Below are 144,179 nucleotides of genomic sequence, written 5' to 3' on the forward strand. Positions count from 1 at the left end.
TTTACCTTCATTTTGTGCAAATGCTCAAAATACCAGTACAGTATACAGTACAATACTGTGTTAAACTTCAGTACACTAACGGTAAAAGAAAATGTGAACACATGGTATTAAACCATACAAGATACACTACACAATGTAAATACACTTTTTTCTTAAGTAACATTTGTTTACTGTTCAATATTTTATATAATAACCAGTGTGACATGTTGTGGTATTCACATTTGAAGCATTTTAGTAAAATATCATGTGCACTGAATGTTTAGCTGCACTGGTCCAAACATTCAAATAATTCCCAAAATGTCTTGTTTCTTAATGAAATCAGCAGCCTGAAAATGCTTTAGTGCCACTTGCATGAGCAAAGTGCATCTGAAGTACAGCTGGCACTGTGCAGCAGAGAAACATTTAAATAGTTATTCTAAATGTGTACAGATGCAATGTGTAACAGTAGTGTTTAGACAGAAATTAGCGATTTTTTTAGAAATTAGTTTGTATTGGTTAGCTTTCTTACTAATCACCAATTTCATTAATAGTGACATGTCACCGTTTCCCAAGAACATTTTGGCCTTAAATGAGCTTGAGCTATCGGGCCATTACAGGCTGTTGTGCACAAGTAATGTGTCATTGTACAGTGCAAAACTAGTCTCCCTCTCTATTCCAGCACTGCACCTAACTAAAACTGTCTCACCATACGAGTGTTGTAACAATCGCTACAAGTCTAGATACAGTTTGAATGTGAAGTGGTACATTCTGGAGAACCTGCAATGGAACAGCATCTCAAATAAAGCAGAAGCTACGTGTGGGTTGATAGAATATACTTTTGTTTGTAAAATACATACAGTGTATGTCACAGAAATGGCTCTTATTGCTTCAATAGTTCATACGTTAGCATATACTATTCCATGGTATATTAATTACTTTGGAAATTAGCCTTTCAATATTTACAATTGTTTTGCTATAAACATCAAATGATTTTTCTCAGAATTACTTATTAAATGTTAAATAACACATGAAATGACACAGATGATCAAAATCTGCACAAGTGCTACATAGATCAAGTGCTACGGCTTAAGTGCTTTAGAAATGCTTTCTACCCGATTAGTAGAGAGTAAATTCCAATATGATGAAATTTTGATTTTATTGAACTGAACTAAACAATAATGAGTATAAGGCTTAAACCTCACACTCTCATTTCTGGAATAATTGCTTACTCTATTTGTACCTTACTGCAAGGCCAAGTGAAATATGGCACAATAGTGTTAAATAAAATATGGCACAATACTGAGAAATATTTCACTGAAGCAATCATTAAGTGCGGTTCACACTACATGTAAAGGCAAGGTGAATGCACATTAAAAGACAATCAAAGGTAAAAAAAAACAAACAAAAAAAACAAATAAACAAAAATAAAATATACATGAAGGGTGTGTTGTTTTAGTCATCAAGTGATAACACTATGTGATGGAAAAAGGGTTGTAGTGGCAGGTGTCTCTGTGAGACATACTGTAAAGACAGCATCACAATCACAAAGAGACCCAATTATTATTCAAGTATGATTTTGTAAAATTAAATAAAAAAAAAAAAAAATCAGTTCTGACAAAAGAAACTGTTATGCTGTTGTAAATGTGTTAGTTGCCTTTGCATTATTACTCCAAAATATTCATGAATGCACCATGCACTGTTCACAGTAAATTTGCTTAGAAATACAATAGCTGAAAATGGAAACCGAGGACAGTATATACAGTAACTGTACAGTTAAGGGCCCTTAAATTCAAAAACTTTCTTACTGGGTGGTTAGAGCAGGACTGTGTTGAAATAGTAAAAAGGGGAGAGGCTTCATATTTATTAAATTTCACTAAATGTCGAGATAAAAACTAAACAAGATTGATACAGTTACTTGTTTAACAAAAAATAAAAAACACTTGATTATTCTTGAAGTTGTAAAAAGTGCTGGCATGGTAAGCAGCACAAGCAAATTATGTAAATAGAACTGGAACTAAAATGTTTGTCATCTGTAATTTTCATTATATTTCCCATTCTAAATTTATAAAAACATGACATTGTTCTCAAGTCAGACAATGGTGTTCATTTTATAAATCAGTACCGATCTGAGACAATTCTTCTAAAACACTAATTAATTTCAAACACCAAAAAATAACAGAATTAATTAACATTATCACAATTTGCAAGGAAATGAGAGAAACACTCCAGGAAAAAAAACAACATAGACATTCTAAAGTCCTTCTGGGTTAATGATGTATTAGACTTGGGCTCTCCTAAAAAACACTATATGGAACTTTAAGGCAGGTGACCTAAATGTCGACTTTAAAAACAAGATTAAGAAAAGCGAAGTACAGACAGCATTTTCTAAATGATCATGAAGAAGCTAAAATATTATCCAATTATCGTTTCCAAGGAGCAAAACAACTTTACTTAAAATACTAAACGTCTTTGATTGATTGTAAATGTAACAATCCATAGACAGTCACCGTGGAACATTATGATGCTTCGGTATCACCAGCTGTCTGTAGCAGTTTTCTTTTGATATTACATGATATGTGGTACACTTTATGAAGAGCTGCTAGTGCTTTATAAATATGAAAAACCTGAGCTCGGTGTGTACTATTAGCTGTGTCATTCCAAAATTAATGCACGAGTTTCCAAATATTGCAACTTCAACAGTAAACACACTGCTTTTCAAAACAAGTATTTGAAATATCACTTACTGAACACTCAAGTCCTTCCTCTTCATTTCTAGGTTGTCAGTGTTTTATATCCTAACCATCAGTAAATGTATTTAAACTCAAAGCAACACCCACTCAGTGTAGAAAATTCTGAGTATATAAATGGTTTCTGCAGTTAACACATGTCACACATAACACATTAGCAATGTGGTTAAATCTATAGTAGATATATCAAAATTAAAGGTATGGCAAATATACTTTGATACTTGGCCATTAGCTAACAGGAAAATATTTGCATTTTTATGTGATAACTTTCATTGTGTACTATAATAATAGTAAACTACTTGTCAACTGATAAGATAATACAGGAACTGTCACTGATGTTGGAAATACATTGTTAGGACTGGGTACAGGCACAATGGAACAGTGGTTAGACCTAAGGCATCACAGCTTCAGACTTGAGTTGAAATCTCAGGGCTGACCATAGCCTGTATGATGTTTGCGCTTTTCTTCATATTATTGTGGGTCAATACACTGCTCAGAGTTGATTCCAGCTTTGTGTTAATATAGAATGGAATGGCACCGGTACTCTGTGACCCTGCATTGTGGTAATGAGTTTTTGGGAAAATTAAATAATTTTTGTGATCATGTATTTGCGTGTTGTCAGCCATTGCATACTCATTTTAACATGTTCTAAAGTCCTACTATATTCTTCTAAGAGAATAAAGAAAGACAGACCTAATACAGACATAATATGATTTGGAAAAATTATATTTCAATGATCCCAATGTAACAGACAACAATACTGCTGCATCCATCCGCTGTTACAAACAACAAGCTAATTTTAAATTAGTGCTTGCATATATTCCATTGGTCCAGAATTTAACATAATATTTACTGTGACCTTTAAAATCTGTGTTTGTGAAAGTACTGCTTTAGGAATTCACTTACTATGACAATTTAAAGGCATAAATCAAACAACCAACAGCAAAACTCCTCAGGTTACAAGACAAATTACAGTAATCCCTCGCTATGTCGCGCTTCGACTTTCGCGGATTTTAAATGTAAACACATCTAAATATACATCACGGATTTTTCGCTGGTTCGCTGATTTCTGCGGACAATGGCTCTTTTAATTTATGCTACACGCTTCCTCAGTTTGATTGCCCAGTTGATTTCATACAAGGGACGCTATTGGCGGATGGCTTAGAAGCTACCCAATCAGAGCATGTATTACATATTAACTAAAACTCCTCAATGCTATAAGATATGCATCCCGCACGTAGCTTGATTGTTTGCTTGTCTCTATCTCACCCTCTCTGACATTCTCTGCGCCTGACGGAGGGGCTGTGAGCAGAGGTGCTGTTTGCACAGAAGCTGTTTGCCTAGTGGATACAGACGCACCTCTAAGAAATGCCGCTTTATCGCGGTGCTTACAGAAGCACACTTATTGATTTTTTGATGGTTTGCTTTAATCTCGCTCTTTATCTTTCTGACGTTCTTTGCGCCTGACGGAGGAGATGTGAGCAGAGGGGCTGTTTGCTTAGAAGATACTGACGCTCCTCTAAAAAATGCCACGGCAAACTTAAAAGCACAAGTATTGATTTTTTGATTGTTTGCTTTTCTTTGCAGGCGCTCTCTCTCTCTCTGAAATTCTCTGCTCCTGAAGAGAAGATCTATTTCCATTCTTTTAATTGTGAGAAAGAACTGTCATCTCTGTCTTGTCATGGAGCACAGTTTAAACTTTTGACTAAAGGGTGTTATTTCATTTCTAGAGGGCTTTAATAATGTTAACAGTGTGGGAGAGTTTACAAGGGCTTAAAATATATAAAAATAACTACACAAACATATGGTTTCTACTTCGCGGATTTTCATCTATCGCGGGGGGTTCTGGAACGCAACCCCCGCGATCGAGGAGGGATTACTGTATATATTATTTAGTGTATGTGAATCTTTGTATAAGATAATACTTTTGAATATGTAAAACTACTTCACTAGGCACCTACAGTTCACACAGTTCCGTTCCATACCATACCATCTCATCTCTGGGGATGAATACAGAATCTTTAAGCAGTCTCACTCTACAATTTAAATGCTACCTGTGTGGTTGTTCTGAACAGCAAGCATCACTGGGTAATTATCTGGCATGCTGATCAATTTTTAACAAACCACTAATAATACCCCAGTTATAACCAAATCAGAGAAACCATGCATGTAAGAGCTGTAAAAATATGATCCCTACTTGACTGTCTTTAAGGAGCAGTGACACACTGTTAAGTGGCTGTGTGAGGATCTCAAACAATTTACGTTTCACTTTGGTGTGTTTTTAGCATTTGTTTTATTGGAATGGATTCTTATTTATATTTCACGTTCACTATGTCATGTCATGACGTGAATATGTGCCAGTATTGCACTGGTTTTTAGGGAGGCCAAAGCATATATTCAGTTTGGGATTTATCTAATCTATATCAGCAATAAAGGAAATACTTCACGTTCCCCAACAGAAATACTTATTTCAAATTTTAAAATTTCAGGTTTGAGGCTGAGTTTTGGTGTGCTCTGTAAAATTGTCTAATTAACCCTATCGATTAAATATTTTTGTTTTTTCCTGACAATTTGTAAATCTCTGTCGCTGTAGTATCAGTGAATACTAATTATTTCCTGTACAATTATATTCACTGGTCACAATAAGAGAGAGAAGTTGGTAATCCTGAAGCTGAGGATATGTTAAGATAAATAAAAAATTTTCATGTAGTTAAACATGTGGTTGTATAGTTGAGGAAAAGTAAACCACCATGCAGGTACAAAGCATGTTTATATATACTAAAACCCCATCCACTACTCCAGTTTTCATGATCTTAAAAGTTGAAGGTTATTTTAATGCAAAAATATTGCTATACTTGGATCAAGTACATCAATATTAATTTTGAAAACAAAGGGTGTGTACTGCCAAATAAAAGTTCATAACATATATAAGTTAAGGAAAGTGTGGAAAAATAAAGAATATTCATATACAGCTATATTAATTAGCACAATATGGTTTTGTTATAAACAATGACTTGCTGTCACTCAAAACTGAGCTTCAAGTAGATATTATTTCCCAACATTTAACTCCTGCTTTAGAAGACTAGAATCCCTTTAAAACATACAACCGCTGTGGCACTGTACACAATCAACTACTGCTAAAATGTATACACTATAAACATAATATATTACAAAATGACCTTGCCAGCTATGTTCATAAGCATTTAGTACTAAAACCTAATAAAGTGCTTTATACAAAATAAAATATATATTGTTATGCTGGTGTCCCAAAAGAAAAAAAAAGTGCTTTGGTTGTGTTAAAGAATAAAACAAAACAAACAAAAAAAGCAGCTGTATTAAGAGAATTTCTCTCACACTTTTGAGGAAACAATACTGCTTGACTTCCAAAATATTCAATAGTTGAGGAGATTTGCAGGATGAAATGGTATAGTCACACTGCATGGGTTTCTGCATAGATTACTCAGCTGTTCAGAACATAGTGTATGTTGTTCTTGCATTTATTCTGCATGTGTGACATTCTGCTAAACCAGATTTTCAACACCTGGAAGAGGCTGCTGTGGTAGCCCATGTTCTTGTGCACCTTGTTGTTGAGCTAACTGAAGAACGGGCATGTTGCAGAGTGGACACACTTTCCTCACCTCTAACCATTTAATGAGACACCTGCACACAGTGACAAAGAAAATGAGAAATAGTTAACATGCAAGTTATTAGAGAACAAATAAATCTGAATGCTACATTTTGGAAGAAAACATGTTTAAAATCACAAGTCTTGCAATATAAGGCACAGTACTACATAACACTTATGTATGACATCTGAGCATTCCCAAAACACTTCCATAATTTTGGCCTATAAATTTTAGTTTTTACAACAGTTAAGCAAAAAATTAAGTAAGTCAATTGGATGATGAGAAGTATGAAACATTTATTTTAATAAATTTATTGAAGTTGCATGACCCAATATTTCCATATGCAACTCATCTGATAAGACAACTTGTGGAACCAACACTACATCATGTACGTAAATTTTTAATTACTTTGTCCTATCCTTTGCTATCATCTTGAATCAAAACGCAACAATGTAAGAGTGATGAAAAATATTAATATCCTCCTCTTGTAATATCTGGTCAAGTTCTTCTCCACCAACTGGATGCAATTAATTGTTTTTTCTCTTGCACAGAACTGCCATTGTGTATTGTGAAAAATCAGAGGCTGTTCAAATATTGCTAGCTATGTTAAATTGTGTAACCACAAAACTGTGATTTTACGTAAGCTAATGCAATTTATTTGTAATTTTTCGATTACAAAGCACTTACAGTACACCTTATTTATATATGTGAAGCTAAAGGGAAAGTCCTTTTCTATATGGTGGTTTGAGGCAATCTGGCAAATGGACAGCTTAGCACACGTAGCTGTGTTAAATCTTAGGATTCTTAATTGTTCCACCAGCTTAATACTACACTAGTGATGTTAGTGGTCAACTCTTTTCTGGCAATTTATGTTTGAGAACAAATGTATTGTTTCATGATAAAATATTGTCAAAGTGCCCACAAGAACGAGAACTTTTAGCAAAAAAGGCAGATAAAATAAGACTTTTCCCAGTTAACATGGTATTGTAAGCATTTATCTATTTTCTAAACTAGTTGATGCACTCATAATTCTGAAGTATGAAGTCAACTAAAAATCTCTCTTGATCAGGCTATAGCATTCACCACTTTAATTTAAATCACCCTAAATTAACAAGGTTGAATGAGTCAGTATGGAGTGTGTTCAACCATCACCATTTGCCTAAAATGACCAAAATCATGGCATATACTTCCTACCTACCCAACAATCCATCAATGTTGTCTCAGTGTCATTATATTAGAACAAACAAACAAAACAATAATACATCTTGGCTAGAAGTGCTACATACACTTGTAATGTAGCAAGTAGGGCTTTAGTGTTGGAAGTGCCAAAAGAGATGTGCGGGTGCCATTCAGTGAAGTTATGCTGAACTGCTTTGCTGCTGAAGATCATACATAGAAACTGAAGTTGCAGAAGAATTCCTTATATTTTAAGTGAAAGGTGAAATAGAGCACTGTTTGAATTATCACATAATACTTGCATTAAATAATCATTTAGGGACCAGATACTTGGTTTTAGTGGCATTAAGGAGATTTTTGTAATGGTACCAGATCTTCTTAGTAAGCTGTCTCATTACTGTTGGCTAGATCTATGATTTTGGAGTTATCAACAAAGTTAATGATAGAACAAAGCAGTAAAGCTTAGTGCACTACTTGGTAGAGTTCATGTTGAGAATCAGTATGAATAAAGCAATGCTCTCCATGCTGGGTTTAGCCAGGATGTCTAAAATACTATTGCAGGTGGTGGCACCAAACTTGGGGATTAGTCCAGATGGAATAACAATGTTAAATGTTGAGCTATAGTATATACAATTTATTCTGGTCTAGCATGTTATATTATTCAGGTATGCCACGATGGAAAGAAGTACAAAAGGCATGACATTCTCTGTGGACCAGATATGACAATCAGTAAATTGAAGGTGGTCCAAAATTCCTGGAATATTACAATTAATGTATTTAACTCTCTCTCTAAGTAAGAGTAAGTGCCAAAGGTCAATTATTATAATGACAGTCCACTTGCCTAGTTAACAGATAATACCTTTTTGAATCAGGCAACAACCATATTTTTTAATAGTCATGCACTATTGGTTAGAAAATTAGTCATTACAGATTATGAAAGCATGTCCTAAAAAAAAACATCCAGAGTAAAATAGAACAAATATGAAAAAAATGAATGCTTCTTTCCTGAATGTTGGGAGGAAAGTGGACAAGCTATCCCACTGGATGAAAAATGACCCAAGGCCTGTTTACTCAGAGAGGCGGCAAGATTGTTGTTTTCCTTTACGTTTGTGGACTTTCAGTTCTGTCCTTTGTGTTTGTAATTAAGGTACATTATATTTGAATCATTTGCATTACTGGCATATTAGCATATTCATATTTATTATACAAGGAAGTGACAATTAAGCAGGACAATGAGAAAAAGTAAGCAATAGCAAAAATACATAAATAAATAGCCATCTTTAAGCTATACTGATCAAAACAACCTAAATAGTAAAGTAATACAGGCTGTACTAAAACAGCATTAAATTAATAAATAACTTTAAACTGCAGAATGTGACCAAAATAATTCTAAACTTATATGTTATGTTGCACTGTGAAGAAAAAAAAATCAAAAAGCCACTGCCACATGTGTAAGAAACCTTCCATGCATGAACTCAGAAAGATGGAATACATTTGCTAATGTCGTTGGCAGATCTTTGCTTTCAAGTTTTTTTTTTTGTTTTATTTTATTGGTTTTATTGAAAGCACACAACATTCCATACAAATAAATCAATTTTTACAAAAATAAGATTGAAAACAAATCAACCCCCACCCCTGAGAAAGAGAGCTAAGCCAGCAGAGTAAAACTTAAACCCAGTAAAAATAAGTAAACAGATGAATTAATAAGTTAATAAAAATAAATGGAGAAGAAAAAAAATCTGCTTCCTTTGTGCTTTAAAAGCTTATTCTAAAATGTTATTGATTAGATCCTTCCAGGTTTTGAAAAAGTTCTGCACAGATCCTCTAAATACAAATTTGATTTTTTCCAGTTTCAAATAGTATATAACATCAGTTACTCACTGACATAGAATAGGAGAGTTAGGATTCTTCCGGTTAAGCAAGATAAGTCTACATGCCAATAGTGTAGTAAAGGCAATTACAGTTTGTTTGCCCTTCTCCTCTTTAAGCCCATCTGGGAGTACACCAAACACAGCTGTTAATGGATTAGGAGGGATTGTAACACCAAGGCTGTCTGAAAGGCTTTTAAAGATTTTGGGCCAGAATGACGTTAATTTGGAGCAGGTCCAGAACATGTGGCCCAGTGAGGCTGGATCTTGATTGCAACATTTGCAGGTTGGATCTTGCCCTGGAAACATTTTGGACAATTTTAAACGAGACTGATGTGCTCGATATATAATTTTGAGTTGAATAATTGTATGCTTTGAACATATGGTGCTCGATTGAATTCCCCACATTGCTACCTTCCATGCCTTTTCTGAGATGTTGAGTGAGACATCCTTTGCCCCAATGTCCTCTTAGATCTTTGAAAGGGAGGGACTCTAGAATAGTTTTATATTGCAGAAATACTGTCCGAGTCCTCAAGACTGATCAATATTTTTGGGCAGGTTCCGTTTACCAAAGTTTCTGATTTGAAGTATCTTAAAATACTTCCTACATCGGTTCCATATTCTGAGTGAATGAAGCACAATTGGGTTGTTAGTATATTGGTGATAACTTGCATTTATTGGGGGACAAAGCAAGGAAAATAAAGAAGTGCTGTGGATTTTATTTCTATTGTGGACCAAGCCTGTGTATGTTCATCTATTTGTGTCCATGTTTTTATAGCTTGTATATTTGCTGCCCAGTAATAAAACTGAAAGTTAGGTAGAGCCATGCCACCTTCTGCCTTAGGTCTTTGTAGGGTTGCTCTTTGGATACGTGGATGTTTTAAATTCCAAATAAATGAGATTATGGTTGAATCCAATTTCTTAAAAAACTATTTATTGATGTATATGGAATATTTTGAAATAAAAAGAGAAGCTTAGGGAGGATATTCATCTTAACAATCTTTGCTTTCAAAACTAGCTATCTGAAGATATGAAAAACTATTTTTATTGTTCTTTCTCAAAAAGAAGGATATGCATATCAGGGTAACACCTAAAAATAAAACCATAACTGCAAAACATAAAATAATCTTTAAGTCTGCATTCATATCTTATTTGTATTTAGTGATTGATGCAAGTATTTGAAATGAATGTGAAGTAAAAAAAAAAAAACAACTCATTTAAGTTCTCTTTTGTGTAGTTGCTATTACTCTTTGCAGTAATTTAAGTGTGGGATTTACAACAAATTATATCATTGTGAATAACAATTTGTACTAATTTAGTTCATTTACAGTTTTTGTTCAGAATTTAAAATTAATGCTGTTTAATATCAATACTAAAAAATGTGAATTCAAACATTACTGTAACAGTGTAGCACAAATTAGTGAATATGAAGATAATTCAGGATATGCTCATTTACACAAAATCTTTAAAACTGTTTTCATAGCAATGTACTTTTCAAATCAGGTTTGATGGAAAGTCCCAGGTTTGTAAAATGTGCTACTGTTAAGGTTTATGTCTGCATCTGTATATGGAATAAACAATTAATTCAAATGCTTTAAATCTAAATCTCTCTATGTTTTTATATTTGTCCCAAGATCAATTTATTATTTCACACCTCCTGTAACATGGCCTTTGATGTGCTGTTTTCAGAGTGTGTCCCTCTGTATGAATATATTGTAAATGAGTCAAACACCCGGACAGTAATTGCTTATAACCGGAGAATGCATCCTACTGACTCCTATATAGGGTGGTCCGGATCTAATTATGCAGATCCAGATCGTCTGGATGACTTTGATTTATGCGGGGATGATTCCAGTTTGGCGTGAAGACGATTCTTCATGTCGTCAGTTCGCACACTTCTCGATGGTCCGGGATTTTTCAGGTGATTTTCTATGTACTAAACTTAATAAGTTATAGCATAATGAAAATTGCATAATTAGATCTGGACCACCCTATATCATTCAAGTGTGTTATATGTGCTTTCACTACGTGGGTTACACTTTAAGCTCTATCACAGTACACAACGTTTGTAGTAATTTTCATATGTAGCCTTCATTGCGACAGCCTCAGCAACCCAGTAATTAGTGCTCTGCAACCTGCCAATGACAAAAATCTAATTTTATTGCATGCCATAGGGATGGGCTCCTCCGTGTTTAAGTGTAGACAACTAATTATGATCAGCTAGAATTACAATGAATCCAATGCACACACGGAAAAGAACTCAATCAAGCCTACAAAAGGAAGTAGAGAAAAGAGCAATTGCCGCTTCAAAAATTAAAGGAAAATTTACAGAAAAAAAAAAGAATTAAAAGAAAATTAATGTTTTTGATCAAGCAGACATTTGTGCCGCCTCCAAAGTTCTACAAGACTGTTATCTATGTGACGCCTCCCATTCATTACAGAATTATGGAAGAAAATAAATGCTTCATGCTAACTGACTGCTGAACGTGCTGACCATGAAATCTGTTTTGTGTCAAAATAGTAAACTTGAAAATGGGTTGAGAATTTGCACGGGAGTTGTTTAATTCATTGTCCCCAATAATTCCTTAGCCATGTTATCTTAACATTCTCAAGACGATGAGACCAAGCAACTAAAATCAAGTGTTACAAGCTTTCTGACTTAATGTCATGTAGTGTGATGCTGGCCATTTTTATACTAATAAACATTACTGTGGTTTTAAAAGCCCTAACAAACAACACACATTCAATGTTTACTGATTTATTTTCAGCAATTAAAGTATTGTTTTAGATGACCAGCTTGATAAGTACCTCTGTAAATATGTGCTTCCATTAACAAATTCCAGGTCACATGTCATTAGAGAAACCTGCCTTGTCCTTCAAAGATTTATGAGAAGAGGCATACAAATGTCAGGACAGTGCATCTACTCGCAAAAAATTATACAAAAGAATTAGAAGACGGTGAGGGAATTATGCATTATTTATCATTTATATAATATTATTTCATAAGAGAACAGTAAGAAAAAAAAGCACTTGAGTAAATCCACTATCTTTGTTTGAATGACTAATTGTTTTTCTATTCATTGTTAACTGGTTGTTGGTAATGAAACACTGCCCGATCTTCCTGTAATCTAAAATCACCACAAGAGGTTGACTTGATGCAACTGTAATTCCTTGAACCTCAGCCTCTGGAAAATGCACAAGTCACTGTCTATAAGACACAGAGGTCTTTCAGACCAGCTGCTGATAAACAGGCATTCTAGGAGTTACTAGTCATAAAAATGCCCTGCAAGAAGAACAAAACAATACAAATCTAAACTTTAAGCATATAAAGGCACTCTTAAAACTTCTTGTTTGTAGTTTATTTTTAAGGCTTCATTCAAAGACATTTTTTAAACAGAAATTTTTCAGTAATTTGTTTTCCCAACACAAAAAACCTGTCTACAAATATAGATTTCATTACTTCAGTTTATAAGCCAAAACAGCACTAATTTTTATGTAAATATTTTGCTGGGTGTTAGTTTCAAGATATTATGTTATCCCAATAAAGCTTTTTTTTTTCCACTTTTGATCCTACTTAATCTTTACTAATGAGAAGCACTGTATGAAATTACTTTCGCTTACTTTAACAATGTTATAAAACACTGAACAGAAGTCAACCATTTTATTATGATGAAAGGCACATCCCAAACCCTTCATTCAAAAGTTATTTTTTGAGTGCAAACAAACTGCTTGGTTAACAGCTAGGGAAGTAAACAAAAGATTTAATTTCAGTTAATAAAGAGGCAGTGTGAATTTTTCACATGTGGCAAATGCCATTAAAGGAAGCAGTAAATGAATACTAACCTTGAAATTTAACATATTAATGTCTACCGCGTTTCAAACGCGAGTGCATTATAATATGTTCTGTGATCATACGAAATTTCCGTTTCAAACGAGAAAAGAATTTTATATATAGAGATTGTTACAAAGCAGAGAATCTGCACTTTAAAGGAATTTTTTTTTTTTTTAATGAATTTTATTTAGACTCCCCAAAAACTGTCACCTTGCTCACTCAAAGGGCATCACACTATACCTAAACATACATATGTCAGTTGGGGCTGCCAAATCGTGTTGTTCTTTATGTAATTTTGAATTTATTACAAAAAAACTTACTTGATTGCTAAACCTGATAACTAAATTTAAACTAACAGGCGATTGCTTTTCCTCACACTAATTTCCACATTATATTACTCTAAACATGACATGTTTTTCTTGCACGATCCCTAAAAGCAGGTATTAGTCTATTCGCATTCCTGAATGCCTTATGAAATTACTCATTAAAACAGGCATCCCCACTGATCTGCCTTTCGACATTAAACACGTTCTTGCTTTCCCAATTTAAATATAATAGGAAATAACTGTTACATTTCTGATTTTTATTTTATCATAATATTACATTTTTAAATCCAGAAATACATATCAACTTTCTGTCCATTATCAATTGAGCTTGGGTTTTTAACTCATTGATTGTCCTCCATAATATAACTTTTATTCAAAATCTTTGTTGCAATAAGGTTTTGTGAATAGAGTTCTATGGGCATGTAGGGAGAAAAACTAATACAAAATGTTTTCATATTTTTCTGTCAATGTCAAGTCTGTCTATCTGCATGAAACAACTCGGCTTCCACTTTGCTGTTTATTTTTAGGTTACGAGAACATACACAGGCTGTGGGACACTATAGGACAGAGCACATGCACCTTCAAATGGTTATGGTAACCTGGAACTTCAAGCCATAACAAGATATGTTCTAGGGATTGAACAGTGTTTCTGCAAAGGAAAGAAACTTTAACAAAAGTGGACAAGCTGCAGAATGATATTAAATCTGAATGAAAAGTAAAATGCATTTCATTATTTAGTTATATGAATTGCTAGAGTTAAATTAATTGTTTTGGTGTTTTTGCTCAGCACAAAAGCCAAAGTCCTCTTTAACCTTATTTGCAAAGAACGGTTCATATTGGTAAGCACACATCCACTTCATGGTGATTGCTTTCGACATCCAAAACCCATTAGATTCAGTCTGGGAGGGATAGCAACAAATATTCAAATGAGCATGTTGAAGGCTTTTCTGTTTATTTCAAGAAAGCATTTCATTTTCAGTCAATTACAAGTTTTGTCAGTATTACCAGTGTTATGATTTTGATTTTAATTCTTTATTAACATATTACAAGAAACTTAATAGGTTTAGAGCAGGCTGCAGTCAGTCCATTCATTTAAATAGAGCTGACAAAAATTATCACTTGAAAAACTTCTTGATCTTCAAGGCGTTAAAAGGTATTGATGTGAACTTTAAAGAAACACAAAATGCGGTTTTCGAGGCTTTTCTCATTTGGACTTGCAAATAACAGATTATGGACCTGTACAGAATAAAATTGAGTCTTGGATATGTTGTCTGGTAATCATTCATTACTTCCAAAAATATCACATTTGTAAATACTGTAAATACAAAAAGAAGTACAAAATAAACAAGGAAAACAAATCTACTGCCACACTGGGCATGTCTTAACAAAAAACCACCGTAGTACCATATCCCTCTCAATTTCCCGGACATTTGATCTTCCCATTTGTTGAGTGGTTGTTCAACTCTAGTGTTTGCAGGCCTTTATTAAATATGTTTTCCTTTATGTGTGTCACGCCCTGCTCCATTCTCCTGCTGTCTCGATACTTACCTTACACACTCTTTGCTATTTGAATATAAAACAACACTGGTATGCTCTACATTGCCATGACTCAGCTTTTGTACCAAGGAAGCCAATGATGTGAGTCCATGCCAAGCAATGACCATCTCTAAAAGTATTGCCTGCCTGATGCCTATCAATAGATTTTAGAACCTGACCTCGCTATATTCATGCTTCAACAACCAAAAAAAAAAAAAAATTTCTACACTAAATACCTCAATAATTTTGATATTTTGTTGATGTAATTATTTCAATTGTTCTAATTTAAAAATGTTACAAATTTGCTCACTCATTCTTTAAAATCATTTGAAAATATCTTAAGAACAATTAAAGATAAACACCCTAACTGCAAGACTTCTGAAGACAAAGTACTAGAAAACATTTTCTTTTAATCTGAGAAAAGGACACATAACATCATATTGATAATGAAAAGGCCTCTATTTGTAATTAAATACATGTTTATTTCGTACTTACTTTCTGTGGAAAGCATGCTTACATGGACATATTCCCAATTCATCTTTCTGTTTAAATTCCTCCAAACAAACTGCACATATCTACAGGTAAAAACAAAATGAGAACAATATCAGTGCTTTAATGTAAGCAATACTGTGTTATTATCCATTTTCAGATACCACATTTTATATTTAAATATTCAAATGAAACTAAAACCCTGCATGCAGCTTTGCCCATTAAATTATTTGCACTTTCCTAAACTACATCATCTTTCTACTTTAATCCTCAAGATTGTGAGATGCAGAGAACACAGGTTTACATCTTTTTCTCTTATATTTTTATTTATATAGTCTTAATTTTAAATTTGTGTTTGGTTTCTGCATGATGGGATATATTTTTGCATTTTTTTTTATATTTGTGTGGTTGCTGTGTAGGAGAAAATGGTCATTGCCCACTGTGCTAGGCTTTTCCATGACACACAAGGCTTGTTAAGGAATCAGATTTAACAGAAATGTAGAACTTCAGCTTCACTCCCAATCAGCATTCTTGAGGAAATGGCTTAACTATAACTCTTTCTGTACCAGGATCAGGATGATGTACTTCACCTGTTCAAAACAGTGCAAAGAAGAGTTGAAACGACATTTCTGCAGAAGACCTTTTAGACAAAAAGGCACCAAATGGACACCCAAGTTTGAATAAAGAGCTATTTTTTAACAAGTGACAGCTTCAACAGAGAAAATAACAAACCTATCAGCAGTCATTAGTTCTGTAATTGGAAAGGATTTATCCAATCACCGGAGGTTTCACCTTCCTTTAAAACAAAGTACTCAATGTGAGTGTGTCTGAGAAGGGATGTGCAACACTGTTCATAATGGCACTGTTTTAATTCTCTCTTTTGCTTCCCCCCATAGGGGGAAAGCACTGCTCTCTGTGCCTGGCATGGTCCTTGCTAGGGTCATCCTAAATAGGATTCACGATCACCTGCTCCCCTGCCAGTGACCGGAGCAGTCTGGTTTTATGCCCAATAAGTCTACCACAGACCACATCCTGGCATCGAGGGCTGTCAATGACCTCAAACGCCAATAGAGGCTGAGATTCTTTGCAGCCTTTGCCTTTGAACAGTTTTCATAAAAGTGTTCACCTCAGTTGATAAAGCTGCCCTGTGGGACATCCTGAAACATCAAGGGATCCCCTAGAAATTGCTGGATATCATTTCTGAACTGTACACTGGTACTGTGAGTGCTGTACAGAGTGGAGGCAGAACCTCTGCATTTTTCCACAGTTGATTCTGGGATAAGTCAGGGGTGTATCTTTGCTCCTGCATCGTTCAATGCTTGCACAGCCTGGATGTTGGGCAGGGTCACGGGGTCAAACAGCTGTGGGGCATCTGTTGGTGAAGAAAGATTTACTGATCTTGACTTTGCATGATGATGCTGTGATCTTTGCAGAGTCAATGGAGGCTTTTATTGGAGTTCTTGAGAGACTGAGTGGGGAGTCCGAGTGTCCAGGCTTGTGAGTGCCCTAGAAAAAAAAACAAGATCCAAGCCTTTAACGACCTCTTGGGTACAGCCCACAGCAGTGTGTCTGCCTGTGGAGAGTATGTCCCTCGTCGAGGGGTTTACTTACCTTGGCAGCAACTTTTATTTCTCTGGTGAGATTTCCTATGAAGTCACTAGATGGAGTGGGAGAGCATGATGGGTCATGAGGTCTGTGACTATACCAATATCTCTGCAAAAGGATAAATGAGTCCTGGTGCATCCTGTTTTGCTATATGGTTTTTGAGACATGGACGCTATCCAGTGACCTGAGATGAAGACCAAGCTCCTTCAGTATTGTGTCTTTTCTGAGAATCTTTGGGTACCATTGGTTTGATTTTGTCGAATAAAATGAGTCAAAAGTGGCTAGACCAGGCCAAAGGGACATCTACGTAACACCTGGGTGCGGCAGATAGATGGTCACTTCTGGAAGTGTGGGACTGGCCTGCATGTATGCCTGGGGGGTTGCCAACTGGGACCTCGAAGTGTTTTGTCATGTGGTGGGTGTGGCAATGTGCTGTACCAGTGCATGCTCCCTAAACTGATCTTCACTACGACCTCCGGGGGTTCAAAGTATGTTCTATAACTGAGTTTGCCCTTTTAATTAGCTTGTTGATTCGGTGGGCCCCTCTTGAAGTGATGTTACCAGTTCAGCATATCACAACATAACAAATCACACTGGCCATCACAGAGTTACAGAAGATGTGAAGGATACTACACACATTAAAAGAACACAGTCTCCTAAGGAAAAAGAGCCTGATTTACAATTTCTTATATAGACTGCTCAAAAATTAAGGCAACACTTATAATCATCACAGTCTAACACCAAGTCAATTCAGGTACAGGGATATTAAATGGTTCAGTTAGGAAGCATAACCAATTGTGAATTCACTTCATCTGGTTTGGTGCAAATGAAACCTACAACAGCTACATTGGAGAGGCAACAGCAAGGCAACCTCGAAAAAGGGAACGGATTGGCAGGCGGTGGCCATAGACAATTTCTCTCTTATCCTTCCTCACCGATTTGTTTCTAGTTTTGTCCTTGTCACTACTGTTAACATGATGCAGTATGTGTCATCACAAGAAGGTTTGCCATGTCTCACATGATGGAGGAGATACAAGGAGACGGCCAGCTACATGAGGAAAGCTGGACAGAGCTTTGGAAGGGCATCAACCCAGCAGCAGGACAGGTACGAGGAGGAACAAGTGGAACACTGCCAGAGCCCTGCAAAATGACCTCTAACTGGCTACTAGTGTGTATGGATCTGATCAAACTGTCAGAAACAAACTCCATGAGGGTGGTATGAGGGACCGACATCCTCTTGTGGTACCTGTACTCACAGCCCATCACCCCACGGCTCAATTGGCATTCGCTAGAGAAAACTGCATTTGGCAGTTCTGCCTCTGGTGCCCCATTCTCTGAACAGATGAGAGAACGTTCACACTGAGCACGTATGACAGATGTGAAAGAATCTGGAGACTCCATGGTGAACATTATTCAGCCTGCAACATCATCCATCCAGCTTGACCAATTTGGCGGTGGATCAGTGATAGTCTCAGGTGGTACATCCTTGGATGATCACACAGACCTCCACGTGCTAAGCAACAGTACCCCGATTGCTGTTAGGTACCGGCGTGAAAAAATCTGAGCCATTTTCAAACCTTATACTGATGTAGTGGGCCCTGGGTCCCTCCTGGTGCAGGAAAATGCCCAGCCTCATATGACCAGAATGTGAAGGCAGTTACTGGATGACGAAAGCATTGAAACCACTGCATAGCCTGCATGTTCCCCAGACCTGAATCAAATTAAAAACCTCTGGGATATTATATATTAGTGCATATGATGCTACAAAGTAGCGTCAGAAACGGTCCAGGAGCTCTCTGATGCCCAGATCCTGGTCTGGGAGGAGATCCTACAGGACACCATCTCATCAGCAGCATGTCTCGAACGTTGTTGGGAGTGCATACAGGCACATGGGTGCCATTCACACTACTGAGTCACATTATCAGGTGCCGTAAATAAATTCACAACAAGTTGGATCAGCCTGTGATTTCAATTTTCAACACTTTTCAGTATGATGTTGAATCCATCCCTCAATGGGTTGATGATTTTCCTTTCCATAGACCATTGTTATATTATTTTGTTCTCAACAAATTACACAGTATTACTTAGTAAAGAATTTCCACTTGAATATTTTGTTCATCAAGATCCTATGTATGATTTAATGGTTCTCTCATATAAAAGCCTTCCAGTAAAATTTTGGATGGATAAAAACTCAGTGCCTAGCTTACTATTGGATGAATGAAAGATGCAAGTAAAATCAGTGTTAACAGAGGCCATTCATCATGAAAACAGTATTAATTAACCCACATTAAATTGTGTATCATCATCATCATCATATCAAGGGTTTAATGACCATTCTTCTGGCTTAATAGGTTAGTTGGTTGCTCCCAAATCTTTTTCATCAACTTGCCACAGTCCTGGGCATTATTTGTCGGGGGGTCCATTCTTTTATGACATTAAAGACATGTGCACTGATAATTAATATAAAAATAAGCAATAGAGGGTCACATTTCTAGCAGAAAATTCTCATGTAAAATTAACCTTCAAGAACTTAACATTAAATACTACAAATCTATAATACAAAACGTCTACCTTTTGTATTCCCTTCTATATTATTTAAATTATAAAAGTTTCACACACCTGAAAAACAACATACAAGTGGTAAGTAATCATTTTCACATTTTGCGTTACCATTTTCTGCTACATACCAGCAACAAAACCAATAAAAGATCGACACCTTTCACTTTCAAGATGGTTTTACTTCTGGGGTAGCCCTTACCAACTATGGAAAAACCTAGTATGTCATATCTTTCAAGTTTACGGCAAATTGAGAAAATGATGTCGCCCTTATAATTAATCTCTAGATTTTATTTTTCCTGAGCTTCACATACATATGTTTTTTCTAACAAATCAACAACATCTGCCATTTCAATCACACAGTTGCAGTATTTAAATCATGTAATCGAAATCCGACATTTTCATTGGTAGGTGGTTTTTCCTTATTGATCAGTGGAGTTGCTAGGTTCTTGTCTTACAGTCATGTGTACATACTAGCTTTTTCCATTGTGCTATGGCCGGAATGAAGACATATTTGGTCATCACCAGTACTTTATAACATCAGAAAAGACCTAGAAACTTCCAAAAAAAAAACCCAAAAAAAAAACAAAACTCTATTTTGAAAAAAATTCTGAGAGCCCTCAGAATCACTTCTTGCTGTCAGTTCTAGGTAATGCTCAAGTCCCTTTTTGATATTTTTAAGCCAAGTACTCTTCAGTAACTGTCAGACATTTTTCTTAACTGAATCCAATTATTGTAACCCTTTGCCTTGACTTTTCCTTTATGTCTTTATTAAATATGTTCTTGAAAGGTGCCACTTAAACATATTTTCACTACACCCACAATGACATCTGGAGAAGTAAATCCAGTGTCAAACTTTTGCCCCTGACAACTGCAGCCTGCCAGTTCTCCCAGTACTATCATTATGATGGATTTTGTTTGTTTTGTTACATACAAGAGGTTTAATTTTCAACTATACTACATACGAATAAAATTTAATTGAATCTTTTACATTTATTGCTTAGTATATATAATAAAATTTCTTACTTGGTTTATTAATATTACAGTTCCTTTCTCATTTAACTTTAAATGGTGGCTTTTTAAAGTTGTATTTTCTTCAGCAGAATGAAAGTTTCATACCAATAATTAAAATTTATTCTGAGACTCATGTAGGTTGAACATTCAGTTCAGGTGCAGCCTCAGGCTTCTTCACAAACGTATGCCTGCAAATTTCATTACAATGTCAGCAAAGAATAGCTTTCCTATTCTGTTTTGTTAGTGCCAGAATCTGAACTCGGATAATAAGAGAATGAAGAACTGGGTCACAGGTATTAATGGCAAATTTTGATTTACACAATGAACTTTAACAACAACAAAAAGCCTGAAGTGCTGACCACCATCAGGCTGTTGTGAAGCCTAAACACATGGCCTTATTCTGGCCAAAGGGGGTCAAAATTCTGATGAACAATGCACTGTGTTTTGTGTGACTAAAATAAAGTGTTACTGCAAGTTAAAAGGTCTTTTATGTCACTATAGTTGGGAAAACACATTTAGTACTAGATGAGCATTCTTTAGAATATGTCAACCGTGAAGAAATGCATTTTGAGACAAATGGATTGAAATCAGCTTTGTAACAGTGCTTCAGCCCTAGATGGCACACAGATAATAGTACAACCCAAGTGTTTATATTTTTGTACATGTAAACATTAGAATGGTCTCAGGAACCATGCCTGGAATAAAACTAAAGAAATGAAAAAAATAGTTGTCTATGAAACTTATGGAATTTGTAATAAAAGCAAAAATCTACACAAAGAACTGGTAGTTATCCAAAGAGTTATCCAGTTTATATCAAATCGAAACATTGTTCTTTAGGCAATAAACATACATGGACTATAGACCACTTCAAATAACAAGTTAACTTCAGAAATGTTTTTTAAAAAAAAAAAGCTGTAAACAAAATTACATACGAAAGGAAATTGATAGTATGGTAACAATTCATATACCTATAAACACATCGTTTAAGTCATAAAGCATTATACACATACAAACACACGTAGAATGAACATTAGAACACTCTAGACGAGAACAGGCCATTCAGCCAAAACAAAGCTCGCCAGTCCTATCCACTTATTTCTTCCAAGAAAACATCAAGTTGAGTTTTGAAAGTCCCTAACGTCTTACATGTCTACCACACTACTTGGTAGCTTATTCCATGTGTCTATTGTTCTTTGTGTAAAGAAAAACTTCCTAAGGTTTGTGTGAAATTTACCCTTAACAAGTTTCCAACTGGTCCCCGTGTTCTTGATGAACTCATTTGAAAATAACAGTCTCAATCCACTGTACTAATTGCCTTCATAATTTTAAACACTTCAATCATGTCACCTCTTAATCTTCTTTTGCTTAAACTGTATAGGCTCAGCTCTTTTAATCTTTCCTCATAATTCAACCCCTGTAGCCCTGGAATCAGCCTAGTCGCTCTTCTCTGGACCTCTTCTAGCGCTGCTATGTCCTTTTTGTAGCCTGGAGACCAAAACTGCAAACAGTACTCAAGATGAGTCCTCACCAGTACATTATAAAGGTTGAGCATAATCTCCTTGGACTTGTACTCCACACATCGTGCTATATGACCTAACATTCTGTTAGCCTTCTTAATGGCTTCTGAACACTGTTGGGAAGTTGATAGTTTAGAGTCTCCTATCACTATGACTCCTAAATCCTTCTCATAAGGTATACTCTCGATTTTCCGACCGCCCATTGTGTATTCAAACCTAACATTTTTACTTCCTGTGTGTAATACTTTACATTTACTGACATTAAAATTCATCTTCCACAAATCTGCCCAATTCTGTATGCTATCCAAGTCCTTCTGTAATGATATAAAGGATTCCAAATTATCTGCTAATCCACCTTGTTATCATCTGCAAACTTAACCAGCTTGTTACTTATATTCCTATCTAAATCATTTATATATATTAAAAATAGCAGCAGCCCTAGCACTGACCCCTTTGGAATACCACTCTTAACATTGGCCAGTTCTGATGAGGTTCCTCGCACCATCACCCTCTGCTTCCTGTGTCTGAGCCAATTCTGCACCCATCTAAAAACATCACCCTGAACTCTCACTTCTTTTAATTTGATGCCCAACCTCTTATGTGGCACCTTATTAAATGCTTTCTGAAAGTCCAGATAAATAATATCATAAGCTCCACTTTGATCATATCCTTTTGTTGCCTCCTCATAGAATTCCAGTATGTTAGTAAAACACGACCTCCCTCTTCTGAACACATGCTGACTGTTCAGAATAACTCCTGTCCTTGCCAGATGTTGCTCAATCTTATCCTTAATAATTCCTTCCATTAATTTTCCTGTGATGCATGTTAAGCTTACTGATCTGTAGTTGCTTGGATCTGCCTGTCACCCTTTTTATTTAATCTATACTAATAAAAGGCAAAGCCCTCACTGACTGACTCACTCACTCACTGACTCATCACTAATTCTCCAACTTCCCGTGTAGGTAGAAGGCTGAAATTTGGCAGGCTCATTCCTTACTGCTTACTTACAAAAGTTGGGCAGGTTTTCTACGCGTAATGGTCAAAACTGGAACCTATTTTTTCGTCCATATACTATAATAGACGTCTGCTCGATAGCCGTGGGAGGCGGAGTTACGCCTCCCACGTAATTTAGTGCCTGCCCATATAAGGCCGTCCGTCAGCGGCAATCCAATAGAAACACTGCCGCTAAATATTCACGGGTGAAGGACTGTGCTTATGCAGACAAAGATTAGATGGTCAGGGTGGTGTTTGGCACAAACTCAATGAAACTGCAAGAGAAACTTATAAGTGCCGGGTCTTAGCTAACATTAAATACAGCCGTGGACATCGCACGAGATGGCACCAGCACAGCTGGGAAACCTTTGATGCATGTACATCGAGTGGCTCACATGAACTGACGCAGTGCACAGACAAAAAGCAACAGTTCCAAAGAGTGCAGAACCAAAACTGAATTACACAACTGCGGAAACAAAGCACGGTGTGAACCGTAAGTTTAAATTAAGTTTATAGACACACTCCCGCTGCCGTTTGTCATGCCTACGATGAGTATGGTATTCGCGAGATACAAGTTTAATGAGAAGACATGAGGTATAAACGAGACTTTGGATCACTTTGTTGCGGAGTTAAAATAGTAAAAAAAAAAAATAGTGCTGTGTCTTAGCTAACATTAAATAAAGTGGTGGACATCGTGAGATCACACGAGCACAGCGGAGAAGCTTGATGCATGTACTCCGGCGGCTTGCGTCAACTGACTTTGCAGGACTGGCTGATTTGGGTGGTGAACACTTCGATGAATGAAACCTGTTATCTTTACACGGTTGACAAACACGGAATATAACTTGAACACATCACGTGTTGTGTTCAAGTTTATTCCGTGTTTGTCAACCGTTGTAAAGATAACCCAAATCGGAACTCATGAATGTAAGATGTTCAACAGGCATTCCCGGTAGTAAGTTGTGGAAATTGCCTGTGAATATTTAGCGGTAGCGTGTGTATGAACTTAATTTAATCTTTTTCCAGTCCTGCAAAGTCAGTTGACGCGAGCCATTTGGAGTACATGCATCGAAGCTTCTCTCTCTCGTATGCGATCTCGCGATGTCCACCACTTTATTTAATGTTAGCTAAGACACGGCACTTCAAAGTTGATTACTACAGCAATTTTAACTCCGCAACAAAGTGATCCAAAGTCTTGTTTATACCTCGTGGTCTCTCATTAAACTTGTATCTCGCTAATACCATACTCGCCGTAGGCATGACAAACGGCAGCGGGAGTGTGTCTATAAACTTAATTTAAACTTACGGTTCACACCGTGCTCTGTTTCCGCAGTTGTGTAATTCAGTTTTTGTTCTGCAGTCTTTGGAACTGTTGCTTTTTGTCTGTGCACTGCGTCAGTTCATGTGAGCCACTCGGTGTACATGCATCGAAGGTTTCCCAGCTGTGCTGGTGCCATCTCGCATGCATGTCCACGGCTGTATTTAATGTTAGCGAAGACCCAGCACTTAAAAGTTTCTCGTGCAGTTTCGCTGAGTTTGTGCCAAACACCACCCTGACCATCTAATCTTCGTCTGCATAAGCACAGTCCTTCACCCGTGAATATTTAGCGGCAGTGTTTCTATTGGATTGCCGCTGACGGACGGCCTTATATGGGCTGTGTCTTTGTGTTCAACCATCAATAAATAATTATGCGCCGTTTGTTATGCCGCGGGTTCACTATTGTGTTGTATTTTGCACTCTCCAGAGTTCCATATTTTTATTCACTTACTGTTGTATTCTCACACCAACCCATTTTAGACAACTGTGTTTTTCCAGATGTGTTTAGCATTCAATAAATAATTATGCAGGAGATTGAGCGTGTGTCTAGGCGTGGGTAAGCCGTTGAACCCCATTGGGGCTACAAACCGTGGAATTCCCACTAAGTGCGACTCATACGCTCCCACTGTTTTCGTCACTACCCTTTGTACACACCCCCCTCCCACCTCGCTACTACCGTGGTCGGGTGTCTTGGTAGATTATATATAGAAAAGCAGCCAAAACCGCACAGAGCAATGAAACATCTACGTGAGTCACAGGTGCTTCTGGACTGAGCAAAGACAAGTTGGAGGTGGGCACATGAGCGAGCAGTGCATACTGAATGAGAAATCAGCAGACTAGCATGACGGAGGGAGCTGAATGGACGTCCTTCTCTCCTCCCGTTCTACACTCCGCGACTGAGTGCCGTGCACCCCCCCTCCGTCTGGCAGGAGAAGGCGTGAAGGCGGTCCAGTTTTCAATCACAGACAACTGTGTGTTGGTTCGTTCCGTGCATCATTACAATGTTGCTTTTCTTGCTGATTTATTACATTACCGATTTTTCAAATGTTATTTTTCTCCATGTGCTTAAAACTCATTAAAAAACCAGCCTGATTATGCAGCGTATGGTACGCCGCGGGTTGGCTAGTCTGCTATATTCCTCTCCAACTGTCTTTTAGCCTCCCTGATATCCTTCTTAATGGTTGCCCTCATGTTCTCATACTCTATGATTCTCTTTGCAGTCATTAGTCTTATATGCCTTATACAGCAGTTTTTTTCCTTTGCAACTTCTTTTATAAATCCATCGTGGAGTTTTTTTTTAGTTTCCTATTAATTCCAAATTTAGATATGTAGCTGTCCTACATTACATGTAAAACATTTTTAAACCTGTTCCACTGCTCCTCAACTATTTCCACATTTAAAAGCTTATCCCAGTCTATCCTACTTAGACTTTGTCGCATCTGCTCAAAATTAGCCCTACTAAAGTTCAACTTAACAATTTTAGTCTTTGCATCTGTACTCTTACAAAATACTGAGAATTGTATTACATTATGGTCACTTGACCCTAGTGGTTCAATCACCTCTACACCCTCAATTCTATCCTGATTATTACAGAATACTAAATCCAGACAGGCTTCACCCCTTGTTGGTGCTTTAACATGCTGTGTTAAAAACAGTCACTGATTACTTCTAAAACTCCTGCTCTTGTGCTCCTCCATCTGTAAGGTTATCCCAGTTAATTTTTGGATAATTAAAGTCCCCCATGACTATAATATCTCCCTGTAAACTTGCCTTTTTGATATTACTAAAAAGATGTGTGTTGAAATTGCTGTCTGAATTGGGTGGTCTATAACACACTCCTAAAATGAGACCTGTTTCCCTAATATTTTCCAGGCGAAGCCACATGTCCTCACTAAGATGGGGCTCATCATCCAACTGAAGATGACTTACATTTAATTCCTGTTTGGCATAAACAGCAACCCCACCTCCTTTTCTGTTCTGTCTATCCTTCCTAAAAATGTGTATCCCTCTATGTTACACTCATCCCCATCTTTGTTATTTAGCCAGGTTTCCGTTATTGCTATAATATCATAATTATGCTCTGCTACATACAACTCCAACTCACTTACCTTATTTTTGATACTTCTAGCATTAAGGCAAGCTATTTTTAATGTGTTAATCCTTCTACATTTACGTGTTTGCTTAAAATTTACATTACTATGCATTTTTATTTCTACACCATTGTTTGTTCTTCCATGTATAGATCTAAATCTGGCCTGTCCTAAACTCCCTGCTCCCCCATTCCCTAGTTTAAACAATCCTCGACTAGCCTACACATACATTGGTGCCCCTCCAGTTCAGATGTAACCCATCATAGTGGAACAGGTCCCATCTGTTCCAAAAAGAGTCCCAATGCCCCATAAACCTATACCCTTCTACCCTGCACCAAGATTTGAGCCAGCTTAAGCCTTCTAATCTCCTCAATCTTACCTGGACTGGCGCGTGGCACAGGCAGAACTTCGGAGAAGACTACCTTGTCAGTTCTGCTCCTCAGCTTGGTACCTAACTCTTTGAATTTGGATCGCAGAACTGACAGACTACCCTTATGTATGTCATTTGTTCCAACGTGGACAATGACAACTGGATCCACCCCGCTCTGGCCAAGAGCCTATCCACCCTTCCAGGAGGTCTCCCACCTGTGCTCCCGGAAGGCAACACACCGTGCAAGACTCTCTCTCTCTGGAGCACACCTGCGCTTCAATCCCCCTAATGATTGAGTCCCCAACTATCACTACCTCTCTCTTTTTGGGAACTGGTTTTGAGGTGGCCCGTTGGGGCTCCTCAACCCTGCCTACCACCTCAGAATTATCAGAGTCACCGTCCAGCTCCGCAAGGACATGATAACGGTTAGACACTTCTAATTCTGGGGTTGATGCCCCCGGACAGTGTGCACCCTTTACCTTACGCCTTGTGACCGTGACCCACCTATTCCTACCTGTCTGGTCTGGAATCTCCTCCCACACCACCTTGGGGGTGCACACTATCTCTCTAAAGGACACCTGGGCCAAGTCCGCCAATTCTCTATTACAACGCAGGTCAGCCAACTCCTCCTCCAGTTCAGCGACCCTGAGCTCGAGGTGCTGGATCAGCTGGCATCTCTTGCAGATGTAGCCCTCATAGACAACTGGCTCTTCCAAACCATCATCTAAAAGTCCAACATCCAACAGGACTTGCATTGCACTGGCCTCATTATTAAAATTTGATTTGGGATTACTAAGCTGCCTTAACTTTTTTTTTTTTTTTTCTTAAAATTAAATTTCTTCTTCTTTCAGCTGCTCCTTAACTTAAATGGTAACACTAAGATCTGCTACAGATATTTTACACCTTTTCCCCTTAAGCTCCTGTACTGTTCTCCCTCTCAGCTGCCTGCTATTTGCCTTTCTATGAGGTTAACTTTACTTTTCTCTGTCTCTTCTCCTAACTTTGCGCTCTCTTACTTATAAGCTCTTCATCGCACTGTTTGTATTCCCCGTATTAATGAACCAATACGCTGTCGCCCACTTAACTGTTTTGCCTCTGGACTGCTAAGGACTGTTTAATCTAAAATAAACAAATAAATAAAAAAGCTTTACTACTTTATTTGCTCCTATAGCCCCTTGTGCCTGATCGGCGTCTTAACGCAGGCGCTTACCTGCACTACTGAGTTTCCCCCTTTTACTGCTTTAAAGTCAGAGACAGCCTTTTTTTTTTCCTTTAAACTAAGGAATCGCTGTTACGACGGCTCGGTTATTTATTTACAAATGCCGATATCAGTTACTGCTGCTTTCTACCCTGCCACCTCGATGCTAATTTAAATACAGATAACAAGAAAAAGAACAAGTACAAATAACTTTTCCAAGCGCACTTCCAAGCACCCAGCTACTTTTGCTCTTGTGCGGGCAAAAAAAACCCTTCTAAAGGGAAAAACATTTTAAATTCCCACACGGCTCCTTAGCGGTAACCAAAACCCACGTTTTATGAGCAAAATGTAATTTTTTTTAATTTAAATCTCACACCACACCACAGAACAGACCAAAAACACTCAACAGCCTCTACCATTTGCAAAGCACACGTCCAGACGAGATCCTACTGAAGCATGGAAAAGCTGGAGGATGTCCACACTTTATTTGGCCTAAAACATGTAGAAAACTTATCTTTTGGACCACGTTAGGCAATTTACAAAGCTGTAAAGCTTGCTTGTGCCCGGTCAGAAACACAGATCCATAACTAATCGCACTTTATGACCTAGCAAATCAAAAATAATTTTTGATAAAATAAAAATAAAAAGTCCATTAGAATAAACAATTAAGGCAAATTTTGGCAGATTTATCTTTGATTCGGTGGGAAATGTCAAATTAGGAAGATACAGCCATCTAAAAGCCTTCATGCATCTATGATAGTCTTACTCCTACCTCTAGGTAAGTGCAACGAACGTCTATCTATTCGAATATCTTTCATCTCCACTGGCTTCACAGCAATTTTCTGGGCCATCTCAGGTTAATCACTGTGCCCTAAGCCAAATTCTTAAACACATTTCTTCAAATAAATATATTTTTGCCTACACTTATCCTAATGTAAATATTGGGCCAATAATAATTACACTACGTGCACGTAAGAGCAGAAGTCATCCGTTATAACAAGCAGCGTATTGCACTGATACGAAATAGCACGAAAATGCTACACAAAATGTAGCTATGTATGTATATGTATGTATGTATGTGTGTGTATGTGTGTAGGTATGTATATATATATATATATATATATATATATATATATGTATATATATGTGGATGCATGTGTGTGTGTGTGTGTATGTATATATGTATGTATATGTATATATATAAAACAGGTTCCAGTTTTGACCATTACACATAGAATTTCGAAATGAAACCTGCCCAACTTTTGTAAGTAAGCTGTAAGGAATGAGCCTGCCAAATTTCAGCCTTCTACCTACACGGGAAGTTGGAGAATTAGTGATGAGTGTGTCAGTCAGTCAGTGTGTGAGTGAGTGAGTGAGTCAGTCAGTCAGGGCTTTGCCTTTTATATACACACATATACACATACATATATACATATACACACTAGGCTTGGGCGGTAATACGGTAATATGGTATCTCATGGGATCTAAAAATAGCAACGGTATCAGTTTCAATACCGTTATACCGTCATAAAAACAATGCACTTACATAGGAGACAAGGATTAAATATTATTAATGCCTAAAAATGCGTATGCGTGGTTGTCATCACATGACAGCGTGGAGGAGAAAGAGAGAGGTGGGGAAAGATGGCGAGTCGCGCACCAAGTGACCTGGTCTCGAAAAAGAACACAACATCTGCAGTTTGGCAGTATTTCGGGTTTCGACCGAACGAGAAGGGAGAGGCGGTAAATACGGACGAGGCAATTTGCAAATTCTGCAACAAAAAGGTGACCGCGAGAGATGGAAATACCTCGAACCTAAGGTCGCATATACGAAACCACCATCCACTCACTGCTGCGAGGATGGACCCGAGTTCACTCAGTGCAACAGTTTCAACACCTCCCGATGTAGGACCAACAACATCTAGGTCCACCGCCAGTACACAGCTGACGATAATGGGGGCCTTCAGGAAAGCAACAAAGTACAAAAGGGACAGTGTCCGTTGGAAAACCTGTACTGATGCAGTGACAAAATACTTGGCGAAGGAAATGGTCTCTTTCCACACAGTGTAAAAAAAATTTCCTTTACGGACATGGTAAAGGTCCTAGATGCCCAGTACGAGCTGCATGGACGGAATTATTTCTCACAAACAGCCGTCCCACATTTATATAGTAAAGTTAGAGACAATGATCAAGTGCTGCTGTCAGCGGCAGACAGTTATTCCTTAACAACTGACATGTGGTCGTCAGTTAACATGACACCATATATGTCTCTGACTGTCCATACTATTACACCTGACTGGAAACTTGAATCCAAATGCCTCCAAAACTACATATTTTCCTGAGAGTCATACAGCGGACAATCTTGCTGCTGTGCTCAGAGCTGCACTTCAGGAATGGCAACTTGACGAGAAAAAACTTTCAGCCATAACCACTGACAACGCTGCCAACATTCATGCCGCAATCAGGTCCCTGCATTGGGCGTGGCTATACTGCTTCAGTCACAATCTAAACTTGGCTGTCACAAATGGATTGCATGACCAGAGGCAAAAAACCGAGCGCGCCCTCGGACCATGCCGTAATATTGTTGGGGCCTTTTCACACAGCTGGCAACGTAAGCATGAACTCCACGAGAAGCATCACATAAATAAATTATATTGAAAAATAAAGTAGTTACTATATTAAAATAGAAAACCATTTTTTAAATTTTCATTTTTTTCCTGTATTTTTAATCAAATAAATGCAGGCTTGATGCGCATAAGGGACTTATTTAGCCTAAAATAAATGTGCATGCAAATTTGACCAAATGGAATAATAAACATTAATGGACTTATTTATTTATGCATTCATACGTTTATTTAGGTCTATTTATCCATTCATTCGTTTACTTATGCCTATTTATTCATTCATTCGTTTATTTAGGCCAATTCATTCATTCATTCGTTAAACGAATGAATGAATAAATAGGCCTAAACAAACAAATTTCGTTTATTTAGGCCTATTCATTCATTCATTTTGTTCATTTATTTATGCCTATTTATTCATTCATTCGTTTATTTATGCCTAGTCATTCATTTAATCGTTTATTCATCATTCATTAATTAATTCATCCATTCATCTGTCAGGAGGACTGCGCAACTCGCTGGGGCTCCAAACTGGCAATGGTGGAGCGCATCCTCGAGCAGGCTACAGCGATCAGACACGTCCTGTCTGATGACAGAAGGAGCAGCCTGTCCCTGACCTGGCAGGACATGGACGTCTTGAAAGCTGTTCACGAAGAACTGAAACCAGTCGGTGACTTCACTGATATTTTGCCAGGAGAAAATTATGTGACCAGTTCCTGTATCTTCCCCATACTACAGCTCTGCAGGGACAATGTGTTGGCTGCGTCAGAAAATGACCTCCAGCTAACAAAGTCAATCAAAACTGGAATTCTAACAAAGCTGGAGGCCAAGTATGAATCCAATTCAGTGCACAAAATATTGCGAAAATGCACTTTCCTCGATCCTCGTTACCGTGGAAGATATGAGACGGATGACAATGCATTGGCAGAGACCAAGGCTGAATTACAGGCTGAGATCGTGAGCTTAGAGAAAGCAGGTCCTGTGGCCATCAGAGTGGAAGAGGGAGAGGTGCAACCTGCACCCTCACGAAAAAAGATGACTCTGGGAAGTATGCTGCAAAAAAAATCTGATGCAATGGCAGGTCCCGTCAGCATCGGCACCGTAGAGGACCGAGTCAGAGCTGAAATAACAGCCTACTGTTTGGAGCCAGTTACTCAAGGAGACGAGGACCCACTTCTCTGGTGGAAAAATGCTGCCAGGTGTTTTCCTCAGATGTCGCGAGTGGCACAAAAGTACCTGTGCGTCTGTGCCACAAGCACACCATCGGAGCGGGTTTTCAGCACCGCAGGTAAAGTTGTCGGTCCACAAAGTGCACTGTTAAAGCCGGACAAAGTAAACATGCTGGTTTTTCTAGCCAAAAACCTTGACTAGATTGATGCCACTTACCATTCATTCCTATTCGCACTGTGTTTATTTTTATTTATTTAATTGATTCAGGTATTTTAATTTGGTTTACGTTAAAAACAATATTGGAAAGAAGACTGGAAAGAAGTTTTTGTTTAGGACTATTGCTTTGCAATACTTTTTATAATATGGATGATGTTTATGTTAATTCAACTCTGGTTGACTGTAGTGGGTCTATTTGCACTTTTTTATAAGCTGCTCTTCTTTGTTATTAAAAGTTGTTCAGGCGGTGTGATTTAATTTGATTTGTGTGCGCGTCTCCGCGCAAAAACTGTTTTGGATGTTTATGTTAATTTAATTCTGTTTGACTGTTGTATTTGCACTTTTTCATAAACTATTTGTTGCTAATAAAAGTTGTTAATATTGTTCTGCATGTTATTTTGTTATTGTTTCAGTATTAGTGTTTGATATTCAGTTTCTGAACGATTTAGGCACAAGCCAACAGTTTGGTGACGCTGTCTGAGCCTCACGTCACAATTTTTTTATTATTCACGGTAATACCATATACCGAGGTAAAATAGGGAGGAGGTTTGACAGTATCCAAATTTGGATACCGCCCAACCTTAACACACACACATACATATACACACACACAAATTATATATATATATATATATATATATATATATATATATATATATATATATATATATATATATATATATATATATATATATATATATATATATATATATATAAAATGTATATACAGGTACATATATGGTAAAATATATATAAAATGTGTGTGTGCATGTACTTATTATGTAGATGTGTGCAACAGTGGTAAGAATTTTGGTTTTAAAAATATCAGACCACCACACTAAATTTTCTGGATTGCTTTGAAACCATATGATACTGGAGAAGTAATACAGTACATCTTTCAAGGAAAGACTCTGGAATGCAGCCAGTAATATAAATATAGTTTGAGAAGAACAGCAGCTGTACCTTGCAAAAATGGTTTTGCAACAGGACTATGACATTTAAAATGTGTAGTTAAAACAAACATAAAATAAATAAATTTTTATTAACCCCTTATTCACTATAGGACTTTTGGTATTACTGAACCTGAATTGCATACCCAAAAAATAAACGGCTTATACTGTAATAAAGGAGCTGCAAATGGCTGAAGAGTACAGAGTACAAAATTTGCAATTTAAAGAAAGCATATCATTAAAAACCTTTAATTTACAACAATATCAACACACACATAGAAGACTGTGGATTTTATAATATATAACCTTGACATTTTGAACAACTCTAGAATCAAGTTTATTTTTAGCCCTAAACTGTCAGCTATCATTATACCCGGTTTAAATGTCATATCCCATTGCAAGTTATAATGTTTGGTACAAGATGCCCCCCATTTGGAGAAACTGTCTTTTTTTTTGGAAATATTTTGTCCTTTGCACCTAAACAAGTTCCCAAAACAGGTATTGCAGTTTATATAGATTTTTAAAATAAAAGATAAACATATATAAACACTTAATATCACTCTGAAGCAACAAGTAAACAATTTGCATCTATACAGTATACAGTAATATGAAAGTTTTGGAACCCCTCTAAATTCTTTGGATTTTTGTTAATCACTGGCTGAGCTTTCAAAGTAGCAACTTCCTAGTATTTTAGCAGTGACATTATGTTTATTGGATTAATAGAAAATATGCAATATGCATCATAACAAAATTAGACAGGTGCATAAATTTGGGCACCCCAACAGAGATATTACATTGAGCCTCCTTTTGCAAATATAACAGCCTCTAGACGCCTCCTGTATACTTTGATGAGTGTCTGTGTTCTGGATGAAGGTATTTTTGACCATTCTTCCATATAAAATCTCTCCATTTCAGTTAAAGTTGATGGCTGCCAAGCATGGACACCCTGCTTCAAATTTTCGATGATTTTCAAGTCAGGGGACTATGACGGCCATTCTAGAACATTGTACTTGTCCCTCTGCATGAATGCCTTTGTAGATTTGAACTGTTTTGGGTCATTATCGTGTTGGAATATCCAACCCCTGTGTAACTTCAACTTTGTGACTGATGCTTGAACATTATCTTGAAGAATTTATTGATACTGGGTTGAATTCATCTGAACCTCAACTTTAACAAGGGCCCCAGTCCCTGAACTAGCCACACATACCCACAGAATGATGGAACCTCCACCAAATTGGACATTAGGTAGCAGGTGTCTTTATTGGAATGCGGTGTTCGTCTTCCGCCATGCAAAGCACTTTTTATTATGACCAAATAACTCAATTTGTACAAAGCACTTTGTCCCAAAATGAATCTGGCATGTCTAAATGAGCAGTTACATACAACAAGCGACTCGGTTTGTGGGGTGAGTGCAGAAACGGCTTCTTTCTCATCATCCTGCCATACAGATGTCCATCCATCCATCATCCAACCCGCTATATCCTAACTAGAGGGTCACAGGGGTCTGCTGGAGCCAATCCCAGCCAACACAGGGCGCAAGGCAGGAAACAAACCCTGGGCAGGGCGCCAGCCCACCACAGGGCACAACACACACACACACACCAAGCACACACTAGGGACAATTTAGGATCGACCAATGCACCTAACCTGCATGTCTTTGGACTGTGGGAGGAAACCGGAGTACCCGGAGGAAACCCACGCAGACACGGGGAGAACATGCAAACTCCACGCAGGGAGGACCCAGGAAGCGAACCCAGGTCTCCTTACTGCGAGGCAGCAGCACTACCCACTGCACCACCATGCCGCCGCCATACAGATGTTCTTTGTGCAAATTGCGCTGAATTGTAGAATGATGTACAGATACACCATTTGCAGCAAGATGTTCTTGCAGGTCTTTGGAGGTGATCTGTGGGTTGTCTGCAACCATTCTCACAATCCTGCGCATATGCCGCTCCTGTATTTTTCTTGGCCTGCCAGACCAGAGTTTAACAGCAACTGTTTCTGTGGCCTTCCATTTCCTGATTACATTCCTTACAGTTGAAACTGACAGTTTAAACCTCTGAGATAGCTTTTTGTAGCCTTTCCCTGAACCATGATACTGAACAATCTTTGTTTTCAGATCTTTTGAGGGTTGCTTTGAGGATCCCATGCTGTCACTCTTCAGAGGAGAGTCAAAGGGAAGCACAACTTGCAAATGACCACCTTAAATACCTTTTCTCATGATGGGACACACATATCTATGAAGTTCAATGCTTAACAAACTAATCCAACCAATTTGGTGTTGCAGGTAATCAGTATTGAGCAGTTACATGCATTCAAATCAGCAAAATTACAAGGGTGCCCAAATTTTTGCACAGCCAGTTTTTCACATTTGATTTAATTGCATACAACTAAATACTGCTTCACTAAAAATCTTTGTTCGGGAAAACACCCCAGTACTCAGATGTTCCTAGGAAATGAAAGACATACCACCGTTATCTTTTTTGTTGAAAGTAGAGTAAATTATTATGCAGGCTGAGAGGACTTCCCAAACTTTTTCATAAGATAGTATGAAAAGTATATCCCTTTCTCTCTCTCTATATATATATCTATCTATATCTATACTAGCTGTGTAAGTCTGTACTGTGAAAAGCCCGGGGTCCTAGAAACTATTGAAATTGTCAGGAAAAAATTGAAATATAGAGATGTCAGATAATTGAAAGGAACTACTCTAGGCATATCTCTCTCTCATTCATTTTGGATTCATTTTGCCAAAGTGCTTGCATCACTTGTTCATTAGCGGTGGGAGGAAAAATAAGAGGGATACAGTGTTGCCGATGTTAGAAGCTACGCAACTTTGTCTTTCTTCTGAGGTTTCATTTTGTTGACATGCTGGCCTTGCTTATGTTATCGGAAACTAAGTGAGTTTTCTGTTCCCTGGAGAAGGAGCCCTTACCCCAACTTCAATAATGTACTCAACCAAAACTTTACTTTTAAAATAATTTTTCATGCCAGTCCCTGAAACAATTTTATTTACCACTAGGCACTGAGGAAGATTATGTTTTGTACATTAAACTGTTTTTTGTGCTGCAATACACTCATCTTCTCCTACCTTATTCATTTGTCCGACAGATGTTTAGTGCATTATTTGTGTATTTTTCATGTTCTTACATTTTTTTTGCATTTCACATCTGGAATAAACGAAGTCTATACATAATTCTTCATGCCAGCGTCATCCAGTGCTTGGTCACGGGGTGGGGACAATGTCTTTGTTGGTAGTCCTGGGAACAGGGCAGGGAACAGGAACCCAAAAGCATACAGCTAGTCATACTGGTTTAGATGTACAATGGAACCTCAATTCACAATCATAATTCGTTCCAAAACTCTGGTTGTAAACCGATTTGGTCGTGAACCGAAGCAATTTCCACCACAGGATTGTACATATGTAAATACAATTAATCCGTTCCAGAACGTACAAACTGCATGTAAATATATTTTTTTTTAGTTTTTAAGCACAAATATAGTTAATTATACCATAGAATGCACAGTGTAATAGTAAACTAAATGTAAAAACATTGAATAACACTGAGAAAACCTTGAACAACAGAGAAAACTAACACTGCAATAGTTCGCTCTATAGTGCTAGGAACCACTCGCTAAAAACCTTTTTTTTTTTTTTAAAGAGTTTTAAGCACAGGGAAAAAAATGAACATTTGAAAAATCCGTAATTTAATAAACCACCAAGAAAAGTAACATTGCCGCAATGCACGCTATGAACCGATCGCTGTAAACAGAACTGAAAACAAAAACAAGTCTTTTCTACCTTATGCGTCCAGCCCTCCCTCTCTCGCTCTCTCTTTCGTGTGTGCGTGTGTCTCTCTTTCGCGAGCCTGGATTGCCTGTGTGTGTCTCTCTTTCGCGAGCCTGGATTGCCTGTGTGTGTCTCTCTCTAGAGCTCCTGTGTGTGTGTCTCTCTCTAGAGCTCCTGTGTGTGTCTCTCTCTAGAGCTCCTGTGTGTGTGCATCTCTCTAGAGCTCCTGTGTGTGTGCATCTCTCTAGTGCGCGCCTGTGTGTGTGTGCTTGTGCGCCTCTCTCTCGCGCACCCGTGTGTGCTTGTGCGCCTCTCTCTCGCGCACCCGTGTGTGCTTGTGCGCCTCTCTCTCGCGCACCCGTGTGTGCTTGTGCGCCTCTCTCTCGCGCACCCGTGTGTGCTTGTGCGCCTCTCTCTCACGTGCCTGTGTGTGTGTCTCGCAAACTGTCTCTCTTGCTCGCTCGCTGCACAGGAAATGCACAGGGAGAGACTGAACATGTACAAACCGAAAGGGAAACTGGCTTGATCGTATACCGAGTGTGTGTTCGTGAACCGAGGCAAAAGTTTGGTGAACTTTTTGGTCGTAAAACGATCTGTAGGTGTACCAAGATGTTCGTGAACCGAGGTTCCACTGTATGCGTTTCCCAGCCACATTTGAGTCACAGGTAGCCATTACCAGCTCGTGAGCATATGAGACTTGGGAACAGGGCAGAAAATAGGAACCTGAGAGCAAAACGCTAGTCATATAGAAACATACATCTAAACCAGTGTTTCTCAGCCACATTTGAGTCACAGGAGGCCATCGCCAGCTTGTGAGAATATGAGACTTGTTTCCAGTATATTGTGCTCCCCGTTTTCCCTGCGATGCCACCAAAGGGACTGGCACTGCCTTGTGAGACTTTTTATCCCATTTCTAATTGTGCTTCTTTCAACCTCCCTGAAACCCAAGCAGCTGTTCAGTTTTATTTCCCTTTTGTAATTTCTCATTTCTCCCTTCCTGTGGTGGGGAGTGTGGCGTAGGTGGGCGAGACCTGGTGGTGAAGTGAGCGCGATCAGAAACAGGAAAAAAAAATGCATCAAGGCTACTTGTTTCTATTCCTTTGGGTGAAGGGTAGGACGGGGTGGGATTACACCATGAACAACTCACCAGATAAAGCAATCTTATGTTTGCAACACAGCAACGCGAGTGGTGTGATACAGAATCCACTCGATCTTTTGGGTCCTCGCATGAAAGTGCAAGAGGCACAAGTACAGCATAACAATTACTCATCAGTATGTTAAGAAAGCTGAAACTAAAAGACAACTACTCAGAAAACTAACAGGAAGAAATGGTAGCAGATGGCCTTCAGGTATAGTAAATGAAATCCAAAACTACACAACACAATGCTTACAAGTCATACTAAGCAGTACTTACAAGTCATGCATAACTTTGAGTCCTTCATCAATCATGTCATTCTCAATAAAGTCAAACCTTTGCTCAGAACCGGAGTCAAGCTTTGTGTGTAACAGTGCGCAAGGATGAGCTGTTACATAGGCATTACATTTGTTTCCGTTTACATGCTGCTATGACATACAGTATAGTACAAATGACCAATCATAGACGACAACAACACATCATTAGAATGCTCTGAACCTCTGCTATCCAATGATAATAATCCTTTAACTCTATGCAGCTCTACATATGTGGGATATTTGATTAAAGCAGACTAATTTAGCTGTGACATGCTGCTTGCCTCGGGGTGTACATGTGCAAATCACATATTTTAATAATGAAACTGTAGACAACATTTAAACTTATGATCTACTTTAAAGAAGACACTTTTGGATATGTAAAAACATCATTAGTGCTTTTGATTGACTCATGGGTTTATTGTTACTGTACGTGCACAAACAACTTTGAAATATAGCAGTGTCCTAAGTGGTTAATAAGGTTTCATTTTAACATCATGTACTGTATTTTCTACAAATTTATCTTTTATTGAAATAAATATTTTATCTACATTGTTAATATCTTATTCTCACACTGTTATAAAATTTTATACAAATCTACTTGAGTTTTGTTCAGGTTTATACATTCTCATGATTCAAGAATGCTGTTGGAAACATAATATACGCCACTTCTGACATTTAGCCTGAATTACTCAGCAGATGTTTATTGTGACAAATCAAGTTGAAAGGGGAGCTCCAAGACAAAACAGCTATTGTATCTTAGAAAAAGCTACCACTAGTGAATAATTAAACTTGAAGAATACCTTTCAAAGCCAAAAACTTTACAATCTCAGACAAAATTTAAGGAATTAGCAATTTAAACATAATACATAGCAACAACAGAATTCCAATCCATTATAATTATAATTTTAGAATGCCAGGCAGTGCAAACATAAACTTCCTCTAAAATAATAAAATAGTTTTTTCTCTGGTTCTTCTTTCAAAAAGTACTGTTATACACATGTTATAATTATTGTTTTCATAATTTTTAGAGCAAAAATGTCCTTCTCCAGCATCTTACTAACATTTATTACTAGTAGTTACTGTATGTATGTTAAATATGTAAGCTTTGAAGTTGCATTATCATGACAGGAAACACTTATTTTTAAAAATGCACAGTGGTAATATAGATAAAATACGGCATACTGAATAGCACGGAGTAAAACATTACAACAGCACAACTTGTCTAATGAATGTGCTTGTGAAAGAGGCAGTTATTATTAGTAATGAGTAGGTCATACCTAAGGCATCGTGATGATCACATTCAAAACTATGCTTATTAAAGAGGAACTACATGTCACAGATAGTCTACATTATTTTAACCCTCTCCTAAACACAAAAGCTTTCAAAATCCGAATAGAAGAGGCAGGAACCAACTTGAAGTCACATGGCACTCTAAAAGGCACTTTACAGCCTGTGTGAGCTTCACTATAATGGAGCCAATAGTTGGCTCTAATGCATATTCACACTAGTACCGGTGGACAAAACTGCCCCTCTGAGAATTAACAAACCCATTGGCAACTTTGGCTCTGTTTATGGAAAGTATACACTACATACATTTCCATGAAAGAAAACAACTTTGGATTATCCGGTTTATTATATTTATATTTTTATATACAGCTTACCTCATGCAAATTTAGTTCTTTCACTTTTTCCTTTTGGATAACCTACAAAAAAAAAATTTTAATTGTTTTAAATATTCTCTTTTTCAAAGTATACATGAAATATTGATTTCTTTTATAAAACTGTACTTTTAATATATAAATAAAAACAGATACACACACCGTGCATACATACATACAGATTTAGAAAGTACTGATGCCCTTCTTCTGCAGACTTTATTTTGTTGTTTTTATCCTTCTGCATTCTCCCTATTCACAGATACACTGAGCCCATTGGCAGTCAACTATTCAAAACTACTTAAAACTATGCTAAATTTAGTTGTCTAGTGTTTCAAAACCCTCCCTTAATAACACACCAATACTCCCATAAAAAGCACACTCAATATGTGTATATTACAATATTCAATAATCTGAATATAATGCATATTTTGACTATTTGTTATTTTTAGAAAAGAAAAAAACAAACATACCTGTTTATATGCATATAACTCCTTATGTGCCTGATGCCGCAATCTGAAAAACAGAAATTTTTGTTTTTTGAAAAACAGAAACCAATTTAGTTTAACTACAAATATCAAATCTCTAGAATAAAAAAATGGTACTTGTTCACATAAATCAAGCAAAGTATCATATACAGTAACAAGTTGAGAAACTAAGTAATTTTGGGAAGAACATTGATGACGTTTACTAAAAGAGATAAAAGTTTTTGTGTAGATATGAAGTGTCATTTTGTTCAATCTAGCAGGAAAATGCAATCTCTCTTATATAAATGGCTTAAAACACCATTAGTAAGAGTATTGATTAAAAATTTAAATTGAGCAGAATCAATAGAAAAAGAACAACTTTAAAACCAGTATGTTTTTATAGATTCCAAGAGGTGCACGACATTTATTTTCTAATTGAGAAGCACCAAAAGCTCCCACCACCAAACCACCAAGGACAGTTTTACTGTATTGAAGCATCACTATAATTGCAAAAACTAATTCCTTCTCTGGTAGCAAACAACTTTTCAGAATCGGACAGCATGTGGCTAAGTCTGATGTTAACTGAGCAATCTGAACCTTCTGATACTATTCAAATGGGAGAAAAAAAAGTCTACAAAATGAATCAGGCATAGATCAGTTCGTTACACATTTGTTTTCATAACTAACATTGATCAAAACTCCACTGAACTGGGGGATTCCCATAAATTACAATTACTTGAGCTTTTCAGGGATCTTGATTAAGCTGTATTCATACGTGCCCTCCATCCAGATATTTAACAGCAAATAGTGTGATCATAATATAACTGTTGGTTTATGTTGGGGATTCTTCTAGGTTAGATTAGGATACCATAAATTAGATTACATGTTTACACAAAAAATGTATAAAATAGTGATTAATATCATGTTCTGACTAGTTATGAGATACAAAAAGGAGCAATTTCCACTAACTGACATCCAAGATATTTTGGGGCTGAACAACACTAATTCCAAGAATATATTAAAAAAAAAAAACAGAGTATATAGAAGTAACCACACAAAATCATTGCATGCCAAGTGAACAAGTCAAATGACCTAAATCTAGGATACAGCATAAAAAGATTAGTGAAGTGGAAATTATTTCTTTGTGCATTTCAGAGCTAAGGTTGGATTTTCTCCCAAAAGGAATAGGCTGCATTCAATGACATGGACCTTTTTGCTGCCTGAATGGCTAAAAGTTCAATGTCACATTTTTCTCATAACACGTTGACATTATGCGTTTGATTTTAACCATGTTTTATTAAAATATACTACTGATATGTACACCTTAATATTTACAAGGTATTTTATAATATAATGTTAGACTCTTAGGACATCAGAAAGGTTAATTGCTTTAGATGAAAAATAAAACCAGCGAATGCTTAAAGCAAACTGCATAATCAAACCATCTTTTTAGTATTAATCTTTAATGTCTACAACATCAGAGTTTACATTGTGATCACAATATGCAGAAATTGATTTTAGAAATTGTTGTGAATGGTTGTTACTAAAACTTTCCCATTCTCTCTATCTCCTTAGTTTTTTGCATTGCCTTTTGATGTCACTGTCATTTTGATCATCTAATCCTTTGTGATTAAGGCATAATACCTTGAAGCAAATACAGTGGGATGCAAACGTTTGGGCAACCTTGTTAATAGTCATTATTTTCCTGTATAAATCGTTGGTTGTTACGATAAAAAATATCTTGTTAAATATCATATAGGAGACACACACAGTGATATTTGAGAAGTGAAATGAAGTTTATTGGATTTACAGAAAGTGTGCAATAATTGTTAAAACAAAAATCAGGCAGGTGCATAAATTTGGGCACCGTTGCCATGTTATTGATTCCAAAACTTTTAGAACTAATTATTGGAACTCAAATTGGCTTGGTAAGCTCAGTGACCCCTGACCTACATACACAGGTGAATCCTATAATGAGAAAGAGTATTTAAGGGGGTCAATTGTAAGTTTCCCTCCTCCTTTAATTTTCTCTGAAGAGTAGCAACACGGGGGTCACAAAACACCTCTCAAATGACCTGAAGACAAAGATTGTTCACCATCATGGTTTAGGGGAAGGATACAGAAAGCTGTCCCAGAGATTTAAGCTGTCTGTTTCCACAGTTAGGAACATATTGAGGAAATGGAAGACCACAGGCTCAGTTCAAGTTAAGGCTCGAAGTGGCAGACCAAGAAAGATTTCGGATAGACAGAAGCGACGAATGGTGAGAATAGTCAGAGTCAACCCACAGACCAGCACCAAAGACCTACAACATCATCTTGCAGCAGATGGAATCACTGTGCATCGTTCAACCATTCGGCGCACTTTACACAAGGAGATGCTGTATGCGAGAGTGATGCAGAGGAAGCCCACAGCACAAATAGAGCTGCTTAAGGTATGCTCAAGCACATTTGGACAAGCCAGCTTCATTTTGGAATAAGGTGCTGTGGACTGATGAAACTAAAATTGAGTTATTTGGGCATAACAAGGGGCATTATGCATGGAGGAAAAAGAACACAGCATTCCAAGAAAAACACCTGCTACCTACAGTAAAATATGGTGGTGGTTCCATCATGCTGTGGGGCTGTGTGGCCAGTGCAGGGACTGGGAATCTTGTCAAAGTTGAGGGACGCATGGATTCCACTCAGTATCAGCAGACTCTGGAGACCAATGTCCAGGAATCAGTGACAAAGCTGAAGATGCGCCGGGGCTGGATCTTTCAACAAGACAACGACCCCAAACACTGCTCAAAATCCACTAAGGCATTCATGCAGAGGAACAAGTACAACGTTCTGGAATGGCCATCTCAGTCCCCAGACCTGAATATAATTGAAAATCTGTGGTGTGAGTTAAAGAGAGCTGTCCATGCTCGGAAGCCATCAAACCTGAATGAACTAGAGATGTTTTTTTAAAGAGGAATGGTCCAAAATACCTTCAACCACAATCCAGACTCTCAATGGAACCTACAGGAAGCGTTTAGAGGCTGTAATTTCTGCAAAAGGCGGATCTACTAAATATTGATTTCATTTTTTTTGTGGTGCCCAAATTTATGCACCTGCCTGATTTTGTTTGAACAATTATTGCACACTTTCTGGAAATCCAATAAACTTCATTTCACTTCTCAAATATATCACTGTGTGTGTCTCCTATATGATATATTTAACTGACATTTTTTATCGTAACAACCAACGATTTATACAGGAAAATAATGACTATTAACAAGGTTGCCCAAACTTTTGCATCCCACTGTATGTCAGGTCTTCACCTTATTCCACTGCAATCAACAATCTTCACCACAGTCATAGTACATCTAGAAGATCACACAAAGAGGCTTATGTGCAAAACGGTCTTGAGATGATGGAATCTGCGACTTGAACTAGAACTTTGTTGGTTTTTCTATGTTGGCTTTTATTTATTGAAATTTGGCACCTAATCAACTACCAGGTTTTTACAATCAATTACCTCTGGCAATTTGGCACACAGGTGACCAACATATTTCTGAAAAATAATGACATCTTTGTGTATCCTAAGGCAACTATTATTTCACTTGGTGGCTTACACCTTTAGGAATTGGGAGCATTGTGGAATGTTGTTTTTTTAGTTTATTTTATTCAATTAGCCTCTTTCATATTTCAGTACTTTTTCTCCCAGCAGACACGGTGAAAAAAATAAACACTCTACTGGCAAACCAAAACGATAGCAGAATAATGAAACAAGAGCTTCTATAGTGACAAGATGTGTTAAAATTTTAAGAAAAAGCATCCTTTTCTTTGGTTTTAACTGCTTTCTCACTGATGAAACCTACAGAATGTTCCAAGCTTAATTTCAAGGAAACTTCTGCCTTACGTTTGCTTTAATCTTACTAGCAACTACTTTCAGCTAAATCAATTAACTAATGAAATACATTCCATCTATTAAAAAAAAATCAGGCCAAAAATCAATGCAAATATGCAGGAAACTTGAAAACTCCTCACACCTAAACGCATGTTTTGTACATTAAAACAGTGGTTCTCGGGTTCATTTTAGGTTTTCATCCTATCCAAATTCTTCCTTTAATTGGACTCCTATTTTAATTAAGGAAATTTTACTTCCCAGTAGGGCTGGGTGGTATACCAGTACCAAAAAAACAGAATTTTTTAAAATTGGACAGTTCCAGCATTTTCAGATTTTTTCAGTACCAGAAATAAACTTTTGCTTTCATCTCAAATCATTTTTGTGTGTTTTGTCAGAGAAAATAACGAAAAACATAAATAATTCAACAAGTGGTAACTGCTGTGGAAAAAAAAAAACATTGTTTTAATTGCATGCTTAACACAGTGTTGGAAAATGTAACATCCAAAATAAGAAGCAACATGAAACTTAATGGTTAAAATAAAAATTGCGAATACCAAAAGGTAACTGGAAAGCACTATTTGCAAATGACACAAAGGAAAACCTTGGTACGTCTGTTCAGTACTTTTACAGCAAGAGAGCAATCTATGAGCGAAAAGTCTTGTTACTATCTTTAAGATTAAGGCTGTTGCTCAAGTCACAAAAGTAGACGCCTGAAAACCATTGTTACGCATTGACAAAAGTTGCCTAGAGTGAACTGTTTGATTTTGTCGGCTCGATTGCAAGGTACGTTTACCTGTAGATTTGAACTGAATGTTGTATTTATTTATTCATTCATTCTTTTTATAGTAAAATATCAAATACTGGTCATTTCTATCATCAAAATAACTAGTTTGTAAAGTAGTTTTGCTTATTGTTGATGAGTTTGAGACTATTTAATGGATGAGGATTTTGAACAGTCAGAAGAAAGAAGAAAATTTCAACGAGAGTGCTGCTGGATTATCTCAAGTGCACATGATGGAGAGATCACCATTACTCTGAAGTGTTTTACTTTCAGGTGCTTTAGTATCAAGGTTGTGCTCCTGCACGACGTAAGTTCATTATTATGGATCTTGCCAGATGTGAAGACTCCATACATGAGTTTTTTTTGTTTTTTGTCCCTGCACTATTTGTACTGTAACTGAAAATGTGATTAACTCTTGGTCAATGAACTAACAAATTGATAACAAATTTCACTGGAAACTATAATCTTCATTATTCATTATCAATACCACTGAATAGTTATTGCATGCCTAATATGCTAAGTGCAGCAATGTGAGAATAAACCTAAGAGGATATTGCACATCATAGAGCACAGTACACCAACAAAAGCAAAACAATGTGTTATCCTCTTATTTTGCACATTTTTATCATTAGCACTTTTGCTTTGTCTCTTATTACATGCAAAAGATAAAAAAGCAGCATTCTTGGGAATCTTGAAATTGTACCCATCAATTTTTGTAGGAAAATTAGCTGAACATTAACAAATTAGTTTTGGTTGAGTGATGCGTTCTTATCTAAAAATTTGAACACATTCTTATTGAACGCTACTTTCTCTACCATGCTCAACAGCCATGGCCAACAAAGAAGATCTTTACTACTCAATAAGAACAACATGAATTAAACAATTCCCTTAGCATTATGATACTATGATATAACAAACTGCATAACAGAACATATATACAGTATGCAAAGTGGATGTATCTAAATACATACAAACATACACATACAAGCACAAACAAGCTCATAAATCCATTTTCTTATTACCTAATGAGATAACAGCAGAAAAGTAAACTGAGGATGAAGACAAATATTGCTGTCCCAAAAACAACAATGTAGATATTAAGTGGCAGATTCTGGAACCCAATGTTAGGCATCCTGAAACTGTAGTGTTGAAACTCAGTGCTCATGGAGAGGGCCTGTAGACAGAAAGATGACAAAAATGTTATACTTTGCCAAACACATACTGGTCTGTTACTGTTATGGGAAGAAATTTGCTTCTAAACATTGTGAACAGTTTAACTTTATAAATACTTGAAACCCAAAAATGCCTTAACTTTGAATCCTTTTAAGGGAAAGGGTACGCTCAATGCAAACTTAAATATCAGAAAGTCCTGTTTAAATTTAGAGATAGCACTAAACATTAATCTGAACAAGTATTTTTTTCTACAAGAATATAAAATGTACCACAGCAAAATCAACTGTACTCCATGTTCTTCAGTCCAAGTTAAACAGCTATCTTTGTAAATGAAACTGCTAAAGAAAATCAATTTAAAACAATTTTTAAAATGTATGCCATATCTACATCTAGTTGTAAATTTTACATCCAATTGTAAATTTTTAGCATTTGAGGAGCACTACCTGCATTTTGGACTACAAAAGAGCAATATTTGAAGACTAAAGCCTTATCACATTATTTTTCTTATTACTCATCTGACGTTCAAAGATAACATCAAATGTACAATATTTTGTTCAGATATGTTTTATGAACAGCTTTGTTCAAGGTTGGTTAATTGTGAAAAGTTTCAGTTTATCATGGGCATATTTATGCAGATAACCACATTGCCTCATTTCTGGCTTATCTGCTGCCACCAATTAATCTAGGATATATGTCACTGAAATGAGGGAGGATAACCTAGGTACTTTAAAAGACCTATAATGTTATAGAAAAAACATGCATTGTCCACACAGAAAAAACAAGAAGCTGTAACACAAACTGATGAAAAACACAAAAAAGTAATCTTTGAAGGAATGTCATAAACAAATGAAACTTGTAAACATATAACAACAATAATAATATTAAAAACTTATTTAGGCTCATCAGGCGTACGTACACACTCCATTGCACCTCTCGCGGGGATCGTTGTATTTCTTGTACTTATATACACTATATACTATATGCTAGTGATGTAACAAATATGAATACAAAGCTCAAGCTAGTAAGATCAAGACAATAGGACTTACTGCTTTTATAGGATGCACTACAAATTTGGATTAAAGTGGCACCCAATTCATTGAGCGAGTGAAGTCAAAAAATCATTTAGAAGGAAGGCATTAATTTGTTTAGACTATTTCTAACTATTTCAAATAGTGCCATGGCACCATTAAAGACCACACACAATCAGTACTTTGATTTAACAACTGACATGAGATGGCAGATAATTCCCTTTCACTGTTCTTACGTTTGAATAGACTGGGGGAAGTGTATAATAATGGCTTTATTTATTCACCAAAAGTGACAGAAACCCTGACAGTGTGATGCTTGTGTAGTAAATATCCTTGTTTGCTTCTTGTTTTTAAATAATCTGAAAGCAGATAAGCATGTCAGGAACTCACTTGCTGTGAACTAGTATCCTGTCACACGTGAACAAAAAACTGCAGTTTTCAAAGATTAACCTCTGATGGACTACACTATGACATCCACAACAAGTTGGGTAGGGCCGAGCTCTCCCATAAACAAGATGATAAAATGTTAGTTCTATTATGACCATGGGAAGTAAGCTGTGCAGATGAGTGACCAAAGATCAACATGCGTTTATAATGGGGAATAAAGAAAGCACTGATTGGCAGCAGAAACAGAGAGGTCTGTATGTCCACTGCAAAAAAATAAGCACAGTGTTTTTGAGGACAATCGAGCATCCATCAGTACAAAAACTAAAACCTTATGAAAGCATGTAACACATATAAAGCATAAATTTGAATAGTATGGAAGCAATTGAGATTTAGTCTGCAATTACAGGTATGTTAATGGATGACATAATTCAGTTAAGGCTAGCCCCAATATAGGACAAATTTTCGCTGAGGCAGATTTTCACTTAATCAGTACATGCCTAGTTACAGGTACCTATGTGAAATGCCTTAAAAATAATTCAATAAAAACTGATGTTTAAAGTATACACAGCCTTTTTCATAAAATATTACATTTTCCACTAATTGTTTTAAGCAGCTATTGTTTCCTAAATGCACAGCTGCAAATATAAATCTGTAAATTTCAGATATTTGACAAAGTAAATTACTGGAGTTAGTAAAGAGGTATGGATCTAAAGCAATGTAATGGATATTAAAATGCTGAACAGAAAAAAAAAGAATGGTCTAAATTGTTATGTCTATATAACCTTAATCCAGAGGTGGGCAAGTTTTTTTTTTTTCCTACAAGGTTTTTATTGGGAGTTTTTCCTTGTCTTCTCAGAGAGTCAAGGCTGGGGGGCTGTCAAAAGGCAGAGCCTGTTAAAGCCCATTGCGGCACTTCCTGTGTGATTTTGGGCTATACAAAAATAAACTGTATTGTATTGTATTGTATTGTATTGTATTTTTCACCCCAGGGCCACATGGACACATGAAAATGATATTTTCACACAAAAATACGTTTATTAGTCATATAACTATGTACATTTGGTATTCAAAGAAAGAAGTAAATAAAATCTAAATTTACTCTAACGTTATTTTCATACAAAAATACATTTGTTAGTTATGTAACTATATAACTTTGAACATATTACAAATAAAATGTAATATAGCTAATAAAACTAAATATGTCATATACTCATGTTGCTTCTTAACCTAAATGTTATTAAATAACTTTTCAAACTGTTAATTAATTGTTACTGGGATGTATGCATTTGTCCAAATTACTGCACAACTTTGTTGTAGTCAGGATTCAACTTGGCCGTACTAATTTGCAAGACACAGTGTAAATTTAAGTCTGTTACGTTTGAATATGTAATTTGTTTATGTTCATGCATGAAAAGTGAATATATATATACACTTACTGCAGAGCCTACTGTTCCATTCAACTGATGTAACTGTATAGAATAGAAATAATACAATTTTTAAAAATAAACTAAAAAAAAAAAGTATTTCATTTAGCTACTGCTTTAGGGATCCCTTGTAAGTGAAATGGGATTGTAACTTGAAAAGAATCAATTAGCAATAAGCAACATTTTGACGGCCGTCAAATCTCTGCAGCCAAAATAAGCTTTTCTTTTATTAATTTTTTTAACTTTTTTTTTTGGAAGAAAAAAAAAATGACCAACAGCCAGTTACCTGAACATGTATGTTCTCTTACCAAATGTCTAAAAAGATTTACAGCATTTATTTTCTTTTTAAATATATTATTTTACATCAAATATTGTAATTCACACTACAGTGAATAAAGTCTAGTTATATAAAGGACGTCTGAAGTTTTTTAGGAATACAAAGGGCAAATTCCACAACACATCAAGGATGCATTAAGAGGGATAATTAAAGAAGCTAAAGCTTTTCATTCTAACCAAAAGCAAACTAAGTCAAAAAGAGACAATATTAAAAATAAGGAAGGATGATCTTAGAGGTTGCCTGAAAATAAGTTCTTTAATGAAAAAGGGAAGCAAACCTGAAAACTAGTTAAACAATGAAAGGGAGGTTGTGGACAGAGGATTGTTTAAAGGTGCTTTGACCAGATGGGAAGCCACCATAAGGCTACATATGTAGCCTTGCATTCAGGCTGTTTTCTGTACTTGACGGTAAAAATCAGAAAATATTTAAAAGACCAACCTCAACTTTTTTTTTTTTTTTTAATAAAGAGCAGATAAGTCATCTGTATTGCCAATCTTTCAGTCATCACAAAATACATTTTGAAAACTCTTATTCATTCTTTATTGAAACAACTAAATCCATGTTAGGATTATGCCCATAAATACTCTCACAGGATGAATTTCCTTGGGCTCTTTCTGGTTATATATGCTAAATCTTTAAATAACCAATCAGCACCCTATTCCATGGCAAAAAAGTGCTGGAAGGTGAGGGATTTACTGCATGAAAAGACATTCATATACTAAGGACTAGTAATAAACTGAACTCTAGCAAAATGTAACTCCTATTATACTACAATTAAAATATTAGTATAAAGGAACTTATACAGAATACTGTTTGTTGACTTCAGTTCAGCTTTTAACATCATTATCTAGGCGCTGTTCTTAACTAAACTTCTACAGACTGATCCAAATCCTTCCACTTGTAAATGGATTTAGAGTTTTCTGATAAACTGGAAACAATAACTTTGTGTGGGCTCCCACCAATCAGACTGTATCTGTACTAGTACAGGTACCCCTCAAGGCTGTGTACTTTCTCCCATACATTTATTTTTTGTACACCAATGACAGCAGGTCCACCGTTCCTTTAGTTAAAATCATGAGGTTTGCTGATGACACTATCTTTATTGGTCTAATTACTAATGCCAACAAAACACTTTATAAAGTAGAGGTGTCTCATATCGTGTCTTGGTGTGATTCCAACAATCTAATGCTCAATACCAAAACAGTGGAAATAATCATTGACTTTTACAAACAGCAGTTACATTAAATGATTCTGTAGTCAATATGGTGGAATCCTTTAAATGTAACACTCTCAGCTGGGACATTAACACCACTTACATCACTACAAAGGCACAGCAGCGATTGTATTTCTTATGTAAACTAAAGAAATTAAATATTTCCCAACCAATTCTAGTTCAATTTTACAAAGCCATAATTGAAAGTGTAATTAATTTTGCCATTGCAGTCTGGTTTGGTTCAGCAATGGCACACTCCAAACCTAAAGTACAGCATGTTGTGAAGTTTGCTGAGAATATAATTGGCTGTGCTCTTCCATCTGTGGCAGACCTGTATACATCTCATGACAATAACCATGTCAAACGAATCACCACAGACTCACCTCATACAGCTCATCATTTACTCCAAAAACTCCTCTCTGGTAAATGCTTCAGGCCAATTAAAACTAAAACTAACCGATATCGCAACAATTTCTTTCCCCAAAGCCTTAACCCTCTCAAACAAGTAATTAAGCCTGTTTTCTTTGTATATTCATGTACTTTGCAAATACTGTATGAAGGTGTGTGTTTATGGTGTATGTACGTGGATGTGTGTGCACGTGAATACACACCATACACTCACACTTTCACATCACCTTTTCACATTTCCTTATAATTGTACTATTCTGCAACTTTGTTTGAAGTTTTTCTTTTTAACTTATGTTATTTATATGTAACTTTATGTTCTGTTATAAGCAGCTCCAAATCAACCAAGACAAATTCCCGTACATTAAAGTAATAATAATAATTAATAATTCAATACTGGCAAATAAACGTGATTCACATTCTGAATTAAAATAAAAACCACACATGATCTTGCCTTATATCCCTGGCACACCATTTTACAGTGGTGACTGGTTCTTACTTTACTATCGGTAAAACAGCCGGTTTCTGTGTTTCCATGGAAGAACTACATGAGGACTGGCATTTTTACAGATAATTCTATACTACTAACATAATGTGTCCTTAGGCTATGTCTAACTTCAAACTGCAATTTCCATTTGAAATCACTTTTATATACTTAGTTATGCCTTATTTATTCACGTAATATAAACAAAACATTTCCAGAACTTTATTACTCATTTTGCCTTGTTTTAAGTAGTGTGTAGCCCCATTTATGAATGAAGATTACACTTTCTACGATTTGTTCATTTCTCAACTTTATTAATTATCGCTGGTATAGGACAAATCCTCAACCAGCACCAGTGTGAAATCTGTGATTCATTTTCAAAGTGGGTAATTTGTGGGAGAGTAGATGGTAGTAATTATGCTGGTGGAAGCCTGAAATTAGTGTTTATTTTAATTGAGCATAAAGACATCAGCCATGAACATTTTTATTTCACTTCTGTTTCAACACTTATTAGTAACATTATTTCATTAAATAGCTGTAAAAATATTCCTTATCTGATGATGCTATAACATGAATATTTTTAACATGCAAGTACTATATACAGTACATTTTTCAGCTCTGCAGTTTGTTTTTTGTTGTTTTTAAACCATGCTTCATTATATGGGTTTTACCATTGTCATGTTCTTCAAACCATTCATTCACCAATGGGTACACTGCCAGCCTAAAAGATTTTACTACCATCAACACAGACATGTTACATCAATAGGCAATCACCTAGGCCTGTAATTGAAATAAGTTTAAATACTAACACTCAGAAAAACATAACAAGATCAGCACTTCCTTAAAAGAAATCATTCTGGGACTGTGCAGGCTTTTAATCCTCTATTCTCCTAAAATTATAGCTGCACTGATACAAAAAACTGTCACAGAGTTTACATTGTGTTAGAATACTACTTTTCATCTAATCTTATGAAAAGCTGTGCTCTTACGTTTCTTGTGTTTTACTCTGCATTTTTGTTCTCTAGCATTTTTAATTTTGCCACTTTTCTGTATTTTCAGTTGTTTTTATATCATTTAATTTCTAAACTACTTTCGATAAATACCTTTCTTAAATAAATACCGGATCACTTGAACACGACATTGAGTACATAGAATAATTCACTTTATGAAATATGTAAACTTTCATTTGTGACTGTTACCCTTTCTCTCTTGAAAAAGTAGTCACTAAATGGCTGCTGTCACACCTTACACATCACAACTTTGAGAAATTACAGTCTTAAACTTCAACACTAGTCACAGTACAGAAACAGCCCTAACGCATATTGTAAATGCCATCCTGAAATCCAATTATAAAGGAAACTTCACTGTAATTATGTGCTTAGACTTAAGCATTGCATTCAACACCACCAACTATTCTGTTTTACTACACAGGCTGGAAAATGACATAGTGCTCACAGGCAATGACCTTGCCTGGTTTAGTTTTTATTAATCAAATCAATTCTAGTACATACAGAAATATGTTGACTGTACTCCATTATTATACAAAGAAGTGAGACATGGTGTCCCACAGGGCTTAGTAATGGGACCTTGACTTTTTCACTTTACATGCTTCCACTGAGATTTATCATTAGAAAACAATGTTAATTTTCACTTGCACATTGGATAACATTCAGTTATACCTTTCTTTTAGGCCCAATAACTTTTCTCAGATGTTGTCCTTAATTAGATGTGTTAGTGAATTAAGGAAATGGGTGGATTGGTGTGAACTACTTCTCTTTGAACACAGACAAAACAGAAATGTTAATTATTGGAGGGAATGATGCTGATCACAATATTTTGACACTGTTTAACTCAGTTGGAATCACTGTTAGTTTTACTGAATCAGCCCAAAATCTACCAGTTATCTTTGACACTAGCATGTCATTTAAAGCACACATTACAAAACTGCTTTGCTTCGTAATTTGTACTATTACTATTGTACTAATGTATTGTATTTCTGAGGCAGCAATGGTGAATTGGCCATCTAGTTCTGTGAAAAGGATTACTTGGGTTCTGTTTTATGTATTGTATTCAGTATTTTTTTTAAAAAAACAACCACTGCATGCCCAACCTACCTGGAAAATGTCTCTCTATGAATAGCCTTTCCAAAGATTTCTTCCATTTTCTTTCCCCTACAAGGGTTTTTTTTTTTTTTGGTGAGTTTTTTTTTCTTGTCTTCTTAGGGAGTTGAGGCTGGGGGGCTGGCAAAAAAAAAAAACAGGGTTTGTTAAACCCCATTGCGGCACGCCTGGTGCGATTTTTTTTGTTTTATACAAAAAATAAATTCATGGTGTTGTTGACGATTTAATTTATACAAAAGACAGATTAGCACTGGCCTGCCTCTATTACCACCCAGAGCAAAGTAAAAACCACAAAGCAGTGTGTAAAATGTAGGGCTGGATGGTATGGAAAACAAATACTCACTATAATTTTTTTCATATCAGTCGATATATATATATATATATATATATATATAACAAGCTAAAAGGTTCCCTTTTTACTCCCAAGAGAAATGTGAGGATATCAAAGTTAATTTTGGTTTAAATATTATTTATTTTCTGTCAGAAGTTGAACATGACAAATGTACTATAGAGCATTACACAACTGTATTTAAAAAAATAAAATTGGCATATATAATAAAATCAAATCTTAATTCTTTATTCTGACCAGTCAAAAGCTTCAAGTGTTACAGGACAACACAAATAAAATGCACAACTAAATTCTTCAGTCAATTCCAAATAAATAAAATAGGTAAAACAAAATAAAGTCTCAATTCTGACCAGTCAGAAGCTTTCAAGTCTTACAGAACACACTAAATTTGTTGGTCAATTTAAAATAAAATAAAATTTTAATTGTACAACCCTAAAATCTTAAAGCTTTCAAGTTTTATAGGAGATTACAAAGTAAATTATTTGGGTAGATCCAAATGAATAAATAATACAAAATAAAATCTCAAAAACAACCTACCTCTATATTGTATCCTTTCCTTTATATACCATATTTATGCGTGTACCACGCGCATATTTTTTCCCGAAAATTTGCATTAGAAAATCAGGTGCGCATCATAAACGAGGAAATGTAATTCTGTAATATTTACTTCTTCTGCTTGGGCTCGGTCATGCTCGCTTTCTCTCTCTCTGTCGCTCACGCACTTGCACTCTCTCTCCGCGCACACACGCACACACACACACACTCTCTCTCAACGCTTCCTATACAATCACAACACGCGTCGTACACGGCAAAAACATTTTGCGATTTTCTTTGTAAAAATTAGGGTGCATGGCTTACACAAGGGTGCGTTACACGAGTAAATACGGTAGATTCAAACTGTTTTAAATTGTTGGGAAACAATCTCACAAATAAACACACAAAAACATTATGTATATATCCTCAGTACTGATTCAAGCAGCTTTCAAATGTACCCGAAGAACAACTTAAAAAATTGACATATTCACTCAATTGTGGTCAGCTTATGCTCCAAGGAAAAAAATTATATTTGTATTCTGCTCAGCAACTTACCAATAGCTGAGTGAAGTAGATACCCAAAGAACTTCAGCTGTGTCCAGTTGTTTAGTGATGTGGCCTTCACTATATTCATCCCATTTTCTGTTGTGATGCAGACTTGTTTGTCTTCACTCAGTTCCCAGGATGAACGTGCTTCTGTCAGTCCTAAAACAATGATTTTGCCTGTGCAGTCTTCAGGAAAGTAGGCATTTTGGAGGCATTTGCTTTTCAAATCCCAATCTTGGTCAATGAAGTGGGAAGAAGGCTCACATATGATTCAGATGTGTGATTTGACCACAAATCTGATGTTGTAACGAAGTATGGCACACTTTGCAGTTCCTTTTCAACTTTCTCTCTATATTTATTGTATAGCTGGGGAAGTGCCATCTGAGAGAAATGTTTATAGCCAGGGAGTTGGTAATAAGGGTTAATTACTTTAATTAGCCACTTAAATCTGACATTTTCAACTGTGCTTACTGGCATAATGTCTTCTGCAATAAAGTAAGCTATTGCATTTATTATATCACTGTGTCTCTTCATTTTTTTTTGGTCATAATTTACAGCACTTAAGAAAAGTAGACACTATGGTCTGTTGGTTTACGGTGAGCACCAGCGCTTGCTTGGGGTCTGGGACTGTAAAATCATGCATTGTACGTCCTCTAAAGGAATCCACTAATTCAGATTGTACAAAACATTAGTGGTATTACCTGTCTTTATGAGAACATGCTTTTGACGATTTTTGCAGTTTACGCTACTCTGTTTCTTCTTGGAATTTAAATAGCCAAAATATCTCCACACTACTGAATTCCTTGACCCCTTCTTTTCAACAATGTCCATCTTTTCAGCTTTGGGCTGGGTCCATTGGGATGTATTCTTCGGTAACACAGATTTTTTTTGCCCCAAGTTTTCGTTAACATTTTCTATCATCATTTTCTCTTTTATCTCTGTCCCACTCCTGATACATTGCTGTTCATTACTGCAATTGTACTGCTGCCAGCTGCTACTCCTACGCTCAGTAGTGTGTGCATCAACCTAACCCGACATGGCTATAACTTTATTCCAGCCACACGATTGGTCTGGCATGATGCTATTCCGATTATAATTGGGTTTTCGTGTTGTTTGTCAAAACATGGATGGAATGACTTCTACTGACATTGTATTGACCATGTCTTCTGTTCATTTCATGCTAATTATCTTTATAATTTTATCACACAGCCCTAGTAACATTTTATAAACAATTTCAATACATTTCTGTACAAAATTCCTACAGTCGCACACTGTGTGACATTTAGGAACAGGGTTTCTATAGTTTCTTTTAGATATTGTCTGTTTGTAAGCAGAAGGAATCCAAAATTAACTTCTACTTGAAGTCAGATTCATCCTTCATGAGCCACCTTTCATTGACTCTGAGGTTTATAAATCCAAGTCAAAACCCAAAAAAAAAGTAACTGTATATTGGGGCTCACCCAGGCAATGTGCACTTGAAAAGGAAAGATCTCCACTTTTGCAATGGACAGAAGTCAAACCATATACAACTTATAAATATCCAACAACAATATGAACCAGCTATAAGAACGAATATTGTGACAAACAAAATTTTTTGAAAATTTTCTGTACTTGAAACCAATTTTTCTGAAAGAGTATGTGTCTCTCTGTCCTGGTGTTCTATGTTGTGTTGCTTTCTGATACTAAAACAAAGAAGACTGACAGATTCTGCCTAAAACTGACAATTTCAGTTTTTCTAGGTTTAACCATTTGAAATCACTAGAGTTAATTTCACTATTAAATGTTTCCAGTTTGTACAGTCATTTTTGTTACAAGCCAAGCTAAAAAGTGTTTAAGACATTAAATTTTCTTTGCAGTTGTGCCTTTGTAAATGTATGCTGTATAGTAACTTTTCTTTTTTCCCCATACAGACCTGGGCTCACAAAACAGAAATGTTTTTTTCTGTAGCTCATGTTATACTCACATCATGAAAATTGCACCTAAACTTAATATGCATTGTGCCCCATTCTAACCAGTGTAATTTGTAGAACAGATTCACAAAACATCAGCATTGAACTTTAAAATCTTAAAAACTGTATGAAATCTCTTTAGTCAGACCACAGGGAGAAAATTTTACTTGACTCATATCTATCACACACACACACATATGAATCTGAATTAGATACAGATAATACAGTTATGATATTGATAGCTACATAGATGTCTATCTATATAGTACACAAACTCATGCTAATTCTCTATTAGTGAGAAAAGGAGGACTTCCTCCTAAGGGTTATTTCATTCTTACTAATGTTTATTTACTTAACTGAAGAACTCTACTAGAGGAACTCTGCAAATCATTCCTGGAACAAGTGTCATACTTAAATGACACCAACATCTAAAACAAATATACTGTACATCAGTTACACTCATTTGTATACAAAATGTAAACAGAAGAAGTAGTTCAAACTTATGAGACTCCTGTTTTCTATGGTTTTAAATGATTACAAAGTTGTTTAGTCCCACTTATTGGAAGCAATTTACAAGAAAACAGTGTAAGCACACAAATGTTACACACTGATCCCAGACTGCTTCTATTTAATTGTTCTTACAGGATACTGCCACATTCCTTGGTCCTCACATATAAATGATGCGTACACACAAAAAAGTTGTGTACGCCTGTTTTTACTCTCACATTGCGATGTATAAAAACTAAACTTGCCGTAAAGCCACACACATTCTCACGCCAGCTCAAACCATTGCGTACTTAAGTTTTTGGGTCGGTTTTACAAACTGGCAGCACCAAAGCAGTGCTACTGTTTCTGTGTGGTTTCCCTTTATTTTTTAGATTCGTATCCCTGACACGGCTTTATCAAATACACTGAAATTAACTGCATATCGTTAATTAGTTTAAGGCATCCGATTGTAATCAACCTGTAACAATATAATGGTCCATGGAATGGCTAAACTATTCCAAACACAATAGCTGCTTTAGTGTTGTTACCCTCAGTTTACCACTAAGAGTAATTTAACCCACTGTATCCAAGGGTGGAATCCCAGCTGTATAGCAGCTGATCGGAAAGCTCAAAGGCAGATTGTGTCAAGAGCGAAGAGAATTATCAGGATGCAATTTCTAGCACACGCTGCCTCAGCCATAGTCACAGTCTATTTGAACTTCTCCTATTCAGGAAAAGCTTCAGAGCCTTTCCTGTTGGGATCTCACGGTTCAGAAACAGTTTCATCCAAAGAAATAAAAATGTACTCAATCAGTCCATCAAGTGCTCCCGGTAGAACTGTTGGTACTTATAAGTACAATTACCTCACTGTAAACTTACATTACAGTTGTAATATTGCACAACCTGAACCACCTATGCTTTCATATTATATATTTTTCATTGCTTTTTACCGCATTATTATTATTATTGTTATTGTACCATTTTAAATGAAAACAAGCTTATGGAGGATTTGTATGCTGAATCTCATTGTACCATACAATAACAATAAAGGAATTCAATTCAATAGAAGAGAGCTTGTATTTACAGATGACGACGACGACTGGCTTCTAAGTCGCCTTAGATTTCTAAAAGCCATCTTCTTGAAGCTCTTTATATCATTTTTAAGATTTAATGTATTAAAGTATGTATATTATACAGATAAAAGTTTAACTTAATTTACATAATGTACACTGTTAGTAATTAAACGTGTGGGCACAGTGGTGCTGTAGTAGCAATGAGTTACTATTCAGGGATCGTTCCTGCCTCGCGCTTTATGCTTGCTGGAAATGGCGCGACCCTGGATGGACAGAGACAGTATTGCTGCAATAAATTATTACATCATGGGTCACGCACATCCCAGGAAGCATCTTGAGAGCCAGGAACAATCTCCAACTCATCGCTACCATTGTGCCACCATGCCACCTTGTTAAATAATCCTTTAATCATTTCCCATGAACATGATATCATTATACATCTTAGTATTTGAATTGTTTAGAGAGCTGTAATATCTGAATGTAACGTATTCTGTGTCCTGCCAGCACAAGAGAAAGCCTGTTTAAGAAGTACATACGGATTCACACACATAGAGAATATAGAAGAACTCATACAATATGAAGCATTTAATGTGCTACTTTAGCTACGATGGGATCTAAGAAACTAGTAAATTAAACACTGATTTTAAGATTAAGTTTACGACATTCTACTTTAATGACAAAATAAACTACAAGATTTAAGTGTACATTGACTTTTTTTTTTCCCCCACTGTGTCCCTATTTTTTTTTTTTTCTCTACCCTAATACACTTCCGTATGACACTCAGATGGTGGGCAATATATCTAATCACTTTTTTATTTCTGGCAATGTGCGACTTTCTGAACTTGAACTTACGAGTTTCTCCGCATTCTGTATCACTTGATCAACTTCCTTTTGTTGTTTATACAACTGCTTAAGCCAACAAATAGTACGTCTTTCCTCCCCTGAACTTCGCATTCACTGCCATTCTTTTTTTCACATGCTTTTTCCATTGTCTTGTGACCAAACACTGAATGTAAAGGGCTATTTATATTGATTTGCATATCAAAATATGCAAAACTCTGGGAGGAGTCAGGGAAGGGCAGCAGGCGTGTGCAAGAGTGTTACTTTTCACACTAACTGGGATTTAAGTAGCGGAAGTTGGTTTACGCATGGTTTTGTGCATCTGAATTTTTTTGTGTATACACAAATTTTCACTTTTGTCCGTATGCCATGTTTTAGTGTGAATTCTATGCACAGTGTTATGCATTAGGCCCCTTGACACTTGCAAGGGCAGTTTTGCTTGTACATGGATAAAATGCCAAGGAAGGAGCAGAATCTAAAAGACATTATAATCAGTAATTTAAAGTCACTGTAATTTACACCGCAACTAGGAAGTGCACATTTTTTTGTTATAGTTATTAGATTTAGCAGGGATTCATATAAATATATCAAGATATTTTAGCTTGTGCCAGAAGTACTCAAACAATATAATTATTTTAGGTTATTACATAATGTTAAATGGCAGCCCATATATCCTGCTGCTAGCAATTTTCCTACCTGTATGTTTTAACGCTGGGATAGAAATTCAGAAATACAACACAGCCTTTAAAATGCCTTCCCTCCAAAACAATCCTCCTAGAAACATATGAAGAGCAACCAATCAAGTAACAGAATTAACCTACATTGCCATTTGAAGCTAGAGATTGCCAGATTAAAACATTTTTTTTCTACAGATACTTGCATATGCAAAGATAACCACCATTAAAAGTCGAGGTAAGAGCTATTTTACTCCAATCTAATATTCCAAGTGTTTTGTCCTTCACAACACATTTTGAAGTGTATGTTTATGTGTGTACATTTACGAGGTAGCAAATGGGTAAGAAGTAAATGTATTTTTCAATGATTGTGTGTCCCTATAAGCACCAATTAATGTTTTTGCCCTTGGTGGCCTCAATCAATAGCATTTAAAATTATTTTTAAGTGACAACTGTCAATTTATTGAGGCCTTCAAGTTATTTTCTTTTCTCATATCAACATTGCAAGATAAAGGGAGAAGAATTGCAGTTTATGCATGGCACAAATCTACTTACACACATGTGCTAAACAATCCAGATAAAGTGTCTTTGAATTGTCAGATAAAACTATGGCCTGTGCAAAAAATAAACTCTGAACATGAACTCTGTTTAGCTCTTCACTTCACTCACTGCCCCAATCAATAACCATTTGATCAACTCAAGATCAAGAAATGAGAACAACTCTACACATGTGCATTTATTTTGTTTACGCTAGGACTTGAGTAGGTAAATGAAAGAAGATAAAAGTTCATACACACAGCACATTTTGTGTTGTATCACCATATTTCTAGATAACTTGAACAATTCTCTGGAATAAACACTTTTCTGTACATTACAGATTTTAGATAGAAAAAAAAATCACTAACAGTGAAGGATGCTCTCAAAAGTGCTGTCTGGGTGACAAAGTGCTAATAAACTCTCTATATTATAATACTACACTTTGCGATTCCCTTCCACATTAAAGCAGTAAAGTACAACAGTTTAGCTTTAAATAAGCTAATGGACTCTGGACAGCTCTACAGTGGCACAAGTCTCTTTCAATTCATCTGAATGCTTGTCAGCATGAACAAGTTTACTAAAATACTTTTCCAAGGAGCAGACATAATTGCAAGGAACAACTGTTTACCAATACACTTACTCATACTTTAGCTGGTGCGTTAAATGCACCATGTGCTTGTGCATGCATGCATTAAATTTCATAACACCAAGTTTTTCATTATTTTGTTCTAGAGCCAGAAGTTTCTACATCACAAATTAGTTAAGAAAACCAATGAAGCAATTTGTAAACTTAGATTAGGAGGACAAGTATGCATTTTGGCAGTGATCAAAACTCTTTTTAAATTTGCCTTGGCTACTCTCCACAAACTGCACACATACACTGTATCAGTTTAAATAAGTAACACTACAAGGCATAAATAACCACCAGTGGCAGATAACTGAATACCATACACAGCTGTAGCTTATAAAATTGCACTGTGCAACCTGAAGTGTCACATTAATAGTTTGTTAACCTCTTGGTCTCTCTTCTGCTGTTTTTCAGTGACTGCCAATAAGGAACACAGGAGACCAACTTGTGACAATACAAGGAAAGCTATGCATACAAAATCACATTTATTTGACTTCTAACTAGTTTTTTTACATGTTGTATAGTTATGTAATATCAGGCTACATACACAAAAAATAAAAATGATTTAATTTCTTCATAGCTTAGAACATTTAAAAAGGGGAAATTAACTTTCTTAGAAATTAAAACACCACAAAAAAGTATCTCTGTAAAAAAGGGTTTAAATGTATCACTAGATAGGATTTGGGCAAAATATTAACCCAAATTATTTTTCATCTCCAAATAAAGCGGCACACGTCAGAATAAAATCACATCCACTATGTCAAATGTTAAACAGCTTTAATGTGCTTTATTGAAACTTAAAAAATTACAGTGATCAGTCGTGTCATTTGTATCTTTATAATATTCACAACTGCTAAAGAAACGCACTGTTAAAACATGCTATGCATCGTCCTATTCATATGTTTGTCATTTATTTATTTGATATATTAGTAATGCCAACATAATAAAAATCTACCTAGCAAATCAGGTTTTCAGGTCAGGAGCTTTTAAAAACTTGTTTGGAAAAATAAATAGCAATATGCCTTATTATTATTACTACTTATTATTTGACTGACACCTTTACCAAGGTATCTGATAGCATTTGAGATATAAGTGGTTACTTTTCCTTTGTTTTTTTCCCCAACTGGAGCACATGCATGTTAAGTGACTTGCTGAGGGTCACACAGTGTCAGTAGCAGGAACTGAACCCACAACCTATGGGTTTGAAGTCCAAAAACTTAACTAATGTGTTACACTGGGTGCCTTATAAACTTTAATATAAAAAGGACTGTCAAGCCAAAGCAGAAGCAAACTTGATTCAACAAGACAATTTCATGAATTTCACATATTAATATTCATAAAAAGTACAAGGTAAATGCTGTTCTTAATTGTAAATTTTCAATCATCAACTGATGAAACAAAGCTTCAATGTTCTAAAATCTTGAAAAATGAAATGACAACTGAATCAGCAAACAAAGGTAGTTAACCCCACCCTCTTCGTTTATTGGCAGGCTTTAGCAAATGTCAAAGTGGAAAATATAACTTCCATCGGCCACTGTATTATCACAAGGCAATTGTCATATGGAGTTTTACTCATTTTCTCAAGCATTATTGTGCTGTCCAAAGTAACACATCTACATGCAGTCACACAATCATGCAGGAGTATGATACTCATTTTATAACTACTACTAATATTATAAAAAGCTAGTACTCCAATATTTTCGGAACACTGGTATAGAGTTGGTTAAAAAAATAATAATAATTCAGACATTGAAACAAGATGTGCAAAACCATAATTAGCTCCCTAAAATTCAGAAATAACCAGATGAAATGTAGTTATGTTCATTGCATATGACCCACTAGAAATTAATTATTATCATAATTGTATAATTGGACAACAAACTGAAAATGTTGCAATACATCCACATAACAAGAAAAACCATCAAGATTAAGACACTATGTGATTCTGACCAAAATTCAACTTGATTTGTGACCCTCCATTTACTGTTTCCAAGGTCAAAGTGCAGCTGTCACAAAGCAAACGGCTTGTGCATTGTCTCCTTGTGTAACTCTATGCCATTCATTTAACATGCAATTGCTCCAATTGTAAAAATAAACTAAATTACCTGAATATTTGTTTTTGCAAGTGTCAATATTCTTAAAAGAGCAGTGCACTTGTAAAACACTTTGGATTGGTTATAAGCACAGAAAGGTGCTAAAAATAATGTTTGGTTTGTCTGCAGCTGAAACATTAAAAGATGTTTAATTGTAGTACATACTAATAATGGTTGCTGCATCCTTGCATTCACTGAATGATGGAGAGTTTTTCTTTAATATTTTTGTAATTTTAGGAACTGAACCAATCTGGTATAAGAAGCACTATAACAATCCATATTATGCATGATAACAGTAAAATATGGTATATTTAAATGTGGTAATCAAATGAAAGGCTGTTAATTGTAAAAATTACATAAGACTGCATTACCTGACTACAAGAGTCTGACATGCATAATCTCCATGTTTAACATAAACGTTACTCATAATAACCAATTGACCAACTAGTATATGAGAAAATGGCTAATAACATGAAAAAGCTAAAATAACACTTTCCAAAGAACTGAACTGGTCTGTGGCTTCCAAACAGAACAAATAATAGAAAACATTGGCTATGACCTCCTTCCTTGAGGCCAGATGTTTTTCAAAGTATTTTCAATGTGCTTTTAGGCCCAGAAGAAAAATTAAGGAAATGTACCCTCTTTTCGCTTTCATTGTATGGTAACACAAGGTAACTAATGTTATACCTGAAAATTTTCACGGCTAAATATTTGGCTTTTATGTAGAAAATAAATAAGATCAAGCGGCAGTGTTTACTGTTTTCAAATAGCTGTTTAAAGGCTAGCTAAATGATTCAGCAGCTCTTGGCAGACTTTGCAACCACAGTGCTCTGTTCCTTCTCCCCAGCCATACTTTTGTTATGCTTTTATACTACACATTCATACTGTACCAAATGAACAGCTATCCATCCATCCATTATCCAACCCCATCCATTATCCTAACTACAGCTAATCACTAATAATTACATTCAGCTAAAGATGCTTTCACATGGATATGCTTGATAAGTTAGTGCTCAAACTGCCACTTACTTCAATAGAAGTTATCCGAGGCCAGTTGACATCGTGATGCTTATAATGTTTAAGACTTCAGAACTCTACTTCCTCATTGTGCTTATTGTTCTAATACAAATAGTTTGAAATGTTTGACAGGGACGTTTTTATGCTCCTAGGAATATACAGCAATTTACCTTCTTTAACATTGTGACCCACTGTACATCAGGTATCTGGTTACTGCTGTCCTGACAGCCGTGCAAGGAAACTTTATTTATTCTTTTTGAGCTGTCTTTCTAGTATTTGATGTTTAAAACCACAACTTCTGGATTAACATGTTGTCTCCATATCTGTATGGGTTTTCTTCACATGTCTTAAAAAACATACATTAAGAGAGTCAGATCGAATGACACTACTTATATAATTAGAATGTATTACAAATATTTACTTACTTCAATGCCAAAAAATGACACTCTAATGTAAAAAACAGTGTTTTTCTCATACTAAATTTCAACATTGGTTTTCTCTAGACATGCTATTGAAGCATTTTGCAATTTTAGTACATCCCTTTCAGGATCAACCTACAGTACTTGCATGTATGAATTTTTAGTAGTAAAACAAACAGCATTTAGCTCCTTAAATGTGTCCCATTTTGGGACAGAATTTCCTACCTCCATGCTCTGTTCTTCTCTTGGATCTACAGTTGTAGAAATTCCTTACTTTTATGCAATTTAAGGCATCATCCCTCTTGCACCCGAGATCCTCAACTAATTGCTGTTATATGCTAGCACTTTTAAGCATCTATAATATGCAATAGATATATTCCATTCTCTTTACTGAAAAAGGAAGACAACCGCATTGGTGGGATTTCCCTCTTGTTGTCATAATAGAACACTTTTTAAAGAGCCTTTTTTAATGTTGGTAATGCTCATTTAAGTTACTTCAACCAATCTTCAGTTTTACACATGGGCTGTGTCTTAGTCAGTTGCTTAACAAACATTGTCTAAAATAATGAGATATAACAAAAATAATGCATATATTCAGGTCACCTGTACTGCATTGTTGAACTGTAAAGAGAAAAAAAGACAAAGCAGGTTTAGTCCTGTATATCATTCCTTGACTGCATTCAACAGGCATCAAGTGTTGAAGTACGTCTCGGGACACTATTGTCCACCAGCTGCATTCCACCACCATTTCCCCAATACCCATCCAAAATCTACCCACGAAACTAACTAGAACCAACATTTGGTGTGGTTTGCTTAAAAAGTTTGTTCTATATTATTAACTTGCTAGTTTCCTGATAAACAGTCAAACTCATTTTACACATTTTTTCTTAATTTGCTCTGCAAATAATATGTCAAATAAATATCAATGAGAAGAAAATACATAAAGGCTGTTACAGTGCAACATTTTACATTGAAATTTGCTTCATTTATAAACTAGGGCTTACAGTATTTCAATTAATAAAATGAGAAATTAATGACTGTGTTTAACCTGGTTGAGCAACCTGGAGCAATTTTCTGTTTGTTTCTTATACAGATTAATGACAGAGTAAAGGATGACCAGCTCACTTTGTACATGAATGAATCACATTGCTGTGAAGGATTTTATTTTCAAAAAAATGTACTCAGTTTTACATAAACAGTAAGGAAGGAAAAAAAACAAAGCCAAACAATTAATGCCAGCGTTTCAAAGGGCATACAGAGAAATAAAAATTACAGAACAGGCTTGTCATATTCATGATTACACATCCGGTGACCACTAAGTGACTGCCATGCATCCACAACCTTCCTGAGGTTCTAATAGGTTTGCATAGACTCAGCACAAAGCAAACAAACCACCTAAACTGAGACATTTTACAGACCACCGGAGAAACATAACAAACTAAATAAGAACAAAACATAGTCTAGTTGCTAACAGATAACAGGCAAAATTAAAAAAGTAAGACAATGCACTATATTTTGAACTGGTGGATATTAAATGAATAAATCATTGCTTACATATACAATGAGCATATATGCCTAAACAATTACCTATCATTTAAAGATAGTTATACTAAACTGCATTGTAACTTTCAAGGTTTATCAGTATATAGATGTTTATTAGCAAAAGCCATATGTGTTTTTTTACAAAACTTACCAATGGTGCAAAGGTTTATGATTAATAATGGGCAAAGACTGATTTAACGTCTAACCATTTCTGTATGTACATTGCCCAAGTATAATTCCACAAAGGTGACTACCTTACTGTCATGTTTAAAGCATTAATAAGTACCCTTTGAACAGTGAACATCAGTTACAGGATGCACAAGTCAAGGGGTTTAAGGATTAGGATACAGCTAGCCTTAACGTTTTGTACATTTATCATTATTCCAAATTCATACCACCGTGGGATTAATTCTGCTCTAATTAAATTAAACTAGGCTTTAGTGCATGATGATTATAACAATAGTAAATTGCACTTATACAGCACTTTCTAACTACTCAAATCAAATTACTTAGACAATGGGAAGCCACTTCAAACACCACCACTGTGGAGCATCCACCTGGATAATGCGAATGGCAATGATTTTTGCTCCTGCAAGCTCACCACACATTAGTTATTAGGTGGTGAATGGATGATCAGAGACGGGGGATGATTACGGGGCCAGAATGAACAGGACTGTGATTTGCAATTTAGCCAGGACTTCAGGGAACACCCTACTCCTTTAAAGGATGCCCATGGATCCTTTATGGCCAAAGAGAGTTTGGACCTTGGTTTTACATCTCATTTCAAAGGGCAGCATCATTTTTACAAACAGTGTCCCCATCACTGCACTGGGCTCTACACGAGACCCCAAGGTAAATAAACCCTTCTAGCCTTATCAACATGTCTTCCAGCAGCAACCCAAGTTTTCCTGGTTGTTGTTCTTGGCTATTGGGAAAACATGTTTAGGCTTAAGCGAATTACTTATTCTAAAGCTCAGGTGGTATAACTGCTGGCATTAATTAGCCACTATAAACTGATCTGGGGAAAAAAAAAATGTAAATGTGCGAGCATGGTTTATGATGTACTGGTCTCCCGTTCAACTCTGGTTTCTGTCTTGTATCATAGTATATCAGGACTGGCTGCACACCCAACCATGTGGTCCTCAAGCTGAGAGTCTTGTTAGGCCATTGTGGTTGCAGTTTTTTTAAATTAAATTGCTTCATTAGGTGCCATTCCTTGCCAATAACAAAATGTGTTATTTCATTGTCCAGCTTTCACTCTGCCAATACAGGTTATACTTTATTGTATATTTTTATTCCTAGGAATATCATCCAAACTTTGTGTGGACCTGAGCAGCTAAGCAATCATCAGTTCTTTTTTGCCTTCCATTTCTTTCCAAACATTTTATCTAAACAGATATTTCCTGATGGAAACACCCAAGTGTAAAGAGGACTGAGATATATTTAGCTGCTGCTTTCTTTTTACATTTTAACCTAATTATTAACTCGTGGCTGATTAAGGCAAAAAAAGAAGTAATTAGGAGTGGACAGTCTTGTTGCTTTAGTAAAATATGGCTTTTTATTTAAAAAAAAAAAAAAACTGCTTTGGACATGAAACCTTTGGGAACTGCGACATCACAGGAATGAACATATGGACCCCTGCGTTACACTAACCTACTAGGGTGTTTTCTGATCGTCTTAAAAGAATGAATCGTTTCAGCTCCGATTACACTTCAGAGGAAGAAATATGAAACAGCAAAAAGTGTTTATTTTCATCATCATCATCATCTGAGGTGGTTAAAAGTCAAGGCAGCTTGTGGTTCTTATCAGTTACTTTAATACACCATTCGAGAAAAAAACGCGTTCGTTTTAATGTTGTGTTAATCCGCATTCATTTCATCACGTTGAGTACATTATTCGTATAATATCAAACTGTGTTATACACTACAGCAAGCATTAAAGAGAGCGTATCACACACCTTATTCAATTGAGATTCTGCAACTTCACTCAAACGTTCATTCCAGTGCGACCACGTGACTCGTGTAAACAGTGGACCTCCAATCCCGGGTAGTTCCCATTTAAAGGAATGGCCTCCAGTTCGGAGGATGCGGCATTACGCAGCGGCATAGTCTCTTATAATTACACTGGGAAACTACGTGTCGCTCGTCCGTCAGTGCTCCAAACTAATAGCACTACTTCATAATTAACAAAACACCTGGATCGCAAACTCGGTGTCTGATTGGACGCCCTCCGAGACAAGTCATCGGGTTGCACACATTTTTAAAATCTGGAACATTCTCTCAATTACACACCCATTTCCTTCCACTGACTTTCAACACGAATCGAAAGGGTGTAGCTTAAGTATTTATTTAAATTTCCTACTGCCCTGTATCTCTTAGTCAAAAAATAAATAAATAATCCATGTAGGGGGTTTCCTACGCTGCTTCTCGTGTTCGGGCGAATCCACGTGTAAAGCCATGCTTTTGTTTCTGGGACTTGGTGTGCTGCTTGCTCGGGCTCGCCTACAGTCGGCATCTGGCGGACACAAACCAAAATGACTCCTAAGTATGAGCTAATGAGCGCAGCGAGCTAACGTGTATGGTCGAGATTGGCCCATATAAAGGGCACTGCGGGTATGCAACAAAGTGAAAATGAATATAGTGGGTGCTAGAAGGAGAAGCGTTGCCACCATTCAAGTGGTTTGCCCGCCAATGTCTAAACAGCAAGCGTTTCTTCGGCACAGCATGCGGAGTGCACGTCGGCTTAAAAGCAGCTCCACTTAGAAATACAACTCACCAAACTGAAACGCGACCACCGCGTCTCCTTTTTGGTATATCCACAGTGTCTGTACGTGAGCCAAACGAGGTCAATAAGTATCCAAAAATAAACGGTTCCTTAGATGCAGCTTGTCTGACTGGATCTCCTGTGAGTTGAGTCCGCCTTCTCCCCAGCAGACAGTAACAGCAAACTCCACACTACAAATATACTTGAGCTGATGGAGAAGCGGCAGCCGTGTATCCGTTAAGCGACTCCGCTTCCCGGTACTTCTGGAGAATCGGGTAGTGCCTGTAAGAACTCGTGCTGTAGTGTATTTGTTTTCAGTTTCAGCTGCTCACGTAGCACACGACCATGCCAGACCCGCCTCCTCCTGCAAGCAGCAGAATTGAAGAAGGACAGGATAGAATGAAAGAAGGGAAAAAGAGACACTACGATAGGGAGAGTAAAGGGGGCGTGTGCGCCAGCTCCCGCGGGTGGGCGCACGCGCGATTACATAAGCAGGTCACAACGCCCTCCTGCGTCTTTCCTGGGCTGCCAGTGGATAGATCTGAAAATCGGTAAACCAAAGATTGTCTAGAAGTATTTATCCGTTACGTTTTTGTGTTTCTATGAATTGCCAATTAAAACTCCCCCTTTTCACCCTGAGAAGAAGCGCGAATACAGTGGTTTAACTTTATACTTGTATCACTACGAAGGATGTTCTCTATTTATGATTTTCCATATATCATATTTTTTATTCTAAGAATATTCCCACCTCTACAATGTTTTAATCATTTTATACGGATTTTACGTTTTTGAAATTGGTTAATAATTCACCTGATTGGTATAGCATATCTCTGATTTTCATGTCATCGTAATGTCATTTTACCGTAGTCAGTTAGTATAGTGTAATATTGCCTAGTAAACTGGGTTCAGGTTCTGATCCATCACTGTGTGGAGTTATCATATCCTTAACATCTCAGAGTATGCTTTTTATCCTGCATAATCCAGTTTCCCCCTCACACCACAATGATTCATCTTTTAGAATGAACGGTAACTCTAAATTACCCCGGCAATGATAGATTGGTACCATGCCCAGAGTTAGTTTCTGCCTCACACCCAAAACTGCCCTATTTGGCTCCACTTCTCTATGGCACAGCCAAAATTGGATTAAGCAAGAATTTCAGGTGAATTGATGTTGTCTTCACTTTTTGAAAAGAGTTGTACTAAGGAGCTGGAAAACTCATTTTTCTTCCAATGAAAAATCAAATACTGTATTGAGTCACAAACATGAATCACTACTGACAATTACTATATAAAAAAGTTTGTACTAAAGATTCCACACCTTTTTCTGTATGTTGTGGCGGGCGGGACGCCCCTTCTACAAATGTTCCTGGGGAGCAACCACGGGCGTCTCATTACCTCCCCTGAAATAGTCAGTAATGAAACCCCACATTCTTATGTTTGAAATTTGTCACTTGTTACCTTATGGGAGTGGCTCCTAGGGGGCAAGAACCACTGGTAAAGAAATATCAATAATATCATGTTCTAGATAAGCTACCTCAAAGTAGTGTAAAATGACACTCTGCATGCCTATATTTGCAATCCCCATTTTTTCTGTTTTGTGAAAAGGAATAACATTGACCCCATGAGTTTGTTGATATGGCGTGTACAATTTCAAGTCCTTCTGATCATTTTTGATAAAAAAAGACACCTATTGGTTTATACTTTATCATAATGGTTGCAAAAGGAGACAAGACAAACAGAAGAAGATTTCTGGCAGCAGGCATAAGAAAACAACATTCTTGAAATGTTACCAGAATGGTTCCTTTGGTTCCTCCATATTGTGCTCCTTCATTCTAGGTCAAGAGGAAACTTGGATAATTGACAGTCTTAGATCCAAATTCTTCCCCGTAACCTAAGATGTCCCAAACCACTACTGACACACCCCAAGCTGATGTGTTTGACGTGGTGTAATTTCCAGCACAAAATGTGGTCTAAAATGAGACTAAAAATGAAGGCTTTTTTGATATAGAAGGCCAAAAAATTAGGGAGAGCCCAAAAAGCTTGACATCTTACAAACTAGACATAAAGATGAGTTGAATAGTATATCACATTGGGGGTTTTCTCATACCGTTGAGTAAAGGGCACCGGACACAAAATCTGAAGTTATTTCAAAGCCTTCATAAGTAATTCTTACAAGCACAAAAATAAAAAAAAAACTGTCTCTAGAAATCATTCTGCCACCTTGAAAATAATTTGAAAAGAAGCATTATATGCTCTATCAACTATTATAAGTTATCCAGCTCCCTCTTAAACAACACTAAATAATGCCCCAATCACTCTAAATTACAACACACCTCACAGTAATAACTAAAATACTTGAAAGTATACAATATTAACTCAATTCAATGAATAAAACCCTTAAAAAAATGAAGAATTCTCAATTTTTTCACACCTGCATTTGTCTTCTACAAAAGGATGAACATCTTCTAAATATATGCCTTCCTGTCTTTCATAATGTCCATAGATTCTGCAGTATTTCCATTACATTTTTTTCTGTAATTACTGTATGCTTTGTATCACTTTCAATGTTAACATCAACCTTGCCAAACGTTCTGGTAAATCAGTCCACAATACTGCAATATCCCATTATACAGTATAATGAAACCCATATTAACATCATAGACAATATATCCCAAGGCCCACTTGATTCAAAAGCAGGTGCTTATCATCAACTATGCACATTTTACAGTTCAAAGAAATTGTTTTTAATAACGTCAATGGAACTTATAAAATACATTTAGATCAACTTTTTTGAATATGACCTACAAATGTATTTGCCCTTAATAATTGCAGTTTATTAATGCCTTAATAATGAGAATGTTGCTCTAAATTTTAAAACCTAAACCTTTTCTTTTGTAACAACTTTCACAGTAAACATCAAGAATACATTTGCAAAGTATTTAGATGGTACAGTTACAAAGTATTTTATAATACATTTCTGTAAAACCAAAATTCACAGTTCGGGAGATATAAACCTGGCAAACAATGCTCCCTGCAACTTCACATTCTCTCTTAATTGGCTACATTACACTGGCCTCTGTTAAATGCAGAATTCATTTCAAACCCTACTTTTACTTACACAGCAAAGTTTTAAATTGCAGCACTATACCTTTACCATACCTGTTAGTCACCTAAGATCTTCTGATGCAGGTTTTAACCCAAACAACTCTCAGGAAATGCTTATTTACCATAATGATTCCTACTCAGTAAAATCAAAAATATCTGATACGTACTTTTAAATGCATAAATAAACAGGATGATACAGTGAGTAGTGCTGCTGCCTCATAGATCCAATGTCTTAGATTTTGATCCCTAGATTATTTATGTGAATTTTATACATTCTGTACATGTTTGTCTGTGTCCCATACCCATTAGCAACCTTAAGGATCTGCACGTTATGTTAACTGATGATTCCAAGATTGCCCCAGTGTTTTTGAGTTGGCCCTGCAATCGATAGATGCCCTGTCCAGTGTTGTTTCCTGCCCTACATTCAGTGCTGCTCTAATGGGCTCCAGAAAACTGTGACCTAAATTTGGATTAAGCAGGTTTGAGAATGTTATGTAATATGAAAAAAACAGTTTTCACATCATACTGCGTAAGTATAAATACAATAGCACCCTTTCTTTGTTGTATTGTTGTTGAACTGGCACTGTAAGTTGCCATGCTATTGCCAGCATTTATTATATTCACACAGCCAGAATCATGTTGTGGATGCTGTTCCAGAAATTTACCACTTAATAAATTAGATATTTCATAATTTGGAGAAAAATCCTTGTAAAATAATCTTAGAACATTGTAATTATAAGCTTTTTTCACTTGCTAGGCAGAAGTATTTTGGGTTATTTAAGTTTATGATAAAAAGATGAGCTACATAAACAAAGTTTCAAAATATTATCAACAATTTAAGAGTAAATGTTATGGCTCCATAACAGAGCAACATTAAGGGAAAATATTTAGAGTGCAATCGCTTCAGCTATAATATATCTGAATAGATTTATATGTTTAACTATATTAAGATAAAGGATGCTTTTCTGGTTTGCAACTGTAAAATAAATAATATTGGCTAAACTCTAATAAAAAATGGGAGTAATAATAATTTAATTTTAGGAATGGTTTTCAAAGGCTGATAAAAATATATGTGTAAAGGATAAATATTCATACATTTCTGATGGGTTCACTCACAAATTAATTTGAATATTTTTCTAAAATGTGTTATGATTAGGATAGTATGGCAAGTGCAATTACTTGGGTTGTCCACAACACAACATCCAATTCCACTGCGCTGACTGTCAGCTTGTTACTTTACTATGCAATAATGTGATTATTGCACATATAGGTCAGATGGATATCATCTGCATGTACAGCATGTGATCAAATATGGCATCACAAATAATTTCAAAAATAGTGTGATTTAGCAATGGATCTGATTCTGTTGTATATGAAGAAATGTCTGCATAAGCAATGGGCAAAGGCCTTTGGGACCACTTAGCTATTAGCTAAAGAAACCAGCTTGATGGACTAAATGGTCTCATCTGGTAGGCTAAATTTGTCATGTTCTAGCAAGAAAAGGTTATTTTTGTATTAAATTTTATGTACTTGGGTTCATTTGAGAATATAAATTGTTTATAATGAAGCCAATGCCAAGAAGTTCGTAACACCTTAAAACCTTTTTTTTATAATATGACATCCTATATAATATGATATCCTATTTGTGAATTTCCCCTTCGGATTAATAAAGTATCTATCTACAGTGCATCTGGAAAGTATTCACAGCACATCACTTTTTCCACATTTTGTTATGTTACAGCCTTATTCCAAAATGTATTAAATTCATTTTTTTTCTTCAGAATTCTACACATAACACCCCATAATGACAATGTGAAAAAACTTTACTTGAGGTATTTGCAAATTTATTAAAAATAAAAAAACTGAGAAATCACATGTACATAAGTATTCACAGCCTTTGCTCAATACTTTGTCGATGCACCTTTGGCAGCAATTACAGCCCCAAGTCTTTTTGAATATGATGCCACAAGCTTGGCACACCTATCCTTGGCCAGTTTCTACCATTTCTCTTTGCAGCACCTCTCAAGCTCCATCAGGTTGAATGAGAAGTGTCGGTGCACAGACATTTTAAGATCTCTCCAGAGATGTTCAATTGGATTCAAGTCTGGGCTCTGGCTGGGCCACTCAAGGACATTCACAGAGTTGTCCTGAAGCCACTCCTTTGATATCTTGGCTGTGTGCTTAGGGTCGTTGTCCAGCTGAAAGATAAACCGTCGTCCCAGTCTGAGGTCAAGAGAGCTCTGGAGCAGGTTTTCTTCCAGGATGTCTCTGTACATTGCTGCAGTCATCTTTCACTTTATCATAACTAGTCTCCCAGTTCCTGCCACTGAAAAACATCCCCACAGCATGATGCTGCCATCACCATGCTTCACTGTAGGGATGGTATTGGCCTGGTGATGAGCGGTGCCTGGTTTCCTCCAAATGTGATGCCTGGCATTCATTTCAAAGAGTTCAATCTTTGTCTCATCAGTCCAGAGAATTTTGTTTGTCATGGTCTGAGAGTCCTTCAGGTGCCCTTTTAGCAAACTCCAGGTGGGCTGCCATGTGCCTTTTACTAAGGAGTGGCTTCCATCTGGCCACTCTACCATACAGGCCTGATTGGTGGATTGCTGCAGAGATGGTTATCCTTCTGGAAGGTTCTCCTCTCTCCACAGAGGACCTCTGGAGCTCTGACAGTGACCATCGGGTTCTTGGTCACCTCCCTGACTAAGGCCCTTCTCGTCCAATCGCTGAGTTTAGATGGCCGGCCAGCTCTAGGAAGAGTCCTGGTGGTTTCGAACTTTTTCCACTTACGGATGATGGAGGCCACTGTGCTCATTGGGACCTTCAAAGCAGCAGAAATGTTTCTGTAACCTTCCCCAGATTTGTGCCTCAAGACAATCCTGTCTTGGAGGTCTACAGACAATTCCTTTGACTTCATGCTTGGTTTGTGCTTTGACATGAACTGTCAACTGTGGGACCTTCTATAGACAGGTGTGTGCCTTTCCAAATCATGTCCAGTCAACTGAACTTACCACAGGTGGACTCCAATTAAGCTTCAGAAACATTTCAAGGATGATCAGGGGAAACAGGATGCACCTGAGCTCAATTTTGAGCTTCATGGCAAAGGCTGTGAATATTTAAGTACATGTGCTTTCTCAATTTTTTTATTTTTAATAAATTTGCAAAAATCTCAAATAAACTTTTTTCACGTTGTCATTATGGGGTGTTGTGTGTAGAATTCTGAGGAAAAAAATCAATTTAATCCATTTTGGAATAAGGCTGTAACATAACAAAATGTGGAAAAAGTGATGCACTGTGAATACTTTCCGGATGCACTCTATCTATCTATCTATCTATCTATCTATCTATCTATCTATCTATCTATCTATCTATCTATCTATCTATCTATAGGATATTCCATTCCAAGGCTTTACGGCTACTGGTCATAGTAGTAGTTTTCACAGATTTACAGAGTACAGTGAAATTCTTACTTTTACTGTATGTCTGACTGACATACAACAGCCAGCCACTCAGTGATACTATGATAAATAAGAGTGAAATATATGGTGTGTTCTCGTTACATAGGGGTATACTTCTAATATATACATTTTCATTTTGGACTGGACTTTGTACTGTGTACTTGTATATTCAGTGTATTTTATTTTTGTGTGCTCCTAAGTAAAGTTGATTTATTTATTTATTTATTGCTCCTTAGTGCAATTACATCAAAAACAACAATGCTACCAACCATACCAATTGTTTGTTGTTTCAACAAAAAGATTTATGAAGACTGGAACAGAATAATAATGGTTGTTGACATGATTAAAGCAAGGAAATTGTGGTTGTTTGAGTATATTTGCAGAATGAGAGATGACAGGGTGATAAAGACTGATGCTTAGTAGGTTGTAAAGATTGAGAAAAAGAGCAAGACAGAGAGGAGGATGGCTGGATTATATTAAGAAATGGAATGGCTTGGGTATTCAACAAGCAGGTTATATGGCTCACTTAGGAAAGGAGTGTGGGTAAGAAAGAGGGTTCTTAATGTTGGCCTCAAAAGCCCATAAAAGTATGGGATGCAAAGATAGAGAGACTATGATTGTTTACAGTTGGAGCACAGTGAGCTTAAGTGACTTCCACATAGTTATGTACTAATCAGAGGTGGGAATTAGACCACACTGCCTACCTTACTACATCAGGTGAGCCAATGTTCAGAGAAATGCAGAGGTGTCATATTCAAATGAATGGCAAATAGCAAGTGGCATCATTTGACAGCATTGCCACCTAGCTCTTTTTCATAGACCTAGATTTTTTTTTTCACATGAAGAGTTTTTTTTTGGCTGCCATTTCATATCCTCCCCATTTTGTAGATTTTGCACCATTATTTGTTCTCAGGCAGTCTCTCTTTTTTGCCCAGTTTGTCTTGTTTTTGTTTTATAGATAATGTACCAGTGGACTAATCAGTCTTATTTTTATTCAGAAATGCCAAATAGTGAGCCTCTTTAATTTTTCACCTCATCTCTGTTCTTTTGGTTGGATTCAAAGAGACAGAGAGAGAATAAAAAGAGAGAAAAGCTTAGAGCAATCAGTTAAATACTTTTGTTAAAACACACAATAACTGAAGCATTCAGATTTTCCAATGAAACATATTCCAGAGCAACACATTTATTCCAGTGTGGGAGAAAAATACATTATTGCCACAAAAGATGTAAACAAGTTGCCTTGTGTGCATGACCTGAATAATTGAACACTGGGACAAAATCTGTTTGTTAGCTTTACTATCATGTGTTCTGTGAACTAATTTTGATACGGTCTAAATAAGTCTTTCAAATATGTTTAGAGTTCTTTTTGATAACTAAGCATATGGTCACATGCACCCAGTGATAGTTGTGGATTGACAAGTAGAAACCAATAATTATTCTATGCACACCAAATTATTTATGCATTGAACTTTAATCTTTATTGAACATATTACTTTACTCCTAGCGTGAATATGTGGTTAGTCAAAAGGCAGTTTGCTCACAATATATCTTTTATAAAAGCACACAGTAATAACTTTATACAATGGCATCTAATTTAAGAATTGTATCTCTATGATTCATAAGCTTTTGTTAGTGATATAGTTAGCATTGTTCCATTAATGTGATCTATTCAATACATTAATTGTCTTCCTGAATTGTTTATTTGTGTCTAATAAATGTATATTATGACTGGTCTCCAAGAGAACACACCTATATATACTGTAAAGGTACAGGAATTCAAATATTTTTCACTAAACAAATTCATGATGTAAATTTTCACTGTATTTTGAGCTTTCCACATTGATTCAGTTTTTACTCTTTACCTTTTTTTAGTTTTGCTGTGAAATATAATATTTTAAGATTTGCCTTTTCATAAATACGTGGTGATTTCCTAAAATACTTATTCATTTGTATTATTTTTCTCAATGTGTCTCAGACCTCTGACTTGACTGCACTCCAATGCAAACTGGTTTTAATTTACATAATAATAATTAAGACTACAACACTGTAATATTTTCCAAGATGACTCATGCATTGGTTTCAGGTTTTAGGTTAAAAAACAAGATCATTTGTTTAGGCAAAAATAATTCTCATTAGGCCATCCATTAGTTTTCTTTACCTGCTTAGAGATGGATCCTATCCCAACATCATTGGAAGCAAGACAGGGAAAAGTCAAGCACTTAAAGCCAGTAAGATACAAAGAGCAGTACTCACAGATGCACACCTATGCTAGCTTTCACCAATCCAGGTTCTTTTACCAATGAACTACACATATATGACTTTGAACTGTGAGAAGAAACCAGTGTCCCAAAAGAAAATCAGCAAGAAAACTCCACATAAAAGGCATCAACACCATTTTGACTTACCCTGTGTTAACATACCACCCTGCAAATGTCAGGCAATAACCAGATTTCAAACATCAGACATTCATTTACAGAAATTATGCCAAATAAAAAAGTTTCCTTCAACCTGTTCTACAAAATTGTATGATGGCAAACCGATTATACCTATTGGGGATGTAGTGCTTTACAGTAATTGTGCAAATTATTATTTATTTCTTCAAATTTTCATTAAGTATGATCAGTATTAAGTATTAAAAGAGTTTCTTCTTTTATTTCTCAGCTAATGTAACACAAAAAGATACATATATATTTTATAAACAAAGAGACATAAGAAAGGGTGGCTAAATGGAGTAATAAAAAATATCCAAATGAATAAACAAAACTACAAACCTTATAACCAGTTTGTTGAATACTCCATAGTAAACAGGGGATTCCATTAGTGCTGGCTGAAATCTTACTCTGATACTGTGGAATATACAATAAATTAGCTGTATAGAATGCGACCAATTAAGCTATGCATATCGTAATTCAATGAATCATATAACCATAGTTTAACACCAACTTAAAATACTACCTTGTTACAGAGAAAATATGCACTTCTCTGCTGGAAAGCAGAATCTGCCAACTCAGCCACAATAGTGCTGTTGCTAGCTTCATCAGCAGACGATTAAAATATCTTTGTTTGGTACATTTTGATTGTTTTTTTAATGTATCTTTTAAAATAAATCCAGAATTTACCATCAGAGAACTTTGTGTTCTTTTCTTCACTTCAGATTGGAATTAAGGTAAACAAAATATCACCTGTTAAAATAGTTACTTTATTATGTGGCTCGAGGTAATTGCATGCCAGTGTGGTGGCAACCTACCGCAGACCAGTGCCTACTGCTCTAGTTGATTAATTACACAGAAGACAGCAGCACAAAATTTCTAAGGTAACGCAGCTTAAAATTAAAGGATACATCCTAGCAGTTGCCTTCTGTTGAAGGTGTATTTTATCATATTTTTTCAAGAATGCAATAATGGGCAGTGAGTCATTTATAACATGTTTTAAAAATATATTTACAAAGATCTGTGATTCTGTGATATTCAGTGGGTCTGAAGCGTTAATTCGAGTGTCCAGGAATGCCCACTACCCTATATTATACATCTTGTTCTTATCCTCCGTCAATCACATTGGTGTGTCTGGGCCTACTTTCACCACAATGCCACACAAGCACTCCTTTTTATTCCCATACCTTATCTACCCTTTAACTTTCATTTCATCTGCCAGTTTAACCCTATTTGTGCTCTTCATCTAACTCCAAGTTCATTGGACATTTGATCAAAAGGAGTTTTTAAACATCATGCTGTAATCACATGCCGGATCAAGAATGCCCTCTAAAAACTTCTGAACTGTCTTGCTAGCCCCAGGTGTCCTTACCAACCTGAACATCACATACTGCAATATTTAAAAAGCCTGACAACCTCGAAGAGTCCTATCCAATATATCACACAATATAGGACAAGGAATATCATAACATGCCTCACTGCTGCCACCTATCATACTAGATGTCTTCAGTTTTATTTGTAAAACTAGGAGGCATTGCCCCCTGATTGTTTTGCTCGCCAACCCCCAGGCCGGCACTACACGCAAGCAACTTTGCGGTTCTGCCGTTCGCGTATGTATGCTATTGTTACATATGCATAATAGAACTAACTATTTTACATTACACCAAGTAATTAACCATATTAAAAAATAATAAAACATAATTTTAAAGTAAATTATGTTTCATATTGTGTTGAGTTTTTCATTACATTATACAATTTTGTTCCATTTGGCTTTGAAATTGATATGCAAATATTTTTTAAACTTACACTTTTACTGTAAAACCAGTAAAAAACAATTTTTTGGATTACATTTTCGTAAATATTGCATTGAATTTTGATTCTGTGTTTGGACTTACATCGTGACAACACAATGTATAACTGCCTGTAAGAGAATTTTGTTTCTTTCTCTCTAATAAATAAACCGACCTTTTCGATTGTGTCTCTGTGATTTGTTAATTGTCTTTGCAAAAGCTATTCTAATGTGAAATGGTTAACGTTTTAATACGAATGGCATATCAAGATCTCCTTTGTTGTCTAATGTTATCTGTGGAAGATGTACTACATTACCTTTCTTGAATACATCCTTCTTTCAACAATAATTTGGGCGGTGAAGACTGGATGGTGTTAACGTTTGTAGTTATTCCTCGGGATATTGTAAGTTGATGTTTTCATCTTCCGCACGATGACCACAAACTGTTTCAGCATAGTCTATTGATATGCATTTAACCAATTTGCTGTGTAACTGATCGACAATTTTCACGTTAATTAATTTGACTTCATTGTTTCTCGGTGCTAGGATTGCCTGTGTACTCATTTCTACTGTTGATATCTCTTTGGGATGAAATTCATCAATAAAATTTGAACATAATACGTCTTTAATTGGGAACTTAAATTGAGGAAACGTAAAAATTTATAAGAGCTGAGAGAACAGGAACTGTGTCTGTCAAAAGCATTCACACGAATGAGAGGTGAGAGGACCGTGTGCATATTTGAATATGGTTGAGAGGAGGGTGTGACTTGAAAAAATCTCATGTCAAATGTCTTGTCTAGTGGGACTTGAAAAATCTCTTGTAAAAAGTCTCATCTCGTTTCAGGATTTTTTTTACAATAGAGAGACGAGCTGTGCTACCTGTCTAAAATGGGGTGAGATCTAAATAATCAACATAAACCTCAGTGCATTCAGCATTAATGTTTGTAGTGCAACAACAATTGGAATTTATTTTGCAAAGCAAGCAGTTAAATGCATTGAATTTTTAATTCCAACAGATGGTCTATGACAAGCATTAGCATTGCTTTTATGAATCTCGTACAAAATGGCATATAACAGGGACAGAGCAACCAGATAGACACAGAGATAGACTAACACACACACAGACAAGTCCTTTTATTGAGGTGGATATCTCCAGTGTCATTCCTTTGTCTCAGTGCCCTTCAAGTAACTACTTATCAGGTACTCTCAAAGCCTAGTTTTAACCATTCTTTGACCCTCCATCTATTTTACTGGAACAACAATATATGTAATTTCAGAGAGGCTTCAGGAATTTAGTGACAGCAAGATATCATAATTCTGTCACTACCTAAACAGTCAACTACATAGGATTCACAGGCATGCATAGTAATTAAAAAATATTGATAACAAAAGCAAGCTAAAGATCCACTATATGCAAAAATGCTTAGAATTTTTCCTGTACTGCTCTTTTCAATGCAGTACTGCTGCAGAAATTTAAATGCTACAAATTGCAAAATAGAGTCTGTCTGTTTTCTTGCCCAATTTTCTGGCAGCTTGACAAAGGTTCTCGCTGTGGAAGGCTGTCAGCTGGACATGGAATAAGTAATACTACACATTAGCACCCAAGCCAAATGCCGACTCAAATGCAGTCTTTTGAGTTTGTAGGTTTTCCTCACCATCCAATTATCATGGTACAGCCAGCATTTTCCCCTGGCTGGTGTTCAATTATTGGTCCCTTGTTTGTTTTGTTAGTATTAATGTTTATTTTATTTGTTACATGTGTTTTTCTATGTGTGGGTTGGTAAAGGGTAATGGCCTTTGTTATGTCTGATGTGCTTTGTTGGTGGCACTCCAAATAGCAGAGCCACCTGTCAATCACCGCTGGGAACAACCTTCTACCCTATTTATAGGCGGATGTTCCATTGTTCCTTGCGGTTCATTTGAACATACTAGGGAGTGGGGAGTTTTGTGAGTATCTGTGACTTTGTTATTGTTTTTTGATTTTTGTGGATTTTTGAACCACTGCTCTGCTTTCTGACTTCTTCTTTGGATTTTGTATTGGGTCTGTGCTTACTGATTTTTTGACCTTCCAATTTTTTTTTTACATTCAAAATTTATGGCATCTGTTTTCGTATTTGTTCAAAGTGGATTGCTTTGCCTATTCAAACAATTTCTTGTGCTCTGTGGAGCTTTGCATATTTCAGAGCCTTTTGAAAAATAAACCTTTTATTTTTATAAAGATTTTTTCACAGCCCTTTGGTTATCTAGTCAGGATTTTTGACTGTGTTTTTCCCCCCACTTGTGGACAACTCTGTTGTGCTGTTGAGACTCTCTTAGTTTCATGACACCAATGAATAAAAACATGAAATAATTAAATATGTCAAGAATGTAAGCACCATTTTTCACTCAATATTATAGATAATATTCATTTGATAAAATTATAGGGTAACACAGTGATTAGTGCTGCTGCTCCATGGATACAGTATTGTATGTTTGAATCCTGTGCACTTTTGTTATCTGTGTAATATTTGTACATTCTTCCCATGTCTGAGAGGGTTTTCCATTGTTATGCTAAAAATGTAGTTATACTCCTGGAATCCTGGTTCTGTTTAATGTCTGCATACCTTTGCTCCCTGATATTTCACAACAAAACAGCTTTAACAGATTCAAAAATTAACCTTTGTGCTAACATTTTATCTTGATGTTTCACAACTAGGGACTGAACTGGTTTTGTTTTGGATTCTGTTACTTTGGTTAAAGTTGTACTTTGTATTCTCTGGATTCAGACTTATCCAGGAACCTTAGGATCTTCCTGTTTAGTTTGGGCAGGCAATACACAATTTTCCAAAGGTATTCTTTGAAAACCTTCCTTACTGTTTATTATATGTATCCAGGGAATATATTTTGGGGTGATCCTTTAGACTTGGTATGATATATGATTCTAAATTTGGGGTCATAGGAAAACAATCTTAAAACAGCAAGTGTCATACTTTAAAAATACTTGAATACATATTGACTATTTTTGAGTCTATATGATACATAGTTTATTCTCACTTCTCCCATTTTAGGTATGCAGGGAACACAAGCCATTGACAAGTCATGAACCAAACTTTCTTCTATGTTTTACTTATAACATTTAGTTAATAGAAGTCCTCTGGTGGTGCCAGCTGATGATGTAAAAAGGCAACAGAGGCTGATCCTGCCTGAGTGATCAGACAAACATCAATCATTCAACTAACACCAGAGTGCCATTGTGCAGAAAGAGGCATATCAGACTACAAAGCTTGTCATAGTTTGTCACCAAAAGGAAATGCACCAGGCCACTCAACAGATCTCCAGTACAGTATTGGCAGCAATAAACTATGATGTGTTATGTGGGATGAACAACACATTCAGCGTTTCCTCGAAAACAGGATAACCATTGCCTTATGTGATGAATCTCATGCTCAACTATTTCAGTATGATAGGAGGACCAGGGAGTGGTAAAAACCTTGTGAGTCACAGGATGCATTCTGTCAGACTTGTAGCAGAGATGTCAAGGGGGTGTGCTTGTGATAAGTGGTCTGTGACATTGTGCAGGTTTTTAAATAAATAATCTCATCCCAGGAAGTGCAGACTCCAACTGGGTGTGAATGTGTGTGAGCGCGTTTTGCCCTGGAGATGATTGGGATGCTTGGCTGATTGAACATACACATGTAAAGGCAAGTGGATCAGTCAGGTGTGTCAGTCATACCTCGGTGGTAGCAGCATATCACACTTGCACCCAATCAAGCCAATATAAGAGGAGCCTGCATGGCAGATGGGAGAAACAACAGAGAAAGAAAGGAGAAAAGAGAGGAGGAGGTTAAAAAGGAAGAAAAAGAGAGAGATTATAAATAAAGGAAATCAATGACAGAGAAATAGGAACAGAAAAGAGCGAGATGGGTGTTAAAGGCACAAAGGTTGGAACAGGAGACACCCAGTGCAGTATAATGGAGACATGCAGCCAGGAGGAGAGCCCTTAGGAGGAGAGTAGGGCTGATGCTCGGGGGCTGAAGAGGGTCACTCCAGCTGAGCATTTCTACGGGTAGTTGGAGTGACCCAATGCTCGTAGGGGTTTCCGCATAAGGCCAAGGTGTGACAGTAGGAGATGCAGAGGGAGCTACACACTGCTGTGAGCCTGTAATTCCAGCAGTGACCCGAGCCAACAGTTGGCTGTGCCTGTTGAAAGAATATCTCTCCTGGCTGCAGGATCCCTTCTTGGGTAAGCACAGGAGATGTCGGACATTAGTATTGCTTCCTGCCATTGGGATTTCTGCCTCATTTTATTGTATTATTTATTGTTTATTGAAGATTTGAATCACTGTACTGTTTTCATTCTGGGATTTTTAAAAAAATCATTTGACACTTTTTTGCCCCTACCCCTTGCTGCTTGCATGTGTCCTCATTTGCCCAGCTCATCTTGGTTCATGAGTATCAAAGGAGCATTGAGCTGACCTGGACCTTCACAATATTTTTGTCACTCACATTGGCTGCTTTGCTATGAGTAGAGCAAAATTCACATGACAAAGAGTATCCTAAAATGCAGCTGATTAGACACATCCCTTCAAAGCATCAGTGTACTGTATGTGAAAGTGATCTTTTTCACCAGGATAATTCGCCATGCCAAAAAGCATGATAATTTGGTGGCGTCCCTAAACATCAGATCTCAAACCAAAGGAATGCATGAAGCAAAGTATTTGTGGAAGACATCTGCCAGCAGCTAATTTTTGACCACTGTGGGACTTTTGAGCTGTCAGAAGACAGCATCCCTTTGTAGCTGTCTAATAAATGCCATTCCATGACAAATTGAACCATTTCTGTAGGCAAATGGGAACTAACGCACATTCAAGATGTGCACAACATAAAATGTCAACATTATGTTTTGAGGTTTCTGAACTCTTTCAGAACCCCACCTCAGGACAACACACTGAAGCACGACTGCCACGTCTGTGGAGGACTGCTTATCCGTCGTGGAGGCAACCATAGGTTCGCAGAGCAGCAGCATAATGCTGCAGAAACAACTACGAGCTGATCGAGATTGCACTATACGCGCCTGTCACCGATGAGTGATGCAAGGAACATTATAAAGGCAGGGAACAGTATAACTTGGCCACTGACCTGGCTCTGACTATGCCCATTTGCTGTGTCTGTGTACAAAAGAGTCGTAGCTGCCACTACAATAAATAATCATGCTGTTCCTGTTTCAAGTTGAATAAAGCTGGTTTTGCTAAAGTACTGAGACTCAGTCTCATGTTTTGGGGTGCAAGACAGAGACACACGCATCACAATGTGCGTAACTATCCATCAGTATTTTTAACTGACTCTTCTCAATTGAAAATCATGGGGAGTCGTAATCAATCAAGGAGGCATCATGTACAAGGCAGGGAGCAATCCTAGATGATGAGTTCATCACAGGGCAAGACCATCAATCTCCTACACTCATTCACACCAAACATATTTACAGACAGATGCACTTAATCAAACTAACTTACACAACTTTAGGATAAGAGGCGTTGTCCAGGCTTGCCATAGACAACCCATTAAGACATATGGAGATTGTGCATGACAAAGGGCACAGGGCTTGATCAAAATATTTGAGGAAATAACCTCCTTCTTTAAATTCCAGTGATTATGCAACTTGCTGCACTATCCCCAGATATTTGTCATGATGGAGTAACTCATGATCATAAGCAGTAAGAATCATACTGATTCAAACTTTGATATATTTGTCATATTATAAACACTTTCAGAGCTTAGGGAACGCCTTATTACCTTTTTCTACACACTTAGTGCTTTTAATTTAAAATTATCTCCACAAAAAGTTGCAGGTTGTATTCAACGTTTATGCTAGATATGGAAATATAGTGCTATGCAGGAAAGTCTGGAACTAAAAGGACTAAGCATGCAAGAGCTTACATATAGTAACTTCAATATAAAACTATTGTAATGGAATATAGAACAAAGACTGTGTGGCGGATGGCTGGGGCTCTTGCCCAGCCAGGATGCCTGAAGGTTGAGAAGACCATGAGACAGGCAATACCTTCCATGGGACATGAGAGGGCGCTTGGACGATTCTGGACTGTAGCATTTCCACCACACCAGGAAGTGCTGCAGGAAGATCATCAAGGAGCACCTGGAGCACATCCCGGGACAATATAAAAGGGGCTGCATCACTCTATTCTGAGAGCCAGATTTGGGAGGATGGAGACAAAGCTTGCTGAGGATGAGTGGAGGAGAAAGAAAAGAGAGAAGAAAAAAAACTATTGTGTGTTGTTGTGCTTAGTGGGACTGTGTTGTGCCTGTGGGAAATGGGGAAGGAATTTCCCACAAGGTGAAGAAAAATAAAAACATTTGTGTTTTTAGCAGTGTGCCTCGTGTGTCTGTCAGTGTCGGGTTGAGTGGCTGCTACACCCTCTAGAGTTGTCACACTGGCGTAGCGGGCAGGATTCCTGGCAAAATCTTTGTGTGACGACCCGACACAGCAGTGCGAAGCACGCACGCACCCGCAGCATGCACACACATACACTCCGGTCACCTTTAAGATAACCGAAGGTCCACAGATGAACTGCGCACTCTGATGGGAAAGAAAAAGGCCAGGTGCAACCCAAAGACAGCGGGTTACCTGAGAAATCCTGTCATCCGTGAAAGATCGGTTTGCCTGAAGAATGGGCCAGGCAAGGGAAGCTGCCTCTGGGAGAAGGGGTCCGAGATGTAGGTACCAGACCCAGGGAGAGATTGCCCTGGGAGTGTTGTGTCACTGTTCCATGTGCCTACCTCGTAGGGAGAGACCATCAGAACGCGTATTGCTGGCCCAAGAATACCTATGCCTGGGATAACGGTAGAAGGAAGTCCAGAAAGAACGCAAACCTGCTGCTCGTGGATGAACCAGATTAGTCCGACGGAGGAGGGGGCGGTGGAGAACCTAAAAACCCTCCAAGAAGGAGGTCAGAGCATGAAGGGTGTGTACCAGGATCCCATCAATAAGTTTGTACATGCAGGGATTTAAACTTCCACCCTACTCTGGAGAGACCCCCAGGAAGGCCTGCACAGGAGGTGCATAGCGTAATGGCTCCTGGCTGGCGGTTACAGATGAGCGCTACTTGAGTGCACTGCCAGTCAAAGATAATGATCTGATCACGACTGTACGGGAGCTGGAGGCTGTACTTCAGCCCATGCAGTCTCTTTTGCAGGTCCTGGGTCTCCTGCAGGAGACCATTGAGAGGCTGGAGAGAAAGGTGGACGCACCCCTGAAAGCAGTGCAGGAGTGGAGAAGTTGGCATGGTGCTGGATTCTCCATCTGATGTAATGAGGCGGTACAGGTAAGTGATGCCGGTACCACATATAATAAAAGAACCCCTAGAGAATTGAGCCAGTATGTATCTGAATGGACTCGAGTAGCAGGGAGTCCAAAAGTAGACTGGGGGATGACAACCAATCTCACCATGTGGGTGGAAAAGGCTGAGGCGTGGGGGAGGAACTGGCTTGTATATGCCGGCACCCAGACCGCTCCACTCCAAGAAGCCATAGCGGTCTCGTCCAGGTCGAGAGGAGTGCAAACAGCACGGAGCCACTCTTGTTCCCATAAGGGGATCCAGGCTGTTACAGCACCCCAAAATAAAGGGAGGACCCAGAGAAGGAAGACAAGGGCTCTCAAAAAGGTGCAGTGTGAGCCACTGCGCTTACCTGTGGTAAAGAGCTGCTCTCCACAGGGCACGAGAGAAAACCTGAACCTGGCTGGGAACGAGGTGGAGTGGAGTTGCACATCCTGCTTCCATGTCCAGAGGGCACGGTGACAAGAAGGGAAGCCCTGGTGCTTTAACTGCCAAAATCTCGGTCAAGAGTGGAGACGTTGTCCATATAACACCACGAAGGATGCCCAGCATCTCCCTGCCCTTTTCTCGTTTTTATTTTTCAGGATAGAACTGTGAACTGGGACATGCCAGCGCCCCATCATGTTGGAAGACAGCCCTCGCAGGACGGGCCACTTCACCCTTACGAGCTTCAGCTGAGGGAGGGTCAGTGTGGCAGATGCATGGAAGATGAGAAGACTGGGAGAGAGGCAATACCTTCCCCAGGACATGAGAGGGCGCTTGGACGATTCCGGAACCATGGTCTGCAGCACTTCCACCACACCAGAAAGTGCTGCCGGAAGAGAATCTGAGTGCACCTGGAGTGCTTCCGATGTGGCCATGCAGCACTTCCACCACACCAGGAAGTGCTGCAAGAAGATCATCAAGGAGCACCTGGAGCACATCCAGGGACAAAATAAAAGGGGCTGCAATACTCCATTCTGAGAACCGGAGTCGGGAAGTGGAGGACGAGCTTACGAAGGGAAGTATAGAGGTGGCAGAAGAAGAGAAAAAGAGAAAGAGAACAGAGAAGAGACAGTACTGAGTTATTCTAGTGATTGGAGCACTGTGTAAGGTGCTGTGTGTTTCGTAAGTGTGCATGTTGTGTTGTCTGTGTCGGGTTGAGTGGCTGCTACACCCTCTAGAGTTGTCACACCTGTCAAATACTAAATTTATTACTCTACTACTGCACTTCAATCTATATTCACTCATTAGCAAGTAGTATAATTACAATTTTCTTGTGTTTTTAAAGTAATAACAATCCTGGCCTTTTTATTAACTCTGTGGTCCTGATAATGTATCCAACCAGATCCTTGTTATATTGATTCAAATTGAAAGTTGCACCTACTCAGTTATGTTACAGCTCCTTTAAAGTATAATATGTATTAGAATTAGTTAAATCCCTCTAATGCCATTGAGATCCCACTTTGTATAACCTGATTAAAGAAGTAACAGGTTTTTTTAGTGAATGCTGAAAGTAAACAAGAGCTTACAAAGTTCCCTTGAGATAGTCCAGGGTTTTCATTTTTCAAGTGATACTGAAATTCCCTTGTAATCAAAACAAAACTGAGTGTGTGACAGCTTTGTCAATCCTTATGGACGGTAGCTCTGTTTGTATTTGTAATGCAGTCCTGCTTGTCTAAAACTGAGAAGAGTGTATTCTCTTATCTAAAAAATGTTTTATTACTTCATCTATCTACTGTGTTTGTGCTAATGCTTTGTCTGGCACAAGTGGAACTGATTGTACATTTTGCCTTTGAAAATCCTCGGGGCTGACAATTACAGCTCAGTTTTTGGGTTTTGGTCATTAAAGTGAACTCTCCCCCATTTAAAACAGGTCACATCTCTACTTATATTATTAAGTTAAAATTGAGTTAAGTTAACCAAGTTTCATTCACTTCTTTTTAATGGATGCATATTTAGCAAATAGATTTTATTGATATTCTTGTACTTCTTGCATTTTATAGATAAATACAACATAGGAAACTGAAACTTTTGTTTCCTACAGGATTTAAACAATAAATGCATATGTTTAACAAACTAGCAATATATATATAGCATTCATTATGAAAGTGTGGCAATGGTTTGAGACAAAACAAACTTGCCATAAACGTGACGGAGAGAAAGTGAAAGAACAAAAACTCACTCTGGCAAAATGAGAAGCCTTTTGAATGGCATTGTAAATAACTGGTCGACCCACTAGTGTGTATTGTGCCCAGCTTCTACAGTCTACTTTGTATGCATACTTTTGAGGGGGAAAGAGAAGGAAGAGTGCCTTGACAGAATTCAGAGGAGATGCTGTCAAATGTCTGCTGTATCCACATTTGATTGTCAATTTACAGTAATATTTTCAGTATCTATTATTATCAATTAGATAAATTATTCCAAGCTATTTTTTATGCTTTGCATTTCAGGTGCTGACACGATCAAGACTGTGCAATAACTCACCCCATCACTACAGATTCAAAGAGCATCACTAATGTCATAGCAGCAAGAAACGAATATGTTTCAGTGTCTGAACGTTGTATTACAGTAAAGCCAAACAATTTTAGAGAGAAAAATCACAAGAAGGAAGACCTAAGAGCCATTGTTTTGTCTACATAGTGTTGTTTGGTATAAGTTTTTAATGTTTTTCCTTCACTCTTCTGAATTTTGATCACTAGCTTTACTGACATGTACACTTTATATATTTATCAGTCACTAGTCACAGAAATTGAAAAATGATTTTTCAATGTATGAGTAGTTTCTTCTGAACCCTATTACTCAATCTATTCAAAGTGAGAATGAGGTAAAGTAAGGTCTATCAAAATTGAGAAGGACCTCTAGGCAAACCTGGGTATCATATGCTCCTGATTCTATCATAGAAGCTTTCTGCTAAACCTAGTCCATTAAGAGCTACCAAGCAGATAGGGAGTAAGAGCACCAGAATCCAGTTGTTGATTTCTAGGTTTGTATCTTTGTTGCCAAAGAAAAGCTGCTCTGTCAGTCCAAGAAGATGCCTCAAGCCAGTAATCCATTGTGGCTGAGGTTAAGAAGAAAATTAAAGCACTACTGCTTTTCAAGTGGAAGATAAGCTAAGGATGTGATGAGGGTACTGAGAAAAGTGTATTTAAGGTAAAAGAAGACTGGTAAGTTGCCAGGTCATCTTTCTAGGCAGAAAGGGTAAACAGCAGTAAATGCAGGGCCAGACAGTCAGCAGGATTTTTATGTTTTGAGTGCTCTCTCTGTGTGACATTACCCTGGTTTGTTATTACAATAGCTTATTCTTGCCACTCAAAAAACTGCATTATTTCACAAAAATGTGTTATTATTTTGCAATAAGTATTGTGCTATTTCACAAAAGTATTATGTTAGTTTGCAAAGATGTTGCCACTGTGTTCTGTCTTATCATATGTGCATGTGCTCCAGTTGTCTAGTGGAAGCTGTTGAGGGAGATGTTAAGCTTAGAGCATAATTAAGTTATAGATACATATTTAAACTTGTATTTGCTGAGGGGTACATTTAATCAGCCACATGCTGGGTCATATGGCGCCAATAACTATAGTAGCAGCAGCAGCAACATTGGGTATAAGCCAAGAAGTAAACATGATGAATGGTATGCCGGTCCTTTGCAGGGCACAATTGCACAACCAATTAGAAAAGAGTGTCATTAATGCAATCCAGTATCAGAAACAGATGGATGTTACTTACTTTACAGCACATGAAGGATTAAGAGGATTGAGAAGAATTATTTATGGGTTTCCAGTATTCAGTGTTAAAACAAGTAATCATCCATAGTAAGGCACATTCACTGATACCAATCAATCCACAATTGCATGGGGAGAACATTCAAACCATACTAATAAACACTAATCATGTTTTTAGCTATATTCATTTTTACTTGCTTCCTAAAGATTAAACACATTCATCCTTGCATCCATTAATTTTAGTAACCACTTATCCAGTAAAAGCCTGTGGACCAATTGGCACCACTACACACAAGACAAAAAACAACTGTGGAATGGATACTATTTCATTGCAGTTTTATAAACTGGTATATACAGTAGTGCAGTGTTTTGATCATTTTTTTCTATTCCACTATTCATTCTTTAAAACTTATTGATTATGACAAATGAAAGAATGCAGCTGTAATTGTGCCTATTTTATTTTATTCAGTTCATTGCAAAATTATTATAATGTTTCCATCCATTTTCTGCACATTGTGCCACCATTTTGTTTATTATAGTCTCCACCATTTTGTGTTGCCAGATGCTGGATACAAAATACAGTGAACTTCTTCCATTTTATTAAGAGTTATTACAAATCCCAGATTTCTTTCTAGATGTCTTAGCCACACAATCCAAAGATATGCAGGTTAGGTGAACTGGTATTGTTAAATTAACCTCTGTGTGTGTGCGTGTGTGGATGTTAACCCTGTGATGGAGTGGTACTCTGTCCAGTGATTGATCTTGCCATGTGTCTGATGCGTCGTGGCACAGGCTCCTGCTTCCCAACAAACCTGTCTTGGATAAGAGGGTTAACAAATGGATGGATGTCTTGGCCACAGGATTCTCCTATTTGTAAAGTAAAGCTATAATATTCCATTATGCTCCTCTGATAGTAAACTTCTGTGTAATCTGTGTAATAAACCTTATATCATGCTTGCCTGAGTGGGTCCTTGCTGTACTAGGGATATCCTGACTGTTGGCAAATTTTTACATTTGTAATATAGAAAAAGATGACCTGGGAGAACCAAACAATCTGGACAAACAATATACTGTAAAAGCTTAATTGCATTGATGGAAACATCAACCTAGTATCTCTTCAATCAAATAAACTCAATGCTTTTCTAGATTTCACTGTTCTTAACTGAAAGAAGGAAACTTATCAGATAAAATAAAGGAATTGACCAAGAGATGACGAGAGAACAACTCATACATTTTAGCCATAAAAATAAGGTAGAAATCAAAAAGTTCAAAAAGAAAACAAAAACATGTTTGCCCAATATGTTGTAAATAAGGACAGCAGGAGACCCAAAAGGGTTTGGGGATTGCCACTCCGTATAGCAAAAAAACAAAATATGTGGTTACAGGCAAGTTCAAAACAGAAATGAATACAGATAGGAAAACATAGGCATTTATATGGTGGGAACAGGAAGGGGATGTTCCAGAGTGGCTATCTTCGGTAGGTGGGCTCTGAGAAGGAGGATTGGTGGTGACAACACTGTTTGGCTAGTTCGTCTGCTGGTCTGCAGAGGGGACAAAAAGAAAGAGGACAGCACCTACCCTGATCTGGCTGAGAAAAAACATTATTTGAGCTTACCAAACTTCTCCCAAGTATGTGTATTTGACAATGTAAACCAAGAATCAAAGTGAAAAGAGAACCTGCAAGAATTCCTGATAACCAAAAGACTATGAACTAACTGCAAACAGCAATTTCATAGTGTCTCCTCAAATTAGAACCCAGAATGTAGTGTCCTGCCATCTTACATAAGTATGGAGTCATAACGCAATATGTAACATGAGCCCAATGTGGCTGCTCTGTATGATTTTGCTCATAATTTGAAAATTGTGTGGCTTTTGTTTGCAGATTGCACATTTGTGCATGAAGTGATTAATCTTCTAAAGATATGCATACTCCATAGCTACTTAGATGTACAGTATATTCTTTACTATCCAGATTTCAATATTCAGTCAGCACTGGAGAACTAATGAGACTCCCCGATTTCCATGGAAAGTAACCACATTTATTTTCCTCTCATGTTTCTGCAAACACACATGCTCTATTGGGCAAAGTTGACATAGAGAATGAATTGATGATTACTTAATCGTGATATTTGGCAAATGGTTTTTGATATTTAATTTGTCTGTGACTCCAGTTTTTAATTGCACTTTTTTATGAATAACAAATTCTCATTATAAATAGATGATGCCTCTTTTTAACCTTTATTATTTTACATAACTTTCTAAACTGGAATTTAGTTCTAGTTGAACTTTAACTATAATGTCCCTACTTGCATATTAATGTGTTTTCATGGTTAGATTTTAACTGTCAAAGATGGTATTTGTTAAAAAAAAAGTTTTACCTCCTTTGGCATTGCAGTAAGTAGTCTTATTCATTAACACCAATGTGTTTATTCTTGTACATGGCTGATGCTCCCCCAACACAGAATTACATGGAAATTGTAGGGATCTATAAAATTTTCTAGGATCATTGGTTGCAAAATAGAAAACAAAGCCAAACTGGACCCAAGTCCATTGGTGCAAAACAGAAACAAAACACTGCATAGAATGCCAGGCCATTGCAGGGTATGTATAAGCATCCATCCATTTATCATTCCTTATACTTAATTTGTTTAGTGTAATGTAGTGTCACAGGCAGATATTTATTCTCGCACACTGGGAGCAAGGAAAGCATCAGCCCAAAATATTTTCCTAGTCAAATATGGGGCATACTTCTGCAGATACTGTTCTGCTAAAACTGGAGAATGTCGTTAACGAGAGAAATGTAATTAATAAACATGGAGAAAGTTGATCTCATACATCTGGAGAAACCTATCATCAAAAAACAAAATATTTTGTCAAAAAAGTTGCAAAAAAGTCTTACCTGGAGAAACATTTACTACCTAAACCACTATGATATGCCAAACCATGAGCAAAGTTAGACAACTTGGAAGTACGTATTTCTGACCTTTATACTGTTTTGGGGATGAATCCATTCCAGTCATCAGGTAATCGCAAAAGAAGTTGTTGCCAACAACAATAGGCTCTCTGAAACAAAACATGGTTGTACCCTTAATAACCAAAATAACAGTGCAGTAATAACAAAATATAATGTGAAAAATATTAACACTAATAAATCAAAATGAAAAGGATTAAATAAGTACATAAACATTCAAGGGCGGCATGGTGGCACAATGGTAAAGCTGCTGCCTTGCAGTTAGTAGACCAGGGTTCGCTTCCGTGTCTGCGTGGGTTTCCTCCGGGTACTCTGGTTTCCTCCCACAGTCCAAAGACATGCAGGTTAAGTGTATTGGTGATTCTAAAAATTGTCCCTAGTGTGTGCTTGGTGTGTGGGTGTCTGCCCTGTGGTGGGCTGGCGCTGTGCACCCTATGTTGGCTGGGATTGGCTTCCGTGACCCTGTAGTTATGATAAAGCAGTTTGGATACAGGATGGATGGATACCCATATAAGCTGGGCCAGTTTAGTAGACATTAGTTAACTTAACACACGGATCCCTGGAGTATGGAAAGAAGCCTACTTTACCATAAAGACAGTAGATATAAAGACAAAATACAGAATTTGAATGTGCAAGTCTGAAGTGTAATTGTGCTTTCCTGTTAATCTGTTATTTTTAAATAGAAAATGAGGATAAAAATATGTTTGTATCTTCCTTTAGGTACTAAGATGGCAAAATGAGTTAACATATTTTCATCTACTGTATATTAGTATTCACCATATAGGTTTTACCTGCAATTCCTCAGTTACATTTTGCTGTTACTCTTAAGGAATGTATTTACCAGCTCTAGAGTAGATCTGCGTTCTCTTCCAAGTTATACCACTGAGCTGCCTACATTAATTTTAGTTGGTGGGCACATACATGAAATGATTGGGTTAACTGAAACATTGACCTTGGCAATAACAGTATAACCACCTTTAACAATGAACATTTATTCATAAGGCTTTGTGAGCTGCTTGTAATCATGGACCTAGGAAAATCAGTAAGGGAAATAGGTCTACTTTTTGATTTAAAATTCATGTAAAATTCCTGTATGTAAATTCCTAGCGTTCACAAACCCAAACTAATTTGAAAAAGAATATTCAGTTTCAGCTGCATTTAATTTCTAAGACTAGTCTAAGCAGTATTTTTTTTTTGTTGCACAATAAATGTTGACAAAACAAATTGCAAAATAAATTAACAATAAATGAAAGTAAATGTCATATCACTTTCTTACCCACTTATTCCAGACCAGGGTCACAGGGCGTGGTGGAGCCAAACTCAGCTGGCATAGGGCACAAGGCATGAATAAAACCTGGACAGGGTGCCAGTTCATCGCAAAAATTAAGGTAAATATTTTTGGTAATTTCTCATCTTATTATAACTAAATAAACTAAGAAAAACATAATCAGCAATAAAAGGTGAAAAAATGATGAAAAATTACCTACCATATACTGTTTATCACTTGGAGCCCGTTTTTTAAACAGTTCACCCTAAAGGTGTGTCCTGTCATGTAATGTCTGTTAAGGCCACATACTTTTCTAAAAGTCCTAATTACTGACTGGATGAGGAAGTACAAGTTACACTTAAAGCTTTTCTTAACCAAGAAGTCAGACATGTCCGATAGAATCCTAAACGTTTAAAGCAACTATTAAATACTAATAGTGAATTTTAAAACTGTCATTTACTGTATTTTTTTGATTGAACAGGCAGAGAAAAGTTGAAAAACATCTGCCATAATCTAACCTCATCAATGATGACACACCAAAAACTATTGCATTTACAAAATGTCTGCTATTAACCCATTATGCGTCAGTGTCCTAATTCCTAAAAACGTAACTGTCCTCCAATTACTTCCATTTAAACTATGGAAAACTGAGTCATACTGGGCTAAGAAAAAGTGTTATAACTTTGGTTAAACTTTCTAAACCGCAAACTGTATACCATAATGCTTCACAGTGTTTGATAACACTAACCAAATAGATTTTTGCTTAATTCATCAAACTTTTAAGTATCTCACTATCTCTGGAGTGACTGCCCACTGCACTGACTACTGTTTTGTTTTGTTGACTACTATATGTTTGTAAGTACTTTTAATTTGTAGTTGTCTAATGATACAGAGAAAGATCGGAAAGTAATTTCCTCCAACTTATTTTTCCTTTGTATGGGAAACCAGGTAGAAGCAAATGGTGTGTGCAGATATACTTTTTACGTATCTTCCTGCTGTAGCCCTAAAAAATAATGGCTGTAAGTTTATTTTTTTACTTGCTTGTTTTGACATTCCATTTTGACAAATATTATTGTTTAAAGAAGGTTTAAAGTTATAATATCACATCATTGTTCTAATGTTGCAATGTATTAGATATATTAGAATGTATTGGATATTTTGCGTCAGACTTCTATTCATTTACATTTGGTAATAATGCTGTGGAATTGTTGACTGATTGTGTATTAGATCATTTCTGTAACAGTCAAATCTAATTGCTGTGTTTTCACTCTTTGGCAGTTTCATTTCTGTTCAACTATGTCTTTTGGAAAGTTCATTAAAGAAGTAAAAAATGGCTGCTGTCGCATTCATCCAGGTGGATGCTTCACATTAGTGTTGGTTGAAGTGGCTTCCCACTCGCTATGTAAAAGTGCTCTAAGTAGTGAGAAAAGCACAATATAAATGTAAATTATTACTACAGGTATTATTACACTTGTGTCAGATCACTCACTGTAACTATGGTAATACTGGAACAAACATATAACCTCACAACTGTCTCCTTGTTAATGGCTTCAGCCATACTGCTTTACTGGACATCAACATGTGGAAATATTCCACATCAATGCAGATCTTTTTTGCCATCTGGTCAATCCAGTCTCACTGGCTAGGAAACCACAGGCTGAGAAAACCTGCAAGTTAAACTGCATCCCTGTGAAGGAAATTATTAGCTTGAGGACACCATCAAAACAATCTGGGCACCCAACCTCTGTCTCCAATACTAGAATAGTGCTGCCAGAATGTGCAACCTACAGTACATGTTGTAAACTTAGGGACAATTAAACAAAAGAGGTCAGCAACTGTGTAACCACTTCCAATTCTTGGCATTGAAGCCTTGCTTTTTAAGCTAGTGAAGGGGCACAGGGACCGGAAGTTGATTGGCAAGTAGAAATATTTTGACTAGCCTGAGTTTCCTGCATTCTTTCCCATCCTAAAAAAAATATGCTTAGGTTCTGAAGTGATAGGTTTTTCCTATTCCATACTGTTGATGCGTTTATAAGTTTTTTTTTCCTGTTTAAATTCTTCTTTTTCAGTTGTTTTTGTGTCCTTTTAATATATTTTATGTTGTTTTGCTATTATTTGACTAGAGTGAGTGAAGCCATCATAACAACTCCCAGTTTTGTACATTTTAAAAGGGCTGTGCTTAAAATGTATTAATTGCCTATGCTCTGTTATTGATCAAAGTGGTAAGTGGTCAATGACAGGTCATTATTCAGTTCATATTAGACTAGATTGTAGAGATTATAAAAAGTGATTTGTTAGGTTGTGCCACCTAAAGCAAGTGCAGATAGGTTTATTTAACTTATATCACAGTTATATTAATGGAAGCGGTTATTCAGTACATTGCATGATAGATAAGCACTTTTTCAGCTTGGTTGTGGGAAACAAGCAATTGGCATGAGTTTGGAAATGACATATCGCCAATTTCTTCCCACCCCCCCACCTGTGCTTCGCACCGATGTGACGAGTGGGGCTGAACGCACCACAAGGAGATGTGTCCACTCCTCCAAAACCATGCTTAAACTGTGATACAATGGGAAACAAATACATTTTTTAACTCCTCTTTGCTCGATCAGCTGCTGCTGCCATGCCGTGTGATCTGAAGATCTCGCATTCCAATCCCCCCCCTAAGCCCAGCGCCACTCGCCTTTGTGAAGAGTGTGGCTGAATGCACACCAAGGTGATGCGGTCGGTCCTCTGAAACCCCTTTTAAATGGTGATACATTGGGAAACAAGTAACAGTTGTTTTTTTACCTCCTCTTTGCTCGATAAGCTACTGGCTTGCTGCTAGAATGCTGCTGCTTCCATTCCACGTGATCGGCATTTCGGGCAGCGATTCAAACATTTAAAAGCCTGTAAAGCACCTGTCCTTTTGTCCTCAAACACTATGCAATCTCTTTTCGCGTTTCCATTATTTCACCGAGTAATATTTTCCGTTTGTTTATGCTAATATATCTCTTCACTCATTTTTTTGTGTGTATCACAGGATTTGCTTACAATTGTTGTATGACGTGACAAGCCTGTGAAAGTGTCTCTCTGTCTCTCTTCAAAAGATCTCTCTTCAAAAGTGTCTCTCTGTCTCTCTTCAAAAGATCATATCTCATTGCTGGAAAAAAGTCTCGCCTCAAGATTTTTTTATGTAATAGAGAGATATTATATAAAGCTGTGTGATGCCACCAGGGGCATACAGCCATCCTAACCTGAACACACACAGACAGGACACAGGTTCAACTCAACACCCATATTTATTTACATTTTAAGTGCACAAATTGCCAAGACCACACCACACCAATACTCAGTCCCTTCTTGCTGCTAGTCCTTCTCCCTCCTCTCCTCCTCAGGCTTTGTCCTCTTCCTCCCGACTCTAGCTGCTGAATGGCAGGACTGGCCCCTTTTTATAGGCCACCTGTAAACACTCTAGGTGCCCAACAAGCTTCTTCCGGCCACACTTCCTGGTGTGGCAGAAGTGTGACCAAATAAGGCCCTGGAAAGGTCCATGCACCCCCTGGCGGTGGCCACGGGTTCCAACAGGGTTGAGCTCCCAAGCTCATAAATCATGGTACCACTGGAAACCAAGGAGGCTGCCCAATTTAGACCCAGGGAAAAAACTGTCCTGATAATACTCTCTCCTGTGGTCTTCCAACATTCTGGGTGTCCTGGGTAAGGATTCCAGCCACCCGCTACAGTTGTAAAAAAATTCAAACTACAGTAACACATGCAGTATCATTTATTCTCACTTAATAAATCTTAATAGTATATCCCTTAAGAGTAAAAGAAAATATTTACATTTACATTTACATGTATTTGTTCAGCAGATGCTTTTATCCAAAGTGACTTACAAACATCTAACAAAAGTAGTAGATTACTGCATTGTAGTTTACAGAGAGGTATGAACTTATGTATAAAAAATCTTGTGTTGTTCAGACTTTGTCAAGCTCAAAACGTCTTTTGTGTAGCTCTTGAAAACCGTCAAAAAGCAAAGAGACTTCCTGGCCTCCACAGACAGTGAAGGGCCATTAACAGAAGCCATGTCCTTGAATTGTGCAAAGTACAACTCTTGATCACTATAACACCATGCTGGCCCACCTACATCAAAAAAGTTCTTTTCTTAATAGAGTAAATTAAGATCATATCAAACAAGGGTAACCACAACATAAAACAATTAATATGATTTGTTTCTTAGAGTCCTAAGACATCTTACAGAAAAAATGCTTTAGCCTGTTCATATACTGTATTATATGGGTCACTCCGTGCATTACTTGGTCTGCAGCTGTCAGGAAACATTATCTCTCTTCAACTCATTTACCATTTCTAAAAATAAACCACATCTGGTAAATTGGTTGTCAGTTCACTGGCCATAAAATAAACAAATTGTGAGTTATAATCTTTTTCTCCACATTCCAATGTTAAATTTTATCGATATTGTAATACTAGATTTAATTCATTTTAATAGTGTTATAGTGATAATCTACTACTGAAAGACATTTTTCCCCTAAGATTTAATTTCATATTCCCTTAACAGTGAGAGGGGTGACCATATAAAAGCAGTAAGAGCAAAATAAATTAGAAAACTATTAATTATCAATAGCAACGTGTGATTATCTGAAAATTAAATGTTTGGTAGACAAATTATAATTGTATAGTAGCAGAAAACATGCAGAAAATTCTAAATAGCAATCTTCAAACCCCAAGTGTTTAAAGCTTCAGCCTCAGTTAGAGGCAGTTTGAATCTAGAGTTGAGAAGAGTGTAATAGCAAATTCTCAGCTATGAAAAGGAAAAGGCAAAGGTTGAATGAGAGAGTATGACTGAGTGACATGAGAGATGAAAGACAGAGGGCTTTGTTGTACCTACGAAGTGGACAAATAAACAAGCACAGAGGCTAAAAGCATTTATGGGCAGGCACAGAAGGACACCATTTGTTTATTTCTGTTCTGCTTGCTGTTTATTTTTGTGTTCTCACTCTGTTTATCCTGCTCTTATATGTTTTAGTAATAAAGTCAAAATTTTGCTATCTTTTAGCCACCTTGGTGTTAATGTGCATTATATATTTACCAGTAACGGCGTACTGCACGATATTGTGCAGTGAATATGTTGTGTCCCGACGCGATGAGCACCATTATTATTATTATTTTTTCTTTATTTTTTGTAAATATTATGTTTGTGTTTCTTTAATTTATTTTACTCTGGCAGCACCTTGGACAGCGATGCAGGTCTTGTGTGACCCTGCCCCTAATGCAATTGATTCGCTGGACAATCACTGACAAGCTAGTTGGGGCAATGAAGAAGATCATGGGCGCACCAATGTGGTGCACCACCATATTCCTACGGGGGCAGCTGCCCCGATTAGAGAGCGCTACCGGCCTGTCCCTCCGAGTCTTTACCCTTAGTTAAGGGAACTATTAAAGTCCATGCAGGTAACAGAAAGCTCTAGCCCCTGAGCAGCACTGGTGGTTCTAGTGAGGAAAAAAGATGGCGCTTGGAGATTTTGCATCGATTATCGCAAGTTGAATGCCGTGACGCACAAAGACGCTTACCCCCTCCCCCGCATTGAAGAGTCCCTCACAGGTTTATGGTAATCTACACTGGATTTAGCAAGTGGCTACTGGCAGGTGGAGGTTCATCCTGACGACAAAGAGAAGACCGCCTTCGCCACCCCTCTGGGCCTTTATCAGTTTGAGAGAATGCCCTTTGGACTGTGCAATGCACCAGGGACTTTCCAGCGATTAATGCAACGGTGCTTAGGTGTGAAGGTCCACGATTATTTGCTCATCTATTTGGATGATGTAATTGTGTATTCGTGTGATTTTAGGTCTCACCTGCAGCACTTAGAGAATGTGTTCCAGCGTTTAGAGACTCACGGACTCAAGTTGCAGCCTGAAAAGTACCGCTTGTTCCAGCGAGCCGTGTGTTACTTAGGGCATGCGGTAAGCCAAGAGGGGGTGATGACGGACCCAGAGAAGACGGAGGTGGTCCAGAGCTGGCCAAAGCCTGTTACGGTGAGGGATGTAAGGTCGTTTCTTGGCTTTGTCAGATATTATAGGTGTTTTACTCCAGGGTTTGCCAAGAAGGCCATGGCACTTCATGGGCTGCTGAAGGGAGTGGGAGTGGCCTCCAGGCAGAAAATAGTGTGGACTGAGGAGTGTCAACAGGCGTTTGAGGGTCTGAAGAGCACCTTAGTTGAGGCCCCTGTATTGGCGTTATGCAGACTACACCTTGCCATTCCATCTTTATACGGATGCCAGCCTACAGGGATTTGGAGCAGTACTCACACAGCTACAAGGGGGGGCAGGAGAGAGTGATTGCTTATGCAAGTCAGAGTCTGCACGATGCCGAGAAGAACGACCAGAACTACAGTGCCTTTAAGTTAGAGCTATTAGCACTGAAGTGGGCGGTAGTTGAGAAGTTTAAGGATTACTTGTGACGAGCTAAGTTCGATGTGTACACGGATCATTGCCCTCTCCTGCACCTGAAGAAGGCTAAGTTGGGGGCTGTGGAGCAACGGTGGGCCGGACAATTGGCTTTGTTTGAGTTCGAGATGTGCCATAAGCCTGGCTGTGAACATCAGAATGCCGATGCCCTGTCCCGACGATCCGGGGCACTGCAAGTGGCACAGGTTTGGACTACAGAAGAGTGAGCGGAACAGCAAGGTCAAGACCCTGATGTGGCCCAAGTACGAGAATGGGTGAGGTCTGAGGCCCGACCATCACTGGAGGAAAGGCAAGCTCTCTCGAGGGCAGGCCGGTGTTTGTGGGAAGAGCGCAATGACCTGAGGGTGGTCCAGGGGGTGCTTCAACACCGGTTGTGGCTGGGCGGTGAAGAGTGGTGGAGGATTGTGGTTCCAAAGGAGGAGCGAAAACAAGTGTGGCAGGAGTACCACGAGGCCTTGGGACATGTGCGTGGGCGACGGATGACGGGGTCCATTAAGGAACATGTGTATTGGCCTGGGCTGCGGCACAACATTGAGCATTGGCAACAGGGGTGCAACAAGTGTTTGGTGGGTTGCCCCGGAAAAGGTGAGTCCCTGCCCCTTGGCACCATTACTACTTCATACCCCTGGGAGGTCCTTGCTGTCGACTTTTTGTCGCTGAGCCGGCCTGGGAACCCGTATCCAAATTTGTTAATGGCTGTAGACTTGTTTTCCGGTTTCTCATTTGCAGTGCCCACCTCAGATCAGTTGGCAGAGACGGCGGTCAGGGTGATATGGGAAGAAGTAATCCAGAGATATGGGTGCCCCGAGCGGCTGCTTTCCGACCAAGGGCCAGCATTTGAGTCCCAAGTTCTCCGGGAGTAATGTTCGACGTACGGGTGTACCAAGGTGCGAACGACCCCATACCGTCCCCAAGGAAATGGAGCGTGTGACCGCTGGAACCAGACAGTCCTTCGGCTGTTGAATAAGCTGCCAGTCGTTGAGCATTGCCACTGGAGAAAACATCTACCTGAGCTAGTTCAAGTTTACAACTGCACTCCCCACAGCAGCACCGGTTTGTCACTGTTCTGGGTTTTGTTTGGAAGACAGCCCCGCCTGCCAGTAGACCAAAAGTGGGGATTGAGTGATGTGGAGGCTCGCGGACCAGAAGGTGGATGGGTGCAGCAGCACCGGGTGACGCCGCTGTTTACAAGTTGGGATTTCCTGTAAAAGAATCCTAGCTAATTTTCGGAACCTTTCGCCAATATCTAAAATAGACTTTAAGTAGTACACCCAAGATATAGAAATCCTTTCAAGAGCATGTGCCTTTAGATAATCGGAGAAGTTTGTGATTGAGATATTTTAATGAAATATTCAAATAATGAATATAAGTAAGTCTTCAATTTTTGTAACTCATGATCTAGTCCATTGTACATGTCTCTCTTGACACTGACCGTAATTCTGAGCAATATCATTAGGTGCCTTGTTCCCTGAGCCATATATTTTGGGAATTTCTCCTGACTAGACCTTATTGAAATAAAATCTTTATTAATCTGAGAGTCATGATCTCACAATTTTCCTCTAATGATACTGTTTAGGGTTGCACCTGCTTACTGTGAAAACTTGCACTTAAGTACCAGCACAGTACATAGGCCAACTTTCATTTTTTAAGCATGTGGTGCAAATTTACATAACACAGTGGCATACCATTGGTCATCCAAAAAGAGGCCAGCTATAAAAGCTTAAAATACAGCCAAAACCATATTACAATGCAGAAGAAGTTTAAGGTTTACTTTAGTGAAGAATGACACACCATTTCTTGTAGTTTGCATAGATGTCAATAGTTTTGTCCACGTCCAAACTTGCCATTAAGTCAGATTCAATGGTAAGAGCAGTCAGTGAAAAGAATTGTTGATCCCACATGGCAGAATGCAGCCAGTTCCTAATTCTCATTGCAGAAAATCTTCTTTCAGATGTTGCAGACCCAAATGGAAGAGATAATTGTACAGTAGGAGTTTAAATAGGTTTGGGTATGTTTCACTTTGAAGTTCACTCTGGTATGTCTTTACAGTGACCTCAAAAGTCGAACAGAGAAAAAGCTCAATTTCAGCAACAGTGAGGTGAGTGTTAATTTTGAGTGTGTCTGCAGTGGACCAAGGCAGTTTCTGTGACATCTTAATATGCAATCACAAGCCATATTAAGCCATAACCAGCACATAAATTTCACTTTATGCAAACATATCATTTGCCATTTCCTTGACACCTGTAGTTCTGAGTTCTCCTAGTTTAGTTATTTGTTTTTAATGTAGGTGGGGTCCATGTGGGCTGTTTCCTTTTTGGAGAAGTTTGAATTATATATGAGAAACAAACATTGTGACTTCCACAAAACTGTTTTACCACCTTCCAAACATCAATGAAGTTCAATTTTATTCTGCTCTTAATTTGTGTCTTGAGATTCTTTAAACTTTATCTTTAAACTGAAGTCCTCCTTACCATCCAGCCATCCCTGTTAAGGGTAAACACAGAGATATGCTGGTGGATGAGCCGATGGTGTCCTGGATAACATTTATAGTTTCTGGGCATAGGGGCTTTCACTAACAACCCATGGAGTGTCAATGAGGAAACTGGCTGAGCTGATCGCATTTGCACATGAACATCCAATCAGTCATATTCCTCATTAAACACCATGCCACTGCTAAGCTTTGCAGCAGCACATACCCATATCTGCCAAACCTAAGGTGCACTGTTTTTATTTACTAAAATCATGCATTGCCATGGACCCAAGCACAATCAAAAATGAAATAAAATATAGTTTAGGCATTTGCTCATAAAGGCCACTTGCATCTACACTTTCACTTTTACTCTTTCATCCCCCAACCATGTCAGGCACCTGGTAATGGCAGAGTACTGTGTTTTGACTGTAAATACACTATGCCATTTACAGGCCTACTCCATAAACGCCAGAAGAGACTGTATTCCGTTGGGCCCTTGAGCAGTTGCTCTCTCCTGTGTATGATGTTAATCTGCATCCATCCCTGAAAGTAGGTTTTCCAACTTGCAGGGAAAACTCAAGGGTTGGTGGCAGGATTGGCACTCCAGCCACTGTAAAAAAACTCATACTCTTTAGTGTGGTGCCGAGGTGTCACCCTTTGCATGGCTATACTTAGATCTCAATCCAGGTAGTTTGGTGTGTGATGGGTGTGGCAACTCGCTGTAATCTGTGCATGTTCCCAACCTCTGTCTCTCTCTCTGCGTTAGTGGGCCACAGTATTTCCTTTTGTTTCAAATTCAATGTTTCCTGCTCCTGTAACAGTCTGTGATAGTTTGTGTTAATATTAATCAGATTACTTGGACAGAATTTTTTCGCTTAAGAAATATAGCAAAAGTTACACCTCTTATAACATTGCAAGATGTGAGAAATTAGTTCACGCTTTTGTTTTCAGTTAGATTACTGTAACACACTCCTCTCAGGACTACCCAAGAAAGACATCAATCGATTGCAACAAGTGCAGAATGCAGCTGCTAGAATCTTAACTCCGAAACGAAAATCTGAGCACATCACCCCAGTTTTGATGTCACTACATTGGTTACCTGTATCATTTTGAATGGACTTTAAAATACTGCTTATAGTTTACAAAGCCTTAAATAATCTCGCTCCATCCTATATTTCAGAAATGTCTTTCACCTTACACTCCAAATCGTAACCTTAGATCATCAAATGAGTGTCTACTTAGAATTCCGAGAGCTAAACTTAAAAGAAGTGGTGAGGCAGTCTTCTGCTATTATGTACCTAAAATCTGGAATAGCTTGCCAATAGGAATTTGTCAGGCTAAAGCAGTGGAGCTCTTTAAAAAACTTCTAAAAACTCATTATTTTAATATGTCTTTCTCATAGCTTCATTTTAGTTTAATCCTGATACTCTGTATATGCATTTAATTATCAATATCATTCCTGATGGCTCTATAATCCATACTAACTCCTACTTTCTCTTCTGTTCTTTTTCCGGTTTTCTGTGCTGGCGATCTGCACCACCACCACCTGATCAAAGCACTGTGATCTGGAAAAGATGAAAAGTTAAGATGTACTGTGAAAGTCACACCAATGTACCTTCTCAGCAGTTTTTTAATGACTGATATCAATTTCAAAAATTAGTGGAAATGTGTCCTGTCAGGAGCACATTGTAATTTGTCCTTTTTTGGGTCCTTGTCTTCCTTGCTACAAACTGGTGAGTGATAGTATTACATCCAAGTCCATCACCGGTATTCCCATTAAATCAGTCAGCTGTAAGGGGAGGGGATGTCAAATTTAAAAACATCCTCATTGCTTGAGAATGTTAATTTACATACCTACTATAGAGCGGGGGATCTCAAATTAGATTGCTCTGTGGTTTCAGCATAGTTTCACATTTCCAAAAAATCATAGAGCACCCCTTTCTGACAGCCAATGCTGCCTGACAAAGCTGGGTTTGTAAAAAGGCTTTTCAGATACTATGAATTAATCCACAATTTTGGTCCTTTTATTTCTTTTTTCATTCTGTTGTATATAAAACACAAGACATCAGACGGATGACCCTGTTTTTTGTTTGTGAGGTCCACAACCCTCATGCACCTTAAGCCTTGTTGTATTATATGTACAAATTGGTTCTCAACTCTTGCAGACATAGGCAAACCACTATGAATTAACACAAAATTATTTTATTTGATTATTTGATTTTTCGGAGTGAGTTGCAGACTGTTTGGACTGAGCTGGTGGGTATGTCAGACTACATGACAGCATTCACAGAAGAAAGTTATGACTGCTCTTGACTCACTAAGTTTATGTAGATGAATTCTGCAACCAAAATCACTGAAAAAAGTTGTGTAACGTGAGAGGGCCTTAAGAGATGCACTATGTTTCTTATTATGGGGAAAGTTTATAGAAGTAATCAAATAATTTGTGAAGCTTGACATTAAAGCATTAAGCATCAGCTCTTCTTGATAGAAATAACTGAATTTGATTTTCTTCATTATGTAACATTGAAACAACCTTAACGTTTGAGAATTTCTACTCCTCCAACTATATTAGTTATAGTAGTAGTAGTATTGTCACGCGTACAGAGTACATTGAAATTCTTTGTTGCATATTCAACGTATTTAGAAAATGTCACCACTCTGTAGCACCAGATTAGGAAAGATAGACAAAGAGAGAGATAGACAGGTACTTGAAGCTTTTTGAATTCAAAGTTGTCAGTCTTATTGTCAGGTATTTTTTGTGAAGTTCAGGACAGTTAATTACACCACAACTGCTTAAACTTTTGAAAAGGTTGAATATGTGCATTCTAGAAATAGCGTTTGGTTTTACTGATAATACTGGGTTAACAATTCATAATTATTTATGGCTTTTAAACAGTCATGCTTTTAAATTTATTTTACATAATTAACTCTATACATTCAGTTTATCTTTCACACCTGCAATTCACTGTCTGGAAACGGTGCTTCTCTCTTTCCTAAAAACCTGAACCAAAGTAAACCTTGTCACCAGAAGCACCATCTCAAGCAAGACTCTTTCAAATCGGTTCCCAATTTGTTCTGTCTTCTGTTCCAATTGTTTGTCTTAGCAGGTTTTCTTTGACAGGTCTACACCCAGTTTTTATTGCCAGAGGATCGCTACAATCATCATCATGTAATCCCAGGAGTTGCTCAACTTGTGAGTAAAGATCAGATAGGTAGATAGATAAATAGATACTTTATTAATCCCAAGGGGAAATTCACAGAATTCTCCAAAGTTTCCCTCAGGATAGCTGGCACTCGTTGGCACGCAGTTTTATCTGGTAAAGCGAATGATAAGAGGCCTTGGGGCCTAATCTTCACAATAAAAATCTAACAAATGTCCTGGCCGACGACGGACACGCTTCGGCCTGCCTGACATTCCATCACCCGTGCCAGGCTCAGTCCTGAGTCTGTCAATGTCCGTCTCGGCTCCGAGGGTGGAGGTTGGAGATCTACTTTGGTTTTCAGGTCTTTCTTGTACTGGGGTCAATGGGTGGTATGGTGCTAACCGGTCCTTATGCAGCACCACCCGTCTGCCCCGTCCAGGCATTCGGACCTGGAAAACTACCTCTGAAATTTGGTCCAAAATCTCCCCAGGTCCCTGTACTGCTCTGAGTTATTGCAAAATTCTGTCATGTTTCATTAACATATAATTGATAAATAATGAAAAGACCTATTTAAATTGCAAACTTCATTGTTATTCATGGAGTTTTTTCAAATTGTGAGTGGTGAGCCAGTATATTAGTTATGTAGTGAGGACAGCCCCTGGGCAACTCCCACAAGAGTCCTACTTGGTATGGCATACTACAAGAACAACCTGGATACGATGAAGAGATTTCATCTCTTGACTACCCTGGGTATTCTCCAGAAGTACCTAGTTATGTTTCCTAAATATATGCTGTCTGTCTTGGCATGATTTTGCCATCATGACCCTCAGTAAGACAAGTGCATAGAGAAGAAAGCCAAGTAAACTGAACTGAAAAATCTTTATAAGATCCTCAAATCATCTCTACTTGTCAATCCTGCACTGTATACTGTAGTTAATGAAAGCCATTAACTGGTTGTTCAGATCTTCCGTGTGATATAGGAAAGCCTTAACATGTTTTATATAGAACAGTTGATTTTGTAGACAGAAGAGGTCTCATAGATGCAAAGACACATGGAACCGCCAGTGGGAACTATGAAGAGATGCTTTGGGACACACAGAGAACATTCAAAACCTTGAATGTGGATTCTAGGATGATCCCAGAAGTAAGGCCAGGATAAAGATTATTTTTACTTATTCAATTACATTTAATTCATTCATTAAATTAATATTTCACTTGTTTCAAAACTATGCATTTCAGAAGAAACCTTATAATATCGCAACCAAACATAAGTTTCAGTGAGGTAAAATCAAAAGACTTAAGTCTCAAACTCCTTCTCCTTCTCTCGATTTTCCCTTCCCTTTGTACTGAATCTTCATTCAGATCCTCTGTGTTTTCCTGGTTTTGACCTTTTCTCATTTACAACCTTGCTTTAAAGTCTAGCACAATCATCTCCCAGTTATTGTCTGTTCTCAATAACGGTTGGGTGTCAACAATCTTTTCTATGCCATTTTATAATGAATTTTAATTTGGTAACATTTTTTTTTTACATTTTAGTTATCTTTATTTTTCTGCCATTCTGTTAAACATTTCTGATTTTTTGTGGATTTTTTTGTTGGGAACAGAAGTCTATTTGCCACCATGTGGTTCCTGAGACAAATCACACCAATCGCGTCAAACATATAAGAGATCGTAACACCCTTTGGCCCCAACCCCATTCCCCATGTCCCATTTCAAGCTTTCTGGATAAATTCTGATAGACCTGTAAGCAGTTTCCTTATTTTTTGTTCAGGGTTTTGACTTGTACACTTACTTTACTTCGATAATGTTTTGGGCTTTGGTATTTTTGCTTTTGACATTGGACTATTATTGCAATCTGATCTTTCACTTATCTCACTATGCTGTGATTCTGTGACTCTGCCTTTTCGGTCCAGACTGAATGATGACTTCTTCATTAACCTAAATATTTCTAGGGTGCTTTATTAACCTCTGAGGTAAATGGCAATCTAACAACCACCTACCTACGCAATGGATTCTTCTTACCACAGCATACGATGTGAGATAATCCACCAGTGGTGCTGAGACTGACTGTCAATACACTTACCCTGAGTCACGACCCTGTGTTGTAAATACCCTGTGCTAGCTTGTTCCCAGCTTGTCTCCATATCCAAATATACACCTTTGAATTAAACATCTAAAAAAATAAACTCGGTCTCAAATTTAGATCATACATTCTTCTAGTATTAAATGACCATTTAATCTCTTCCTTTATCTTCTGTAAATGTGATTTTTTACACCCGCTGTGCTCCTTCGCTCCTTTCATATCCCCATGCTTTGTTATCTCTCTTTCCCTCTGATAAATGTAGCCCATTTTCTATTTTCAATTATACACCCGATGAAGGCTAGTACAGCCAAAGCACTATATCTCTAATTTTCTTTTTATTTTCCTTAGTGTTCTGTTTTCAATGTGCCAATTGGTATAAGGTACAAAGATTAATTTTCTAGGGACATCATTTTAATTCTCTGCCATAAACCAGAGCCACTGCTAAAATGATGGCTTAAAATAATGCCATAACATTGTATGAGGTGAGATTACTATGTTCACTTCCAGAACTTTCTAGACTGCATAAAGTCACTAATCCACAATAGAATGTAATCTGAACTATGACCACAGTGAAAGCTGGGCAATGAGTATTTAGGCAGCCACGCAGAACTGAAACTGGCCTTATGAAGATGCATTGTCATGGTGACTGGAGAACACTAGGCAAGCAAAAGGAAAATAATTCCCATTCAGTACTTTGGGATTTCCTTACAGGGGTATTTACACTATTGTGGTAGCATTCATGGTTTGCGGCTCTTTCAAATCACAGCACCTTAGGGAGTTTGGCATCATAGGGTAGATACAATTCACACAGTACATTGCTTTCTGTGATGATTTAGCCAGCTTTATTGACTAAGCATTTATATCATATTTGTTATTCTACACATAGAGCAAACAGAAAAATGGGTTTTCACTGCTGTTACAATTACATGTACTGTATATTTAACTTCAACCGAACCAAAACCTCACTTTTTGAAATTGCCATGCCATCATCAATGCCATTTTTACTTCTCTCTTCACTGCTGATCTGGGAAACACCTGTAAAAAAGCAGAAAATATGCAATTTTCCTTTGCACAGCTTAGTCATCTGACTTACTTCACATTTGTCAATTTAGGCTGTGTCTTTTATGATGTATTGACATGGAGATTAAGGCAGAACCTTTTGAAACTTTAGTGAGTATACAGAGTAACTGTGCAGAAGCCAGAGATTGTTACAAAGTAAAAAACAATATACAGTATGTGTGCTTCTCACAAATAAATTTAATGTACTCAAAAAGAGAATGGTTTAAGTGAGAAAACAGTATGGACATCCTCTCATGGTGATTAATTTCGTATGGTACAGAGAAATTCGTGTATCTCTTGTGGTAGAACCGGGGCACCAGTGAGCCGCAAACCCCAAACATCATTACACAATATAGTCCCGGGTTCAGATAAAGGATGGTTTGTTAAACATAAGACCTCCACAAAATAACAAAACACAGGTTTTCTCTCTCCTTCAGTTCACCTCTCCTCTTTCCATTGCACTGCTGTCCTGCCAGCTCTGATTCACCTGGATAAAGGAGTGTGGTCCCTTTTATTGAGGACCCGGGAGTACTTCCCAGTGCCAGGGATGCTGCCTATTTTGAAGTACTTCTGGGTTGTATGGAAGTTCAATATAGCAGGGAGCACCTCTTCCTGCACTGCCCTCTTGCAGAACCCACAGACCCCAGACAGGGCTCTGCTACCGGACTACAACTCTCTGCTTTCCCTGCTGGTTCCCAAATTGGCACAGATATGGAAGGCTGCTGCCATCTAGTGCCTAGGGGGAATAAACACCGCTGAAAGACAGTTCTTCCCTGACTCCTTTTATCCTGACCAGGGAAGGTATTATGCACATGGGATGCCTGTCCATTCATCTGGAGCTTCACTCCCAGGTAAGGGATCTTCTCCTGTCCTTGGGATGTCCATTCACCCATTAGGGCAGCCTTATCCAGGTACAACATGCTTCCCTGTCTTGGCTGGGATTGCCATTCTGTTCACTCAGGGTCTCCCATCTGGGTAAGGGATCTTCCCGACTCCTTACTGGGATACCTGTCCATCCCACATGCCCCCTACACTGTATTGTATACGGTGGTGTTATTTGTTATTAATTTTATTTATGTATGTTTTTATGCATAAATTTATTCATTTATTTTTAAGGTTTTATTTACCTTCTTGTAAAGCACTTTGACCAACACATTTTTCTTGAAAATGCACTATGCAAATTAAAAGCTGCTGCTGCATCATCTATAGACTGGAATGCAGCAAAAAATAAGCTTCCCAGCTGGCAGTAGCAGGCATATTCGTCTTGTATCCGGGACATCGATAGTTATGTACCAATGATGAACTGGGCAATAAGGACACACACACAGAAAGAGTAGGTGCAAAAGTTCTTAATGGTTTTATTTACAAACAAAGTGTTCAAACAAAGTGCAGTGCAGGATTTTCAATAAATAAATAAAGAATTCTTGATTAAAACTGTATTCAGTGGAGGATAAAATCCACAGGCTAAAATACAGTCAGGACCCATACATTAAAAACCATATACAAGTCTCAGTGCATCCTCTGGTAACCATTTAAGGCCTCCTCAGTGAGAGGAGATGTCCAACGTCCTTCTACCTGGCTCATGTCCCCACCACTATCCCTAGCCCTGCTCTCTTCTTCAACTGCCATCCCTCGGTGCTCAGCGGGAATCACTCAGATGGGTTAATTGTTTCTGCTCCCTGGGCACTCAGCAGACCCCATGAGCACTGGTTGCTCACTCCACTCAGGGCCATTTCCCAACTACTTGCCTCCACATTATTGCATCAGCTCAACCACGAATCTGACTCTTCTTTCTTTTCTTCTTTTCCTTTCAAACTCCGGTCTCATTCTCGTTCTTCTGTTCTTGTTCATTTTTTTTTTCTCTGTTTTTCCTGCTCAGGCACTTTGTATAACAGAGAGCATAGGTGCCTTCATTATGATCCCCAGAGCACTAATGAAGAAACTAGCTGGGCTGAACCTATCATCACATGAAATGTGCCATCAGCCAGTTTCCTAAGCACCCTTGGGGCTGCCAGGCCATACTACCGTGCACACCTACACACATCCCCACACTGAGCTACAGCTCACTGTTTTTAAATAAAAACATACTTACACTATCACGGACCCCTACATGCACCACCATGTCTATCTGTTTATTTTTAAACGATTTACTTCTCACTGTGACTCTCACTAAAAATACACATAAAGCTATTTCACACATTGATAATTGACATAAACTGTAGATTGGTGGAGTCACTTAAAGTCCTTTTGCAGCCTCAGGTCCATTTCCACATTTTGTGTTTCTATTAATTTCTCTCCAACTGCATTAGAGTTCTGTGTTACTGCTACATTATGGCTTTGTTATTTTGCTGAATAACTCCTGAACTTCTTATAAATCTTCTAAGGCTCCATTTGTTTAATAATTTGTAATTTTTTATATATATGGTTATCTTAAGCTACTGTATGTTTACAGTTTTGGACAGAAAAAAATGAAAAAGTGTTGGAGTAAAAATCTAGCAATACCCTGTATATGTAAGATATTAGTGCCCCCTTGTGGGACAACGAAGAATTGTGCTTAATAAAAAAAATGAAATGAAATCAAACATAATTTAATCTTTAATCCATTGATTTTCCAAAACTATCCATTGCATTCCAGCAGACTCAAGGCAGGTGGCATATACATATAGGCAGAAATACCTTCTCCTTTCTGATCTTTATCTCTGACACTCCAAAGGTCAGCATTTTTAGCCCCCAGCTCCTATTTTAGCTTCGGGTATGCTGAAGACAATAATACCTTTTGTAGGCCTAATCACCTAATGATGAGAAGGCATACATAGATGAGGTTATTTTTCTAATTGAGTGGTGTTAGTGGTGGTGTCTTAATGTCAGTAAATCTAAACATTGGCCATTGATTTCTGGAAGTAGGATGCAGTCCACACCCCATCAACACTGACCGTGATGCTGTGGAGAGAGTCGACAGCTTCACATTCCTTAGGACCACTTTCACAGCTGACATCAAGTGGTCAGAACATACATTAGCTATCATTAAAAATGCTCACTACCATCTTTACTTCCTTCGGCATCTGAGGGAGGTCTCTAATGTCTTCCACAGTCCTCTCCAATTTTTTGCAGGTGTGCTGTGGCATTCATTTTTGTAGCATGTTTTACATCCTGGTATAGAAACTGTTCAGCACAGGATCGAAAAGCAGCACAAAGAACAGTGAAAATACTACAGAAGACGCTTCCAGCTATCAAGGACATTTATACCACACACTGCTTCAGGAAGGCGAGCTGCATTATGAAGGCCCTCAGCCATCCTGCATTGGCATGGTTCTCTTTGCTTCCGTCTGTTAACTGGCTTAGGTCCATCAGCCCATGTGCAACAAAATTTAAGAACAGCTTTTACCCTAAGGCCACAAGATTGCTCAGTATGTATTAATTTTGGAATATTAATATTGTAAAGCTTCTATCAATGGTGCCACTTTAATGTGCAATATTAATTTAATTATTTAGTGTCACTGTACTGGACAATATGAATACTGTCCCCTTTCCTACATACTTCTCTATTTATTGTGCACTGTCACTTTCTGTGTATGTGTATATTATGGTAGTCCATTATATTATTTGTATATTGAATGGAATGCTGTAAACTGTTGTTGTTTTTTTAAATGTTTTAATGTTTATGGTTACGCTGCAGTACTACTATAATGTTAATGGTTGATTGCAGTGTCCTGTGAGTTGGTACACAAATTAAGAGTTTCATTGTACTTTGCTCTGTGTGCATGACAATAAACTGCATTTGGACTTTTCAACCTTGAAGAAATGTTTTACATGAGCATATAGAGAACTGTCATAAATACTACAGTGGCCGGCAGACTATTCACATACGTACTGGGTGGAGCACACTACTTTGCAGAACGACAATGTTATAATGGGTGTTTTTCTTTATTTTTTCCGGGTTTCAAGTGAATTTTTTTGACAACAACAACATTTATTTATATAGCACATTTTCATACAAATAACGTAGCTCAAAGTGATGAATGAAATGATGAAGAAAGAGAAAAGAGATAAATAAGAATTAAAATCAGAGAACACTAATTAACATAGAATAAAAGTAAGGTCCGATGGCCAGGGAGGACAGAAAAAAACAAAAAAACTCCAGACGGCTGGAGACAAAATAAAATCTGCAGGGGTTTCAGGCCATGAGACTGCCCAGCTCCCTCTAGGCATTCTGCTTAACATAAATGATCAGTCCTCATTGTATTTGGGGTTCTCACTAAATATACTGAATATACTGATGAAGTATATAGTTATTCTGGGTTTTTCTATCCTGAGGAATCTATTGTCAACATTTTTTTTTCCTTTTATGACATTTTCTAGAAGTTTTCACTGTCATTTCCTAAGATAATACACACAACGCTTTTGGACACCTTGTTAATCTGCATAAATCGCAGGCTTTTGGAATCCATTGGAATCCTTTCCCAGCCTCAGATATATTTATACATTTTGTTTATTCTCTTTTGCTATGACCATCATTCCCAGAATTCCCAGAATATGCAAAAAATACAATGTCACTGGATCAACCATATAAATAGGTTCGTGAATGCATTTTCAGATCATCCGAGATTAGAATTCCTTGAGCCCTAATTGCCAATGAACTTTTATTAAAATTACACTTTCGATCTTTTTTTTTCAATTTGGAACATTGATATTTATTTTTTGTATTTTGCTTTGTCAAGTGGTTGTTTCTTCTCCTGGTCATGTTCCATGATCATTTAATTTCTATTTAAAATTTCTCACTGTCACTAAATAGGTATGCAAAAGACAGTTGGTGGAGTCAATAAGGAGGCTGTAGGAAATACTGAGAGGAGTCAGGAGTGAGCTAGGATAAACATTGTGGAGAAGGAAAGATCATGCAGGATCAGCCATGTGTTTGCATGAGTGGGAATTAGAACAGGCATGATCAATAAGTGAGAACACCAGTGGAAAAGAGGCAAGGAGAGCTGTAACTTGTCTCAGTGTGTGACAATTGTGTATTTGTTATTTGAGAGTATAGCCCATGGCACTAATGGTGGGATCATTATACACAGGTGGACTGGTCTTAAATGATTCTTGTATTAATAGTACAATAACTAAGTTTACATTTAAAGGATGAACAGATGATCCTGCATGTGTCACTGTCTATTATCTCAGTCCTCATTACAGTATTTTTCCATCTTTTTTGTTACTGAAGTTTTTGTGAAGTACAATATATCATCCTCCTTTTTGCCAGCCAGTCAAGTACTGGAAGACTATTTCAGAGTGAACCTTTCTTCTAAAACTGCTTATTATACACAGACGAAATCAGGGAATGGATATAAGTGGCTCTGTTTAGTACTCAGCCAGTGTTCATAGTTGCCACAATGGGCAGTTTTACTCTGTTTAAGGCTACTTATTACTTCACTGTATCAATCTCGGTGGGATGCTAGAAAACTGTTGTGCTGAGAGCTGTGAAAATAACACTGAAAAAATGAATGGACCAGAAGAGACATATTTGTAAACAAAATCAAAGATTGTCACGTGTATAAAACTGAAGGAATGGAGCCTAAAGATCTTTAATCAGAAAAGTTTTAGGAAAAAGGTTTCACTAACAGTTGTTGTGAGTTATTTGCAATTTTGGCTAGAAATAGGACATCAGAGCTGACCTTTTCTCCCGATGTGCCACATTCTGTAACCACCAAGAATACTTCTTGGCAACCGGGAGTTTTCAATAGCAAGACTCACAGAATGGAAGCATCTACAGTAGATGTAAATCAAAATTGCTTTGACAACAGTGGAATATATTTTTTAACCCTTTAAATAATTTTCAAATTCAATAAATGTTGGGAAATTTGGAATGGTTATGCTGTGAAACCTATAGTAAGTACCAAAGATCAAAGTAAAGCATGACAAAAAAACTGAAAAAATAGAAAATGAAACCAAATCATAACAGAAACTTTTAGAGACATCTGAGCAGGTGCTTAAAGCCTTGTAAGCAACCTGTAGGTTGACACTCTTTATATCATTCTAAAATAGAGATTGCAATATGTTCCAAAGAGTCAAAGATCAGCAAAGAGTCCTGTGCTTCTGTTTTACCAACACCAGGAACCAGAACCAAACTAATGACTGTGTTCAGCAAGCACTCTGTAAACGTTTGTAACTACAGTACATGGAAGATACTCCAGTTCTTTTGGCTGCTTTTTTATTTTTTATCACTGCTTATTTATGCTGTGTGTAAATCATTTTCTTCTAGCTTCTTTCATGTTAATCTAATTATTGAGCAAGAGCACATATTGAACACTGTCATCAGGCCAACCAAAGTGAGCATTGCATATAACAAAACTGATTTAAAAACCAAAGTAAATGTTTAACGACTACACTCAAAACAGCAATGATTCAAGTATACATTTTTATCTACTTAATTGCACACATTGAGGACAGTCAGTCACTATGGTGTGATAATTAAAGATGTTCTCCTCAGTACAGGTCTGATTCTGCATGCAAAGCAGCAAATAAGTGAGATATGATGTTCCATGAATGGTTCCACAAATCCTCAGAGAAAAGGCAGTGGAACTAAAATGGGAGGTTTTGTTCCTTGTGCCAGCAGGAGCAGTAATAGTGAGCAGTAAAGAAGAGAAACACGTGCCAAGAGTGAAAAAGAAATACACAGAAGAGCGGAATCCTAAAAAATGAAAGGTGAGAGCAGATTGAAAGTGTCCCTTAACTGCTGCTTAGGTGGCAGAACTATAAATGAAAAATGTGCCCTCTGACTTACCTGCTCAATCAATGTGAATCCTTCTGTGCTGTAAGTTATTTTTAAATATATTTGTGTAATATAATTTAATATTTGATAATATATTTACCATAATTCTAAGGCGGATCTATTAAGTGAGACTGAGCCTATTTGCTGGTTGGACACCTAACAATAAATGCTTTGTGTGCTGTGCATGCCACCTCCTTGTTACATCATTACGAAGTGAACCCACTTTCGTCACACTGTATAATGACATAAGAAAGAGGCATAACACAAAGAAAAGATAACAATATTGAAAAGATTTTAAAAGAAGATGCAATATATAATTACATTATGTTGTTATCAGTATTGCTATTAATGAGTGTTAGATGTTAAATGGTAAAGCTCTGTTTAGCTTCATGTGCTGTTACTTGATAGTGTTAATGGAATATATTAATTTCAATAATAAGGATATAAAACAAGAAAGTTGTGTTTTAAGATAAGATATGTTTTAAGAAGTTGAAAGAGAGAAAAAGAAAAAAAAACAACAAAATTACAAACACAGGACAGAGAAAACACAATAGACAAATGAGTAAGATGAAGAAAATGCGATAAATAAAGTGAGCAAAGTAAGCCAAAAGACATTCATGCACATCACTGAAAGCAGTTCCTTAATACTGAAAATGTTTTCCTTCTCTTCTTTTTCATCAGCTTTATAGCAGAAGGTCAGCTGCCTAGCACTACACATCCAATCGTATCTTCTTTACATTCTTCTCTTTATCTGTTGTATTCAGGTTAAAAAATGTCTGGCATAATTGTTTTCAAAAAATTTACAGTTTGTTCAGGAGTGTCATAAGTAAATATGAAATCTCAAATCTAGCTGACTAAAGGATACCACAACAAATTTCTGACATGTGGTCATGGTTTAATATCATTGTACACAGCTTTCTCTTGGACTGTTGATTTAGGAAAGTCCAGAAAAGTATACATTATTATCATATAGAATATATCTCTCTTTTCTTTTGTGCTATGTAATATGTTTTCTTTGTTCTGTTGTTTCTTATATTAAACAATGAACGTCCTAGGATGACAGTCATGGCTGTCCATCAGTCTGCTAATGATGCTTTCCATTCATTTGTCTATCTCTGTCTCTCCCCATCCTGCCTGTACACTGGAGGGAAAGCTGCCCAATTTAGGAAAGGCACATGTGGGGACACAATGGACAGCAGAATTGGATTGGTGCTGATGGTGATGTCTCACCACTCTCTTCTCCTCTGGTTGATGGGTCAATTGTTATTTCAAGTGAGGGACTCTTTTCGATGACAGCCAGTCTCCAAAGCACACAATGCCTGGCAAGTGTCTCAACCTAGGAAGACATTTCCTATACAAATGCCAAGTTCTTTCAATTTCTGGCTTTTCCACCATGGTGTCTTTCATGTTTTTAGCAACAAACTCTAGCATTAATTTAATACGATTTCCATACTCAGCCCTATTATGGATCACAAGAATTATCTCATTTTTGCACCAATCCCAGGCCTCTTATTATTATGAACCAAAAACATTTTGGTGAAGATCTGACTAAAACACAGTGGCAAAGAAAATAGGCCAAGACAAATGTCAAAAAAACAGGCCAAAGTCAATAGGCCTACTAAAATTAAAAAAGAACAATTGCCAAATGCCAAAATATAAAATAGAAATATTAGTCAAAGACAACACAAATAGACCCATACTTTCCCTGAATAACCTAATTAGAATTGTTTTTTGAAATTTTAAATCCAAAGTCGTATCGTCATGCCGTGTGATGTCAAAAGCATGTGACTATAAATAGAACCCCTTTTGTATAATCAACATGGTGGCAAAAGTTATCCACAAAATGGTGATGCAATTATGTCATTGTCAAAACAATACAATATTTAATAATCAGAAAAATAAAGTAATGAAATGTTAAAAAAGATAATGATGACAGGCACACAACTTTGAATTCACTTATATTTAGTTTCAGGAGCAGTAACCCCCTTTATCAAAATATCCATCTGTTGTAATTGTTTAATATGGGATTTCATGATGGACTTTACATCATCACACTGAGCATCAATTGCCTTCTTTGTAGACACCATCATGTTTAAACTAATTAAACTAACTTTTTAGACTGTCTAGTGGCTAACATTCACTTCAAGACTGATATTTACATACTGTACTTCAATTCTGAACAATTCAATGCATTGCTGCATTCATACAGCTCCTATAGCACATCACTTAATGCTGTTTGAGAAATGGGAGAAGGGGAGATGTTAAACAGCCAGCTGTTGTTGACCAAAATGAGTGCACAGTGTCCTTCCATTCAGCCTGGTTAGCTGCTAGCTCCCGATGTAGATGTCATTAGTCAAATCTTTTCTGCTGCTACAGCGCCGGGCATCTCAGGACCTGCAACTGTTTCCAAAAATCTCCTCCTGTCTGTGACAGGCCATCGTTCATCCCTATTTCAGAAATTTCAGACAAATATAAGAGTTTGTGACTTTGAATGTAATTGATCAATTACTTTGAAGTAAATGAGGAATTTGATATTTTAAAAGTCACAAAGAAATTGGCAGCATTAGGTTTTGACATTATTAAAATTCCCAGCGGTGGTAACTCTAAAACCATGAAATTGTAGCGGTCATGAAAAAAATTTACATGGGATTGATGCAATATTAAATAACTTAGAAGCAGAGATGTTTAATTTTTGTATTAATCATTTTAAATATGAATTTCAAGCCTGGCTTAAGAAAAGCCTGCTTGTTTTGTTGCTGCCATTTTTATGAATGTTTATTACTTTTGGTCAAGAGAATATAATTAACATACATTTGTATATAATGAATAGATCTGATATGTAGAACACATGACTTTGCTTACTAAGCTGTGATTTTAGAAGTAAATATTGCAGGACAATGTGTGCAAAAATTATTATCTCTGTAGAGCATAATATCTTGGAGCTGTTTTTCTCAAGGCTTACAGGTTTGTTACATTTCCATCAATCTATTTTCCAACCCGCTATATTCTAACACAGGGTCACGGGTCTGCTGGAGCCAATCCCAGACAGTTACTTTTAAAGACAGGCCCTTGAATACTTCTGAAACATCACAGGTGTAGCTCAGAAGCATGGCTAGGTCAAATAAAACCTCCCCATGACGGGGTGACGGGGTGACTGGCTGGCAGATCCTTTTAGTATCACCAAAGGATCCTAATGGGGATTTCTTTTGGAACTGCCATTCCCATGCAGCCTTGTGGATGTTCAAATGTGAGCTACATCAGAGGAATTCTGGTACACAGCATGCCAAAGAAAACACATGGTCCCAGGAGGCAGCACCTCACTGTTCTTACTATTGTGTCCTCCTGACAAGGTAAAATTATAGTCCCGGGCTGCATTGCCGTACATTTGCAAAGGACAGAAAAGGGTAAAATGTTGCCATGCTGAAAATGAAAGAAGGTTAAAGACACAATGTTTCAGCAGTGTGACCTTCATCAGGCGTGCAACTAATAAGAAATGAGTAGGTAATATATATTGTGGCGGAAAGAGGGAACAAAACCAGGGCAGATGAAAGAAAGAAAGGCGAGAAGGCAGCCATTAGAGAAATGGCTATTTAGACCTGGAAAATTATGTGATGCCAGCCTGAGAAACCTGCTCTTCTCTGAGAAACGTCCTTGAAGCCACATGAAAGAACACAAACATCGTGATCAGTGTGGCTACAATTATGGAATGTGAAGTGGTCTACAAAAGGCTGTGTAAGGTCATTAATTTTAACAGCTTGAACATGCTCCCTGAAACAGTCGGCTAGCTGTCTCCATGTTTTTCCCTGTAGTTAGCTGGATACTTCCTACAAGCAATGCAGTATCTAAGATGTTTAGATAAGCAAGAGGACCATTGTTTAATATTGAATTTACCAGAGTGACCATATATACAGTGGTGTGAAAAACTATTTGCCCCCTTCCTGATTTCTTATTCTTTTGCATGTTTGTCACACAAAATGTTTCTGATCATCAAACACATTTAACCATTAGTCAAATATAACACAAGTAAACACAAAATGCAGTTTTTAAATGATGGTTTTTATTATCCAAACCTACATGGCCCTGTGTGAAAAAGTAATTGCCCCCTGAACCTAATAACAGGTTGGGCCAAATTTAGCAGCAATAACTGCAATCAAGCGTTTGCGATAACTTGCAATGAGTCTTTTACAGCGCTCTGGAGGAATTTTGGCCCACTCATCTTTGCAGAATTGTTGTAATTAAGCTTTATTTGAGGGTTTTCTAGCATGAACCACCTTTTTAAGGTCATGCCATAGCATCTCAATTGGATTCAGGTCAGGAATTTGACTAGGCCACTCCAAAGTCTTCATTTTGTTTTTCTTCAGCCATTCAGAGGTGGATTTGCTGGTGTGTTTTGGGTCATTGTCCTGTTGCAGCACCCAAGATCGCTTCAGCTTAAGTTGACGAACAGATGGCCGGACATTCTCCTTCAGGATTTTTTGGTAGACAGTAGAATTCATGGTTCCATCTATCACAGCAAGCCTTCCAGGTCCTGAAGCAGCAAAACAACCCCAGACCATCACACTACCACCACCATATTTTACTGTTGGTATGATGTTCTTTTTCTGAAATGCTGTGTTCCTTTTACACCAGATGTAACGGACATTTGCCTTCCAAAAGTTCAACTTTTGTCTCATCAGTCCACAAGGTATTTTCCCAAAAGTCTTGGCAATCATTGAGATGTTTCTTAGCAAAATTGAGACGAGCCCTAATGTTCTTTTTACTTAACAGTGGTTTGCGTCTTGGAAATCTGCCATGCAGGCCGTTTTTGCCCAGTCTCTTTCTTATGGTGGAGTCGTGAACACTGACCTTAATTGAGGCAACTGAGACCTGCAGTTTTTTAGACGTTGTCCTGGGGTCTTTTGTGACCTCTCAGATGAGTCGTCTCTGCACTCTTGGGGTAATTTTGGTCGGCCGGCCACTCCTGGGAAGGTTCACCACTGTTCCATGTCTTTGCCATTTGTGGATAATGGCTCTCACTGTGGTTCGCTGGAGTCCCAAAGCTTTAGAAATGGCTTTATAACCTTTACCAGACTGATAGATCTCAATTACTTCTGTTCTCATTTGTTCCTGAATTTCTTTGGATCTTGGCATGATGTCTAGCTTTTAAGGTGCTTTTGGTCTAATTCTCTGTGTCCGGCAGCTCCTATTTAAATGATTTCTTGATTGAAACAGGTGTGGCAGTAATCAGGCCTGGGGGTGGCTACGGAAATTGAACTCAGGTGTGATACACCACAGGTAGGTTATTTTTTAACAAGGGGGCAATTACTTTTTCACACAGGGCCATGTAGGTTTGGATTTTTTCTCCCTAAATAATAAAACCATCATTTAAAAACTGCATTTTGTGTTTACTTGTGTTATATTTGACTAATGGTTAAATGTGTTTGATGATCAGAAACATTTTGTGTGACAAACATGCAAAAGAATAAGAAATCAGGAAGGGGGCAAATAGTTTTTCACACCACTGTAAGGGTATTGTTGGTGACATACTTACAGGGCTGTTCTTAGGCATAGGCAAAGTAGGTGACCGCCTAGTTCCCCCACTGCCAAAGGGCCCCGCCCAGCCTTTTTTTTTTTAGCCGTAACCAAATGCAATTTACAGGTCCATAATTCAGAAGTACAGATTTTCTGTGACGGAATTATCAGAATGATTACGTGTGAGCAGAGAGGAAACAGTGATGACAGGCACTTGCATAGTGGGTGGGGCCCCAATGGGAGGGCAGATCATGCTCCTTACCTTCCAGGGCATCTGCACAACAGATCGATCATAATGGCTTAGCGTTAATATCAGTTGAACATGAAGTCATCAACTCCTTCGATTATTCACACTTAATCAAAGACTTTGTAAAAATGAAAGTACGCAAGGTATTTTTACATTGAAGGTTTGATTTACATGCTATGTTAGCTTTAGTTAGTAGGTTCCTTTGACATGTTCCTCTCAAATCTGATATATATAATATATATTCATAAAATTATAAGCTATACCTCATTAATTATTATGCATTCATATGGATAAAATAATTATCATACATTCATATGGATAGAAACAGCAAGGCCCCAACAGGTACTTTTGCCTATGGCCCCCAAAAACCTAAGAACAGCCCTGATACTTACAAGCGAGGCAGTGGCTCTTGTTACAGCTTATCATTTCAAGTGAAGAATGTGGGTCTCCTTTGTGATGTGAGCCATGGATAAAAAGTTTGCATAGATGAGGTGGTTGATGAAACCAGACCAAGGTTTGCAAAATTGGGAAATTGTGTTTGATGACCTGTGGGAGAGATAGAGTGGTAGGGTAGTGGAATGGGAGAACCAGAGGGGGTGCAGTTGTCATTATTGGGGTTCCTCTTATGGTGGATATTATGAGAATCATTGCTGACTTTATTGAGGGCCTTGTCCGCAATATGTGAAGAGTATCCTTTCATTCCACTCTAACACTATGTCTCTCCCATGGGTCATCAAACACTTTTTTCCCAATTTTGCAGACTTCCATAGTAACCTCTTTTTTCCTAACCCTCATTTGATCTCTTTCTGTTGAATACCTAATTGATGCAAACCTCTTATCCGCAGCTCACCTCACCAAGAAGAGCCACATTCCTTACCAGGCACTTTGAGCTGTTACCATGTATTTTTTGGAAGTGCCCAGCCATCTGCATTGGTGTTCTTTCACTGGGATTTAGAGACACTTTTCAAAGAAAACCAGAAGAAATCCTGTTTTCACTTTGTTATTTTGAAGCATTTCTTGATGAAGCACAAATATTAATTAAGTGATTTTAGCACAAGCCTGTAACATAACAAAACATGAAAAAAGAGAAGAGGTCTGAATACTTTCTGAATACACTGTATATTTACATTATACGCAAATATAAAGTGAAAAACATGCTATGTGACATTAGAATGCTTATGCGTAATAAAAGCATTGCTTAGCATTGATTTCAATTCATATTCCACATGTTGTGCTTTTGAGAAAATATCTCAATACTTATATCTTGCTCTATAAGCTATATCAGATTGATCAAAGTCTGACAGCAAGTTTCTTATTAGAGATGGTTTTGTTTATTTCACCTGGGGCAGTTTTTTTTTTTTATTATATCTGGTGTGTATCACTATAGTATAAGACACACAATGTCACCTCAAACTACTTGGCACATCAGAAATAATACCAGAGCTGAAACGAATGATGTGTTGTGGCCAGTCGCATGCAGTATTGGTGATCAAGGAAGTTGTTTTGTGCTCTGATGTACTGTTCTAGTTGAAGAGTACTACCAAGCTTACATTCAGAGTGGGTCATCCGAATAATGGATATGGCAGTGAGGACTACGGGTACCGGTCTTGTTTTAAAAATGCTCCTAATTCAAAGGTGTCTCAGTCTGCGTGGAAGGTGCCTTAAAATCAAAAGATCTAAGGTTGGGACAGGCACAAAATGTTGCCAGTTTTGGGGATCCCAAATCAATGTTGAAGTTTATATTAGCAGTTTTTTATTTATTAATTTCTTAGTAAAAATACTGAGAGCCCATGTCTATTAATTTTTTTATATACTTTATTAATTCCCAAAAGCTCTAAGGCTGAGCTGGTATCTGGAAGATTGCCGGCTCATATCTCATTACTGCCAGAAGGGATCCTACTCTGTTGGGTCCTTGAGCAAGATCTTGCCCACTGACCCCTAAAAGTTAGTGGTAAAGAGTAGTACTTAATTTATAATACAGTGGGATGCAAAAGTTTGGTCAACCTTGTTAATTGTCATTATTTTTCTGTATAAATGGTTGTTACGATAAAAAATGTCAGTTAAATATATCACATAGGAGACACACACAGTGATATTTGAGAAGTGAAATGAAGTTTATTGGATTTACAGAAAGTGTGCAATAATTGTTCAAACAAAATCAGGCAGGTGCATAAATTTGGGCACCGTTGTCATTTTATTGATTCCAAAACTTTTAGAACTAATTATTGGAACTCAAATTGGATTGGTAAGCTCAGTGACCCCTGACCTACATACACAGGTGAATCCTATAATGAGAAAGAGTATTTAAGGGGGTCAATTGTAAGTTTCCCTCCTCCTTTAATTTTCTCTGAAGAGTAGCAACATGGGGGTCACAAAACAACTCTCAAATGACCTGAAGACAAAGATTGTTCACCATCATGGTTTAGGGGAAGGATACAGAAAGCTGTCCCAGAGATTTAAGCTGTCTGTTTCCACAGTTAGGAACATATTGAGGAAATGGAAGACCACAGGCTCAGTTCAAGTTAAGGCTCAAAGTGGCAGACCAAGAAAGATTTCGGATAGACAGAAGCGACGAATGGTGAGAACAGTCAGAGTCAACCCACAGACCAGCACCAAAGACCTACAACATCATCTTGCAGCAGATGGAGTCACTGTGCATCGTTCAACCATTTGGCGCACTTTACACAAGGAGTGATGCAGAGGAAGCCCACAGCACAAATAGAGCTGCTTGAGGTATGCTCAAGCACATTTGGACGAGCCAGCTTCATTTTGAAATAAGGTGTTGTGGACTGATGAAACTAAAATTGAGTTATTTGGGCATAACAAGGGGCATTATGCATGGAGGAAAAAGAACACAGCATTCCAAGAAAACACCTGCTACCTACAGTAAAATATGGTGGTGGTTCCATCATGCTGTGGGGCTGTGTGGCCAGTGCAGGGACTGGGAATCTTGTCAAAGTTGAGGGACGCATGGATTCCACTTAGTATCAGCAGATTCTGGAGACCAATATCCAGGAATCAGTGACAAAGCAGAAGCTGCGCCAGGGCTGGATCTTTCAACAAGACAACGACCCGAAACACTGCTCAAAATCCACTAAGGCATTCATGCAGAGGAGCAAGTACAACGTTCTGGAATGGCCATCTCAGTCCCCAGACCTGAATATAATTGAAAATCTGTGGTGTGAGTTAAAGAGAGCTGTCCATGCTCGGAAGGCATCAAACCTGAATGAACTAGAGATGTTTTATAAAGAGGAATGGTCCAAAATACCTTCAACCACAATCCAGACTCTCAATGGAACCTACAGGAAGCGTTTAGAGGCTGTAATTTCTGCAAAAGGCGGATCTACTAAATATTGATTTCATTTCTTTTTTGTGGTGCCCAAATTTATGCACCTGCCTGATTTTGTTTGAACAATTATTGCACACTTTCTGTAAATCCAATAAACTTCCTTTCACTTCTAAAATATCACTGTGTGTGTCTCCTATATGATATATTTAACTGACATTTTTTATCGTAACAACCAACGATTTATACAGGAAAATAATGACTATTAACAAGGTTGCCCAAACTTTTGCATCCCACTGTACATTTTAATAGGATGGCATAGCAACAGTGTTAGCGCTGTTGCCTTGCAACAAGGAGGCCGGAGGTTATATAAATGTAAATCCAACTGTCAACATTCAGCTGAAGTTTAATGAATCTGTTCACTCACATGTTTTTCTTAAGGGATGTTTTTCTTATTGTAAATGCTAAAAAAAAATAAACAATGACAGATTAATAAAATGATGTATTATTATTTATCCGTTTATAATAATTCATTTCAAACCTTCTTATTCCTTTAAAAAGTTTTTCAACACACAGAACATTCTTGGCATGGTGACCCTTACAGATTTATATATTGATAATGCTTTGGCTTCATTTAAACAGATTCAAATTTAAACTTTCATCTACCCATTATGTCTATTGTATATAAGTCAGATATTTTGATAAAATATATTTACCATACTTCCTAATCCTCCTTTAACAACTTTGACAGAAACTATATTATCTTGAAATAAAGAACACAGAAGCAAAGCTAAATTACACTGTTTTGAAAAGCTTCTCCTTAATTACTTAAGACAGCATTGACAAAAGAATCTTTCAATCAAAATTTCGGCCAAGAATTGAATTCAGCCGTGAACAAGACACACCAATCAAAGCGTGATGAAATTGAACTGAAAACTACACACCACATGCACTTATATTGATTTAAATTATGTAAAATTTGGCCATTCCTAGACTAAGATTGTGGTAATACCAGATAGAATAATTTTGCATATTGAAGAATCTTAAATTTTATGGCTTGCTGGGATCATGTAAAACAGCACAAAAGAAAAAATCAGACACAAGAGCAAAAGGCAAAGTATAAAGGTTACCACTGAAATAATTTCCATATGTTCAGACCAAGGTGTGTGTATGTGTGTGTGTATTTATTTATCTACTTAATATCTACCTCTTTGTGTATGACATTTATTTTAAAGAGCTGTAAATAGCCAAATTTCCCCCTGGGGACAAATATAGTTCTATCTATCTATCTATCTATCTATCTATCTATCTATCTATCTATCTATCTATCTATCTATCTATCTATCTATCTATCTATCATTTCCATTAAATATATATCTAATAAGTAAAAAAAAATATTAGTACATTGAATTCCACCTTGCAAACATTATTGGGAAATTACTAATTTCTGTGACATGAATATTTGTTAATACAATGAATTTTATAACTATTACAATATACTACTAATAATAATAGCATGGCTAGAGTTCAATATTTTCTCAAATAACAAGAAAATACACACATGCACACATATTCCTGTACTTGCTATGCTTCCTTTAGCAGGCAGAGGGCACTCTGAGTATGAGTATGTTCTTCTGTCCTTTTTCACCTTGTGTTTTTCAGATGTACTCAGAATGTTTCATTTAAGCAGGCAGTGTGGTGTATTGGGTAAGGCTTTGGCCTTCAAGCCCTTAGAGTATGGATTCGGATCCCACTGCTGACACTCTGTGACTATGAGCAAGTCACTTCACCTGTCTGTGCACTGTTCAGAAAAATAAATACTGTATACCCCAATTGTATCTCAAATGTTGTAAGTTGACTTGAACAAAGATATCAGCCAAATAATAAGCTTGTAATCAACAATGAGCTTTCAATCAAATTTCATTAAATTACATTTAATTAATTGCTAATAGTACAAAAAATGGCAGTGTCACTAAACTGTTAGGATTAGGCAGTTTAGTGACAATCAGAAGACATGAGGTGACACTCTATATCTCTTTATTTTTTCAAAAAAACCACATACACTACATACAGTATATCACTATCTCTAGCTATAAGGTAATGTGGTTTATGACTTTAAGTGATTGCCTAGCTGCCAAGAGGTGGCCAAGTGCAAAAGCAGAACATTACATTTGACAGAACAAGAGAAAGTCCTGCTCAAATCCTCCAGGGGTTAGAAACACAACAAATGGATTAGACCTGCAGGACGACATAGGGGAATTTCAAGTTTGTGAGTGTGCAAAGACCAATCTTCTGATGATCCAGTTTAGCAGGAAACAAGAATCACACTGCAAAGCACAAACCACTCATTACACCTAGACATCCAACAGTGCACAAGTCTAAAGATGTAAAGAACACGGGCAAATGACAACTTAGCAGTAGAGGAATGTGACATGGTTGGATAAATCATTTTTGCTTGCTTCTTCCTTCTAAAACTGAAATGAATAATCTTTAATGGGGTGGCATACATTTCCCCAGTATGATTTGGGAGCAATAAACCCTTATCACGGATGCTTATCAGTGGATCTGAGGTATGTATTATCACCCCGGGTTGAGAGGGAGCAATGGCGCTAACTATGTCCTCTTCTGTTCCCTTTATAATACCGAGGATACACCGCATGTAGTAAGGACACTAAACCCCACTCTTTCCAGCCACTCAGCTATAATACTGAGGCCACCAGAATGAGGCATCATTCTGTAAAAAGAGCACTTTTCTGGACAAAGTTTCTACCTGGTGATTGAGCATGAAAGCCTTTACTAAAGGCTCCTTTATGATTTTATGATTCAATTCTGTGCCTCAGATCACCTACTGTTGTACTTTCTTAAAATAAAAAGGGACAGCGAAGTAGATCCCCTAACATTTCTCCTTTGGACTTGCAGTTATTCACTCAACCACACCCATCATAGGTGATGTAGATGAGATAGATGTTTATAGGTAATGTTCGGTGTTTACTACTGATGAAAAATTTTAAATAACCAAGTTCACACCATATTGCAGCCAAGAAGGTACCTTGCAGAATTAAAATGTCCCAGTCAACTTTTTAATTTAATGAACATGATGAGAAAATGATCAATATATCTTCTCAGTCCCTGGAATACACATTGAATAAGCAAGCATTGGCTGTTAATACACAGCAACTGCAGAAATCTTAGGACCGCTTGGGTACACCATCTTACAAATGATCAGCAATACATAATTTTCTGTGCAATACATGGTAATAATAATGAAATGCATAATGTGTTTTATTAGTATGACTTTCATTTGACTGTCATATGTCAAGGTGTATTCTTTTTCCAATCATCGTCACCTATCAACCAGTATATTTTTATTAGAATCCATTCCTGATGTTCACTGTGTATCAGCAAAAATGAATACACATATACAGTAATACTCTTTTAATGAGAAGAGTAAAAGAGAAAACAATAGAACATCCATGACTGCACCTATTGTGATGCTTTTTGAGAGCAGCAAATATTGAAGCCGAAAGTGTGAACGGTGAGTACGCCCTTAAAAGGAGGATCACAGCTTTTGCTCATCATCACAAAGATTGAGGAAGCTTTGATCTAACAATTTACTGCTGAAACAGATACAATAGGCAAGGATTTATTTAAATGCTGACAAGCAGTGGGAGGATTTCAACATTTCCTACCAGACACATCTGAAACTATATATACACACCTACTGTTTCAAGCAACTTCATTCCTGAATGGTAAGCTTGGCATTTGTGATAAGGAATTCTGACTTTTTAATAACTGACAGTGACTCATTCATGTTTGGCTAATGCTGATTCTTTTAAGCGGTTGCACAATATCCATAACAAGAGGTTACTATCATCTCTGACCCTGAGGTGCAAAACTGTCTAACTTCATCTTTTATCTCAAGCAAAATGTGCAGAGGTGGAATTGCTTTAGTTATGATGCCTTGAAAAGGAGTCATAACACCCCTTATTAATATGGCCTAATCATGACCAGCTGATATTACTTTTGAGTCACATATTCAGTAACCTGATAAAATAAGTTATTTTTAAGGGCCAAAAGCTTTCTTGTTACAAAACTGCAGGAATTAGGTTTTTCAGACATAAGGTGGCACTATATATCTCCTCGTTATTTTTATTTTAACACACATGCCTTATCTCAAGCTATTAGGATTATTTTTGAGAATTTTGGATCTTTTGGATTCATTTTTATTTGCCTGTATATATGATGTTTGTTTTGTTGCATCCAAAGATGGTATCATGGTCACTTTTCGGGGTCAATGAAGTGCATGTGTCAATTTGAGATGTGATGGGTACCATGTTACTTAAGTGTAACTGGGTTCTACCTATAAAAGGAAACATTCTGTCTTCCCAAAGAGCAAATGTTTTGTTTTGTTTTTTTAAATATCAGGTTGCCGTTTAAAGCATTCTCTTGACTACAATTCTTATTTTTCCACAAAGGTTCACTTGATTCAATTGATTCATTTGTCATTACATTTTTGTTTCTGGTTTGCATTTTCCAATTAAAAACAAATCAAAAGAAAAAATGCAGATAGTTTAGTTTCTTTTTTAGAAAGATCTTTCTTGTTGGTGGGAACAGCAAGCTATATTCATAATCTAAGCCAGCCACCATCATTCAGACGCCATACGAAAAGTGGTGTCCTATGTTCTTATTGATTTATCCATCCATCCATTATCCAATCTGCTATATCCTAACTACAGGGTCACGGGGTTCTGCGGGAGCCAATCCCAGCCAACACAGGGCACAAGGCGGGAAACAAACCCTGGGCAGGGCACCAGCCCACACACCAAACACACACTAGAGACAATTTAGAATCGCCAATCTACCTAACCTGTGAGAGGAAACCGGAGTACCCGGAGGAAACCCACGCAAACACGGGGAGAACATGCAAACTCCATGCAGGGAGGACCTGGGAAGCAAACCTAACTGCGAGCCACCATGCCACCCTATTGATTTATACTTAAGTATAAGTAAGCATATGACTATGTTCACATTACCAGGCTGAAGTGTCTCATATCCAGCATTTTTGCCTTAATATGACACAAATCTGATGTTTTCAGGGCTGTGTGGACACAGAAATTCAGTCGTTTCAAATCAGATTGGAGTCATTCTCATATGTGGTCCTAGTTCGGATAGATGTCTGAATCATGGCCATGATATATGAATGAGAACAGTCAAACGGGATATGCATATGTTTTTTGCCTATACACATGGACTGAGTGCTGTCAAATCAACAATGGAAGAGAGCTACAAAGGTAACCTTTGCTGGCTGCTTTCTTGTACCCACACACCTTTTGGTGCTGCAGTGCCAGCAATAACAGCAAATGTTTGCCATTTATTTTTTTGTTTTTTACTTTCTCAACCTAATCACGTTCAGCCAATAAACCATTTTTCGTCCTCCAGAACAAAATGCAATGCAAGTGCTAGCTACTAGCATGTTCATTTTGTCAGCTTTATGAGTCGTCTCTCAAATGTGGCTTTTTTGTTGTAAGTAATGCACATGACGTAGCAATGTGTGCCTTTTCAGAGGACAGATGTGTTCACATTACAGTTAGATCAAGGTCACTTGTACTTATGAAGGTGAACTGTCAAGATCCTAGCTGAACAAAAAATCAGAATTGAGCAATGAGGCTCGTAATCTGGACATAACATAACTATAATTAATATAATTACGCATTATTAGTGTTAGACCTGTAATTTGTGAAAAACAAGCATATTGCTAAATCAAAATACTTATACAAAATAAGAACCTTAAGTCATTTGTTAAAAGAATGGTGAGGCTATACTTAGTGATAAGCCAGTGCTTCACTCAAAATTGAATACTGTACATATCAAAACTTACAGTTATGTTTTGCAAAATTCTGTGTGAAACTATACCATTTACACATCATTAAAATCCACATTTTTAACAAAGGAAAAAAGCTATTTAGTTCCTGATGGGAGCCTATCTTTGCATGTGCCATTATCCCCTGTCATTTACTCTTCAGATAAAGTTCTCCAGTTGAAAAAACATACTGGAGTAATTTCTGTCACGTGTAGATATTTTGATGAGCCGTACAACATGTATTGTTGGTGTTCTTGCTAATGCTGCCTGCATTACGAATGATGATGACAATTTTTGTAATCACAATTCTAAACTGGTTAAAAAACGGTCAAAGAAAAGGTGAATTGTATCACACCGCCATGAAACTAAGGGCCATTTAAAATATACAGTATAATGGACAGCATATACAGCATAAGGACCAGGGGAGATAAATATTTTCTCCTCCAATATACTACATCGTAGCCTCCTTAGGATCCCCTCACAAATGCTTGCAAGGCATGCTGGGAAATTGTAGTCCCGTCAGACATCCCGTTGGTGTCCATGTGGGCCACTACCCCTAGCTGATGGAATTCACAGCTCCTATTTGTTGACCCGGAAATATTTCCACCGGGCTATGCCCTAGGACCATAAGTACTCCTGGGTCGAAGATAAAAGAGACCATTTGACGAGGCGCGTCAGAATTGGGTGGAAGAGGATGAAACTTGTGTGACGGAGTGGAAGGAGAGAAAGAGAGAGAAGAATTATGTTATATTTGGTTTATGCCACTTTTAAAGCCTTTGTGGAAGGTATTTTGTGAAAATAAACCTTTTACGATATCGAGACTTGTGTCTGTGAGATTGTGTCTTGGGTGTGGGGCATTGCATCTCCCCTTGGTGGTCTCAGCAGAACCTGAACTCGACAGGGTTCTAAAGTTGCATTTTTCTGATGTTTCTACTTGCAAAGTATTCAATAACCTCTCAGCACTAACATGGACAGCCATGGGGATACCTAGCGATTTGGAAATTGTAGAGGGAGAAGTTCAGCTTAGATTAAAAAGACTAAAATCAAACATTTATCCTGAAGTGTTTAAGTGGGGGGTTAGTGTGTGCATATATAAACCCTTGATGCATATTTTTATGAAAGACAGTGTGCACTGAGAAAATTCCTAATGACTGGAAGCTAGCAAATATTGTCCCATTATATAAAAAGGGTGATCAGGCAGTTCCAAGTAACTATAGGCTAGTATGCTTAACATGTATCACAGGTAAATTAATGGAAGCAGTTAGTAAGGAAAAGATTTCATATAGCAACGGGAAGAATAAATGTAAATTGTGTAAATGTAAGAAACAAAAAGATACAGTGAGAGGGGCATGTGATTTTCCAAAAGCTTTTAATAAATCCCACTTAAGATGTTGGGCATCAATCTAAAAAAAGAGGAAATTCCAGGTGCTGTGTATAGATGGGTGAAAAATTGGCTCAAACCCAGGAAGCAAAGGATATGGTGGTTATGGTGCGAGGAGCTTGTCAGAATCAGGTGATGTTAAAAGTGATGTGTCTCAGGGATCAGTTCTGAGGCTGCTGCTTTTCTTAATATATATAAACAATCTGGAGAGCAATATAAAAATCAAGCTGGTTAAATCTGCACATAATACCAAACTAGGTGGAATGGCAGATAATCTACAATCAACCAAATCATTAACCTTGGGCAGAAGAGGTTTAATGTAACTATATGTAGAGCATTACAAGTAGAAAGTGATAATGTTAGATTTGGAAAGTACCCCTTATGAGAAAGACCTGGGAAGTGTAGTAGACTCATTATTATCTATACCAAGACAGTGTGCAGAAGTCACTAAGAAGGCTAACTGGATGTTAATTTTACGTAGCACTATGTGCAGAGTGAAAAAGAAATGAGGTTATGCTTAAGCTTTATAACACACTGGTGAGGTCTCACCTGGAGTCAGGGACACAACTGTCTGTTTTGAGGAGTTATGCAATATTTGTTTTTGGCCTCCATTCTGCATGCGCACCATCAATTTGTGTCCCAGCCTGGAGTAATGTGCTCAGGTTTGGTCTCCAGGCAACAAAAAAGACATAACGGAACTGGAAAGATTCCAGAGAAGAGCAACTAGATTCACAATAAAACTGCAAACATATGAGTTATTAGGAAAAGTTGAAGGAGTTAAATGTATTCATTTTAAGCAAATAGAAACTAAATGGAGATTAAATTTTTAAAACGATGAAAGGAATTAGTACAGTGGATCTGAATTGTTACTTTAAAATGTATTCTTCCACAAGAACATGTGGATACAGTTATAAGCTCATTAAACAAACATTAACGGATTCAAAATGTTAGAAAGCTTTTTACTTTACACAAAGAACTACAAATACCTGGGATACATTATCAAGTAGTGTGGTAGAGAGTAGGACTTTAAGCAGCTTCACAATTTGACTTGATGTTATTTTGGAGAAATTAGATTAATTGAATGGGCAAGCTTTGCAAGGCAGAATAGCCTCGTCAAAATTGTTGTACTCTTTTAAACATAATAATAATAATAATAATAATTCTTTATATTTATATAGCACATTTCTCACTATTCAAAGTGCTTCAATGGTGAGTGGGAAGCCACTTCAACCAATACTAATGTGTAGCATCAAACTTAATAATGCAACAGCAGCCATTTTTGTGCCAGTACACTCACCACACATTAGCTATTAGTGGTGAAGTGGTGATAGATAGCCAGTTAGAGACAGGAGATAATTAGGGGTCTAGAATGACTAGGCCCTGGTGGACTATTTAGCCAGGACATCATGATACGCCCTACTCTTTTTGAAGGATGTTCAGGGATCTTTTATGACCACAGAGAGTCAGAACCTCAGTTTTACTCCTCGTCCGAGGCGCCTTTTTAAACAGTACAGTATCCCCATCATTGCACTGGGGCATTGGGATCCACATTCAGACTACAGGATAAATGCCCCCTGCTGGCCTCACCAACACCACTTTCAGCAGCAAACCAAGTTTTTCCTAGATGGTCTCCTATCCAAGTACTGGCCGGACCTGAACATGCTTAGCTTAAGGTGGATGACCTCTTCTGAAGTACATGTGGTATCGAAGAAAAAAATAACACTTGGCATGTTTGTTCACTAAGTCTGGAGTACATTTCTTCAGTCCCATCTGCAGGAATCAAGAAACAGGAAAGGGTAGTTTACAGGTAATGGCAAGTGGCAGGTTTCCTTTATAATGTGTTTTCCTGAAGAGAAAATGCAGCAGATTACACAATAGTGCATTTTGGTGCACCTTCACGTAGAAAACATACAGAGACATGGGCATTTTGATTGAGCTGCACAAAAAGTTTATTTTTTATTATGAAGATTTACAAATTAATTTTGTAAACTAAAGGACTCTGCTGGCTGGATTATATGTTTGAAATGGCACAGTGCTAATGTACGCCATGTAGTTTGCTTGTTTAAGTGCTGAATGCACATTCACAGTTATTATTTCTTACTATTAAAACTACTGAACAATGACATTAGAATTAGAACATTAGGACACTCTAGACGAGAACAGGCCATTCAGCCCAACAAAGCTCGCCAGTCCTATTCACTTATTTCTTCCAAGAAAACATCAAGACATGTGTATTATTCTTGTATTTTGCAAATGGTAAGTATTTCCTTGGATTTAGAGTGTAATTTAAAGGCAAAGTAATTAGTAAAGTGATTAGGTTTTCTAGGAAGTAATGAGACAAGCAAACCCATTACAATTTGAGGAAAGTAATTAGTCAATTGTAATGAATTACGTTTATTGAGTAGCCATCCCAACTCTAGTAAAGACAGAATGTTGTACATAATGATAGAATACAGCTACTGTCTTTTAAAACGTGCTAAAATACAATTGAATAAAATATAGTTTGACTTCTGCTTGATGTGGAAGGGGATATGGTGTATCTGAATGATTAAATAAATTAATGATTCCTAATGCAGGACATGATTCTTGACTTGTACCTGTTTCAGAGACAATAGGTAGTTTTTAGTTCTTATTTTGTTATCATTCTGTCTCATTGTCTATAAAGTGACAGCTCAAAAATACTCTGTTTTATAATGTTTCCCAAATATTTCCTGTAGCCTTTTTTTAAACAATAAGACTGTTTCAAATATTTTTTTCCTTTCTTACCAAAGCAGTGTAACCTTTAACTTTGCTTCCTTTAATATAGAAGTAATGTTCCTAGATCAAAGAACATCCTGTTCTCCTTGGAACTATAATAAGTTGATACACTCTGATGAAACATCCGTACAGTTGCTCTTCCTGAAAAATGGGCATGTGCTTCTACAAAATTAGTCTTTAAACTTCTCACAAACTGTCTACTTAAGGGCTAGAAACTCAACTTTGTGTGCTAGATATTTCCTTTCAGGTGGGCTCCTTCAGCAAAATCTTGACTACATTTCTCTATCCATTCAAATGATGGTTGACACCCATCACCCATCTCATTAATCTTATTGTGACTGAATGGAACAGGGAGCACCTGTTTATGTTTAATTCTTAGTATATTTCCAATAATCAATGGAGCAACACTTGCTAGGTTTTAACTTAAGCCCATTCTGTAAAGTCATTCAAACATTTTTTGCAAGTCTTCTAGAGGTAAATCAAATGTTTTTGAGTGCACAGTTTTGTTTTAAGTTTCCAAGGCACTGGGTCATTAGTGTGTGAAATTTGGCCATTGTATTCTTCAATTCAAAAGGCATACAATTGCATTCAACAATATCCATGGGTGTAGTAAAATCTGTGCTTTTCTCAACCCTTCCTTTACCTGCACCTGCCAGTATCGTAAGATCAAGGGTGGATCAGAAAATTGTATTCTCAAGAGCATGTAAGGCCTCTTTAAAACAAAACAGACAGAAAGTACCTCTCACATTCTTTGCTGAAATGAAGTAAATACGGGACTTGTGGGGCATTTAGCAGATATTGCATCTCTATAGTTCAGTCTTCAATATCCACCCTGCAGTCTTTCTTCCCACTAAATAGTGGTATCCCTCTTATTTGGTAAAAGGCAGGCAAATAGGAAACCGCAGCACTAGATGCTGCCTTGTCAACTCTCTCTCCACACAGGGCTCAGCATTAAGCTCTACGTCCTTTTATTTGAACTCCCATCAAAATGGAGAAAAAAACAAGGGTTTCCAAAGCCAAAACACTGCCTAGCCTCCACTGGGCATTCTACCTATAATAAATGTACTTAAATCATTATTCATTGTTTAAAAGCTTTGTCTGAGAGAAATTAAATCCAGTGGGTCTTGTGGACCATTCCCCCAAAAAGGGAATGGTTTTGCAGGTGGTGGCCACAGAAAATTCCTTTCTCCTTTGGTACCTGCAGGTGATTTAGTTTGCACAGGTAGTGCAGCTCCTCCAGGATGGCACATCCATACATGTTGTTGCAAGAAGGTTTGCTGTGTCTCCCAGCACAGTCTCAAGAACATGGAGGAGATACCAGGAGACGGGCCATTACACAAGGAGAGCTGGACAGGGATGTAGGAGGGGATCCTTTGGGCGAGGTGTAATAGGAGGGAAGCTGCCAGAGCCCTACAAAATGACATCCAGCTGGCTACTGGTGTGCATGTTTCTGACTGAGGGTTACATGAGGGCCTGACATCCTCTAGTGGGACCTATGCTCAAAGCCCATCACTGTACATTCACCAGAGAATACCACAATTGGCAGCTCTGCCACTGGTACCCTGTTCTCTTCACAGATGAGAGCAGGTTTACACTGAGCACATGTGACAGACATAAAAGAGTTTGGAGAACTGTGGTGAACATGATGCAGCCTTAAACATCATTGGCAATAGGTCAGTGATGGTCTGGGGAGACCTACCCTTGGAGGGTCGCACAGACCTTCACGTGCTAGGCAACAGTACCCTGAATGCTGATAGGTACCGGAATGAAATCCTCAGATCCATTGTCAGATCTTACGCTGGTGCAGTGGGACCTGAGTTCCACTTGGTGCAGGACAATGTTCAGCCTCAAGTGGCCACAGTGTGTAGGCAGTTCCTAGATGACTAAGGCATTGATGCCATTGACTGACCCAGCTGTTCCCCAGGCCTGAAATCCAAAAGAGAACCTCTGAGACATTATGTATTGGGTGCATCTGACACAGCCAAGTAACAGCACAGATCCAGGTCTGAGAGGATCCCCCAGGACACAATCTGCCATCTCCTCAAGAGCATGTCCAGATATTTTCAGCAGTGCATATAGGCACATGGGGGCCATTCACACTACTGAGTCACATTATGAGCTGCCATGATCAAATTCATGCAAGTTGGATCAGCCTGTGATTTCAGTTTTTGACTTGATTTTCAGTGAGATGTTGAACCAAACCTCAGTGGGTTGGTGATTTTGGTTTCTATTGACCATTGTTACATCATCTGGTTCTCAATGAATTACACAGTATTAATCAGTAAAGATTCTGCACTTTTCATGATCCAATGTATGATTCAAGTGTTCCCTTAATTTTTTGAGCGGGAAGACAAATAATTTTAGAAGAATATTTATTTTAACGATGAGAATTCTTCCTGTTGATCTGGCATGAAGATCTACCCATCTGAGAATGTCTTCTTTAACACTTTCCAAAGGGCAGTGTGATAGACAGCCAGGGACTTTGCCCCACTGGGAGGCCTGGGGAAGCAGGGACCGAGAGAGGGGCAATTCCTTCCTCGGGACGCAATTGGGCAGGCCCCCTGGATTGCATGGGGGCTACGGAACTTGGAAGCTCAACCCTGTGGGGACCTCGTGTCTGGATGGTTCCGGTGCCATGTAATGAAGCACTTCTGCCACTCCAGGAAGTGCTGCCAGAACAGGAACCAGGTACACCTGGAGTGCTTCTGGGGCCCATGCAGCACTTCCACTACACCAGGAAGTGCTGCAGGAAGGTCATCAGGGAGCTCCTGGAGTACATCCGGGTACAGTATAAAAGGGGCTGCCTCACTCCATTCAGGGAGCCGGTGTAGGGAGGCAGAGGACAGGGCTTGTGAGAGGGGAGTCCGGGGCGGCAATAAAGAAAGAGATAGACAAAGAAGGAAGGAAAGAAAAGGACTGAGTTATCGCTATAGCTGATTGGTGCACTGTGTGAGGTGCTGTAAAGGAAAAAACAAATTAAAAGTGTGTTTTGACTTCCTTGTGTCCTGGTGTCTGTCTGTAGTCGGGCTGAATGTTCACAGCTGGTAAAGTTTGTTTTGAAAGGTGTTTCAGGTGAAGTGAACTTGTGACTCCTAAACATGTGAATTTTGTGAGACAGATGAAGAAAACTGACCTATATTAGGTGTTGTGAAAGGCTGTTCAAAGGGAATAATATACTCTTATTTAAGGTAACCACAAACATTCAATTTTTATGAGGCTCCTTTACTATATTTAATACATATGAAACTGATAACATGTTGAAATTTTCACTTGTTTTTGCATTTTCATTTTTTGTTTGTAATTGGTACTCCAGGGCCACCATAGTTTTTATTTAGCTTGGCAGGGAATAAACTGTCTGAGCTGTAATTGCCAAGGAGGTTGGTTCATGCCAGAAATGTATGAATAATGGTGCATTCAATAGGGCCACAAAAACACTGAATAATCCTCAAAAAGTGTTATGACCAGATTTGTGGATACAAATACCTAAAGATTCCACGATATGCAACTATAAATTGTTATTGTATACTTTTTCACATGGCATGGGTACTACGTTTGTGTTTCACTTTATTTTTGTTACTTGTAACCTTGTTTTGTAATCAGTCAGACTTCATGTATTATGTTTTGGTTTTGTAAGCCCTTTGTATTAAGGCATCTGCTAAAATATTAATAGCAATAATAATTCCTCAATTGCTCAAACTGATCTTGTTTCATGAACACGTTTCTCTGTATCTGACTTTTCCATATGGCATCTCGCTCCTACTGTATATTCATTTTTACTTTGCCTTATGGTAAGATTCAATCCCATAACACTACTTGGGATAAGAATAGCTTCTCTGGGCCTCATGTTCTGGAAGGAAAGAGACACTGTATGAAAATTCAGTCCAAAAGAATGTGTTTATTCTAATTGAAATCAAGATGAGTGAAGAGATCAGCAGTTTGTTTTCTTTTGCATGAACCATGAGAACACATAATCATTCATCCGTGTATTCATTTTAAAAATTAAATACATATTTTCCATGGCCTGACCTGAATTTCCCCTGGCTAAGGGGCCAGTATTAGTTCCAAAAGATTTACAATGTTTGTAATAGGGTTTGCTCTAAATCCAAACTAGATAATTAGATTAAAATCTTGGCATGAGAAGCAAGAGGAGCGGGGAGATCATGGCATCTCAGCTTGAAGTACTTAGTAGAAAAAATAGAAACACTATTTAAAAAGAGCAGTCAGTTGTTTCACGAATGAAAAAAACATTTCATGCAATTTCGTGTAGAATTTAATTTTAGCAGTTCAGATCAATTATTTCTGTACAACGTGGAAGGCAGTTAGCTTAGCGGTTAGTGCTGCTGCCTTACAGATGCAGTGTCCTGGGTTTTAATCTGGTGTCTGCCTGCCTAGGGTTCCCATACTTTCCCTTTGTCTGCATGAGCTTTCTTGCCATACTCTATTTAGATTCTGTTAGGATGATTACCTTGACCCTAATGCAACCCTCTTTTTGCATGTGCCACTAATGATTTAGTTCTTATAAGCAAGAACACATTCAGAATATACAGTATTTTGTCCCATCTTTATACAATATATGTATATATCTCCATCAGTAAATGCAAAGTGTAATCTCCAGTGTGTGGCAAATCTAGGCAGCTGAGTGAGCCGCAGTCATTGTTTTCCAACTGTTAAGCCAATGCCTTTTCCAGATAAGGTAATATTTTACTTTCATTTATGGTTACAGTACAGTACTATATTACCAGAGAATAATTTTGCAGTCAATGTTGAAAAAATAATCGCAGTGCTGTAGGTTGTCGGTGATTAATCCTGATTTTGTTTTTTGTTCTCATCTTAAGAAACTACTCATGTCCACTCACTACCTACATATCATACTGTACTGCTGGCATGAAGCGCTGCACTCTCATTCTCCACTGCAAAGACACCCTTCCCACAGTGTGGAGGTAGAGGAACCATATGTTTTAAACACAGAGTGAGTTTATCTTAGATGTGCATTAACACATCTTTTTTGCCGTTTAGTTGCAGTTAAGTGTGGGGTGTGATGTGGGGACACTAATTTGTACTTAAAAATTAATGTACAGTATGATTTTAAATCCCAGTTACAGCAATGCTACTCATAGATGCTTCAAAATGCAGACTCAATTACAGAAAAAAATCTAAACACCAGCTTAAAGTTTAAAGCATGATTTCACTCAATTTCAAAGTGCTTTCCCATGACCCCTTAAGAGTGTTCTATGACTCTAACTTTAGGTAGGGCTGTATTATAGTTGCAAAATATTACAGTCTGAGTAAGGAGCTAAGTTTCATTGCGGTAACAAGATGAACCTAATAAAATTTCATCACAAGATCCGTATGCTATTTGTACACAAGCATTTAAAACTTTCTCCATAATAAGAATTTTAGAACAAGTATGACACAGACAGACTATTCAGTCCAACATAGCCTCTGACTCCTTATTTAATTAATTCTTGCAAAAAACATCAAATCAAATGTTGAAGGTCCTTAAGGAACTACTGTCTACAACACAAATTTGCACTTCATTCCATGTTTCTTTTGCAGTGTGAAGAAACATTTCTTTGAAATTTATCCTTATTCAGTTTCTATCAGTGTGTTTATTTTCATGTTAATGAGCTCATTTTATAGTAAAAATTGGGTTTCACTGTATTAATTCATCTCATATTTTTTAACATATTATCTACTAACCTCTGTTCACTTAACACTAGAAGCGACGCAACTGACGCCAACTGATATTGTGTTTTTAAATCTTTAATTATTTCATCAGTGTACGTGTCACACTCCTGTCATTCCTTAACTATTTCAAAATGATAAGTAACCAGGGGGCTATGCCCCCTGCTTGCTTTGCTCGCCAACACCCTGGGCCTGCACTACACATTAGCCTCTTTGCGGTTCTGCGGCTCACGTATGGGGATGCGGATGTACAATTTAAACAGATTTTTATTTTCATGGGAATTGTTACATATGCATCAATGCAATGTATAACTGCCTGTGATTGAATTTCGTTTCTTTCTCTCTATTAAATAAAACGACTTTTTCAAATGGTTTGTTCTGAGATTTGTTATTCGTCTTTGCAAAAGCTATTTTAACAGAAAATTGTTAATGTTTTAATATGAATGGCATATCAAGATTTCCTTTGTTATCCACGGAAGATGTACTACATTACCTTTCTTGGATACATCCTTCTTTCTCCAGTAATTTCTGCTTTGGAAGACTGAACATTGTTAACGGTTGTGGATATTCTTCAGGATATTGTAAGCTGTTGTTTTCATCTTCCACACAATCACCACCAACTGTTTCAGCATAGTCTATTGATATCCATCCATCCATTATCCAACCCGTTATATCCTAACTACAGGGTCACGCGGGTCTGCGTCTATTGATAGGCATTTAACCAATTTGCTGTGTAGTCGATCGTCATTTCTGGCATTAATTTGTTTAACTTCCTCATTTTTCGGTGCTAGAGGACTATGGTCTTGTTTGAAAATGCTTGAGAGGAGGGTGTGTCTTGAAAAAAATCTCAAGGCAAAGTCTTGTCTCGCGGGACTTGAAAAAAAATCTCTCTTCCAAAAAAATCTGGTCTCCAAAAAGTCTCATCGCATTGAATGATTTTTTTTATATAATAGAGAGATTGTAAAATTCTAAGCATAAAATGTGATTGATTTAATTTTTCATTGTGTTTTTTTTTTACACAAAAGACCTCCAGTTACCACCACAGGCAGCACCAGTGAACGCTGGAACCTAGACTTAAATCGCTGTACCTCCCCTTTGACTCTCAGTTGACTATCTTTTCATATTCTTTTCACCTTAGAAAATCCAAACAATCTTCCACTAGGTAAGTTATTATATGTTGCTGTCTTTCTCCCTTTCATATGACTACATAATAATCACAGAAAAATATCACTTAAATTACTTGCATTGTTTCAGCACACATAATAAAAAGAAAGTTTTAGACTAATCTGAAAACCATAGGCACCCCAGTTATTAAGGTTAACTAAGCATACATAAACTCACCTGAAATTTCATTACAATGTTTTTCACACAACTTCAAGTAGCATGTACAAAGTGGCTGTGTTAGCCATTCAAGCAAGACGAACTCAGAGAAGATTTTGGAGATGTTTTAGTGCATGGACTTTGCTTACTCTGATGGAGGGTCTGACATCAACTTTGAATCAGAGAGAGACACATCATCCTCTGATTTAAAGTCCTGAATCTGAGTGTGTATCAGACAAGGAGCCTGGGTATGAGCCGAAGCCCCATGCAGAGATATCCTGGCTCCTCCACACAAAAAGTCTCCAGTTGACACTGGCAGGCCAGCATTGGTTTCCTCAGGAAGAAAGAATGATGTGATGTGTGTTATGGTACAATGCATACATAGCAAGTCTTGCAGGCAGAGAGTCCGGTGCTGGAAGTTAGCCTGCTAACAATGTTTTCACTTACACACCCGGCCTGATGATATATGCAAAGGCTTTGAAAATTTTGAGGCTGCACTGCACAGTGGCTGAAGCCTGAAGGACCGATGCTATATGGGACTTGACTGTAGATGAACTGATTGCTTTCATTGCTATTTGCTGGTGTGTGGAGTATATCATGGGAAGTGCATGGATATGGAGAGTTACTAGTCAGAGATGTTTGGGCTTTACTTTCTGAAAGAAACCATGCCTCAGATCTGACACCAGCAAATAATTAATTTTCTGCATTTTGACACTAAAGAAACATGACAGGAGCGTATGCAGAGTAACAAAATTTCCTATCGTAAGAGACACGTGGCATGCTTTTATGCAGAACTGCATTTTGTGTTATCAGAATCAGAAAACTTTATTAATCCCAAAGGACATTATCAGAATTAAAAAA

At 37.5% G+C, this 144,179-nt stretch overlaps 1 protein-coding gene across 3 annotated transcripts; it reads right to left on the reverse strand.

Annotated features, from left to right (window-relative positions):
• Positions 1-4,549: 4,549 nt before the first annotated feature.
• rnf24 (ring finger protein 24) lies at positions 4,550-69,670 on the reverse strand. Of its 3 annotated transcripts, none has more exons than XM_039751816.1 (6): positions 69,247-69,670; positions 46,236-46,387; positions 40,568-40,610; positions 40,101-40,142; positions 15,586-15,665; positions 4,550-6,386 (listed from the first exon to the last, which is right to left on the reverse strand). In XM_039751816.1, the coding sequence occupies exons 2-6, from the start codon at positions 46,376-46,378 to the stop codon at positions 6,248-6,250; spliced, it is 447 nt and encodes a 148-aa protein (XP_039607750.1). In that variant the 5' UTR covers positions 46,379-46,387; positions 69,247-69,670; the 3' UTR covers positions 4,550-6,247. The 3 variants fall into 3 exon arrangements, with proteins under 3 accessions (XP_039607750.1, XP_039607751.1, XP_039607749.1); XM_039751817.1 differs by lacking the exon at positions 69,247-69,670 and adding an exon at positions 68,429-69,237; XM_039751815.1 differs by lacking the exon at positions 69,247-69,670 and adding an exon at positions 53,779-54,373.
• Positions 69,671-144,179: the final 74,509 nt, after the last annotated feature.

This window comes from Polypterus senegalus, chromosome 4, assembly GCF_016835505.1.
Source record: "Polypterus senegalus isolate Bchr_013 chromosome 4, ASM1683550v1, whole genome shotgun sequence".
In the NCBI taxonomy this organism is placed as follows: domain Eukaryota; kingdom Metazoa; phylum Chordata; class Cladistia; order Polypteriformes; family Polypteridae; genus Polypterus; species Polypterus senegalus.

Excerpts from the sequence above, each read along its gene's own strand:
- rnf24 (XM_039751816.1), bottom strand. The coding sequence starts at position 46,378 with ATGAGCACTGAGTTTCAACACTACAGTTTCAGGATGCCTAACATTGGG. Across the intron at positions 40,611-46,235 it reads TTCTGCTGTTATCTCATTAG|ATTGCGGCATCAGGCACATA; the intron begins GTAATAAGAAAA and ends TCTGTTTTTCAG. Across the intron at positions 40,143-40,567 it reads AGTTATATGCATATAAACAG|GTTATCCAAAAGGAAAAAGT; the intron begins GTATGTTTGTTT and ends TTTTTTTTGTAG.